The sequence below is a fragment of the Ranitomeya variabilis genome, chromosome 2 (genome assembly GCF_051348905.1).
Source record: "Ranitomeya variabilis isolate aRanVar5 chromosome 2, aRanVar5.hap1, whole genome shotgun sequence".
Classification (NCBI taxonomy): Eukaryota; Metazoa; Chordata; class Amphibia; order Anura; family Dendrobatidae; genus Ranitomeya; species Ranitomeya variabilis.
Genome location: NC_135233.1, coordinates 719,299,080 through 719,443,258, shown reverse-complemented (window position 1 = coordinate 719,443,258; position 144,179 = coordinate 719,299,080). Strand labels below are relative to the sequence as shown.

At 44.1% G+C, this 144,179-nt stretch overlaps 1 protein-coding gene across 2 annotated transcripts; it reads right to left on the bottom strand.

The window, feature by feature from the left end:
• Positions 1 to 26,309: 26,309 nt before the first annotated feature.
• LOC143807690 (G-protein coupled receptor family C group 6 member A-like) lies at positions 26,310 to 130,133 on the bottom strand. Of its 2 annotated transcripts, XM_077289521.1 has the most exons (7): positions 129,835 to 130,133; positions 100,379 to 100,676; positions 77,103 to 77,960; positions 44,546 to 44,758; positions 38,294 to 38,411; positions 32,380 to 32,633; positions 26,310 to 29,887 (listed from the first exon to the last, which is right to left on the bottom strand). In XM_077289521.1, the coding sequence occupies exons 1-7, from the start codon at positions 130,017 to 130,019 to the stop codon at positions 29,882 to 29,884; spliced, it is 1,932 nt and encodes a 643-aa protein (XP_077145636.1). In that variant the 5' UTR covers positions 130,020 to 130,133; the 3' UTR covers positions 26,310 to 29,881. The 2 variants fall into 2 exon arrangements, with proteins under 2 accessions (XP_077145636.1, XP_077145635.1); XM_077289520.1 differs by lacking the exon at positions 26,310 to 29,887 and having other exon boundaries at positions 30,767 to 32,633.
• Between the last annotated feature and the right edge of the window lie 14,046 nt (positions 130,134 to 144,179).

Genomic DNA, 144,179 nt, shown 5'->3' with positions numbered 1-144,179 from the left:
GTTGGGTGCGCACCACCACCGCCAGAGACACTACATTGTACTATGAGGGACCCAGTAGCAATGCCGTCAACCAAAAGCGAGCACACCCACCTCTTCAGACAAACAGCAGTCTCACGGGTGCTTGCGCCAAGTCGCGATACCACGGCCCCGTGTGGGGAGTTTTGCCATTTAGGGAGGTGTAAACATGTCGTATGCTGTACAATCAGCTGCAGCAAATTAGACATTAGAAAAGTAATTCACAGGCAAGAGCTTTTCATAGGAAAGCTAGGTGTCGGCCGGGCAAGGTGGGGCAAAAGATTTCGAAATCCAGTTGTGGTTCATTTTAATGAATGTTAGATCGTCAACATTTTGGGTAGCCAGACGAGTCCTTTTTTCGGTTAATATTGAACCTGCAGCACTGAATACTCTTTCTGATAGGACACTTGCTGCCGGGCAAGCAAGCTCCTGCAATGCATATTCTGCCAATTCTGGCCAGGTGTCTAATTTGGAGGCCCAGTAATCAAATGGGAATGACGGTTGAGGGAGAACATCGATAAGGGATGAAAAATAGTTAGTAACCATACTGGACAAATGTTGTCTCCTGTCACTTTCAATTGATGCAGCAGTACCTGTCCTGTCTGCGGTCATAGCAAAATCACTCCACAACCTGGTCAGAAAACCCCTCTGTCCAACGCCACTTCTGATGTGTGCACCCCTAACACTCCTAGTCTGCTGCCCCCTGGAGCTCGTGTGAGAACGATCACGTGCGCTGTGTGCTGGGAATGCCTGAAGCAAACGGTCAACAAGAGTTGATTGTTTGGTTGCTAATATTAGTTCCAAGTTCTCATGTGGCATAATATTTTGCAATTTGCCTTTATAGCGTGGATCAAGGAGGCAGGCCAACCAGTAATCGTCATCGTTCATCATTTTCGTAATGCGTGTGTCCCTTTTTAGGATACGTAAGGCATAATCCACCATGTGGGCCAAAGTTCCAGTTGTCAAATCTCCGGTTGTGATTGGTTGAGGGGCAGTTGCAGGCAAATCTACGTCACTTGTGTCCCTCAAAAAACCAGAACCCGGCCGTGACACGCAACCAATTTCCTGTGCCCCCGGGAAAGGTTCGGCATTAAAAATATACTCATCCCCATCATCCTCCTCGTCCTCCACCTCCTCTTCGCCCGCTACCTCGTCCTGTACACTGCCCTGACCAGACAATGGCTGACTGTCATCAAGGCTTTCCTCTTCCTCTGGTGCAGACGCCTGCTCCTTTATGTGCGTCAAACTTTGCATCAGCAGACGCATTAGGGGGATGCTCATGCTTATTACGGCGTTGTCTGCACTAACCAGCCGTGTGCATTCCTCAAAACACTGAAGGACTTGACACATGTCTTGTATCTTAGACCACTGCACACCTGACAACTCCATGTCTGCCATCCTACTGCCTGCCCGTGTATCCTCCCACAAATAAATAACAGCACGCCTCTGTTCGCACAGTCTCTGAAGCATGTGCAGTGTTAAGTTCCACCTTGTTGCAACGTCTATGATTAGGCGATGCTGGGGAAGGTTCAAAGACCGCTGATAGGTCTGCATACGGCTGGCGTGTACAGGCGAACGTCGGATATGTGAGCAAAGTGCACGCACTTTGAGGAGCAGGTCGGAGAACCCAGGATAAGTTTTCAATAAGCACTGCACCACCAGGTTTAAGGTGTGAGCCAGGCAAGGAATGTGTTTCAGTTGGGAAAGGGAGATGGCAGCCATGAAATTCCTTCCGTTATCACTCACTACCTTGCCTGCCTCAAGATCTACTGTGCCCAGCCACGACTGCGTTTCTTGTTGCAAGAACTCGGACAGAACTTCCGCGGTGTGTCTGTTGTCGCCCAAGCACTTCATAGCCAATACAGCCTGCTGACGCTTGGCAGTAGCTGGCCCATAATGGGACAACTGGTGTGCAACAGTGTCATCTGCCGATGGAGTGGTTGGCAGACTGCGTTCTGTGGAAGAGCTGTAGCTTCTGCAGGAGGACGAGGAGGAGGAGGAGGAGGGGGTGCGAACGCCTACAGCCAACTGTTTCCTAGACCGTGGGCTAGGCACAACTGTCCCTAAATTGATGTCGCCTGTGGACCCTGCATCCACCACATTCACCCAGTGTGCCGTGATGGACACATAACGTCCCTGGCCATGCCTACTGGTCCATGCATCTGTAGTCAGGTGCACCTTTGTACTCACAGATTGCCTGAGTGCATGGACGATGCGCTGTTTAACATGCTGGTGCAGGGCTGGGATGGCTTTTCTGGAAAAAAAGTGTCGACTGGGTAGCTCGTATCGTGGTTCAGCGTACTCCATCAGGGCTTTGAAAGCTTCGCTTTCAACTAACCGGTAGGGCATCATCTCTAACGAGATTAGTCTAGCTATGTGGGCGTTAAAACACTGTGTACGCGGATGCGAGGATAAGTACTTCCTTTTTCTAACCAGAGTCTCATGTAGGGTGAGCTGGACTGGAGAGCTGGAGATCGTGGAACTTTCGGGTGTGCCGGTGTACATGGCAGACTGAGAGACGGTTGGAGACGGTATTGTTTCCGCCGGTGCCCTAGATGCAATATTTCCTCCTACAAAACTGGTGATTCCCTGACCCTGACTGCTTTTGGCTGGCAAAGAAACCTGCACAGATACTGCCGGTGGTGCGGAAAATGGTGGCCTTACAGTGACGGAAGGGATGTTGCGTTGCTGACTAGCTTCATTGGCCGAGGGTGCTACAACCTTGAGGGACGTTTGGTAGTTAGTCCAGGCTTGAAAATGCATGGTGGTTAAGTGTCTATGCATGCAACTAGTATTTAGACTTTTCAGATTCTGACCTCTGCTTAAGCTAGTTGAACATTTTTGACAGATGACTTTGCGCTGATCAGTTGGATGTTGTTTAAAAAAATGCCAGACTGCACTCTTCCTAGACTCGGATCCCTTTTCAGGGATTGCAGACTGAGCTTTAACCGGATGGCAACGCTGTGCTCCAACAGGTTTTGGCTTTGACACGCGTTTTGGGCCAGATACGGGCCCGGCAGATGGAACCTGTTGTGATGTTGATGCCTGCTGCGGCCCCTCCTCCACCTCCGCTTCTGAACTACTGCCGCCTGCACCCTGTTCCCCCAATGGCTGCCAATCGGGGTCAATAACTGGGTCATCTATTACCTCCTCTTCGAGCTCGTGTGCAACTTCGTCTGTGTCACTGTGTCAGTCGGTGGTATAGCGTTCGTGGCGGGGCAACATAGTCTCATCAGGGTCTGATTGTGGATCTGTACCCTGAGAGGGCAATGTGGTGGTCTGAGTCAAAGGAGCAGCATAGTACTCTGGCTGTGGCTGTGCATCAGTGCACTCCATGTCAGAATATACTTGTAATGGGCATGGCCTGTTAAGTGTTTCACTTTGTAAGCCAGGGACGGTATGTGTAAAGAGCTCCATGGAGTAACCCGTTGTGTCGCCTGCTGCATCCTTCTCTCTTGTTGTAGTTTTTGCTGAGGAGGACAAGGAAGCGACTTGTCCCTGACCGTGAACATCCACAAGCGACGCGCTGCTTTTACATTTACCAGTTTCGGAAGAGGAGGCAAAAGAGCTAGAGGCTGAGTCTGCAATGTAAGCCAAAACTTGCTGTTGCTGCTCCGCCTTTAAAAGCGGTTTTCCTACTCCCAGAAAAGAGAGCGTTCGAGGCCTTGTGTAGCCTGACGACGAAACTGGCTCCACAGCTCCAGACTTAGGTGGAATATTTTTATCCCCACGACCACCTGATGCTCCACTACCACTACCATCATTACCAGCTGACAATGAACGCCCACGACGACCTCTTGCACCAGACTTCCTCATTGTTTTAAAATCTTAACCAAAGTAACTTTATTTGTTGCTGTCAAACAACTTACACGGTGAGCTATAACTTCAGTATGATTTCAATATCCCTTAACAGGTTGGTGAGACCACAAGGAAAATCAGGCACAATGGTACACACTCTGTTTTCTGTGGCACAAAATCACAGAGATGACACACACGCAGGACTGTCACTCAAGCACTAATGTCAATATTAATCTCCCACCTAATTTATTTATTTTTTTTTCTCAGGGAGACTTTAGAAACCAAATAATATTAAAAAAAAAAAAAAAAAAAAAGGCTTTCTATGGCCCACAATTAGAGAGAGAGAGGTGGCACACCCAGGAGTCAAGACTGGCGCACAAGCTGAAAGGGCAATATTACTCTCCCACTGTTTTTTTAAGTTTTTTTTTTATTTCAGGGAGACTTTAGAAACCAAATAATATTAAAAAAACCAAAAAAAAAAATAGCCTTTCTATGGCCCACTGAATGAGAGAGAGAGGTGGCACACCCAGGAGTCAAGACTGGCACACAAGCTGAAAGGGCAATATTACTCTCCCACTGTTTTTTTATGTTTTTTTTTTTTTTTTTCAGGGAGACTTTAGAAACCAAATAATAAGAAAATAAATAAATAAATAAATAGTCTTTCTATAGCCCACTGAATGAGAGATAGCACACACAGCAGTGGCACACAAGCCCTGACTGAGGCCAATATTTTTCTCCCACTGATTGATGTAGTGTTTTTGTGTTGAGGTAGATTTTAGAACACAAATCAAGGAAAAAAAAAAAAAATGCTTTCTATGGCCCACTGAATGAGAGAGAGGTGGCACACCCAGGAGTCAAGACTGGCACACAAGCTGAAAGGGCAATATTACTCTCCCACTGTTTTTTTATGTATTTTTTGTTTTTTAAGGGAGACTTTAGAAACCCAATAATATTTTTTTAAAAAAATAAATAGGCTTTCTATGGCCCACTGAATGAGAGGGAGAGAGGTGGCACACCCAGGAGTCAAGACTGGCACACAAGCTGAAAGGGCAATATTACTCTCCCACTGTTTTTTTATGTTTTTTTTTTTTTTTTAAGGGAGACTTTAGAAACCCAATAATATTTAAAAAAATAAATAAATAGGCTTTCTATGGCCCACTGAATGAGAGGGAGAGAGGTGGCACACCCAGGAGTCAAGACTGGCACACAAGCTGAAAGGGCAATATTACTCTCCCACTGTTTTTTTATGTTTTTTTTTTTTTTTTCAGGGAGACTTTAGAAACCAAATAATATTAAAAAACCCCAAAAAAAAAATAGCCTTTCTATGGCCCACTGAATGAGAGAGAGAGGTGGCACACCCAGGAGTCAAGACTGGCACACAAGCTGAAAGGGCAATATTACTCTCCCACTGTTTTTTTATGTTTTTTTTTTTTTTTTCAGGGAGACTTTAGAAACCAAATAATAAGAAAATAAATAAATAAATAAATAGTCTTTCTATAGCCCACTGAATGAGAGATAGCACACACAGCAGTGGCACACAAGCCCTGACTGAGGCCAATATTTTTCTCCCACTGATTGATGTAGTGTTTTTGTGTTGAGGTAGATTTTAGAACACAAATCAAGGAAAAAAAAAAAAAATGCTTTTTTATGGCCCACTGAATGAGAGAGAGGTGGCACACCCAGGAGTCAAGACTGGCACACAAGCTGAAAGGGCAATATTACTCTCCCACTGTTTTTTTATGTATTTTTTGTTTTTTAAGGGAGACTTTAGAAACCCAATAATATTTTAAAAAAAAAATAAATAGGCTTTCTATGGCCCACTGAATGAGAGGGAGAGAGGTGGCACACCCAGGAGTCAAGACTGGCACACAAGCTGAAAGGGCAATATTACTCTCCCACTGTTTTTTTATGTTTTTTTTTTTTTCAGGGAGACTTTAGAAACCAAATAATATTAAAAAAACCAAAAAAAAAATAGCCTTTCTATGGCCCACTGAATGAGAGAGAGAGGTGGCACACCCAGGAGTCAAGACTGGCACACAAGCTGAAAGGGCAATATTACTCTCCCACTGTTTTTTTATGTTTTTTTTTTTTTTTCAGGGAGACTTTAGAAACCAAATAATATTAAAAAAACCAAAAAAAAAAATAGCCTTTCTATGGCCCACTGAATGAGAGAGAGAGGTGGCACACCCAGGAGTCAAGACTGGCACACAAGCTGAAAGGGCAATATTACTCTCCCACTGTTTTTTTAGGTATTTTTTTTTTTTTCAGGGAGACTTTAGAAACCAAATAATATTAAAAAAAAATAAAAATAAATAGGCTTTCTATAGCCCACTGAATGAGAGATAGCACAAACAGCAGTGGCACACAAGCCCTGACTGAGGCCAATATTTTTCTCCCACTGATTGATGTAGTGTTTTTGTGTTGAGGTAGAATTTAGAACACAAATCACGGAAAAAATAAATAGGCTTTCTATGGCCCACAATTAGAGAGAGGTGGCACACCCAGGAGTCAAGACTGGCACACAAGCTGAAAGGGCAATATTACTCTCCCACTGTTTTTTTAGGTTTTGGTTTTTTTTTCAGGGAGACTTTAGAAACCAAATAATATTAAAAAAAAAAAATAAATAAATAGGCTTTCTATAGCCCACTGAATGAGAGATAGCACACACAGCAGTGGCACACAAGCCCTGACTGAGGCCAATATTTTTCTCCCACTGATTGATGTAGTGTTTTTGTGTTGAGGTAGAATTTAGAACACAAATCACGGAAAAAATAAATAGGCTTTCTATGGCCCACTCAGTGAGAGATGGCACACACAGGGATGGCACTGTAGCAGAAATGCCAATCTTAATCTCCCACAAAAAAAACAAAAAAAAAACAGGGACTGTCCTACAATTACTATCTCCCTGCAGTAATCTAAGCCAGGTATGGCAGGCAGCAATAGGAGTGGACTGATGCACAAATTAAATAAAAAGTGTGGACAAACAAAAAAGATAGCTGTGCAGAAAGGAAGGAACAAGAGGATATGTGCTTTGAAAAAAGCAGTTGGTTTCCACAGTGGCGTACACACAGCAATACAGCTATCACGGAGCCTTCTAGGGCAGCCCAATGAGCTACAGCGCTGAGGGGAAAAAAAAAAAAATAGCTTCCACAGTCCCTGCACACCGAAGGTGGTGTTGGACAGTGGAAATCGCTGCAGCACAAGCGGTTTGGTGGTTAGTGGACCCTGCCTAACGCTCTCCCTGCTTCTGACGAAGCGGCAGCAACCTGTCCCTAAGCTCAGATCAGCAGCAGTAAGATGGCGGTCGGCGGGAACACCCCTTTATAGCCCCTGTGACGCCGCAGACAGCAAGCCAATCACTGCAATGCCCTTCTCTAAGATGGTGGGGACCAGGATCTATGTCATCACGCTGCCCACACTCTGCGTTCACCTTCATTGGCTGAGAAATGGCGCTTTTCGCGTCATTGAAACGCGACTTTGGCGCGAAAGTCGCGTACCGCATGGCCGACAAGCACAGGGGTCGGATCGGGTTTCATGAGACGCCGACTTAGCCAAAAGTCGGCGACTTTTGAAAATGATCGACCCGTTTCGCTCAACCCTACTTATTGGTACTCTTAAAAAAATAAAATAAAGACCCTGCCTAACCGCTGGCTGGCACCCTATGTCATACACCCAAATGGTGTCCCTTCTCCTAGGTTGCTAGAATAAAAGAGTAAACAGGGACCTAGCACCTTATAAATTATGCCTTCGTTTCTTTAATGCAAATTGTACTTTATAGTGTCTCTGTTTTGTAATTGAAGTACATAGTCGACAATGAGAGTTTGGTTCCATCTACTGGGCATTAAAGTGAATAGGCAGAAGCTTTGTAAAGGAGTGAAAAGATGCCTGATACCACCTCAAGTCTTTGATACTGTTATTTTTTATGTGATATACTGAATCAATATATTTCTTGTGTGATGATGCCTAATATGACTGTTAAAGTATGATTAAAGGGAAGCTGTCAGCAGGATTGTGCTGAGTAACCTACAGACACTGTCAGATTGGCGCTGTTAAACTGATTAAAATTATACCTTGGTTTGATGAAATCCGTCTTGTGGTTGCTGTTTAATCTTTATTTTCACTTTTGAGTTAATGATATGCTCGTGCTTCTGGGCGGCCTGTGTGCGGGGGTCTTCATGTGGTGTTCTGATTATGTATATAAATTCATTAAAAAAAGTGTGTCTCAAAATGGCACTGGCCGCATCGGCGCAGTAATAGATATCGGCGATCTTGCCTCCTCCAAAATGGCGCTGCCGGCACCTGCATAGTAGCAGCTATCGGATCGCCGATAGATGCTAGTGTGCAGGCGCCAGCGGCACCATCTTAGAGGATGCAATTTTTTTTCTCTAGCAAGATGGCAACGTAGGTGCAGCCAACACCATTTTGAGACTTTTTTTTAACTGAATTTATAGCATCAAATAAAAGAATTGAATGCACATTACACATGCAATCATGCTGTAGCGAAGGTGCTGCCACCAACGCTTGCCTGCTGCAGGCGATTTTTTTTCTTAATATATATGATATTCATTATGTAAAATAGGGGGCTGGTCACTGAGTGATCTGTGACCTGTCATAAGCCCTGTAGTGATCTGTACTCACTCAGCCACTGTTGAGGTAGGCACAGGATGCGGTATTGCTGAAACATCCATGCAGGTTTATTTAAAGATCATAAACTGCTCAGGATAGCAAACAAAAAACAGTCTTTTCAGAGACAAGGTGAAAACACAAAGTAAAAAGTCCATATAATACAGCGGGTCCACCCACACGGGATAGTGTCCAGTTCTTTAGGTCTTAGCACAGACCAACACACAGGAGATCCACATATCTCCAGGTCCAGACACTCAATGACACACGGTCTCTATTTTATTTGCTAAGCCACGCCCCTATGGTAGGGATATGTGCGCATTCCCACCCATCTCTTAAGACTGCTTTTAAAAAACCCGGCCCTGGAATGGCCTAAGAACACTCTCAGCTCTACATGTGCTGGAGCATGTGTAGCGCCCCCACTGCCGCAGGGCCGAGGGGTACCCGGTACCGGGCCTCTGAGTCTCTGCTCTGGGGTTGTCACGGTGGCTAGGCCCGGTCCGTGACCCTGCCGAGGGGCGTACAGTGATAGATATGATGGATGATGGTAGTGGTGGTGGTGGTGCGGTGCAGTAAATAACGAGAACACCAGGTTGCAGTCTCTTTACCTCTTTACTGAAGATCTCTGGGTCCTCAGTCTGGAATACGGTTCACCAGGCTGCGCAAGTCCGGCCGGTCCAATGGCACCTCCAGAGTTCTCCTTGCAGGTGGAAATCTGTGCCTTCCTGCTAGCGCTATGTGTTGTGGTCCTCCCCTGCTGTGCTTACGGGATAGTACCCCACAACTGTTGTGTCTGTTTCTGATGTTCCCTCACAACTCGTTCGGATGATGTTCTTCTCCTCCGTCCCTCCCTGATGTTCTGGTTAGGACGGCACCCGTATGACGAGTAGGCTCAGAGCTCTTCCGGGACCCTAGAGTCGCCCCTCTCCTAGTGCGCCCCCCATGTCTTCATAGGTGATGTATGTGAGACAGCCCGCCTGAGACTGACTGTCCTGCCGTTGGTTTGAAGTATTGCTTGGAGCTAGATATATATACTTCCTCGGCGTTCCGGCCACCGGTTGTGCGCCTCAGTAGAATGTTGCCTCGGTCTTACAGCACGACTCCTACTGGTATTTCTCCTCTTGCTTTGATCTTGTTTCTCACTCAGCACAATATATCTCGCTTCTAATCCTTTCTTAGGGCACCACCGCTATGCTGAGCAGGCACGGTCCCATGACGTTCTTTCTTGTAGCCAGGCCTCTGTCAGGGTCCCAAACCTGACAGGGACCCTACCGAATCTTTCCCCACAACACCCTCTGCCACAAGGTGTTGCCTGGTTCCAACCCAGTCAGCTTTCTGTCTAACTTCCTGCCTGACCCCCAGTTTACCCACAGTGGTGAGGAGTGGCCTAATAAATAGCACCCTTAGCTCCCCCTGGATGCCCGACTGTGAAATGTATTGGTGTATGTGATACCTGGTCAGATGAACTCCTTCAGTGCCATCAGACGTACCATAGCCCCCCTTAGCGGCGGAGCCACAGTACTGCAACGACCAGGACTCTGGGGCGCTGCACTCCCCCCCGGTTAAATCCAGTACTCCGGGACTGGGAAGAAAACAACAATGCAGGTTAGCAAAAAGACATACAATTTTTGTGAGTGCAATAACAGTAAGCATATTTAACAGGCTTCCCCTTATAGGAGGTGAGGGCACTTGAACGTTACAAAACATGGTTAAATATTATAGCAACATGCTATAACTAACTTTCTTTTACCCAACCGGGTATTCTACTAAGTGCAAAATTGTTGAACAATAATTTAACATTGCCTTTAAGGATGTACACTCTAAATCTACTAAAGACCTTCTTATAACACATTATAAGGCAATTAACTTCATACTCCTTCTTTAAATCTGCAGGACCGCCTGTCCTAGATGCTCCAGACCTACTGCCTCTCCTTTCTTTACAGGACCGCCCCTTTCAGCCCGGGCCTACTGCCTTTTCAACTACTATACACAGTATAGAACATAACATTTACTTTCAGTTTGAAATCACTGAGCCATCCCCATATGGCTCCAAAGAGGACTCGCTGACTAACCACGTACGGGTTCACTTTTCTGTCCTCATTCTTCTATCAACATTATCAAACATTTCTTACAATCAACTAGTTGAATACATATAACCTATACATGTAAGCATCATCATCACTTTCCTTTTTGTCAAGACATTATTGCTATCTATCAGTCTGGAAGCAATACCATTCTTTAAGTGCAACAAGTGAACATCCCCTTTAAGAGGGGACCAAGTCTTTATGAGGTAGCACATCTTCTCAAGCTACCAGTCCATACTCAGCAAAGGCTCCGGTGCGGTATCTTCACAAAGAGTCCTTCTTTAAGTAAAACCAGTAGGGAGCACCTTTAAGAAGGTGCAAACTATTTACAAGCAGTTTGTATCATGCACTGTTCATGATTGCGGCAGTTCTTAATAACAAAGAAGAGAATAGAAATAACCAAAAAAGCAATAGGGATCCCGGGTCAACAAAGGGATCCCTTTAAGAGTTAACCCTAGACGGGTTTAGCAGCAAAAATCAGGGAAACAAACAATTTAAAGAACTATGTACATATTCAGAATACTAAGACATTTATTCGAACCATTCAGGAGGCAGCACCGGCGGAGGCAACCCCTTTGGGTATTGCGAACCGCCCGGTACTGCATAAGGGGGTCTGCTATCCCAGCTGGGGGTCTGCGTGCCCACAGTCTTCAGTTCCGGGGCAGTAGACACGCGGGTCACCTGAGGAGGCACCTGCGCGGCCACAACAGCGGTGGAGGTTATAACGCGGCAAGTCGTAGTCTTCACGATCGTGCCTGTTGGGGTGACCATGGTGGTCTCAGTGGTGATCGTGGGTCGACCACAAGGGGGCACCTTGGCTACGGGAGAGATCTTCTCTGGCACCTTAGTCGAGGGTTCCACCAGCTTCTTCTTGTGGACATTTAATGCGAACCATCCCTTCTCCCCAAAGTGCCGAGTGTAGGTAACTTCATCCCCTGGGTGGAGGTCCCGGTCCGGGTGACCCTCCCTCAGGTGAGATTCAACATCCCTCCGATTAACAAACACTTCCGCATACAGGCCCGGCTCCTTGATGAAGCCCCAACCTCCGCGGAGCCTGAAGGTGACGACGGCGCCCTGCCTGCACGGGGCCTGGTGAGCGGTGGGGTTCTTGCGGGCCCGATCCTTGACTGCCAAATCTTTCTGGTGGTAGGCCTCTAGCCCGGCCTGATATTCTTTCTGTTTCTCCTGCCATTGCTGCTCTAGCTGGACCTGGTATTCCTCCCAGCTTAGGGCCTGTACCATCTCTCCCTCCTGGGTCTTCACCCCGGGGAACCCCATAAGGTTGGACCCAGGGTTCTCCCAGCGGCACACTGTGCGCTCTGCACGGACTTCACACAGCAGAGCAGTGGGTCGAAGCGGGGCTTTCAGGCGGTGTTCCATACCCGTGGGCTCCTCCCATGGCAACAGGCGCTGAAGTCTATGGGTCCCAGGGAGAGGGGGTGCCGCAATGGGGCCTACTAGTAAGCCCTCGGCCGGCGGGACAGGGTCGGCGGACTCACCAGCCGATGCGGGCTCCTCCTCCGCGGCGGGTTCTTCTGGCGATGTCAGCGAGGACCCCGGCAGCAGTATCGGATCTGATGCTAGGAGACTGCGGTCCGGCGCCGCCTGGTGCGGAGCCTGGGCCTTCACATTCAGCTGAAGGAGCTGGTCGAGCAAGCTCTCCATCTCGACCTGCAGGAGTTCGGTGCTGTCCACAGAGAACGGGCTGCTGTGCTCATCCGGGTAGTTGGGGGAGACTTCCGCTTCAACCCCACTTTCAGGTTCAGAGCTGCTGGCCATGGCGTCCTCCACGTGGGTCGCTTCCTGGTCTTTTTCCCGCTCTCTCCTTCGTGGGCGGTGTCGTTTTCTCGGTCTCCGCCCTCCATTGAGGATCAGGAGGCGGATCTCCGCTGCTGACGGACACGTCCTCACAGTGCAGAAATATTTAGACTGGGCGGCCATTGTCTTTCGCGCTCTTCAGCTTGTTCACGCCCACTTCATGCCCCTCTTCTTCTCCTGCGCTCTCCTCAGCGCTGTAATGGCGGCGAATTTTGGCGGTAAATGGCGCAGCACAGTCTTTGCAATAAATCACAGTCCAAGCACAATAAATCACAGTTCCAAGGCACACATGACCTGATTCTTCAGGCTTAAGTAGATCCTGTTCGTGACGCCAAGTTGTAGCGCCCCCACTGCCGCAGGGCCGAGGGGTACCCGGTACCGGGCCTCTGAGTCTCTGCTCTGGGGTTGTCACGGTGGCTAGGCCCGGTCCGTGACCCTGCCGAGGGGCGTACAGTGATAGATATGATGGATGATGGTAGTGGTGGTGGTGGTGCGGTGCAGTAAATAACGAGGACACCAGGTTGCAGTCTCTTTACCTCTTTACTGAAGATCTCTGGGTCCTCAGTCCGGAATACGGTTCACCAGGCTGCGCAAGTCCGGCCGGTCCAATGGCACCTCCAGAGTTCTCCTTGCAGGTGGAAATCTGTGCCTTCCTGCTAGCGCTATGTGTTGTGGTCCTCCCCTGCTGTGCTTACGGGATAGTACCCCACAACTGTTGTGTCTGTTTCTGATGTTCCCTCACAACTCGTTCGGATGATGTTCTTCTCCTCCGTCCCTCCCTGATGTTCTGGTTAGGATGGCACCCGTATGACGAGTAGGCTCGGAGCTCTTCCGGGACCCTAGAGTCGCCCCTCTCCTAGTGCGCCCCCCATGTCTTCATAGGTGATGTATGTGAGACAGCCCGCCTGAGACTGACTGTCCTGCCGTTGGTTTGAAGTATTCCTTGGAGCTAGATATATATACTTCCTCGGCGTTCCGGCCGCCGGTTGTGCACCTCAGTAGAATGTTGCCTCGGTCTTACAGCACGACTCCTACTAGTATTTCTCCTCTTGCTTTGATCTCGTTTCTCACTCAGCACAATATATCTCGCTTCTAATCCTTTCTTAGGGCACCGCCGCTATGCTGAGCAGGCACGGTCCCGTGACGTTCTTTCTTGTAGCCAGGCCTCTGTCAGGGTCCCAAACCTGACAGGGACCCTACCGAATCTTTCCCCACAACACCCTCTGCCACAAGGTGTTGCCTGGTTCCAACCCAGTCAGCTTTCTGTCTAACTTCCTGCCTGACCCCCAGTTTACCCACAGTGGTGAGGAGTGGCCTAATAAATAGCACCCTTAGCTCCCCCTGGAGGCCCGACTGTGAAATGTATTGGTGTATGTGATACCTGGTCACATGAACTCCTTCAGTGCCATCAGACGTACCATAGCCCGCCTTAGCGGCGGAGCCACAGTACTGCAACGACCAGGACTCTGGAGCGCTGCACATGCTTCTGAGCTCACATCACTGCAGCTAATAACCGCAATGACAAATATCTCCTGAAGTACCCATCCAGAGGCCATCTTTCATACCCCCCTCTGCCCAAAGGCGGGGAGGCTTGGCACGTTCTGCAAACAAACAGTGGACTCTTGACAGAGCTTCAGCATTGCCATGCAGTTTCCCTGGCCTATGCTCCACATGGAATTTAAAATCCTGAAGTGCTAGAAACCACTTGGCCGCTTGGGCATTGTTCCCCTCCTTCTCCCTCATCCATGTCACTGAGGCCTGGTCTGATACTAGTCTGAACTTCCTGCCTAAGAGGTAGTATTTTAGAGTGTCTAACGACAGCTTGATGGCCAAACATTCCTTCTCCACTATGAAGTAATTCTTCTCGCAGGATGACAACTTCTGTTAGATGCATTATGGGATGCTTTTCCATGTTCACCTCTTGAGATAAGACAGCGCCCAGCCCGACATCCGATGCATCCGTCTGGACCACAAACTCCTTGGAGAAATTGGGTGCTACCAGCACCGGCTGTTTACACAGGGCTAGCTTCAGTTCCTTTAAGGTCATCTCAGCTTCTGGAGAACACTTAACTATAGACAACTTTATCCCTTTAAGGAGGTTCATCAGAGAGGCAGCTACCAGGGAGAAGTTGGGGATAAACCGGTGATAATAACGCACAATGCCCAGGAATGCTCTGACCTGCTTCTTTGAGAGGGATTGTGTCCAACTCTGGATCGCCTCAACTTTATTTATCTGGGGCTGTATTTCACCAGTGTCTACAACATAACCCATGTATTTAGCTTCCTCCATTCCCAAGGCACATTTCTTCAGGTTTATGGAAATCCCCGACTTCCGTAGAGCATCAGATATCACCTGGACCTTGCTCAGATGGATTCCCCCATCCTAGCTGAAGATCACAATGTCATCCAGGTAGGCCGCTGCATACCTCTTGTGGGGAGCTAGGATCTGGTCCATGGCTCTCTGGAATGTGTCTGGAGCGCATTGTAACCCAAACAGCATCATAGTGTACTGGAAGCATCCATCTGTGTCATGTCACACGCTGTTCAGACCAGGTCGTCCGACAGACAGCGGTAGTTCCGCTTTTGTAAACTATTTGCTCATTGGCATTGGCTAGATTTTGTCTAGCTGTTCCGGGGTTAATTTACCTGATCCTCGGATTGGAAGCTGGGCCATGCCCATTGCCTTTAAATAGCTCTCCTGATCATTGGGCGTCGCCGATTATAGCTTCTGTCTTGTGCGTTGTTATCTCAGTCTGGTGAGGAGAGCTGGTGGTTGGAGATTCGTTGCTGGTGGTGTATTTTCCTTTGTCTTATTTACTCCTTCCTATATTTGTATTTATTTTGCCCTGCACATTTATAGTGTATTCCTGAGTGACTGTGGCGTGGTGTATATTTTCCTTTATCCTTGTCTGTGCTAACTGTTGGTATTGGGGAATAACATCTTCACTGGGTGGTGGGCGGAGGTTTCATTTCAGCCTAGGGCTGAGCTCAGGAGACAGGGTGAGGTTCGAGGCCTGGACATGCACACCTTCAGTGTAAACTCCAGGTAGAGGGTCAGTCAGGATTTCCCTAGTCTGAGGGAAACTGCAGGGGCCCGGGTTATTAGCTCTCGCTCACCTAGTCTCTCCCTGACAATCTGGCGTTGAAAAGGCAGTCTTCTCCTTGCCGTCTGGAGACATGGGAATTTGCCAATACCCTTTTGTGAGGTCAAGGGTAATAATGTACTGAGAGGGCCCTAGCCTCTCAATTAATTCATCGACATGGGGCATTGGGTATGCATCAAGCTTAGAGACTTCAATAAGCTTTCTGTAGTCATTACAAAACTGCCATTCTCCATCTGGTTTCAGTACTAAGACTGTTAGCCAGCCACTCTTGGACTCCTCAATGACTCCCAGTCTCAGCATTTGCTTTACCTCTTTCGAGATCACCTCTCAACGGGCTTTGATATGGCTTCAAATTGACATGGAAATGAGGCTCCATCAGAACCTCATGCTCTATGACCTTTGCACAACCTGGCAGTTCCGAGAACAGGTCTCTGTTCCGCTGTAGTAACTATCTGCACTGTTGCTTTTGGGCACATGATAGTGTCTCTACCACCTTAACCTCTTCCATGTCAGCTTCAGGCTTGGCCACCAAACACCAAGCTTTCTTGGGCTCCCTATTTCGCCATGGCTTAATCAGGTTGATGTGTTATACCTGGTAGGGCTTCCTTCTCCCTGGTTGGTGGACTTTACAATTGACATCCCCAAACTTTTCAGCTATTTTGTAGGGGCCCTGCCACTTGGCCAGGAATTTGCTCTCCACCATAGGTACTAGCACCAGTACTCGATTCCCAGGTTCGAAGTGTCTCCCCGTCGCCGACCTATTGTACACTCTCAACTGCACCTCTTGTGCTTTGAGAAGGTGTTCCCTCACGATGGGCATCACCTTGGCAATCCTCTTCTGCATGTTGGCCACATGCTCGATTACACTCTGGTAGGGTGTAGACTTCACCTCCCATGTCTCTTTTGCTATGTCGAGGAGCCCACGGGGGTGTCGGCCATACATAAGTTCAAAAGGGAGTACACAATAGAGGCCTGTGGGACTTCTCTGATAGAGAATAGAAGCTGCAGAAGTAGATAGTCCCAGTCCCGACCGTCCTTCCCTACGGCCTTCTTCAACATGACCTTCAAGTTTTTATTGAATCTTTCTACCAAGCCATCCATCTGTGTATGGTAGATTGAGTCCGGAGTTTGGTAATTTGCAGGGTTTTACACAACTCATTCATCACCTTTGACATAAATGGGGTCCCTTGGTCCATCAGGATCTCTTTAGGCAACCCCATTCTAGAGAAGATATGGACCAACTCTCAGGCAAAACACTTGGCGGAGGAGTTACGTAGCGGAATGGCCTCCAGGTATCGCGTTGAATAGTACAGTACTACCAGGATATACTGATGTCCTCTGACTTACTTGATCAGGGGTCCCACTAGATCCATAGCTATGTAATCAAATGGCACCTCAATAATATGCAACGGCACTAAGGGGCTACGAAAGTGGGTGACTGGGGAGATCAGCTGGCAGGTTGGACATGACCTACAATAGTTTAGGATTTCTCAGTGACAACCAGGCCAATGGAAGCACTGGAGGATCCGTTCCTAGATTTTTTCTACACCGAGGTGACCATCTAGCACATGTGTATGGGCCATATCTAACACCCTGCAACTTTATGGCCCTGGCACCAGTAACTGCTCAATTACCTCCCCTCTCAGCTGGGTGACCCAGTAAAGTAACTCCCCATTCACTGCAAAGTACGGGTAATGGGTGTCAGCCTTCAGCACTGAAGCAGCACTATTAAGTACCGTCACATTGTCAAATGCTCCTTTTAGAGTTAAATCCCTCAGCTGGGTGGTTCTAAAATTTTGCCCGGACACCTCTAGTTCAGGGATGTTGTCCTCTGGGGATGCATCTTCATCCTCATTGCCAACAAGCACACAAAAAGGAAACCTGTCTGCTGCGGCCTGCGACTAGGTTTCTTTGGGAGGGAACTGGCTTTTGTCTGGAAAACCAGGAGAACTCCCTTTCCCCCACAAGTCCCAAAATAATTCAAAGTTCCACCTTACTATAATAGGGTGAAAAAGATCCTTGACTATGCCCACCATATGGGACTCGGTACCACAGTTCATGTCTACGACCACTCAGGCCACAGGGTAATTCTTAGCATCCCCAAAGATACAGCAGATGCCCACCATCTTCCCAGGAACCAGCCGATGAGGTATTCTGGCCCTCACTAGGGTTACCAAACTACCAGAGTCCAACAGGTCAGTCACTTGCACTCCATTCACTGATACAGGACATGCCTGCGGCCCCTCGTCTGGTTGAGTTACAGCACTGCATGCAGGATATGCAAAATACAAGGAGCCTCGTCCTACGCTGCAGTCCATTGTCTCTGTAGTCATGGGGCAACGGGCGGCTATGTGTCCTGTTGCATGACTCCTCCAACAAATTACACTATGAGATGGGGCCTTGGACAATAACTCAAACACCTTCTGGGCTCTTGGATGACCCCTCCAATGTGGCTCTAGTTCCCCTCTTTTTGTTGTCAGTCCCCCTTTGGAAACCCCAATATGGAGATGCTATGTCCCATTGCCTCCTCAAGGAGCTCTCGACTACCTGGTACCTTTCGAATAGACCCACCGACTCATTGGCATTCTGAAGATCTCCCTAGGCAACACAGGATTGCACCGGTCTCAGAAGGGAATGTATGAACCTGTTGATGTCGACACTCTACAACATCTGTACTGGGGAGGAAGATTCATGTTGTAACCATTTTTGGACCAGGTGTAGGAGGTCAAATATTTGGGCCCGGGGAGGTTTGTCACCACAATAGGCCCAGTGGTGCACCCGTCAGTCAGTCAGAGTTACTCCTAGGCATGCCAAGTTCTCAATCTTCAATTTAGCATACTGCAAGGTCAGGTCGTAATAGGCCTTCTGTGGTTTACCTGTTAAATATGGCGTGAGCACCTCCGCCCACTGCTTCGGAGGCAATTTCTCCCACTCCACCACCCCCTTTAAAACCATCAAGAATGCCTCAACCTCATCTCCCGGGGTCATATTTTGCAATGCTCTTCTTACTGTTTTCCTGGTATACAAGTCATCACCTAGAGTTGGGGCGCAAACCACCTTCCACGAACCGCTTCTGTGAGGAGTTGCATTTGTCTCATTATCACATCCTGTTGCTGTTGCTGGTGGTGCCGGAGCTGCTGTGCCAACAGCTTATTCATTTCTTGTTGCGCCATTTGCTGCTGTTGACTGGCGAGCTGGTGCTGCTGTTGCTCCTGGGCCAAACGCATCACAAGCTCCCCCATGCTACTGGACATCTCGGGCTGGATGGCAGATTTTACCCAGGACATGCGGTTTGTCCACAACCACTATGCGCTTTCCTGGATTGCTGATTGCATTCAAAACACTAACTGTAGAGATCTGTACTCACTCAGCCGCTGTTAAGGTAGGCACAGGAAGTGGTATTTCTGAAACATCCAGGCCAGTTTATTTAAATTCTTAAACTGCTCTGAATAGCATAGGTTTTTGTCCTGATGAAGAGGTTCCGTGAGACCTTGAAACACGTTGACCTGTAAGCCTTTACAATAAAATATTCAGCAAATATATAAAAAGAAAACGGCTAAAAGCCGTAGCCAGCTCACCAACCAGACCACCAGATGTCGAGCACGAGAGTTCGTTCTGACCGGAACTCCAGGCAGCAGCAATGAGAAAAATTGTAGATACTCCAGCTCCGAAAATGGTAAAAGTCTTTATTAATCCAAAATTTAAAAGGATAATCCAACACTCATCATGGACATGTAGGTGAAAAAAACATTATGGCTACGCGTTTCGATCCACACGGATCTTACTCATGCCTATAAAATTTACACATGAAGGAACAGATGAATGACCTCGGGGAGACCAAAGCATCCAACACTGCGGAGACACCATCACGTGTTTCTCAACGCAGTGATCCAGAACACTGCCCCCATCCCTTATGGGAAATATGCAAACGCATGTAAAGTAAGCTGCGGAGACACCATCACGTGTTTCTCAACGCAAGCAATGAATAGCCAGGCCTTTCTCCGGGAAGGAACAACCACGGGAAGGGCAGCATCCAATAAAGGAGAATATCCAATAAAGGAAGACCACCTATGCCAAGCATGGTATCCATCCACAAACAGCTGTTTCGGGGGTTTTGCCCCTCATCAGTGTGGAGTAGGAAACTGGCTATTAGGAGCAGTGCCTGGTGAAAGGCTATGAAGGAACAGATGAATGACCTCGGGGAGACCAAAACATCCAACACTGCGGAGACACCATCACGTGTTTCTCAACGTGTTTTGTACCAAAATGTTTTGATACCATGGAGATATTTTTATTAGAAACATTACAATTACTGACATCTCTCAAATGTTCGGTAACTCGCGTTTTTAATTTTCTCGTTGTACATCCTACATAGGAAATACCGCAGGTTATACAATCCATCTTGTAAACCACATTTTTTGTATGGCAATTGATGAAGCTTTTAATATTGTAACTTATCGTTCTATCAGAATTCAGGAAAATATTCCCCACCTGGGAATGAGCACAAGTGCTACACGCTGTGGTACCACCCTTAAAAAAGCCTTTACAATCAAGCCACGTTTTAGATTTAGATTTGTGCATAGTAGACTGAGAATTAGGGGCAATGAAATCTCCGATGGTTTGTGCTCTCCTGGCTACCACACTTACGCCATCTTTAAGAATGTTCATGAGCGTGGAGTCCTCATAGAGAATAGGTAACCTTTTGTTAATAATTTTTCAAATCTGATTAAATTGAGAACTAAACTGTAAGGAGACATATGGCTTGGTGTCATAATTATTATTATTACCCTTTCTTTTATTTGATGTTAATAAATCTTCTCTATTTATTTTATTTACTATAGCATTGGCTCTATTTAAAGACCACTGTGGATATTTCCGAGCCCTAAGTTTATTCCTCAAACCATTAAATTCTTTCACTCTATACTCTTCTCTACTACAATTGCGTTTTAGTCTTGTGAATTCACCAGTAGGTATCGCTTTAATTGTATGCGCTGGATGGCTGCTTGTCGCATGTAAAATCGCATTGCCACTAATTGGTTTGACATGTGTCCTACTGGCAATATGTTCTTCAACAATACCAAAAAGATCAAGATCCAAAAAAGAAATATTGCATGAATCAGACACATATGTAAATCTAATGCCAAAGTCATTTGCATTAATATATTTAACAAATCCCGGTATGGCAGACACATCGCCCTCCCAAATAATTAGGGTATCATCGATGTATCTGCCATACCAGGAGATGCAGTCCAAAAAAGGATTGTCCACCGAATATATAAATTTTTGTTCCCAATAAGCCATAGTAAGACTGGCCAAAGAAGGTGAATATTTAGCCCCCTACGGGACTCCTGACCTCTGTACGTATATTTGTCCATCAAATGAAAAAATATTGTTCTTCATCAGAAAAAAGTGACCTGCAAAGTAAAGTCAATTAAATCCTTAGAAAATTGCCCAGAGTTACACAAATGAAAACGCAGTGCTTCCATAGCCACATCGTGGGGTATTCTTGTATATACAGTGACACAACGTCACAGCTTAACAATGTATAATTTTGTTTCCATGTCCAATTGCCAAGTGTTTTTAAAACCTCCTTCGAGTCCTTAATATATCCCGGCATTTTCATTACTAATGGTTTTAATAATGAGTCCACCCATTCACATAGGCGTTCTGTCATGGATCCGATACCAGACACAATGGGACGCATAGCTGGTAAGCCATCACTTTTGTGCACTTTTGGCAAACCATACATAATGGGCAATTTAGGAGATTGTACATATATATACTCAGCCTGTTTTTTATCAATGACTGCCAGACTCAAGCCTTCTTCTATTATTTTTTCAATTTTGGCATTAATGTCTGTAGTTGGATTCTTTGTAAGTTTTCCATAAGTGGAGGTATCAGATAAAAGTTCATACATTTTATCTTTATAATCTTTTTCATTTAAGACAACAATAAGACCCCCTTGTCACTTTTCTTTATAATAATATTTTTCATGCGCTTCAATTCATTAAGCGCTCTCCGTTGTTTGTAAGATAGATTTTTACGATTGTTCCCTTTCCAACTATCCTTTAATCCTTTTAAATCTTTTTCAATTAATTCCTGGAATTTATCCATACATTCAACTCTTGTCTGCAAAGGATAAATATATGGATTATTGGTTTTAAATTTTTTCGAAGAGTTGCACAAATCATTAGTTGATTCCTCTTGTTGTTCTTTAGATAATTTCAGTAAACAATTCAGTGCCACCTGCTCCCTAAATTCCAGTTTTTCAAATTCATTGGATTCATTAGAGGCCATATCATTATATTTTGCTGTGACTTGTTCAGAAAAGAAATGTTTTTATATAGTAAGATTTCTTACAAATTTATTTATGTCCAAAATTGTCAAAAAGAGATTAAAATCAGAATCCGGTACAAAGTTGAGACCTAAAGCCAGCACATTTAGCTGATCCTCTGTGAGAGATTGAGAGGATAAATTGACCACATTGCTCGTGATTATTGTCTGCGTTTTTTCCTTTGCCGGGTCATTATCCCTTGTTGATTTCTTGTGCTTTCTCCCTGCTCTTCTTTTCCGTTTTTTGATGTTTTTACAAATCTCTTTCTATTCTCTCGAGTATTGCTTATAATAGACGCATCAGATGTGCTGGCATTGGTGTCCGACGAGTCAAACTCCGTTGATGTAAAATTCACCTGGGGTCTATCGGTTGATTTGCTACGAGCATGGCTTTTTTTCAAAATGGGTTTTGGGGATTTGTACAATTTTTCCCATTTTCCCCACTCATAAACACTGTCCGTCATATAATCATTGAGATCTCTCTCAAATTTGCGTCTCTTTCTACTCATAATTTCATTTTCCAATGTGCTAACATTTTCTCTCATGTGTTTCAAAGAAGACTCAAAAAGTGGCAACATTTTAAACTCTTCCAGAGTATTATTTATTTTTTCCACATTTATTTGAGTTTCCTCTAATTTTATTTGTTCATTTCTTATAATCAGTTTCATTAAATTCAATGAGCAGTTAGAGAGAATTTGATTCCATTCCTTTTTAAATTCTTCAGAAAAAGGAGTAGTTGAAATGTTCTTAATTCTTAAACCACGTGGAATCATGTCTTTAGCCACGTAGTTTTGTAGGGTAGTTTGATTCCACCACAATCTTGTTTCTAATTTCATAAGTTTTTCAGCTTCATTCAAATGTGTGGTGAAGTCACTACTCCCTGCTAATTCAGAGCTCGTGTTATTAAACACCTGAGCTGCTTTAGCCAGTCTCTCTTGGGATTGCATAGTGGTTTACAAGATGAAGATAGAAATGAAACAAACAATACACCAAACAAATCCACTTGAGTGTGATATTGGAGGATATAAGTCAGGAGACCACGGCAAGGTCACAAATGTCCAGCAAATATATAAAAAGAAAACGGCTAAAAGCCGTAGCCAGCTCACCAACCAGACCACCAGATGTCGAGCACGAGAGTTCGCTCTGACCGGAACGCCAGGCAGCAGCAATGAGAAAAAGTAGTAGATACTCCAGCTCCGAAAATGGTAAAAGTCTTTATTAATCCAAAATTTAAAAGGATAATCCAACACTCATCATGGACATGTAGGTGAAAAAAACATTATGGCTACGCGTTTCGATCCACACGGATCTTACTCATGCCTATAAAATTTACACAGTGAATGCTGCACATATAAGGATGATTGACCAATCATAGCACTTTGCATAGTCATGTGACTAGCCCGGAAAGGTCCTAAATATATACAATAAAGATCGTAAAGTGCCAATGCGATAACATATCTAAAAACAGAAAAATAAATTTAAAATATCAACAGTAGTGATATAGTATTTCATTTCTCTTATTGAGACCTGCGGGAAAGCGAGTATTGAGGCTATAAATCCAAAACGCCTCTCTAGTCACATGACTATGCAAAGTGCTATGATTGGTCAATCATCCTTATATGTGCAGCATTCACTGTGTAAATTTTATAGGCATGAGTAAGATCCGTGTGGATCGAAACGCGTAGCCATAATGTTTTTTTCACCTACATGTCCATGATGAGTGTTGGATTATCCTTTTAAATTTTGGATTAATAAAGACTTTTACCATTTTCGGAGCTGGAGTATCTACTACTTTTTCTCATTGCTACAATAAAATACTATTGATTTCATCTTGCCATCGAGCTTCCTTCTGCAGTGCATTGAATGACACCTCCTTCCTGTTCTTTATATTCCATGGGTCCATATGTGACCGGTGTCATGTAGAAACTGTATTATGTGTCCATCTCATGTTGCTCATGTGCAACCACACCAGGTGAGTCTTATGACATTTCCTACCCTTCCGTTATCATCAGATAAGACCCTGTTGAACTCCTTTTCTCTCCTAGTTTTTTCTCTTCCTTTTGCAAAAATGGCAGATTTGGGACTAAAACAACATTTATTGGAAAATAAATGTAATTTGTTGTTTTCTAATCTCAATACTATAACTAGTGTTGAGCATTCCGATACCGCAAGTATCGGGTATCGGCCGATATTTGCGGTATCGGAATTCCGATACCGAGTTCCGATATTTTTGCGATATCGGGAATTGGGATCGGAATGCATATTCATGTGTAAAATAATGAATAAAAATAAAAAAAATAGGGATATACTCACCCTCTGATGCGCCCTGGTTGTAACCGCTGCAACCGGCAGCCTCCGTTCCTAAGAATGAGCGAGTGAAGGACCTGCGATGACATCGCGGTCTTGTGATTGGTCGCGTGAGCGGTCACATGAGCGGTCACGCGACCAATCACAAGCCGCCACGTCATCGAAGGTCCTTCACTCGCTCATTCTTAGGAACGGAGGCTGCCGGTTAACACCGCTAGGTCCAGGGTCCGCCGGAGGGGTGAGTATATCCATATTTTTTATTTTTATTCTTTATTTTTTACATGAATATGGATTCCAGGGCCTGAAGGAGAGTTTCCTCTCCTTCAGACCCTGGGAACCATCCAGGATAGCTTCCGATACTTGTGTCCCATTGACTTGTATTGGTATTGGGTATTGGTATCGGCGATATCCGATATTTTTTGGATATCGGCCGATACTATCCGATACCGATACTTTCAAGTATCGGAAGGTATCGCTCAACACTAACTATAACATTTTGTGAAGTACCTGTGAGTTCAAAATGCTCACTACACATCTAGATTAATTTCTTCAGGGATCTAGTTTCTGAAATGGTGGTCATTTCTGGGGGTTTCTTCTGTTTTTGCACTTCCAGGGTTCTGCAAACATTAAATGCCATCTCCAATATATTCCAGCCAAGTGTGACTTCCAAAAATGAAATAGCTCTTCTTGCTTTCCTACCCTTGCCATGTGCCCAAACACTAGTTATTGACCACTTATGGTGTATTTCTGCTGTAGTTAGAAGTTGCGCAATAAATTGCGGGGTACATTTGTTTTATATTACCCGTTGTGAAAATATTTTATTGATAAAATCGTAATTTTTCATCCCACTTTGTGTTAATTCCTGTAAAGTTAACAAATTTCATGACTTCTGTTTTGAAGTTTTAAGTTTTAAGCATACAGATCCCTCAAATCAAAGTTTTTATCCTCTTAGTATATTGAAATCATTATATTATATGGCACGTTTTGCTCATTTGCCTTTCTACCCAGTTAATTATTCTCTTTGATCTATGTAGAAACAGGAAGTCTCTTATCCCTGCAAAAATCATTCCGCTCTTCAATTCCTGACCCAGCTGCTCCATTTCTCCCCCCCCCCCCGCCATAGACTTTTGCAGTGACTCATGACTTGTACAGAGAAACTTGACCTCCTGCTTCTACATAGAGCTTAGAGGGAATCAGCTAGTTAGTTTTTAATCACATGATAATATACACCTAATGGAAAACAGAAGTATTATCTGGGTATAAAAGTAAAATGAGCAATTATAAGTACACAGTGCTGTATAACATGATAATTGCAATATATTAAGAGGACAAAAACTTTGATGGGAGTGGTGTGTTGCGATCCATTTTTTGATTTATGGCAGCTCTGGTTTCACTATGATTTAAATGAAGCTTTTTTCCTTTCAGGACCAGCAGGGGTTAATATCAGTTTCCCTTGCTGGGAGCTTGCTGGCTGCTGTGGTTTATCAGCTGGCTTCGTGAGTTCATGATACTGGTGCTTTTATTCTGCTGTGCGGTACTTTGCAGCAGAGGAAGTTGTAAAGCTAAGTTGTGTTATTACCTCGTCTGTCTCGTGTTTGTCACTGTCCCCTGTGTTGTACTATCTGCAGTGGTGAGGCTAGCTCCCCTGCTGACCAGTGCACTAGCCAGGGCAGTGTGAGGTTGCAGCGAGGGACGAGGTTCCTGATGGCAGTGGGGGGCAGGACCCACTTAGGGTGTTAGGGGAGTGCAGGGTCAGGCTCAGGTTGGAGCAGGAGGTGACCATTCCTCATTTCCCAATTGGTAGGGCCTTCCTCACCTCTTTAGCTTCCTATTGTGTGTCATGCCGTCCGCCAACCGACCTCCCGCTCTATATATCATGACAGAGTGCTTCTTCTTTTGTGCATCAGATAAATTCATAATTGTTCACTACAATTGAGGGGATGTAAATAAAAGTGAGGTTTTCCTTAAATTACTTATTAGGACAAAGACTGAAGGATTAATTTAAGGGTAGACCATCAATGTTCATTGGGGCGTTGTGCTGTCTCCTTCATTTCTTACACAGACAAAGCGGGTTACCTATATATTGGCATCTGATTGTGCTGAGCAGGATTTAAATGAAGGATCAAAATGTGTGATAACACACACCAGAGGTGATGGGTTCAGCTGTACAGGATCCAGTGGGGATGGGAAACAGTAACACCTCATGTTGCAGGTTCTCTTTGTTTCTCTATACTTTAATTTATAGTTAATAATTTAATCACACTTTTTTATACACTTTTAAAAAATAAACTTCACAAACCAGCAAATATCATCAACATATTTCATATCCCTGTAACAACCCGTGCAATACAGTAAACAGATTTATGGTAAACAATAAATGGTGTAAAAAATGGCTTGATTGTTTTTTTCTTCATTAAATCCATTAAAAAGTTTACTCAAATGAAAATCTTCCATACATGTTTCGCAAAATGGCACTTAAAAAAATTAAAGCATGTCTCACATAAAATAAAAATTACGTTTTCTGAAATGCTTGTGTACATGTTGTTCCTAATGTGAATATGCATGTAAATATAAGTGTGTTCATATGAGTGGGGCCTGATGGTTGGGGAGCTCAGACATACATCAAGCACAGGCGACCCTTCACTGTCTTCGCTCTTAGTACACATTGAGTCTTAAAGTGAATCCATCACCAAATTTTACAATACAAACTGCATACATTATTCAGTGGATCTTTTTGGCCTGATGAAGCTTATGCAGTTATATCGAAAATCCATGCAGAATGGACGTATCTTTTAAATTAAAATGCACATTTTGTGAATCCAACTATATCGCTCATTTTAATTTTACAAAGGGAAACTGTCTTTATTAATTTTTAAAGTAAGTACACCAGTCTCATCAAGTTCCACAAATATGTTTAATAGAAATGAGTGAATCAGTTAGAATGCAATTAGCCAGACAGTTTCACTAAAATTTGGCTGAAAAATAAAATTCAGACTTCAAAACATAATAAATAGAAGCTTTAAAAAGTAAACCTCACTTGTTAACTGTCTTAGCGCATCAGCTCCCTGCATGGTCATCCACTGGCTCAATGTCACGACTCAACTGGCGGGTGCCCCAGGTCCAGGGGCACCTTCCCTGTCCTTAACACTAGGAGTGGTCTATCTTGCCCTATTGCCTGGGATACTTCTGAAGGTGAAGATGCAGGGGCCTCCTCCCTTGCCTTATCTTTTGAATCAGCCCTCTGTATGTTATTATTATTATTATTTATTATTATTATAGTGCCATTTATTCCATGGCGCTCTACATATGAGGAGGTGTATACATAATTAAAACAGGTACAATAATCTTGAACAATACAATCCGCAACTGGTACAGGAGGAGAGAGGACCCTGCCTGCGAGTGCACACAATCTTCGAGGGATGGGTGAGGATACAGTAGGTGAGGATAGAGCTGGTCGTGCAGTGGTTTCGTCGATCGGTGGTAACTGCAGGTTGTAGGCTTGCCGGAAGAGGTGGGTCTTCAGGTTCTTTTTGAAGGTTTCGATGGTAGGTGAGAGTCTAATATGTTGTGGTAGAGAGTTCCAGAGTAGGGGTGATGCACGAGAGAAATCTTGTATGCGATTGTGGGAAGAGGAGATAAGAGGGGAGTAGAGAAGGAGATCTTGTGAGGATCGGAGGTTGCGTGCAGGAAAGTACCGGGAGACGAGGTCACAGATGTATGGCGGAGACAGGTTGTGGATGGCTTTGTATGTCATGGTTAGGCTTTTGCACTGGAGTCTCTGGGTAATGGGGAGCCAGTGAAGGGATTGACAGAGGGGAGAGGCCGGGGAATAGCGGGGGGACAGGTGGATTAGTCGGGCAGCTGAGTTTAGAATAGATTGGAGAGGTGCGAGAGTGTTAGAGGGGAGGCCACAGAACAGGAGGTTACAGTAGTCGAGGCGGGAGATGATGAGGGCATGGGCTAGGGTTTTTGCAGATTCTTGGTTTAGGAATGTACGGATCCGTGAAATATTTTTGAGTTGAAGGCGGCAGGAAGTGGAAAGGGCTTGGATATGCGGTTTGAAGGAGACATCAGTGTCGAGGATTACCCCGATACAGCGAGCTTGTGGGACTGGGGAGAGTGGGCAGCTGTTTACTATAATGGATAGGTTCGTTGGGGGGTCGCGTGAGATGGGGGAAAGACATTGAATTCTGTTTTGTCCATGTTAAGTTTTAGAAATCTAGCGCGGAAGAAGGATGAAATCCTTCCCTTTCCCCACCCAGGGAAGAGGGGAGTTGCCATGCACCGCAGTACACCAACCTGACAAACAAGGCAACACGAACAAGGGTAACTGAAAATACCAGGCATACAAATATTCATTCACATATAACAAAGGAATGCATCGGGAAGTGGAGGATGGGGAAAAACTAAAATAAGAGCAGGGAAGGGAATTATCACACTTACAAACCCATGCAACAGTCACAGATAACTCCACCAAACTCCTCATAAGCACCAAAATACCTCTCCTCCAAGCCATGTAGCATAAGCTAGCTCTGACTATGTGTTTCAATCATGACCCAGATTACATAGGGGATAGGAGTGGCTAATCGAGTTCAGCTGAGAGCCCAGACTCCCAGAGCTCCCAACATGGCCGATTAACCCCTGTGCTACCAAAATAAATTAACACCATTTAAAAAGAAGGTGAAGTGCTTCTTTTCAATGCAGGAGTAAGAGCAATCAGACACTGTGGTCTTCCGGCTCCTCTCTGTTGCGGTAACACCGTGACACTCAAAGTCTCCCTCTGGCTGCAGTCTTGTCTTCCATTTTTAACCTTCACTATTGACAACCTCCAATACTCAGTTGGGCTCATGCAACATCATAAAGCTCATTGCCCTGTGAAGATGTTGAAGAGGAACGATTGAAGAGAAAACCACAGCTAAAGGGAAAAGCGAGTCATAGTCTGAGGTGCCATGAAAAGTAAGAGTTATGTATTATTTTATTTTTTTAACCCTTACCTGATCCTAAAAATAATTAAGCAAAATTGTTGACAGCAAGCTTCTATTTTGCTTCAATTGAGAGTATCAAATTACAAAAAAAATGCTTTCTGGTGAATCCAAATTTTTGGTGAAATTCAAAGTGAACTCAGTTATCGTTAAATGTTTTTGCTCATCTCTAATATTTAATCATTTATGCAGTTTGTACTGTAAAATCTAGTGACCGAGCATTTTGTTCTGACTGAAAGTCAGATAGCGGGATCACCAGTGAGGCCAAATTGTGATTCTCAGCCCTCTCAGTCCCAAGCTCCTGGAGAAAAGAAATCCACATTGTTGTGAGTATAAAATATTCTGTATATTAACCATGTGAGCAAGATTCTTATATCATTTGCAGACATTGAAAAATTTTCGTCAGCTGCCCTCTTCTCCCAACCATGATATGAGATTATGTTAAAAAATGTTTCTCAAAACATTATATATGAAATAGGAAAATATTAGACTAAATATCAAAACTTAAGAAAAATATGAAACAAATATTAAACAAAATATAAGACTATGAGAATAGTTAATACTAAAAAATATAGAATATAGAGGAAAATATTAATCCTTCTATATCAGTATTTACTTGTGTATCTCCCAAGACTTGTTCCCTTTTACCAATATACATACCATACATAGTGCGTCAGCACACTGTGATTAATGAATCATGAATTCCAATATTGCTTTACACGTATAAAAAGAGAAAGTACTCGGTCAGCAAAAAACATAAAATCTCTTTAACCACGTCAAGGTGATTACAATATGGATCCCCACTCCATATGCCAAGTCAGGCCTAAAATGAAATGTTTAAGAGATAGGATCCAGTGTTAGCTTATAATAAAACCTTTCTGGGAAAGATCGGTGTATAAGGTAGCAAAGCAAAGCTTAGGAGAGCACAACACCAACTAATGACATGCATGATAAGGCATTTTAATGCTGATTAAATCCTTACCTTTCTTGTAGAAATCCATTTTTCATTTTTAAAGAAATCCTTAGTTGAAATTGGATGCTAATGAACTGCAAGTGAAGTGGGTAGGACCTGCACTTTCAGCATTGATTGAGAGATAGGGCAGGAGAACTAAGTACAAGACTTACAAACTGCACATGCAACTAATTAGCATACAATTTCAACTATGGATTTCTGTAAAACCAGATTTCTACAAGAAACGTAAGTATTTACTCACCCTTACATGCAATTAATTTGAGGGTATAAAATCCTGATTGTAGGTTCCCTTTAAAATAATATACAGGTCCATAAATATGCTGCAGCTATCATATAAACCTATATAAATACACTATGTGTAAATGTACTTGGTTAACAATTTTAGATAAAAAAGAAACATAAAAGTCATATAACCATGAGGGACGTCCATTTTGAAGTACACCTCGACATGGGCGACGCGACCAATCACAAGCCGAGACGTCACGGGAGGCAGGACAAGCGCGCATTTTAAAATGCGCGCGTGTCCAGCCTCCCGTGACGTCACGGCTTGTGATTGGTCGCGTCGCCCATGTGACCGCGACGCGACCAATCACAAGCCAGAACGTAATTTTAAAATCCTGAAGGACCTAAAATTACGTCACGGCTTGCTGTGATTGGTCGCGTCGCGGCCACATGGGCGGCACGCGACCAATCACAAGCCGGGACTTCACGTAAGGAAGTAAACGCGCAAATTTTAAGCAAACAACGCTGCCGGTTCCCTCGCTGAGGTCCAGGCTGCGTCGGAGAGGTGAGTATAGCAATATTTTTTATTTTAATTCTCTCTTTTACACATTATTACATTAATGTTGTTTCGATACCGATACCCGATACCACAAAAGTATCGGATCTCGGTATCGGAATTCCGATACCCGCAAGTATCGGCCGATACCCGATACTTGCGGTATCGGAATGCTCAACACTAGTCACTATGTAATCTACACATAATTTACAGAATAAAGCAGTAATGGTATAACATATACTTCATTGTCATTTATTCTTAAGGCCAGGTCCACATGGTCAGTAATCGGTAGTGCTTTGGACGCAGCACATGTCCGCTGCATCCAAAGCATTGCCGGCTTTTGAACACAGGTGATTCCGCATGTGTTCATTGAATCATTCTATTATTCTATGGCTGAGATTTATCTTTTGGAGACTGAGTGTCTCCGGAAGATAAATTGACATGCTGCAGTCTGGAAAGACATGCTGCAGTCTGGAAAGACGCGCCGCATGTCTGTCTCCACGGGTGATCCGCAGGCATAGTGGGCATGGGATTTCTTGAAATCCCATCCACTATGCTGTAACATCTGGACGCTGCAGGTTGGACGCTGTGGATGTACGCAGTGTCCAACCCACATTGTTTACTGACTGTGGGAACATACCCTAAAAAATACTAGACTCCAATATAACATTGCACTAAACCAAGAGATAAATAATTGCAAATTCAGCACTACACATCCAGAAAAATCAATATTTTTTTTAGTTTTTTAGATATTTGTTTTATTCTACTAACAGCTATAATGTCTTTTCCTTGCTTCAGCTAAAGAGCCCAATGCCACTTGAGATGACTGGATAGGTACAATATATGGCTGTACAGTAGCAGCAGGAACCTCTATTTTTATTTTATCCTTACAAAATGACTGCATATTTCTTTTAGCTCTATAAAAAGAAAAGATACTCTGCAGGTATTTTTCTCGAGTGCAAGTCTTTCTTTTAAAAACTAAGATGTAGCAACCTGGCAAAAGATGACAAGATATGACTCCATATATTGAGGTTAGGATGGCAACAGCTTGCACTGCTGAAAGATACATGCCACTTGTAGTATTTATATAAATTGGGATAAAGAGAATCCACACAAACATATAGACCAGCATGCTGAATGTGATACATCGAGCCTCATTGTATTTGTCAGGCAGCTTTCTGCCCTTGTAAGCTAGAAGGAAACAAATCAAGGCAAGAAGCCCAATGTGGCCAAGCATGACGCCGAAGGCTGCATATGACCCTTCATCACACTTCAGTATTATGATGTCATTCACTATGTAATCGTGACGGTAAGGTCCATTCATCAGTAGCCATAGTGTACAAATAAGCACTTGAATACTGCCTAATGCAATAATAATAACCGCTGGCAGGTACTTTAGCTGAACTAATACTTTGCATTTTTTGGCAGACTCAAATGCTATCAGGATTCGGATTGAATTTATCAGGATGCAAGATACAGAGATGGTGAAGCTAATTCCAAAGAGAGGTTGTCTGATTTTACAGATGGTATTGTTTGGTTCTCCAATAAAAAATCCAATGCTCACCATGCTAATAAGCAGTGATATCATTAATAAAAAGGTGTAGTAGCCCCCCGCTGCTTTTACTGCTGGTGTATCAAAATGTTTAGCAAATAAAATTGCTGATAATATCAAAAGCAGAAATGCAATGGCCAAGAAAACAACCAGCGTAATGGCATACGGGTCTTTCCAATCGAAATATTCAATTGTCCGGTTTGTACACCGATCACTTCCATTGTTTGACCATTGCCAAGAAGGACACTTCAGACATTCAGTCATATCTGGGGAAGAAATATTAATGAGATGTGTAATTTTGGAACACATACAGCTGAACAAAGAACCACCATGCCACTCTGATCACCCATTCATAATGTGTGCCACAGATTAGATGTTATCTTCCTGGTAATCAGAGTAACTGGGTTTAACAATATTTGTAATAAAAATCTGGACCAATACTTCCGGCTCTGTTCATTGTACCATTCTTTCCTATCAAACAGGGATGAAGTTATTTTTAACAGCAAGAATTGCATTGTGTCAAATTCTGCTTTTGCCACCAAAAATAGCAGCACCCAATATATGACATACCCCAAAATGTGTCAGTAAGGTCTGTCAGGATTCGTGTGAAAATAGATCTGTTGTAAATGCATAGTTCCTTCTGAATAGAAGCCATGATGGTAGTACAAACAGAGCCTTGAAGGGGTTGTCCATTACTCTGGCAACTCTATCTCAATCACTATATTTGTACAATGTAATATATGAACAGCCAATACTCCCCTCCACTGTAGGTGGTGTTCCAGTGATGTCGACACCTGCTCTTCTGGGTCTTGTGTGACATTCTTATGTCATGCAAGCCCTGCAGCCAATCAGTGGCCATTGACATCCAGAAGACATGAGAGCAGGCTACTGATGTCTGACTTCCTCTGGATATCAGTTCCATCCAAAGGAGGTGAGAGTGAAGCAGACCAGACGCTTATTGGCTGGAGGATTCGTGTGACTTAACAATGTCACATGAGCCCCAGGAGATCAGACACCAACACCACTGGAGCAGCGCTAGCGCCGAAGATGAGTATAGGCTATTTTTGATCTGGGGAAAATATTGTGATTGAGAAGGGGTTGTCCTGGTAGAGGCCCATTTAAGGCCTCATTCAGACATTTGTGCATCACAAATGTGTTCTATCTGTGTCATTGTATGCAGTAGTCAGAGGGGCTGATTAAATATCACTGGGTTTTCTCATAACAAGTGGTCCACAAAAAATCACAAAGACATCCATTTCTGATCTCAGTTATATAGCTAAATTATCCATACAAGTCTACTGTATGGGTCAGTGAAAATGATGGACGGCACTGAGATGGTATCTGTGTGCAATCTATGTGCTATCCGTGATTAATATTATAATGAATAGAAGTTTTGTATTTATTTTTTCACCAGTGGAAAGCACTGATGGTAAAAACTGACACATTGATGAACACTGATGAAAGCCAGATCAAAAGCACTAATGAAAATTGTCTGTATTTTTATGTACAGTGGGGAAAATAAATATTTCATACACTGCCGATTTTGCCAGTTTTCCTGCCTACAAAGAATGGAGAGGTCTGACATTTTTACCTAGAGAAGATCTTTGTGGAGCAGTGGGCCAATATCCCTGCTGCAGTGTGTGCAAACTTGGTCCAGAACTACAGGAAACATCTGACGTCTAATTGTAAACAAAGGTTTCTGTACCAAATATTAACCCCTTAATCCCATATGACGTACTATCCCGTCGAGGTGGGGTGGGCCTTAATTCCCACCGACGGGATAGTACGTCATATGCGATCGGTCGTGCTCATGGGGGGAGCGCGGCCGATCGTGGCCGGGTGTCAGCTGACTATCGCAGCTGACATCTGGCACTATGTGCCAGGAGCGGTCACGGACTGCCCCCAGCACATTAACCCCCGGCACACCGCGATCAAACATGATCGCAGTGTTTCGGCGGTATAGGGAAGCATCGCGCAGGGAGGGGGCTCCCTGCAGGCTTCCCTGAGACCAGCTCGCATTGCTCCAAGCATCTCTTACCTCCTCTCCCTGCAGTCCCCGGATCCAAAATGGCCGCGGGGCTGCATCCGGGTCCTGCAGGGAGGTGGCTTACCAAGCGCCTGCTCAGTGCAGGCGCTGGTAAGCCTGCAGCGCTGGAAGTCAGATCGCTGATCTGACAGAGTGCTGCGAAAATTGTCAGATCAGCGATCTGTGATGTCTGGGACAAAGTAAAAAAGTTTAAAAAAAAATTCCACATGTGTAAAAAAATGTAAAAAAAAAATTCCTAAATAAAGAAAAAAAAATATATATTATTCCCATAAATACATTTCTTTATCTAAATTAAAAAAAAAACAATAAAAGTACACATATTTAGTATTGCCGCGTCGGTAACGACCCGACCTATAAAACTTTCCCACTAGTTAACCCCTTCAGTGAACACCGTAAAAAAAAAAAAAACGAGGCAGAAAACAACACTTTATTATCGTACTGCCGAACAAAAAGTGGAATAGCACACGATCAAAAAGACAGATATAAATAACCATGGTACCGCTGAAAACATCATCTTGTCCCGCAAAAAATGAGCTGCCATACAGCATCATCAGCAAAAAAATAAAAAAGTTATAGTTTTCAGAATAAAGCGATGCCAAAATAATTATTTTTTCTATAAAATAGTTTTTATCGTATAAAAGCGCCAAAACATAAAAAAAATGATATACATGAGGTTTCGCTGTAATCGTACAGACCAGAACAATAAAACTGCTTTATCAATTTTACCAAACGTGGAACGGTATAAAGGCTCCCCCCAAAAGAAATTCATGAATAGCTGGTTTTTGGTCATTCTGCCTCACAAAAATCGGAATAAAAAGCGATCAAAAAATGTCACGTGCAAGAAAATGTAACCAATAAAAACATCAACTCGTCCCGCAAAAAACAAGACCTCAAATGACTCTGTGGACCAAAATATGGAAAAATTATAGGTCTCAAAATGTGGAGATGCAAAAACTTTTTTGCTATAAAAAGCGTCCTTTAGTGTGTGACAGCTACCAATCATAAAAATCTGCTAAAAAAATGCTATAAAAGTAAATAAAACCCCCCTTCATCACCCCCTTACTTATGGAAAAAGTAATATAATTAAAAAAATGTATTTATTTCCATTTTCCCATTAGGATTAGGGCTAGGGTTAGGGCTAGGGTTATGGCTAGGGCTAGGGTTAGGGCTAGGGTTAGGGCTAGGGTTAGGGCTAGGGTTAGGGCTTAGGTTAGGGTTGGGGCTAGGGTTGGAGCTAAAGTTACGGTTAGGGTTGGGGCTAAAGTTAGGATTAGGGTTGGGGCTAAAGTTAGGGTTAGGGTTTGGATTACATTTACGGTTTGGTTTAGGGTTGGGATTAGAGTTAGGGGTGTGTCAGGGTTAGGGGTGTCGTTAGGGTTACCGTTGGGATTAGGGTTAGGAGTGTGTTTGTATTAGGGTTTCAGTTAGAATTGGGAAGTTTCCACTGTTTAGGCACATCAGGGGCTCTCCAAATGTGACATGGCGTCCGTTCTCAATTCCAGCCAATTCTGCGTTGAAAAAGTAAAACAGTGCTCCTTCCCTTCCGAGCTTTCCCATGCGCCCAAACAGGGGTTTACCCCAACATATGGGGTATCAGCGTACTTGGGACAAATTGGACAACTTTTGGGGTCCAAGTTCTCTTGTTACCCTTGGGAAAATAAAAAATTGGGGGCTAAAAATCAGTTTTGTGGAAAAAAAAAGATTTTTTATATTCACGGCTCTGCGTTGTAAACTGTAGTGAAACATTTGGGGGTTAAAAGTTCTCACAACACATCTAGATAAGTTCCTTGGGAGGTCTAGTTTCCAATATGGGGTCACTTACGGGGTTTCTGCTGTTTGGGTACATCAGGGGCTCTGCAAATGCAACGTGATGCCTGCAGAGTGCAGACCAATCCATCTAAGTCTGCATTCCAAATGGCGCTCCTTCCATTCAGAGCTCTGCCATGAGCCCAAACAGTGGTTCCCCCGACATATGGGGTATCAGCGTACTCAGGATAAATTGGACAACAACGTTTGGGGTCCAATTTCTCCTGTTACCCAGGGGAAAATACAAAACTGGGGGCTAAAATAATCTATTTTGTAAAAAAAAAAGAATTTTCATTTTCTCGGCTCTGCGTTATAAACTGTAGTGAAACACTTGGGGGTTCAAAGCTCTCAAAACAAATCTAGATAAGTTCCTTAGGGGGTCTACTTTCCAAAATGGCATCACTTGTGGGGTGTTTTAATGTTTAGGCACATCAGGGGCTCTCCAAACGCGACATGGTGTCCCATCTCAATTCCAGTCAATTTTGCACTGAAAAGTCAATCGGCGCTCCTTCCCTTCCGAGCTCTGCCATGTGCCCAAACAGTCATTTACCCCCACATATGGGATATCAGCGTACTCAGGACAAATTGCACAACAAGTTTTAGGGTCCAATTTCTTCTCTTACCCTTGGAAAAATAAAAAATTGGGGGCAAAAAAATCATTTTTTTTTTTAAATATGATTTTTGATTTTTACGGCTCTGCATTATAAACTTCCGTGAAGCATTTGTTGGGTCAAAGTGCTCACCACACATCTAGATAAGTTCCTTAAGGGGTATACTTTCCAAAATGGTGTCACTTGTGGGGGGTTTCAATGTTTAGGTACATCAGGGGCTCTCCAAACGCAACATGGCATGCCATCTCAATTCCAGTCAATTTTGCATTGAAAAGTCAAATGGCGCTCCTTCCCTTCCGAGCTCTGCCATGCGCCCAAATGGTGGTTTACCCCCACAGATGGGGTATCAGCGTACTCAGGACAAATTGTACAACAACTTTTGGGGTCCATTTTCTCCTGTTACCCTTGGTAAAGTAAAACAAATTGGAGCTGAAATAAATTTTGTGTGAAAAAAAGTTAAATGTTCATTTTTATTTAAACATTCCAAAAATTCCTGTGAAACACCTGAAGGGTTAATACACTTCTTGAATGTGGTTTTTGAGCACCTTGAGGGGTGCAGTTTTTAGATTGGTGTCACACTTGGTTTTTTTCTATCATATAGACCCCTCAAAATGACTTCAAATGAGATGTGGTCCCTAAAAAAAAATGGTGTTGTAAAAATGAGAAATTGATGGTCAATTTTAACCCTTATAACTCCCTAACAAAAAAATTTTGGGTTCCAAAATTGTGCTGATGTAAAGTAGACATGTGGGAAATGTTACATATTAAGTATTTTATGTGACATATCTCTATGATTTAAGGGCATAAAAATTCAAAGTTGGAAAATTGCAAAATTTTCAAAATTTTCACCAATGTTCCGTTTTTTTCACAAATAAACGCAAGTTATATCGAATAAATTTTACCACTGTCATGAAGTACAATATGTCACGAGAAAAAAAATGTCAGAATCGCCAAGATCCGTTGAAGCGTTCCAGAGTTATAACCTCATAAATGGACAGTGGTCAGAATTGTAAAAATCGGCCTGGTCATTAACGTGCAAACCTCCCTCGGGGCTTAAGGGGTTAAGCTCTGTTTTCCTATTGTATCTAATACTTATTTCATGCCATAAAATGCAAATTATTATGTAAAACTCATACAATGTGATTTTCTGATTTTTATTTGTAGATTCTGTCTCTCACGGGTGAAGTGCACCTATGATAAAAATTACAGACCTCTCCATTCTCTGTAGGTGGGAAAACTTGCAAAATCGGCAGTGTATCAAAAACTTATTTTCTCCACTGTATGTGAAAAAGTTTGTATGTGTCTTAAAGGATGCCACAGGGGAATGTGTCAACAGAAAATGAGCTATTGATTAAATGAGGATTTTATTTTACTTGTATTGTACATGGTAAACAAACTGAGAAATCAGGCTAGTATTAGAAGCTAAAGCAGTTCAGTTCAAGACTGTTAGCATAGTACTTACCAGCCATAGGTGAGTAATAATCTTTAGCACAAAGAACACATTCATAGCAGCAGCTTATGTAAGAATACTTTCTAAACTTCCCAGGAATACAAGACTTGGAACAATTCGAAAAAGGAACCTGTAAAGTAATTAATACATTATTTGTAAAATATTCACCAATACCAACTTCAGCCAAAACCAGGAGTTGTTTCAATATAAGGAAGAATTACAAATCGTTCCATTATACTTTTTCTATGTTTACGTCCCACTTCTGGTTCTGGCTTAGGCCTTATTTAGACATCAATAATTTTTCTCATATGCAAGAACAGTCTGAGATTTTTTCTCATACAAGTCATATATTTGTTTTATGTCCAATTTTGATCCAGGTCTCAAATCACTCTTACTAATGCAACTCTAAAGGTATGTTTCCATGTTCCGTATTTACAGCGCTTTGGACGCAGCTCCGCCCAAAGCGCTACTGGCTTTTGTACATGCGGTGATTCCGCATGTGTTCATTGAACCATGCAGAATCACCGCATCCTATACATAGACTGTGATATTTATCTTGCGGAGACTGTCTCCGCAAGATAAATGGACATGCTGCGGTCTAGAAAGACGCGCCGCATGTGCGTATACGCAGGGCTGCTGGATGCGTCTTTGAACACATAGTGGAGATGGGATTTCATAAAATCCCCTCCACTATACTGTAACATCTGGATGCTGCGGATTGGACGTTGTGGCTATACGCAGCGTCCAATCCATAGCAAATACTGAATGTGGAAACATACCCTAAGGGTCTGTGGAAAAAAAATCAGACAGCACTCGGATACCATTTGTGTGGTGTCTATTCTTTACCTTTTTAGTGCTTTTTTTTAATTTAAGAAAAAGGGATTCAACTCTCACTAAACTCTGATGGTAAAAATTGTAATTCGGACCAAACTCTAGTGAAATTCTGATAAAAAATATACAATGATAGAACACAGACCATTGTTTTTGCACATGAGAAAAATCAATGGCATGTCAGATTTTACCAGCATATTCTGGTCATAGTTTCGTCACTTTTTACAGATGAAAAAAACTCAAGCATCTCTTATCAAACAGCCTTTGAAAAATGGACATCACAGGGATGGTATCCAAGTGCTGTCCGATTTTTAATAGACCCATATATTTGCAGTGGTGAGATTGATCCAAAACGCAAGAGTAAAATCGAACATGTGAACAGCCCCACAAATTAAAATGGGTTCAAGTTCTATCCGTGTTTTTCACAGAAAGAACTCATACATGAAGTGTGAAAAAGGTTTAACTTGTAGAAGAAATAAATCCACTAACATTCAAGAAAAGCTAGCTGATGTGTACAGGAAATCACTTCAATTTTCCAAAATGTGAGGCCCCAATGATGCAAGATTAATGGCATCGGACAACCATACAATGATAAGGATAAAGCTGAATTAGTGGTATGTGCACACTGAGTTGTTTTTAGGCAGTCAAAAATACTGAGTTTTCCTGTGGAAACCGCTTTATCAAACTCTCCTGCTTTTGGGAATTTTTGAAGGAGTTTTCATATTGTCAAGCGTTTCGCAAAGCAGTTTTGGAGAGTGTTTCAAGTGTTTTTGTAGTTAATTTTCCCTAAAGTGTTTTTGGACAATGTTTGGTTTGGAGAATTTTCCATCAGGAGACACTTAGAAGTGATATTCACTTTCTTTTTCCCACCAGGTGCTTTACAAAACATAAAGTGATTCCAAAATGCTCAAAAGCCAGAACATATGAACAATAATGTCATTTTACAATACACATATAAACAAGAAGAGTCTATCAATTGTTTTCTGACCTCTTTTTTTTCCACCCGCTTAAAGCCTGTGAACATATCCTCTTTGTTTTTCCTTAAAGCAATTAAGAAAACTGAAGGGGCAAAAGCACTGAACATAACTTGCCTACATAGCATTTCTTTTAAATATTGGTGGCTTTATACCATTGCTTTAGTTTGGTAGAAGCTGCCCGCAGCATTATTCAATAGGACTACTTGTAGAAAGTCCAGAAAACAATTTGACTTCTTTGATGTAGCAGTACTATAATTTACATGCTTTAAGGAAAAGTCAGATGACTGTATAACTTGGATGAGGATCACAACGCAATCCTGGGACTGGCCATCAACTCTTCAGACCTGAACGTGACAACATGAATTTTTATGCTACTGTCACACTCGCTATATGAAGTAAACTTTGGCACTCAACTTTTGATGATATGCAAATTTTATTGGCAGCCACTTGTACAACAAACGTTTTGGTCATTGACATTGACCTTCTTCAGTGTACTGCAGTAACATCAAAATTAATAACAAATAATCAATGTACAACAATGTAAACATAAAGCAAGGTAAAAACAAAAATAAAGAGACTAATGTATAATGTGCATATACAGTGATGGATGGGAGAGGGAATGAGGATAGCGTCAAGGGATAGGTGAAAAAGGAATAAAAAAGAGAGCATACCTTAATATTTTGGAAATAATATTTTCTGTGTGGCGCAAGACCAGAATGAGGTCCTATATGGATCCTAGACTAGAGTAAAAATATATATGATGTTGGACCAGTAGTGGTCTGTACAATGCTCATGTCAAAGAAAAGGATATAAAACTAACCCATAGAGGTGGTACAAGGCAGAGGGGTCAGTACCGTAATGCTCCTAGTCTGGATTGTAGGAGATATCTGTAGATAGATATATATATATATCTATAAAGATACGTATATAGGAATACCCAAAAGGATAAAACTATAGATTGTGTAGTATGGTAAGACCACTGGTATAACAGACCTTAGGGTCATGAATAGCAGTTATAATTGGAGAAGTCCTCTTCCGGAGTTATAATGATATCTGTGAGAAAACCAATGACATATATATGAGGAATCAATATATGCATAAATGAAGCACATGTAGAGGTTATAGGAGAGTCTATGTACATACCATATGTGCATCTAGATTGTGTATAGGATCCTAAGTGGACCGAAGTAGTGGTCCCTGCCTGGGGATAGGAAAAAGACATGGATATGGAGACATGGGAAAAAGTCACCTCTACAAACGGAGGGCTAGCTCCTATAGTGGATCTTACCGGTGAATGGCAGCGCTGTATGTGCAGAACGCGGTGTCCACCGCTTGTTCCAATGTGTGCTGCCATTGTTCAGGGCACTAAGATATAGAAAAGGGGCGGGACCGCTGAGTAGCGGAGAACCGGAAGTACGTCACCGGAAGTGACATGCCGCTGCTCTCGGTGACACTGTGCGTGTCAGCAGGGAAAGAATTGTAATGGAGGTGCGTTCCACCTTGGTGGGCCTGTATCTGAGATCAGATAAAACAATGGTGAGGCGTGAAGGGGCAAATGAATGGACCTATGTGTAAATAAAGGAGGAATGTATGTGAGCGGCATGAATGTTTGGCCCTAAACAATGGGGGATATGTTAAGGAGGCAGAAGCGGTAAAAGGAAAAAAAAAAGGAAAATAAATAAATAAATAAATAAATAATTACATGAAGAGGCAAAAGGGGAAGGAAAATATGATAAAGAATAATACTAAAGGCAATGGGACTGGGGTAGGGATCCAGGGGAAGGAGGATCAGGATGTGAAAATTTTCGTGCCATCATATTCAATACAGTTGACTCTGTAAGATAAAGCAACATGTCAGTATCTTCATACTAAAAATAAACGCATACAATATAATAAAGCAACCAGCCTGCTATCAATCACTGTGGGGAGAAAAGAATTAATTATAAAAATGCAAGGAGATCATATTCCCTATTTGGACCTCTGGGTGTCATAGTCTCCAACTCGTGTATCCAAAATGCCTCCCTTTTTTTGAGGGTCTGAATGCGATTGCCCCCCCATCTAGGTACCGGGACATGTTCTATTACCTGAAACTTTAGTTGAGGTATGGAGTGTCCAGCATCAATAAAGTGATGTGGTAGTGGGAGTAACATGTTTTTGCATCTTATGGTAGACTTATGCTTGCTGATGCGGTCCCTTATTAGTTGTGAAGTCTCGCCAATATAAAGGAGGCCGCATGGGCATTTAATGGCGTACACGACAAAAGAGGTATCACAGGTACTGTAATCCTTGATTTTATATCTTTTACCTGAGTGTGGGTGGTGGAAATGGTCTCCTTTTAACACATTTCCACATTGGTTGCAGTGTAGGCAAGGATGCGCGCCAGTCTTGGGTTTTGAGAGGAATCTCTGAGTGGAAATCCGTGAACCTGACCCTATGTCAGCCTTGATCAGTGTATCCCGAATGTTGCGGGGCCGTTTGTAACAAGGTAAAAAATGATTGCGAAACTCAGGTATATCAGGGTGTGCTTCTCCTAGTAATCTCCAGTGTTTCCTGATGCTGTGATGGAGGACATGGACGTAGGGGTGGTATGTATGTACAAATGGTATACGGTTCTTTGTAGACCGTCTGGAGGTTGTGGATGGTTGCAGGGCACTATGTAGTACCTCCGGGGGATATCCCCGTTCACTGAATTTGTTGTACATCTCATCTACTCTTTCCTGCTTTTTGATTGGATCTGTAACTATGCGCTCCACTCTTTGGAATTGAGAACGTGGGATGGCATTTTTAGTGGTTGTGGGATGTAGGCTGTCATAGTGGAGCAGGCTATTCCGGTCAGTGGGCTTCCTATACAAATCTGTGCTTATGATTCCACTTGTATCTTTAGACACAAGGGTATCCAGGAAGCTGACCTGGTGCGCATCCTTGGTCATGGTGAAGGAGAGACCTGACCATGATTGGTTCAATGTTGCAAAGAATTCATCCAAATAATCAGATGGGCCCGTCCATATGCAAAAAATGTAATCTATGAATCTTTTCCAAGTGACACAGTAGGTCTTAAAGAGAGCGTTGGGATATACTACTTCTTCAAATGTGGTCATGTACGTGTTAGCATATGGGGGCGCCATGTTGGACCCCATGGCGGTCCCCTGTGCCTGTAAGTAGTATGTGTCCTCAAATAAAAAATAATTTTGGGTGAGGACAATAGTCAGCAGTTCAAGACATAAATTGATAGTGTTGTGATCCAATTCAGATGAAACTAGTAAACGTCTAACACAGTCAATGCCTCGGTCATGGGGAATGGACATGTAGAGGTCCTTTACGTCCAAGGAAACCAAAAAGGAGTTGTCAGGGACAGTACCCAATGTGTGTAGTGTCCTGAGAAAGGCCCCGGTGTCAAGTAAATACGATTTAGATTTTTGCGTCAAAGGGGTAAGTATTTTTTCCAAGAAAAAATACTTGGAAGTAGTACTTGGGGTAGTTTTATATCCTTTTCTTTGACATGAGCATTGTACAGACCACTACTGGTCCAACATCATATATATTTTTACTCTAGTCTAGGATCCATATAGGACCTCATTCTGGTCTTGAGCCACACACAAAATATTCTTTCCAAAACATTAAGGTATGCTCTCTTTCTTATTCCTTTTTCACCTATCCCTTGACGCTACCCTCATTCCCTCTCCCATCCATCACTGTATATGCACATTATACATTAGTCTCTTTATTTTTGTTTTTACCTTGCTTTATGTTTACATTGTTGTACATTGATTATTTGTTATTAATTTTGATGTTACTGCAGTACACTGAAGAAGGTCAATGTCAATGACCGAAACGTTTGTTGTACAAGTGGCTGCCAATAAAATTTGCATATCATCAAAAGTTGAGTGCCAAAGTTTACTTCATATAGCTTCTGGTTTGGGAACCTTCTTTGTGCACCTTTACAGTTGTGCCACGTTATACTGCACCACTGTCACACTCGCATCATCAGAGCCACCAAACAGTCCGAGCATTGTGTTGTGATCGTCGTCCAAGTTATATGGTTGTCTATGGGTATGAACCCATGATCAGGAATTGCTGCGGGTTTGATGGTGTGCGCATTTATGCAGCGTCAAACCTGCAGTGGCCAGATGTGACATCAGAGTGGATGGGATTTCTAGAAATTCCATGTCCACTGTGCATGCATGTGCGCCTCCAGATCACCCGTGGACACTGACGTGCGACGTTTCTTTTAGGAGTACAGCATGATAATATCGCTTTAATTTAATCAATACAATGTATTGAATTCAGTAAATCTGCACGGTTCAGTAAACACATGCGGATTTACCTGCATTCATAGAAGGCAGTAATTTGGACACAGCGAACATACGTCCAAAGCGCTGCTACTTCCGGAACGTGGGCACATAGCCGAATTCGTCTCTTACAGTTGTTTATAGAATTTTTTAAATCATTTTGTTACCTGATTATTTTTTGTATTCCAGTGAATTAGGCTTTTGTTTATGTGGATCTTGCTTTCTGATATTTCATATTTACCAAGAAGCTTAATCACGGTAGCTGAATTAGTTACATCCCAAGTAAGCACATCATATCCAATTAAGGCATCTCCAGATGAGTCAAAGTTAAATGTTTCATCGTTTAAGGAAAAATTCCCATTCTTTAGCTTTTCAAGTACCTGAATATAATATTGTCATATTTTATTAACATTACAGAAAGAAAAAAATCATAAAATAAGCTGACAAATGTTAATTGAAAGAAAAGAAATAAAACCAAGCATAAGACATAAGTGGCTAGTTTTTATACAGGACCCTAGATGCATATTTGGCTAAATTCATACCAAGTTTGCTGAAAATCTCAACTGTATTAAAAAGTGCAGCTGACTTTTGAAAGAAATAGTTTCTAGGCAAACATCTGAAAGAAGTCATGTTTAAAGCATTAAACTAAAAGAGCCAAAACTATTAACATGCACAAAAAACAACAAAAACAAGACACATTTTATATGGTCCTTAAGGGAACCTGTCAGTAGCTTTTTGCTACCTCATCTGAGAGTAGCGTAATGTAGGCAAAAAACACCGGATTACGTACCGGTAATGCTCTTTTATAGAGCCACGACAGCACCCACTGAGAGAGGTATTTTTCTTCTTCCTGATTTGTAGGGTTATTATAGAAGGTAGGAAGAAGAATTTCTTGAGATCTATGGAATTTAGTACACCTTTTAGGTAAGTAGGAAGGGTCTGTTTTTAGGATAATCCTATCTGGCAATATTGACATAAATGGAGGATCTACTGATAGTGCCTGTATGTCACTGACCCTTCTTGCCGATACTAAGGCGACAAGAAGAGCAGTCTTGAGGGAGACATGTTTAATGTGAGCAGAATGTAGAGGCTCAAATGGGCGATCTGTTAAGGCTTCAAGGACCAGATTAACATCCCAAGGAGGTGAGTTGGGAATATGGACTGGTTCTGCTCTCTGGCAGGCTGAGATGAATCTGGATATCCATCTATCTCCCGCAACGTTGTGACTATACAAAGCCCCTAGCGCAGAAACTTGCACTCTTAAGGTGTTAACTGAAAGGCCTAAATCACGTCCTCTTTGGAGAAATTCAAGAATAATAGGGACTGGAATTTCATTTGACAGGGCTGAGGGATAGAGGCTTAAAAATTTTTTCCATACTTTTACATAGATCGATGTAGTGGATCTTTTCCTACTCAGCAATAGGGTATCAATTACTTTATCAGAGAAGCCCCTTAGTTTTAACAGCTGCCTCTCAAATCCCAGGCTGTCAACCGTAGACCCTTCACATGAGGGTGGTTGAAGGGCCCCTGGAAAAGCAGATCTTGATTCTCTGGGAGAATCCATGGATCCGAGACGGACATGGCTCTGAGCAGGGAAAACCATGGTCTTTTTGGCCAGAATGGGGCGATTAAGATTATATTCGCTCTGTCCTCTCTTATCTTCCTGATTACTGTTGGAAGAAGAATCATCGGGGGAAAGGCATATGCTTTCCGAAACGTCCATGGAATCTGGAGGGCGTCGAGAACATCGGGGTTGTCGGTTTGGAACATTGAGGCGAATGTTTTTACTTGCCTGTTGTCTCTTGTAGCGAAGAGATCTATGTCGGGTATACCCCATTTTATAGTTATCATTTTGAATATCCGACGATTTAACACCCACTCCCCCTGATGGAGGGTATGACGACTGAGAAAGTCTGCTTTTGAGTTGTCTATCCCTCGGACATGTAGTGCTGATAAGGACAGAAGATGATCTTCGGCTATAGTCAAGATGTTTTCGGTTATAGACATGAGAGTGCCTGATCTCTTTCCGCCTTGATGGTTGACGTAAGCCACTGATGTCATGTTGTCTGAGAGTACCCTGGTATGTGTTCCGTGCAACTGTGGGAGGAATTCACATAGGGCATGATAGATGGCTTTTAGTTCTTTTTTATTAGACGAGTCATCTAATTCCGTAACCGACCACAGCCCCTGGACAACCTGGTCCCCCAAGTGTGCTCCCCAACCATGAGGGCTGGCATCCGTAAAAATTATGTTTGAGGGTTTAACCTCCCAGGGAACCCCACTAACTAGATGATCTGGTTGTAGCCACCAGGTTAGGGATTGGATTACGTCATTAGAAAGGGAAATTTTACCGTCTAATCGCCCTTGTAATTTTATCTCCTCATGTAAAATTGTATACTGTAAGCATCTTGAGTGGAACTGGGCCCATGGAACCGCTGGGATACATGATGTGAAGGAGCCAAGTAAGGACATGCCTTCCCGGAGGGAAATTATAGGTTTATCTAGTACAGACTGGACTTTATTTCTAACTGTTAATTGTTTAGATTCCGGGAGAAAACATTTTTGACTTACGAAATCTAATATAATTCCCAAAAATACCTGCCGAGTTGTCGGGATCAGCCTAGATTTTTCCCAATTTATTAACCATCCCAAGTTCTGCAAGGATGAAATCATATGACATAATCTTTGCTGACATTGTGAGGGGGATTTTCCCACTACTAGAAGGTCGTCTAAGTATGGGATTATGAGGGTGTCTTTTAATCTTAGATAAGACATGACCTCTGACATTAGTTTAGTGAATACCCTTGGAGCAATTGATAGTCCGAAGGGCATTGCCGTATACTGAAAGTGCCGTATACATCCATTCAATACAACCGCTACGCGGAGAAACTGTTGATGTTCTTTAAAGATTGGTAGATGGTAATACGCATCTTTCAAGTCCAGAACCGCCATAAAGCAATGGGGAAACAGGAGTTTTACGGTGGATCGAATAGATTCCATTTTAAAGGTTTGATTTTCTAAGAAGGTGTTCAGTTTTTTAAGATTTATGATGGTTCTGAATGATCCATCAGGTTTTGTAATCAGAAATAGCGGGGAATAGAACCCTTTCCCCTCCTGAAGAAATGGAACCTCCACCAAAACTCCATTGGATAGAAGATTCATTACTTCTTGCTGTAATGCCTCCTGTTGGGACTGTGATTTTAAAGAAGTCAATAGAAATGAGTCCGAAGGGACTCGGGCAAAATTTAACTTTAAGCCAGAGGTGACGAGACTATTCGCCCAAACGTTTTATGTTATTCTTCTCCATTGGTCTGAGAAGGAGGATAATCTACCTCCCACAGGTACATCTGCTCTAATGGGGCTTGTCTTCAGTTTTAAAAGGGCGCTTCCCAAAGAATGCACCCCTTTGTTTGGCGTCTCTAGGGGTCCAGCGATCTTGGTTTTTAAAATCTTTTCTTTTATTAAATATGGGCTTCCGGAACGCTTTCCTATAGAATGGAAGGTAATTGTTATTAGGGAAGCCCTTCTTTCTTTCTCCCGCTTTAGTTAAGATTTCGTCCGGTTTGGTACCAAACAGGTACTCACCCTGACATGGGAGGCCACATAATTTGGACTTCGTCTGGGGATCGCCTTTCCAGCCCTTAAGCCATAGGGCTCTACGTGCCGCATTTGTGAGACCTGCCGATTTGGCCGCCAAACGTATAGAGTCGGCAGATGAATCTGCCAGGAAAGCTGTAGCCCCTCTAATTAAGGGTATAGAGGACAACAGTTTGTCTCTAGAAAGACCACTTTTAAGTCCTTCCTCTAAGTCACTCAGCCAGACCAACATGGATCTAGCGGTGCATGTAGCAGAGATAGATGGCCTAAATGCTCCCGTACACGACTCCCAGGCTCTTTTTAATAGTGAGTCGGCTTTACGGTCTAACGGGTCCTGTAATGAGCCTGAATCCTCCACAGGCAGCAAGGATTTTTTGGATGTGGATGCTACCGCAGCGTCCACTTTTGGCGCTTTTGTCCATGTTGAAAACTCTTCATCATTGAAGGGATACCGTCTTTTTGAGGATGGAGGTAATCCTCTTTGGCCCTGGCTTTCCCACTCTTTTTTGACTAACGATTTTATCGCTGCTATCACCGGAAAAGAGGGCCTTTTCTTTTCTGATAGACCGGCAAACATAATATCCTGCTGTGTCTTAGGGACTTTAGAATCCTCAATGCCCATGGTATTACAAACGGACCTGACAAGGTTGTCAATACTATCAGTGGGAAAGCACATATCCTGGTCCTCATCTGAGGAAACATATTCGTGGGAGATGTCAGAGTCCGCTTTCTCCCTATCCGAAGATGGGTCAGATATAGGGGATTCATATCCTCTTTTACTTTTGGCACGCGGTTCTTTATCAGAACCCTGTAAGGCTTGTAACTCTTGTCTTATCATGAGTCTGATGTCCTCTGATTTAACTGAGGCTTCCTCCCGCAAGGTAGAAGCAATACATGATTTACAAAGTCTCTTTTTGTAACTATCCGGGAGGGGCTGGAGACATAACGCACACTGTTTGTGCTTCGTTTTTTCAGTTTTCTTTCCCTAGGTGTATAGAAGGAAAGGGAACACCAGTCAGCCTATGAGGGTAGATGCACACTCACCCCAGTGAAGCTTTTACGGTACCGATTGACGAGGAGGAGATTTAGGTGGAGAACCGGCTTTTTTCCTGGAGGATCCGCTCTGTTTAGAGCGACTGCTGCTGCCCCGTGTACGTGGGGTAGATGCGGTGTCTTCTACAGAAAGCATCGCAGGGATCTGGGATGAATCCATTGTGGACACCGGGTGCTTGTGCCGGCGTCCTTTTACATGGGGGCCGCCATCTTCTTCCGGTTGAACCCGGAAGTGCTAATCACTTCCGGGTCGCGGCCATACTGTATGCACCCGCGCTGCCACCGGCATCAGCACGGGTGCCGTCCACCTCCTCCCTCACCCCGGAGTTTACTTCTGGACTCCCGGGGAAATAGTGGAGCTCCACGCCGCATGAGCGCTCGCCAAAGCGCAGCGCTTACCTCACCCCGGCGCTTGGTCCTGCAGACTGTCCGGGTGGATTTCCATGAGCCAGGAACCCCTGTAGTTCTGGCCTCATGGTGTCTGCCAGCAGAGGGGGGAAGCTGAGAAGAGGACCCCCGACGCTGCATCCAGCTCTGGAGCCCTTGCCGTCCTCACAGGTAAACTGCGCAAGCGGCATCCAGGCTAGGCATCCTCTTCTCCGTGGATTCCCATAGGAACAGGAAACCAAACTGTGGGAGCGAGGGGGACCGCCCCTTTTATCTCTCCGTAGGGTTTCCTGTTCCTAGGGGCGGATCCCCTCTCTCAGTGGGTGCTGTCGTGGCGAAGAGAAAAAGCTGATTCCAATGATGTATCACTTAGATTACTGGGTGCAGTCGTTCTGACACAATCAGAGTTTTTAGATTTAGTAATGCAGCAGAGCTGAGAAAGCAAATCCTGCCCACACCAAGCTCTGTGTACATAGTCTATAGACAGTGAGATGCTTATAACAGGGGGATGGGACCTTCTGAACTAGTGTAGTTCAGCAATGTTAAACTATTAGTGATAAATCTTTCACAGTTAGTAAACAGCACGTACTTTGACAAGTGACCCATCTCTGAATTCTGTGTTTCAGCCTCTATCTCCTGCTGTCTTCACATACATAGCAAAAACCTGCTGACAGATTCCCTTTAACCCCTTAATCCCTTAATCGCATATGACATACTATCCCGTCTAGGTGACCTGGGACTTAATTCCCAGGGACAGGATAGTACGTCATAGGCGATCAGCCGCGCTCACGGGGGGAGCGTGGCCGATCGCCGCCGGGTGTCAGCTGATTATTACAGCTGACATCCAGCACTATGTGCCAGGAGCAGTCATGGACCGCTCCTGGCACATTAACCCCCGGAACACTGCAATCAAACGTGATCACAGCATTCCAGTGGCATAGGGAAGCATCGCTCAGGGAGGGGGCTCCCTGCGTGCTTCCCTAAGACCCTCGGAACAGCGCGATGTGATCCTCCTCCCTGCAGGCCCCGGATTCAAAATGGCCAAGGGGCTCCTTCCGGGTCCTGCAGGGAGGTGGCTTGCAAGCGCCTTCTCAGAGCAGGTGCCAGCAAGCCTCCCTGCAGCGCCTGTCAGATCGCTGATCTGACACAGTGCATTGCAAAGTGTCAGATCAGCGCTCTGACACTATACTGTGATGTTTCACACTAGGACAAAGTAAAAAAGTTAAAAAAAAAATATTTACATGTGTAAAAAAAAAAAAAATTCCTAAATAAAGAAAAAAAAAGTTCCAACAAATACATTTCTTTATCTAAATAAAAAAACAACAATAAAAGTACACATATTTAGTATTGCCGCGTCCGTAATGACCCATCCTATAAAACTTTCCCACTAGTTAACCCCTTCAGTGAACACCGTAAAAAAAGAGGCAAAAAACAACGCTTTATTATCATACCGCCAAACAAAAAGTGGAATAACACGCGGTCAAAAAGACAGATATAAATAACCATGGTATCACTGAAAACGTCATCTTGTCCTGCAGAAAACAAGCCACCATACAGCATCATCAGCAAAAAAATAAAAAAGTTATAGTCCTCAGGATAAAGCGATGCAAAAATAATAATTTTTTATAGAAAATAGTTATCGTATAAAAGCGCCAAAAGATAAAAAAATTATATAAATGAGGTATCGCTGTAATCGTACTGACCCGAAGAATAAAACTGCTTTATTAATTTTACCAAATGTGGAAAGGTATAAATGCCCCCCCCCCCCAAAGAATTTCATGAATAGTTGGTTTTTGGTCATTCTCACTCACAAAAATCGGAATAAAAAGCGATCAAAAAATGTAACGTGCCCAAAAATGGTACCAATGAAAACGTCAACTCATCCTGCAGAAAAGAAGACCTCATATTACTCTGTGGACCAAAATATGGAAAAATTATAGCTCTCAAAATGTGGAGACGCAAAAACTATTTTTTGCATAAAAAGCGTCTTTTAGTGTGTGACAGCTGCCAATCATAAAAATCCACTAAAAACCCCCCGCTATAAATGTAAATTAAACCCCCCTTTATCACCCCCTTAGTTAGGGAAAAATAATAAAATTAAAAATATGTATTTATTTCCATTTTCCCATTAGGGTTAGGGTTGGGGCTGTGTTGTGAATTCTGCTCTTGGGCTCCCTCCGGTGGTTATAAGTGGTAGCGCTGCTGTCTGTCTTTCACAGCAATCATCAGGTGTGTCCACTTCGGACTGGGCTATTTAGTCTGGCTTCACCCTTTAGTCAGTGCCAGTTGTTCATTGTTTCTGGAGGATTCACATCCCTTCCTGGTCTCTCCTGCTCGCTGTTCATTTCAACAAAGATAAGTTCTGCTTGTTTTTGCAGCCCACATTTTGTGGGCCTTATTGTTCAGTGCATTTCATGTTTTTTCTTGTCCAGCTTAATCTGTGTAAGGATTTATGCAGCCAAGCTGGAATCTCTGGAGAGGCAGATATACCCTCCATGTCTTTAGTTAGATGTGGAGTTTTTGTATTTTCTGTGGTGGACATTTTCTAGTATTTTAATACTGACCGCATAGTTCTCTGTCCTATCCTTCCTATTTAGCTAGATTGGCCTCCTTTGCTAAATCTTGTTTTCAGTTTGTGTATGTTTTTTCCTCTCCTCTCACAGTCAATATTTATGGGGGGCTTCTATCCTTTGGGGATTTTCTCTGAGGCAAGATAGTTTTCCCTTTTCTATCTATAGGGTTAATTAGTCCTCCGGCTGTGTCGAGGTGTCTAGGATTGGTAGGTACATCCCACGGCTACTTCTAGTTGCGGTGTTAAGTTCAGGGTCTGCGGTCAGTACAGGTACCACCTTCCCAGAGTACGTCTCATGCTGCTCCTAGGCCACCAGATCATAACAGGGCTGCAGTTAGGGTTGGGGCTACAGTTAGGGTTAGGGTTGGGGCTAAAGTTAGGGTTAGGGTTGGAGCTAAAGTTAGGGCTTGGATTCCATTTATGGTTGGAATTAGGGTTGGGATTAGGGTTAGGGGTGTGGTTAGGGTTATGGTTGGGATTAGGGCTAGGGGTGTGTTGGAGTTAGGGGTGTGGTTAGGATTGGGATTAGGGGTGTGTTGGGGTTAGGTATGTGTTAGGGTTAGGGGTGTGGTTGGGATTAGGGTAAGGGGCATGTTTGGGTTAGGGGTGTGGTTAGGGTTGGTATTAGGGTTAGGGGGAGGTTTGGGTTAGGGTTTCAGTTAGAATTGGGGAGTTTCCACTGTTTAGGCTCATCAGGGGCTCTCCAAATGTGATATGGCATCCGATCTCAATTCCTGCTAATTCTGCGTTGAAAAAGTAAAACAGTGCGGGTGTACCCCAACATATGGGGTATCAGCGTACTCAGGAGAAATTGGAAAACAACTTTTGGTGTTCAATTTCTGCTGTTACCCTTCGGAAAATACAAAACCGGGGGCTAAAAAATAATTTTTGAGGAAAAAAAATGATTTTTTATTTTCACGGGTCTGCGTTACAAACTGTAGTGAAACACTTGGGGGTTCAAAGTTCTCACAACACATCCAGATAAGTTCCTTGGGGGTCTAGTTTCCAATATGGGGTCACTTATGGGGTTTCTACTGTTTAGGTACATCAGTGGCTCTGCAAACACAATGTGATGCCTGCAGACCATTCCATCTAAGTCTGCATTCCAAACGGTGCTCCTTTCCTTCTGAGCTCTGCCATGCGCCCAAACGGTGGTTTCCCCCACATATGGGGTATCATCGTATTCAGTACAAATTGTACAACATCATTTGGGGTCCAATTTCTCCTGTTACCCTTGGGAAAATACAAAACCAGGGGCTAAAAAAATAATCTTTGTGGAAAAAAAGATTTTTTTTTCACGGCTCTGCGTTATGAACTTTAGTGAAACACTTCGGAGTTCAAAGTTCTCACAACACATCTAGATAAGTTTCTTGGGGGGTCTAGTTTTCAATATGGGGTCACTTGTGGGGGGTTTCTACTGTTTAGGTACATCGGGGACTCTGAAAATGCAACGTGACACCTGCAGGCCAATCCATCTAAGTCTGCATTCCAAACAGTGCTCCTTCCCTTTCGAGCTCTTCCATGCGTCCAAACGGTGGTTCCCCCCCCACAAGTAGGGTATCAGCGTACTCAGGACAAATTGGACAACTTTTGGGGTACAATTTCTCCTGTTACCCTTGGGGAAATACAAAACTGGGGGCTAAATATAATTTTTTGGGAAACAAAAAGAATTTTTATTTTCACTGCTCTGTGTTATAAACTGTAGTGAAACACTTGGAAGGTCAAAGTTCTCACAACACATCTAGATAAGTTCTTTAGGGGTCTTCTTTCCAAAATGGTGTCACTTGTGGGGGGTTTCAATGTTTGAGCACATCAGGGGCCCTCCAAATGCAACATTGTGACCTATCTCAATTTCAGTCAATTTTGCATTGAAAAGTCAAACGGCGCTCCTTCCCTTCTGAGCTCTGCCATGCGCTCAAACAGTGGTTTACCCCCACATATGGGGTATGAGCGTACTCAGGACAAATTGCAAGACAATGTTTGGGGTCGTGAAAAAATATGATTTTTTATTTTTACAGCTCTACATTATAAACTTCTGTGAAGCACTTGGTGGGTCAAAGTGCTCACCACACATCTAGATAAGTTCCTTAGGGGGTCTACTTTCCAAAATAGTGTCACTTGTGGGGGGTTTTAATGTTTAGGTACATCAGGAGCTCTCCAAATGCAACATGGCGTCCTATCTCAATTTCAGTCAATTTTGCATGGAAAAGTCAAACGATGCTCCTTCCCTTCCGAGCTCTGCCACAACAGTGTTTAGGGTCCATTTCTTCCTGTTACCCTTGGTAAAATAAAACAAATTGGAGCTGAAGTAAATGTTCCTCAAAATGACTTCAAATGTGATGCGGTCCCTAAAAAAAAATGGTGTTGTAAAAATGAGAAATTGCTGGACAACTTTTAACCCTTATAACTCCCTAACAAAAAAAAAAATGTTGGTTCCAAAATTGTGCTGATGTAAAGTAGACATGTGGTAAATGTAACTTATTAAGTATTTTGTGTGACATATCTCTCTGATTTAAGGGCATAAAAATACAAATTTTGAAAATTGAAAAATATTGAAAATTTTCGCCAATATTAAGTTTTTTTCACAAATAAACGCAGGTTATATCAAATACATTTTACCACTATCATGAAGTACAATATGTCATGAGAAAATCATGTCAGAATCTTCAGGATCTGTTGAAGCGTTCCAGAGTCATAAACTCATAAATGGACAGTGGTCAGAATTGTAAAAATTGGCCCGGTCATTAACGTGCAAACTACCCTTGGAAGTTAAGGGGTTAAGGACTACACAAAATGCATTGTTTTTATCAAGAATTAAATTTGTATTACTTTCTATGTTTTTTTTATAGCTTTTATTTTCAACAGTAAAAGTGAATTATTTTCATGTTTAATAATTACATGGGACTGCATTTTCAAACTTCTGACATTGGGAATGTTCTAGCTGGATTTTATTAACATATATCATGTTTATTCTTCATTCTAAATCAAAAGACATTCATATGATTGGTTTCTCCCATTGCAGCTATAAGAAATGCCTGTGGAAAAGTTTTTTATATAATTTTGGTGTGTGTTTGTGGGAATTTTTGCCTAATCATGCAGAAAAACATATGTGTGGTTAGACTCTGAGGTTTGAGGCTTACAATCTCCATTCTCGTTCATCCCAAAGGTGTTCGACGGAATTGAGGTCAGGGCCCTGTGCAGGCAGTCCTCTTCATCCACAACAAACTCATCCAATCAAGCCTTTGTGGACCTTGTGCACTGGATATAGGCATGATGGAGCAGGAAAGAGTGTTCACCAAACCGTTCCCACTAAGTTCGAAGCATAAAATTGTTGAAAATGTCTTGATATGATTAACATTAAGATTTCATTTCAGTACAAATAAGAGGCCAGTCACAGCCAAGGAGGCTGAAAAGCAACCTCATATTACTATTAGCCCTTCACCAAACTTTCCATCTTAGCTCCTTCACAAGATCAGCCGTACATGTACAACATCAGGGAAGGTGCGTTACCACAAACAGCTGTACATGTACGGTGCAACAATCGCGTCAGATCAATTGCAGAGCTGACTCAATTATCAGCGGCATAAGCTATATATCATACCTGGTCTGATCGAGGCCATTTAACCCCTTTGACACTGCTGTTAATTACTACAGCGACATCGCTCAGCTTGCAGTGGGAGAGAGCTCCCTCTCTGCTCTGTTCTGCATAACACGATTGTGATTTTCTTGTGTCGTTAGTATGCATGGTGAACCCGGGCTGAAAGATGGTCACGGGGGACAGCAAGGAATGGTGGCTTGTAAGTTTCTGTTGAGAGGAGAAGCTGACATACCTCCTCACTGTCTGCAAGAAACTGATCTAATACCCTGCAATGTAAAAGCATTGCAGAGTTTTAAATCTGCGATCAGAGCAGGAAAAAATGATGTCCCATGAAGGAACTAAGTAAAAAATAAGTTTACAAAAATTAAAAAATTCTAATACAAATTAGTACATACAGCAGGTGAAATAGGTATTGAACACGACACCAATTTTCTAAGTAAATATATTTCTAAAGGCATTATTGACATGAAATTCTTGTGAGATGTCGTAACAACCCATCCAATTCACACAGGCAAAGAAATTAAACCATAAATGTTCATAAATTAAGTTATGTGAAATAATGAGAAATGACACAGGGAAAAAGAATTGAACACGCTTACTGAAATTTATTTCATTCTTCGTTAAAAAGTCTTTATTGAAGATGATAGCTTTTAGATTCCTCCTTTACCGAGAAACTAGTTGCATGCATTGCTCAGGTATGATTTTGGTCCATTCTTCTACTCAAACACTCTTCCTGAAATTTTTGTTGTCTTTTTTTATGAACTCTGAGCTTTATTTCCTTCCATTATTTTATAATAGATTCAAGTCAAGTGATTTACCTGGGCCTTTCTAGCAGCTTTATCATCTTTCTCTGATATCAATTGAGAGTTTCCTTGGCTGTGTGTTTGGGATCATTGTCTTGCTGAAATGTCCACCTTCATTTCATGTTCATCATCCAGGTAGATGGTAGCAGATTTTTACAAGAATGTCTTTTGTCCATTTATCCTTCCTTCAATCAATAGGAAGTTTGCCAATGCCGAATGCTGAAAAAGAGCCTCAAACCATGATGTTTCCACCTACAAACTTCACTGTTGGCATGGTGATTTTGGGGTGATTTGCAGTGCCATTTAGCCCCAAACATGGTGTATTATTGCATCTAAAGAGTTCAATTTTGGTCTCATCCGACCAGACTAAACTCCTCCAGTATTTTACAGGCTTGTCTAAATGTTGTTGAGCAAACTTTAAACATGCTTGAACATGCTTTTTATTCAGCAGTGGAGGCTTATGTGGGGAGCCTGCATACAGGCCATGGAGGTTCAGTGCATTACTTATACTTTTCTTTGCAATAATTGTACATGGTGATTCTTGGTGATTCTGTAGCTCTCCTTAGCTTTTGGACAACTTTTCTGATAATTCTTTTTCACTCCTCTGTCTGAAATCTTGTAGAGAGCACCTGGATGTGGCCGTTATATGGTGAAATGATGTTCTCTTTTCACTTCTGGATTGTGGTTTCCACAGTGCTCACTGGAACCTTCAACAGTTTAGAAATTCTTCTGTAATCAATGCCATCAGTATGTTTTGCATCCATATGGCTGCAAAGACCTTGAGACAACTCACTGGTTTCACCCATCATGAGATGTTTCTTGTGTGGCACACAAACCTTTTTATAGACCATCAGTTGAACTAGCCGGTATTATTTTATTTATTTTTTTACTAATGATTGCTTTATAATTACTGATAGATTTCAGTTGGTTTCATGACTTTCCATTTTTTTTGCACCTTTCTTTCTTCACGTGTATAATACTTTTGTCCCTGTATCATTTCTCATTATTACACAAAACTTAATTTATGGACATCTATGGTTTGATTTCTTTGCTTGTGAGGATTGGATGGGTTGTCACTGACAACTGGTGAGAATTTCATGTCAATAGCACCTTTAGAAAATAAACAAAATATTATAAAATTGATGTTCAGTACTTACTTTGCACGCTGTATAATAACGTAAAAGCAAAAATAAGCAATTAAAGATCACATATTTGGTATCACCACGTCTGGAAAAACCTGGTCTATAAAATTGTCATATTATATAACCACTTCAGTGAACACCACAAAAAATAAATAAAAAAAAAGTGGCAAAAAAGATGCTTTTTCACCATACCACCAAACAAAAAGTGGAATAAAACAAAACTAAAAACTTGAATGTAAATAAAATCTAGCTGTCATACAGCTTTGTTAGCATAGAATTAAAAAGGTCATAGCACTAAGAATACAGTCTTGCAAAAACAATTTTTTTTAAATTGCTTTTCTTGTGTAAAAGCGTTAAAATATAGAAACAAGACATAAATGTCGTATTGTTGTAATTGTACTGACCCGGAGACTAAAGCTGCCTTATCACTTTTAACACTAGGTGAACAGCATAATAAAAACACAAAAAACATTTTATGAGTTGCTGGTTTGTGTTCATTCTGCCTCCCAAAAATCGGAATAGAAAGCGATCAAAATATGTATGTGCCCGATAATGAGGCCAATAAAAACTCCAATTTGTCCTGCAAAAAACAAGCTCTCACATGACTCTGTTAGCATAAATAGTATAGAAAAATTATAGCTCTCAAAATATAGCGATGCACCAACTCGTTTTTGCAAAAAAAAACAACAGTGTTTAGTGTGTGATAGCAGCCAAACATAATAAAAAAACAATATAAATCTGGTATCACTGTAATCACACAAGCCCGAAAAATATAGCTATCTTATGACGTGCGGCAAGAAATGGCATAAGATATAAAAAAAACAATTCTTGATGGCAGTAAGACTTGGCTCACATTTATTCTGCGCTCTACGCTGATCGCTTATTCTGAGGTTTCTGTGTAAACCTCTGAAATATGTATTACGTGGCAGAACTCCCAATAGAACATTTTTCATAATGAGGCAGATGGAAACAGGACTCTGTCTGACTTATAATCAGGCAGTGTCTGTCTTTTTTTGCGTGCATAAAAGCGTTATCAGCCACAGTTTTGTGCCCCTCTGAAAAGAAAGACAACGCTTAACAGAGGCCAGATGGAGTTTAGAGTAACTCTGCTGCCTCATTACAGTGAATACATCCCTCAGGAGTTTCATCTGAATCATGTTAACCAAGAAACTGTAGGAGAGATAAAGCGCAAATAGGGTCTTATCCGAGAAATACAGTTAGCTTAGCACTCAGATTAAGCTCACCTGTTCAATCTGTTAAAGATGCATATAATATAGAAAATCAGCTGCAGCGGTTCCACAGGTCAGCAAGCGACCATCAGACATCAGGCATGCCTGTGGTTTTTACTGAAGAATTTATATACTTCGAAACGCTATGAAATAAACCACCGCCTTACTGTACCATACTGGGATATATGTTTCCATTCTGTCAGCCGTGCGGAATATTGTCCACTAACTCCCTCTACATTCTGAATCATGTTGACATGGTACTGTTGCAGGATATGCCAGGGCTAGGGGCTCCTTCACTATCCCTAAAGCTAGGGGCACACTACCTATCCCTGCTTCCCGTATTAATTCTGATGGTAAAGATGCCAGGGCTACGTGTCTTGCTGAATCCCTAAATCAACCCTTATCTGTCCCTTTACTCACCCAGGGAAGTGGGGAGTTGTAGTGTATTAGAATACATAAACCAGACTAACAAGGGAAAATGTACAGGGATAAATGAAAACAATCATAGAAACAACAGCGTGGAACACCGGGAAGTAAAGGAAGGAAAAAACAAATAGGAGAGGATGGGGATATGCACACAGACAAATCACCAAGCAACAGTCTTCAGAACAACACTCCAAATGCCTCCTCAAACAACCAATACCTCCAACTCCAGAATCAGGTAGTATGAAACTAACACTGGCATCCCTGATTGCCAGATGTGAGTATATATAGCAGATGGGAGTGACCAACACTGAACAGTTGAGACCATCAGACCAGGAGCACTCAACTGAACTGCTAGCAGAAACCTGCGCTGTTTAATATGATAGTGAAGTCCTTCGTTTCAGTGCAGAGGTATGTGAAATCAGACACCACGGTCTTCTGGCCCCTCTCTATTGTGGTAAACCCAACACACATGTTATTAGTGGATTAAGATGAAAACCCTGATGTGTTTAGCATACAGCACAGGATAAAAGTAATCCTAAAACATTATATAAAATGTTCCCATCAAAAGCTTTAACTCAATCCACATAAAAAGCAAATCCCCACTCAGGTCAGTCATCTGTTAACGGTAATATAAGGGGCTTCTACGTTACTGGTAACACAAAGGCTCTGGAAAAGTGAAGGAAAGCCAAAGAAATCCAGTGAATTTTGTTCTCCCAAATTCAAATGCCAGCTTCTTCTAATTCTCACAATGTGCCTAAACCACATTTAGCATCCACATGTTTGTCAGCACTGTAGCGCTGAGAGCTCGCTAAATTTATAGTGTGCATGTTTCCAGAAGCATGTGTTTCATCAGCCAAGTAAGGTAAACTCACAGTCAGAACCCTCAGAATAGAGACAAAACAGATAGATATAACATTAAATATCTACTGGATTTATTCTAAGTCCCCCCTACATAGAATAAACTAGCACAGTTTAATGTCTTTCTTGTGGCACTAAATGTTGTTTAGCCTTATTTAATCTATTAAACAGTTTTTTGTTTTTTGTTTTTAATTACATGATAAATTAAACATGATAACCAGCCAAGATAAAGCAGACAGCTGTGGGCTTATTTTATCTAAAAATACCAGCACGCAACCACCCCAGAATTTGCATTTCATAGATGCGCCAGTCCTGGCACTTTGCCCCTACTCTTCTCTATTGCCCTAGTTTATGGGTTGATAAGGTAATAGTTTATGGGGTTCTTTATATCTATCTATCTATCTACTGTATCTATCTCTTTATACAAGTTTGTTTTTTGTTTTTTTTTACTAAATGCTTAATTTCACAAACAGTATTTACAATATGTAAAAGATCATGTTAAAAATGCATTGCATATGGATGGCATACGCTATGCATAAGAGGAAAAAAATGTATACTTGGATTCCCCTTGCATTACACATGCAATAAAAAATAGATTTCACTTGGACAACTCTCGGGGCTGAAAATCAGAGCAATTTTTTAATACGATCATGTGACTCCAGTCTAATTAATATAATCAGACTAGATTTCTTGGATGGAGAAAATATGGTCCCTTGAACCCATAATTACATCCCTCCCTTCGGGAGGAGTCTTAGGAGATATTACTAATTCAGCTCTTTATGTCTGATTTACGGTAAATGATTTGCTTGTTGAGGCCACATTCACACATTCAGCTTTTGGCTACTATTTTAGGTCAGTATTTGTAAGCCAAATCCAGGAATGGGTAAAAAATGCACAAGTGTTGCACGTGTATCTATTATACTAACCACATACTGAATGTGCGAACATGGCCTTAAAGTATACAATGTACTGTATGTCTGTACGAGTATACCGTAATTCCGTAATTGTAGTACATGTTTCCCATGTTCTGCTCTGCAGAGTGAGGTTTTGGCACAATCTATTACTCATTGCTGGTACTTTAAGCATGAACAAATGACTAATCATTAATTATGTAGAACATTCAGAAAGGAGGGGAGTGTTTAATTCTTTAAGTAGGTCACTAGGTGTTGATACAGTTCAGTAGAGGATAGAAAGAAGAAGACAGAAAATGCCAGTGAAAAGTATAAGCCACACACTGGGTGTGTGCAAGGAAGGAGAACAGTTTTGGCATGAGTGATTGAGAAGTGGCAGTTTGAATCCAGATACAGTTGGAACATACTTTCTAACCTAGAAAGTGAAGCAAAGAGAAAAGAGAGCTCAGGTGAAGCAGTGAAGAGGTTAATGGCAGGAGCCAAGGAAGCTATAACTGTGGGTTTCTGGGAACCATCAGACAGCAGTAGGCAAAGTTTTATTCCTTATGAGACATGTAGGCCGGACCTGGGACTATTATTAGTGAAGAAATACGGGACTTGCTAGGCCAGTCCCGCACAGAAGTGGGCTGTGGACAGTGAGATGGAAAGGACTAGACACCTATGCTAGGTGTTTGAAATATACCTTGCAAGTAACGTGCAACCACTTGTACCTAACTGCTAAGTCTGAGCCTATGTCCATCATAGAATATGTAGTTACCAAGTCATATACCTGCTACCTTTTGTATATAAGTTTCATCAAGTTTTGCCTGTAAAGGCCAGTTTATTTTTATTGCCTGCACTGAATCCTTCCTTACCTACAGTGCCTAGCGAAAGTATTCGGCCCCCTGGAACTTTTCAACCTTTTCCCGCATATCATGCTTCAAACATAAAGATACCAAATGTAAATTTTTGGTGAAGAATCAACAACAAGTGGAACACAATTGTGAAGTTGAACGAAATTTATTTGTTATTTTGTGGAAATTCAAAAACTGAAAAGTGGGGCGTGCAATATTATTCGGCCCCTTTACTTTCAGTGCAGCAAACTCACTCCAGAAGTTCATTGTGGATCTCTGAATGATCCAATGTTGTCCTAAATGTCTAATGATGATAAATATAATCCACCTTTGTGTAATAAAGTCTCCGTATAAATGCACCTTCTCTGTGATAGACTTAGGGTTCTGTTTGAAGCACAAAGAGCATCCATAGGACTACAATCAGTCGTACACTGCACAAATCTGGCCTTTATGGAAGAGTGGCAAGAAGAAAGCCATTTCTCAAAGATATCCATAAAAAGTATTGTTTAAAGTTCGCACCAAGCCACCTGGGAGACATGCCAAACATGTGGAAGAAGGTGGAAGAAGGTGCTCTGGTCAGATGAAACCAATATCGAACTTTTTGGCAACAATGCCAAACGATATGTTTGGTGTAAAGGCAACACACTTTCAAAAATGGTGGTTGCAGCATCATGGTTTGGGCCTGCTTTTCTTCAGCAGGGACAGGGAAGATGGTTAAAATTGATGGGAAGATGGATGGAGCCAAATACAGGACCATTCTTGAAGAAAAACTGTTGGAGTCTGCAAAAGACCTGAGACTGGGACAGAGATTTGTCTTCCAACAAGACAATGACCCCAAACATCATAAAGCCAAATCTACAATGGAATGGTTCACAAATAAACGTATCCAGGTGTTAGAATGACCAAGTCAAAGTCCAGTCCTCAATCCAATCAAGAATCTGTGGAAAGAGCTGAAAACTGCTGTTTTCAAACGATCTCCCTCAAACCTCACTGAGCTCAAGCTGTTTGCCAAGGAAGAATGGGCAAGAATTTCAGTGTCTCGATGTACAAAACTGATAGAGACATACCCCAAGCAACTTGCAGCTATAATCGCAGCAAAAGGTGGCGCAACAAAGTATTAAGTTAAAGGGGCTGAATAATATTGAATGCCCCACTTTTCAGTTTTTGAATTTCCACAAAAAGTTATAATAACCAATACATTTCGTTCAACTTCACAATTGTGTTCCACTTGTTGTTGATTCTTCACCAAAAATTTACATTTGGTATCTTTATGTTTGAAGCATGATATGTGGGAAAAGGTTGAAAAGTTCCAGGGGGCCAAATACTTTCGCAAGGCACTGTATATTGTGAATCTAGGGTTCCTGTATCCTCAAATAGTGTGCAGCCTAAGAGGGAAAAATCTGCAGAGGTTAACACCACATATACACTCAGTTTCATTGGCGTCTAGGGTCACAGCAAAACACATCAGCCCTTGTGACCCTTATAATTCTACACAACACGTTTACACAACTTCCGAGTACTTGGCTTGCTCCACCCCACTACAGCCAATGCTCAACAGTGTGCTTTATGATGTAAAGCTTGCATGTAGCTTCTCGTCTATGGAAACAAATGCCATGGATCTCCAGGTGCAGTTTTAGTGATTATGCTAATGCTGTTGAAGGCTTTGAACTTAGTTGAGTTGGCAACATGTTTGCAACACACCTGCACTATGCTCATCACATTGCGACAACGCTCTGTAACATTTCATAGTCCGTTGTTTCAAGGCTGAATTGCTGTGGTTCCTAAATGCTTACACTTTTCAATAATACCACACATAGCTCAATTTTAAAGAGGGAAGAGATTTCACAAACTGACTTATTACAATACCACACTTAAAGGTGTTGTTCCCTTTCAACTAAGTTTCCGTTCTGTACTCACCTTCCACACGTCCATTGGCCAGTCTCTGGTGCCTGTCATTGACTGTGGCGCTGACATCACATCAACAGTGCAGCAGTCAATCAGTGAACTTAGCGGATCTGTAAAGGGTGTTATGTGTGCACTTACAGAGCCTCTGCACTCACTGTTTGCCTGCTGTACTGTCAAGGTAATGTGAGTGCTGCAGCTAATGCCAGACACCTAGAGCTTTGGCGGCAACTTGCCAGTGGACCCAGGGATGGAGAGTAGAATGTGTTTTTTTGTTTTATAGCAAATTGCAGCTGGGGTAGAAACTTAATTGAAAGCAAGCAACCCCTTTAAATTTAATGAGCTCTTTAGTATAGTACATTAAATTTTTTGTAGAATTGTTTGTGAGGGAAGACTGCATGGCCAGGGGCTTGGTTTTATATGTCAGTGGCAATGGACTTGAAAAACCTGAATTTCATCTCCATTAGTCCTATTGACTTTAAATGCACCAGTAGTAGGGTTGAGCGACTTTTACTTTTCTGGGGTTGAGTCGGGTTTTGCGAAACCCGACTTTGTCAAAAGTCGAGTCGAGTGAAATCGGCCGATTATCGCGAAAAGTCGGGGATCGACCGAAACATGAAACCCAATGCAAGTCAATGGGGAAGCAAAGTCGACAGTGAGTGGAGGCCAGGAAAACACCTACAGTGCCCATTTTAATGCCAAAAACATCCATTCTTGTTACTGAAGCTTGTCAATATTAATTTACTTTATAATAATAGTTAGGCATTGGAAATTGGGGGTCATTTGGCTAAAGTTGTGGGGGGTAGGGCTGGTTCAAGTTTTTAGTGGGCCCAGGAAACGTGGACTACGTCACGGCGGTGTAGCAGGGAAAGGTGAGTATTTCAACGTTGCAAGTGCTGTGATCATGAGCAAGCACGGGGGGCCCACTCATTCGCATTGGCACTGGCACAGGGCCCCTCACAGTACGGCGGTGTGTTTGCGTGACGGGGGCGCCTCCCACCGGCAGCGACACTTTTGCGTACTATGAGGGGCCCTGTGCCAGTGACGTCACCAACGAGTATGCCCCCCCACCTGATGAAGGAACCTGCACTTTCACCTGCACCTTCCTCTTTGTCCCCGTGTAAGGTGGTATAGTATGCGGGAAGAGGAACCTGACTTTCAGCAGGGTCAGATTCTGGCTGTGTAGAGTGCAAGGGGAATGTAGTTGTCTGGGTCAATGTACCAGCGGACTCATCTAGCAGTGGCTGGGCAATGGGCAGGATGAGGAGGAAACACAGATCTAGGCCCAAATAATAAAGTGGGCTAAATGCAGTTCAAAATTGGTAACAGGACTAAACAGGCGGCATTGCTTTGTTCAGTGGAGGACAATTGTAATGAGAGGCTGGCACAGTGAGTAGGCCCAAATAAGTAACTAGGCTAAATGCAGTTCTAAATTGGTAACAGTAGGAAACAGGCGGCACTGATTTGTTCAGTGGAGGAGAACACCAAGCAGCGGCAGACACCGTTACTAGGCCCAACCAAACTAGTAGGCCAACTGCAGTGTTACATTAACAACTACCTAATGAGAGCCTGACGGTTGAAGCTCAAGAAAACCAAACAGGAGGAAAGCCAGGAGCGGCACACACCGTTAGAAGGCCCCAACCAAACTAGTAGGCCTAATGCAGTGTTATCTAAACAACTACTTATTGAGAGCCAGAAGGTTGAAGCTCAGACAAGGAAACCTGGAGGAGAACACCAAGGAGCGGCAGACACCGTTACTAGGCCCCAACCAAAGTAGTAGGGCAACTGCAGTGTTACATTAACAACTACTTAATGAGAGCCTGAAGGTTGAAGCTCAGACAAGGAAACCTGGAGGAGAACACCAAGGAGGAGGAGAACACCAAGGAGCGGCAGACACCGTTACTAGGCCCCAACCAAAGTAGTAGGGCAACTGCTGTCTTTTATAAACAACTACTTAATGAGAGCCTGAAGGTTGAAGCTCAGACAAGGATACCTGGAGGAGAACACCAAGGAGGAGGAGAACACCAAGGAGCGGCAGACACCGTTACTAGGCCCCAACCAAAGTATTAGGGCAACTGCTGTCTTATATAAACAACTATTTAATGAGAGCCTGAAGGTTGAAGCTCAGACAAGGAAACCTGGAGGAGAACACCAAAGAGCGGCAGACACCGTTACTAGGCCCCAACCAAAGAAGTAGGGCAACTGCAGTGTTACATTAACAACTACTTAATGAGAGCCTGAAGGTTGAAGCTCAGACAAGGAAACCTGGAGGAGAACACCAAGGAGGAGGAGAACACCAAGGAGCGGCAGACACCGTTACTAGGCCCCAACCAAAGTAGTAGGGCAACTGCTGTCTTATATAAACAACTACTTAATGAGAGCCAGAAGGTTGAAGCTCAGACAAGGAAACCTGGAGGAGAACACCAAGGAGTGGCAGACACCGTTACTAGGCCCCAACCAAAGTAGTAGGGCAACTGCAGTGTTACATTAACAACTACTTAATGAGAGCCTGAAGGTTGAAGCTCAGACAAGGAAACCTGGAGGAGAACACCAAGGAGGAGGAGAACACCAAGGAGCGGCAGACACCGTTACTAGGCCCCAACCAAAGTAGTAGGGCAACTGCAGTGTTACATTAACAGCTACTTAATGAGAGCCTGAAGGTTGAAGCTCAGACAAGGAAACCTGGAGGAGAACACCAAGGAGGAGGAGAACACCAAGGAGCGGCAGACACCGTTACTAGGCCCCAACCAAAGTAGTAGGGCAACTGCTGTCTTATATAAACAACTACTTAATGAGAGCCTGAAGGTTGAAGCTCAGACAAGGAAACCTGGAGGAGAACACCAAGGAGGAGGAGAACACCAAGGAGTGGCAGACACCGTTACTAGGCCCCAACCAAAGTATTAGGGCAACTGCTGTCTTATATAAACAACTACTTAATGAGAGCCTGAAGGTTGAAGCTCAGACAAGAAAACCTGGAGGAGAACACCAAGGAGCGGCAGACACCGTTACTAGGCCCCAACCAAAGTAGTAGGGCAACTGCAGTGTTACATTAACAACTACTTAATGAGAGCCTGAAGGTTGAAGCTCAGACAAGGAAACCTGGAGGAGAACACCAAGGAGGAGGAGAACACCAAGGAGCGGCAGACACCGTTACTAGACCCCAACCAAAGTAGTAGGGCAACTGCTGTCTTATATAAACAACTACTTAATGAGAGCCTGAAGGTTGAAGCTCAGACAAGGAAACCTGGAGGAGAACACCAAGGAGCGGCAGACACCGTTACTAGGCCCAACCAAAGTAGTAGGGCAACTGCTGTCTTATATAAACAACTACTTAATGAGAGCCTGAAGGTTGAAGCTCAAACAAGGAAACCTGGAGGAGAACACCAAGGAGCGGCAGACACCGTTACTAGGCCCCAACCAAAGTAGTAGGGCACAACTACTTAATGAGAGTCTGAAGGTTGGAGTTCAGGCAAGGAAACCTGGAGGAGATCACCAAGGAGCGGCAGACACCGTTACTAGGCCCCAACCAAAGTATTAGGGCAACTGCTGTCTTATATAAACAACTACTTAATGAGAGCCTGAAGGTTGAAGCTCAGACAAGGAAACCTGGAGGAGAACACCAAGGAGCGGCAGACACCGTTACTAGGCCCCAACCAAAGTAGTAGGGCAACTGCTGTCTTATACAAACAACTACTTAATGAGAGCCTGAAGGTTGAAGCTCAGACAAGGAAACCTGGAGGAGAACACCAAGGAGCGGCAGACACCGTTACTAGGCCCCAACCAAAGTAGTAGGGCAACTGCAGTGTTACATTAACAACTACTTAATGAGAGCCTGAAGGTTGAAGCTCAGCTTTTTCAGTGGAGGACAGCGTGATTGAGTGGCGCAGACAGACAAAGGTAGTATGTGTTAACTAAAAAAGTTGGCTCTATGCAGTTTTAAATTGGTTACAGGGGTACACAGGCAACATTGGTGTGGTCAGTGGAGGACAATTGGAAGGAGGGACCGCAGACAGACTTCCTAGGCCTAAAATAATAAAATAGGCTCTATGCAGCTTAAATTAGGCTACAGGGGTACACAGGCAGCATTGTTGTGGTCAGCGGAGGACAATTGGAAGGAGGGACCGCAGACAGACTTCCTAGGCCCAAAATAATAAAATAGGCTCTATGCAGCTTCCATTATGTGGCAGGGGTACACAGGCAGCATTGGTGTGGTCAGCGGAGGACAATTGGAAGGAGTGTCTGACACAGTAAGTATTCCCAAAAACTAAATAGATGTTAATGTCTCCCAAAAAAAAACAAAACCCAAAAAAAATAAAAAGGGTGGCATACTTAGGTACAGGGGTGTGCTCCTATGCTGACTTTCACACATTGTAATTTGGCGCAAAGTATTTACTGGTGTAAATGTATGACAGGGCCCCTGACTATTTTAACTAGCATCATACATGTCAACAAATTGTTATTGTCAGTGCCAGGCATTGAAGGATTTCAGCGCATAGACTAAACAGTGGTGGAGCAGTGAGAGATAATTTTGCAAGTGGTAGAGCACTGTTTGACCTGGGGGGGGAAACTCTCTCCTGGCCGGCGGTACAAGCCCAGGGCCCCTCATGTTACAACAGTGTGTCTGACGTTGGGAGCGCGCCACCACCGCCAGAGACACTTCATTGTACTATTAGGGACCCAGTGCCAGTGCCGTCGACCAAAAGTGGGCACACCCACCTCTTCAGACAAACGGCACTCTGACGGGTGCTTGCGCCAAGTGGCGAGACCACGGCCCCATGGGGGTAGTTAGGCCATTTTGGGAGGTGTAAACATGTCGTATGCTGGACAAACAGCAGCTGCAAATTAAGAGATTGGAACAGTCAGTAACACCAGTCCCAAAGCAAGACCTTTTTACAGGAAAGCTAGGTGTCAGCCGGGAAAGGTGGGGCAAAATATTTTGAAATCCATGAGTGGTTCATTTTAATGAAGGTTAGATCATCAACATTTTGGGTAGCCAGACGAGTCCTTTTTTCGGTCAGTATTGAACCAGCAGCATTGAATACTCTTTCTGATAGCACACTAGCAGCAGGGCAAGTGAGATCCTGTAATGCATATTCTGCCAATTCAGGCCAGGTGTCTATTTTAGATGCCCAGTAATCAAAGGGGAATGACCTGTGAGGGAGAACATCGATAATGGAGGAAAAATAGTTAGTAACCATACTGGACAAATGTTGTCTCCTGTCACTTTGAATTGATGCTGCAGTACCTGTCGTGTCTGCAGTCATTGTGAAATCACTCCACAACCTGGTCAGAAAACCCCTCTGTCCAACGCCACTTCTGATTTGTGCACCTCTAACACCTCTGCCCTGTTGCCCCCTGCAGCTCGTGTGAGAACCATCACCGGCGCTGTGTGCTGGGAATGCCTGAATCAAACGGTCTACAAGAGTTGCTTGTTTGGTTGCCAATATTTGTTCAAGGTTCTCATGTGGCATGATATTTTGCAATTTGCCTTTATAGCGAGGATCAAGGAGGCAGGCCAACCAGTAATCGTCATCGGTCATCATTTTTATAATGCGTGGGTCCCTTTTGAGGATACGCAAAGCATAATCCGCCATGTGGGCCAATGTTCCAGTTGTCAAATCAGTGCATATGCTGGGTTGAGGAGCACTTTCGGGCAAATCAACGTCACTTGTCTCCCTCAAAAACCCTGAACCCGGCCTTGCACCGCCAGCAGTTTCTATTGCCCCCTGAGAAGCTTCCTCATCCAAAAAATACTCATCCCCATTATCCTCCTTGTCCTCCTCCTCTTCGCCCGCCACCTCGTCCTGTAGACTTCCCTGAGCAGACAATGGCTGACTGTCATCAAGGCTTTCCTCGTCCTCGGCTGCAGACGCCTGCTCCTTTATGTGTGTCAAACTTTGCATCAGCAGATGCATTAGAGGGATGCTCATGCTTATTACGGCATTGTCTGCACTAACCAGCCGTGTGCATTCCTCAAAACACTGAAGAACTTGACACAGGTCTTGGAGCTTCGACCACTGCACAGCAGACAACTCCATGTCTGCCATCCAACTGCCTGCCCGTGTATGTGTATCCTCCCACAAATACATAAAAGCACGCCTCTGTTCGCACAGTCTATGAAGCATGTGCAGTGTGGAGTTCCACCTTGTTGCAACGTTGATGATTAGGCGATGCTGGGGAAGGTTCAAAGACCGCTGATGGTTCTGCATACGGCTGGAGTGTATGGGCGAACGGCGGATGTGAGAGCAAAGTCTGCGCACTTTCAGCAGCAGGTCGGGTAACCCCGGATAACTCTTCAGGAAGCACTGCACCACCAGGTTTAAGGTGTGAGCCAGGCAAGGAATGTGTTTCAGTTGTGAAAGGGCTATGGCAGCCATAAAATTCCTTCCGTTATCACTCACTACCTTGCCTGCCTCAAGATGCACAGTGACCAGCCATGACTGAGTTTCTTGCTGCAAGAACTCGGACAGAACTTCCGCAGTGTGTCTGTTGTCGCCCAAACACTTCATTGCCAATACAGCCTGCTGACGCTTGCCACTAGCTGTTCCATAATTGGACACCTCGTGTGCAACAGTGGCAGCTGCGGATGGAGTGGACGTGCGACTGCGGTCTGTGGACGAGCTCTCGCTTCTGCTGGAGGACGAGGAGGAGGAGGGGGGACGAACGCCTACAGCCAACTGTTTCCTAGACCGTGGGCTAGGCAGAACTGTCCCAATATTGCTGTCCCCTGTGGACCCTGCATCCACCACATTAACCCAGTGTGCCGTGATGGAGACGTAACACCCCTGGCCATGACTACTGGTCCATGAATCTGTTGTCAGGTGCACCTTTCTACTCACAGATTGCCTGAGCGCATGGACAATGCGGTCTTTTACATGCTGGTGGAGGGCTGGGATGGCTTTTCTCGAAAAGAAGTGTCGACTGGGTAGCTCGTAGCGTGGTACAGCGTAGTCCATCAGGGCTTTGAAAGCTTCGCTTTCAACTAACCGGTAGGGCATCATCTCTAACGAGATTAGTCTAGCAATGTGGGCATTCAAACCCTGTGTACGCGGATGTGAGGATGAGTACTTCCTTTTCCTAACGAGAGTCTCATGTAGGGTGAGCTGGACTGGAGAGCTGCATAGGGTGGAACTAGCAGGGGTGCCGGTGGACATGGGTGACTGAGAGAGGGTTGGTGATGGTATTCTTGCTGTTGCCCTACATACAGTGTTTCCTACCATGAACCTGGTGATTCCCTGACTGCTTTGGCTTTGCGACGAAACCGCCACATTACCTGCAGGTGGTGTGGTAAACGGTGGGCTTACAGTGAGGGAAGGGATGTCGCGTTGCTGACTAGCTTCATTGTGAGAGGGTGCTACAATGTTAAGGGACGTTTGGTAGTTTGTCCAGGCTTGCAAGCGCATGGTGGTTAAATGTCTACGCATGCAACTTGTATTTAGATTTTTAACATTCTGACCTCTGCTGAAGGTCCTTGAGCATTTCTTACAGATGACTTTGCACTGATCATTGGAATCTTGGTTAAAAAAATGCCAGACTGCACTCTTCCTACTATCGGATACCTTTTCAGGCATTGCACACTGAGCTACTTTAACCGGATGGCCACACTGTCCTACAACTGGTTTTGGTTTTGCCACACGTTTTTGGCCAGATACGGGCCTGCCAGATGGAACCTGTTGCGATGTTGATGCCTGCTGCGGCTCCTCCTCCTCCGCTTCAGAGCTACTGCTGCCTGCACCCTGTTCCCCCAATGGCTGCCAATCGGGGTCAACAACTGGGTCATCTATGACCTCCTCTTCTATGTCCTGTGCACCTTCCTCTGGGTCACCGTGTAAGCCGGTGCTATAGCGTTTGTGACGGGGCTCCATAGTCTCATCGGGGTCAGATTCTGGATCAGTACACTGCGAGGGCAATGTTCTGATCTGAGTCAAAGGAACAGCATAATAATCTGGCTGTGGCTGTGCATCTGTGCACTCCATGTCCGATTCATCTTGTAATGGGCATGGCCTGTTAACAATTTCCCTTTCTAACCCAGGCACGGTATGTGTAAAGAGCTCCATGGAGTAACCTGTTGTGTCGCCTGACGCATCCTTCATTGTTGTTCTGGGTGAAGGACACAAGGAAGTGACTTGTTCCTGACCGGGAGCATCCACTGACGATGCGCTGCTTTCAAGTTTCGCACTTTCCGAAGAGGAGGCGAAAGAGCTAGAGGCAGAGGCAGCAATGAAATCCAAAACTTTTTCCTGCTGCTCCGGCTTTAAAAGCGGTTTTCCTACTCCCAGAAGTGGGAGCGTTAGAGGCCTTGTGTAGCCAGACAATGACGCTGGCTCAACAACTCGAGACTTAGGGGCTATATTGCTTTTCCCACGACCACCTGATGCTCCACGACCACCAACACTACCATTATTACCAGCTGGCAATGACCGCCCACGGCCACGACCTCTTCCACCAGACTTCCTCATTCTTGGAAAAATGTAACCAAACCAACAACCGTTATGTGGTCCTGTAAAACCAGGTGGAAGGTGTACGTGAACTTGTTGTGAATTGAAATCTCCCTTTTTTATGTGTGGGGGAATGCAGGGAAAAATCAGGCCCACTGTATTACACTACACTGTTTGATTGGCAGAAAGAGGCTGGCAGATATGACACTAACAGGACTGATGCACGCAGATGCACACACTGGCAATAGAAATGTCCCTCTTTATGTGTGGGAGAATGCAGGGAAAAATCAGGCCCACTGTATTACACTACACTGTTTGATTGGCAGAAAGAGGCTGGCAGATATGACACTAACAGGACTGACGCAGATGCACACACTGGCAATAGAAATGTCCCTTTTTTTATATGGGAGACAAGAAATTTAATCAGGCTTACTATATCACAGTATAGTTTCTGTGGCACAAAATGACTGACAGATACCACAGACAGCACTGGTACATATGCACAGATTTGGCAAGATTATTCTCCCTTTATTTTAATTTTTTTGGGGATATGGGAGACAAGTGATTTAATCAGGCCCACTGTTATACAGTAGATTTTCTGTGGCAGAAAAAGAAAGACAGATGCCACACACAGGACTGGCACTGATGCAGATTTGCCAGTCTTAATCTCCCACTTGTTTTATTTTTTCTGGGAGAATTGTGAAGAAATCAGGCCCACTGTTATACAGTAGGTTTTCTGTGGCAGAAAATGAAAGACAGATGCCACACACAGGACTGGCACTGATGCAGATTTGCCAATCTTAATCTCCCACTTGTTTTATTTTTTCTGGGAGAATTGCGAAGAAATCAGGCCCACTGTTATACAGTAGGTTTTCTGTGGCAGAAAAAGAAAGACAGATGCCACACACAGGACTGGCACTGATGCAGATTTGCCAATCTTAATCTCCCACTTGTTTTATTTTTTCTGGGAGAATTGTGAAGAAATCAGGCCCACTGTTATACAGTAGGTTTTCTGTGGCAGAAAAAGAAAGACAGATGCCACACACAGGACTGGCACTGATGCAGATTTGCCAATCTTAATCTCCCACTTGTTTTATTTTTTCTGGGAAAATTGTAAAGAAATCAGGCCCACTGTTATACAGTAGGTTTTCTGTGGCAGAAAATGAAAGACAGATGCCACAGACAGGACTGGCACTGATGCAGATTTGCCAATCTTAATCTCCCACTTGTTTTATTTTTTCTGGGAGAATTGTGAAGAAATCAGGCCCACTGTTATACAGTAGGTTTTCTGTGGCAGAAAAAGAAAGACAGATGCCACACACAGGACTGGCACTGATGCAGATTTGCCAATCTTAATCTCCCACTTGTTTTATTTTTTCTGGGAAAATTGTAAAGAAATCAGGCCCACTGTTATACAGTAGGTTTTCTGTGGCAGAAAATGAAAGACAGATGCCACAGACAGGACTGGCACTGATGCAGATTTGCCAATCTTAATCTCCCACTTGTTTTATTTTTTCTGGGAGAATTGCGAAGAAATCAGGCCCACTGTTATACAGTAGGTTTTCTGTGGCAGAAAAAGAAAGACAGATGCCACACACAGGACTGGCACTGATGCAGATTTGCCAATCTTAATCTCCCACTTGTTTTATTTTTTCTGGGAGAATTGTGAAGAAATCAGGCCCACTGTTATACAGTAGGTTTTCTGTGGCAGAAAATGAAAGACAGATGCCACAGACAGGACTGGCACTGATGCAGATTTGCCAATCTTAATCTCCCACTTGTTTTATTTTTTCTGGGAGAATTGTGAAGAAATCAGGCCCACTGTTATACAGTAGGTTTTCTGTGGCAGAAAATGAAAGACAAATGCCACAGACAGGACTGGCACTGATGCAGATTTGACAATTTTAATCTGCCCCTTTTTTTTTTTTTCAGGGAGACTAGTGAATAAATCTGGGCCACTGTATTAGAGTATATTTTCTGTGGCAGAGAGTGGCTTGAAGAGATATAACAAAAAAAAGAAACTGTACTACAATTACTATCTCCCTACAGTAATCTCAGAAAAGTATGGCAGGCAGCAATAAAAAGGACTGCTGCACACAAAAGTCAAAAGTGTGGACAAACAAACAAGATAGCTGTGCAGAAAGGAAGGAGCAACAGGATTTGTGCTTTGAAAAAAGCAGTTGGTTTGTACAGATTTTCTTCAAGAATGCTCCTGTATTTGGCTCCATTCATCTTCCCAACAATTTTAACCATCTTCCCTGTCCCTGCTGAAGAAAAGCAGGTCCAAACCATGATGCTGCCACCACCAGTTGACAGTGGTGATGGTGTGTTCAGGGTGATGAGCTGTGTTGCCTTTACGCCAAACATATCATTTGGCATTGTTGCCAAAAAGTTCAATTTTGGTTTCATCTGACCAGAGCACCTTCTTCCACATGTTTAGTGTGTCTCCCAGGTGGCTTGTTGTAAACGTTAAACGACACTTTTATGGATATCTTTGAGAAATGGCTTTCTTCTTGCCACTCTTCCATAAAGGCCAGATTTGTGCAGTGTACGACTAATTGTAGTCCTATGGACAGACTGTCCCACTTCAGCTGTAGATCTCTGCAGTTCATCCAGAGTGATCATGGGCTTCTTGGCTGCATCTCTGATCAGTCTTCTCCTTGTTTGAGATAAAAGTTTAGAGGGATGGCCAGGTCATGGTAGATTTTCAGTGGTATGATACTCCTTTCATTTCAATGTGATCGCTTGCACAGTGTTCCTTGGGATGTTTAAAGTTTTGGAAATCATTTAGTATCCAAATCTGGCTTAAAATTCTCCACAACAGTATCACGGACCTGCCTGTTGTGTTCCTTGGTCTCCATGATGCTCTCTGTGCTTCAAACAGAACCCTGAGACTATCACAGAGCAGGTGCATTTATACGGAGACTAGATTACACACAGGTGAATTATATTTATCATCATTATGCATTTAGGACAACATTGGATCATTCAGAGATCCACAATGAACTTCTGGAGTGAGTTTGCTGCACTGAAAGTAAAGGGGACAAATAATATTGCATGCCCCACTTTTCAGTTTTTGAATTTCCACAAAAATTTAAAATGACCAATAAATTTCGTACAACTTCACAATTGTGTTCCACTTGTTGTTGATTCTTCACCAAAAATTTACATTTGGTATCTCTATGTTTGAAGCATAATATATGGGAAAAGGTTGAAAAGTTCCAGGGAGCCGAATACTTTCGCAAGGAACTGTATAGTGAGAATAACAAGAAACACAGAACATCGTTCTTGTGATTGGTGAGGCTCCCACCACTCATGACCCCAGAATATGGAAACTTATAATTTACCCTAAAGAGCAATGTTTAATGTTAATTCTGGGTAAAGAGTCTGGATAAAGATTGAGTCAATGGTAGATATTAAGTTGTTGTTAAACTTAATTAATTATAATTCAATATCATAGCTTATAGTATGTAAGTTACTCAAGTTAAAGCAATACAATTAGCAATTATTTTTTTTTTGCAAAAAACTTAAAAAATAGAGGGTAGAGACTGGGTTCCCAATTGTAGAAAGGTAGGTATAGCAGTCTGTACTGTTACATACTTAGGCAGTTAACTGGTTCATGCAGCTTTACATGAACACCCGAGCCTTACACTATGGCTGGTCCAAATAACTAAAGCAATTGTTACCATCCACCTCTTGTGTCTCCCCTTTTCCTCATAGATTGTAAGCTTGCGAGCAGCAGGGCCCTCATTCCTCCTGGTATCTGTTTTGAACTGTGATTTCTGTTATGCTGTAATGTCTGTTGTCTGTATAAGTCCCCTCTATAAGTTGTAAAGCGCTGCGGAATATGTTGGCGCTATATAAATAAAATTATTATTATTATTATTATTATTTAAAACTTAACTTTTAATATGCTAGTAAAGCAAGAGGTTAAAAACCAAAACTAGACACACAACACATAACAAAACCTGAATGTTGTAAACCAGGTAATTAGTTCCAGTTACTTTACTAAATATTGCCAATACAGCCAAGGAGGAATTGGTGTAACAAACTACCCCCTTCTTACACATATGCCCAACGAGGGCCTAGGTAGACATACAAATGTGGCTGTATGTAAGCTAAGTGTCAGAATGACAGGTAAGTAATATGCACAATTATATTAGCACATGTAGTTGAGAGTATAGCCATTATTAACTCAGGGAGAGCGAGGTACACCATGTTGTAGTTCCCCACATTCCTGTTCCATGTGGTTGCTCTCTCACGCAAAGCCTCAGATTTCTCCCTTACATGGCCCTTAAAAAAAGGATGCTTGATACGGGCATGAATCTGCTCGGCATCCTGATGGGTCACAAAGGTTGATACCTGACAACCTGGAGAAATCTGAAACCTTGGGTGAGAGAGTTCCATGCATTTCTGTGTATATGATTTCCTAAGAGCAACCACATGGAATGGGAATGTGTGGAACTATACTCACCATTGGCATTATAGGAGCTGCATTTAATAGATAAATGGTGGAACTGTGTTTTTTTGAAAGTATGCGTATCTATCTAAATTCTTTTTAGTTGCATTTAAAATATGGTGCACCTCGCTCTCCCTGGGTTAACAGTGGCTACACTGGCAGCTACCTATGCTAGTGTTATTGTGCATATCACCTATTATTCTGACACATAACTTATATACAGCCACATTTATATATTTACCTGGTTGGGCATATGTGTAATTAGGGGGTAGTTTATTTCCCCAATGCCTCCTTGGCCGTATCGGCAATATTTATTAGACTTTAGTAACTGGAGCTAATTAACTGGTTTATGACATTCAGGTTTTGCTATGTGTTGTGTGTCAAGTTTTGGTTTTTAACCTCTTGTTTTAATAGCATATTAAAAGCTAAGTTTTAAATCTTAATTGAAGCAATATTTAAACAATGTAATATCACTGGATTTCCAAAGTACAATTTATATATAGGTATATACCTTACCTGACTTGGTGAGAAGTCAAATTTTTTTTCACATACTCCGTTAGTGCACAAAACCTTATCAAGAGCATTAGCTATGGCTATAACAGCCAGATGTGTACTGTATGTTTTACTCCATTCAATATTTTTCACCAAGTAGTCATCATTCCCAAAAGACAGATTATCCATTTGGCATGCAAGTGGGGACTTGAGTTCTAGAGAACGGTTAAAAACGCAGTTTTCAGATGATGAATTAATACAGTGGAGATATTGCTTGTATTCCTCTGTACACTCAAATCTTAATTCTCTATATTCTTCAAGAAAATTATTAATGGTTTCATTGCCTGGAGATGGTAAGTGGCTTAGATAGTCTTCAAATCCCAAAATATAGCCCATTTTAAAATTTAGTCCAAGAAAAGTACCAGCCATTTGAATGTTTTCAAGACTCATAACTTCCATTGAATTTGACCAGCTGTCACTGGCAATCCAAATTTTGGAAACATTCTGTTGAATACATACTTTAATAAGTTTGGCAACAATGGGATCTTTTGCAATGACAACCAGAACATTTGTTGTACTACTAAGTATGTCAGTTACGGCACTTTCCAAAGATGCATGCAGATTTGGATGATCTACATAGGATGGCACTGTTCTGGAAAAGGCTGTGCATATTCCTTCTAGTTTAAAAATACTATTTAAAATATCCTGAGCGGATCGTCCATAATCATCGTCACTTGAAATGATTCCAACCCAATTCCATTGAAATGTCTTTATGAGTTCCACAATTGCTCTTGTTTGATGTGTATCACTTGGAATAGTTCGTAAAAATGAAGGGAACCTTATTTTGTCGCTTAAGGTTGCAGCAGATGATGCCGGGCTTATCTGTATGAATTGAAATGACAAATACAAACATGTTTATAACATGAAGCTTGCTGATAAAATTTGGAACACAAGAATATCCACTTTTTTTTAATTAGTTTTACTTAAACTTAGAACATAAGAACAATGTAGAGGAAAATATAAGTTCAGATAATTTCCAAATAAGAACATGTGTACACAAAGTTTTCTAGTGGAATCTGCTTCTAAAAGCTAATTCTCTGTGGAGGGTTTTGCTTTTTGTAACATTTCCTGAGGCAGTTTTAACCCCTTTCTGACATTGGACATAGTATTCCGTCCATGTGACCTGGGTCAATCTGACCGTGGATAGAATATTACGTCATTGCGATCGATTGGTGAACGCTCACAGTGCTAGCGGGAATCTCACTGATCTCACCGCAGCTCAGTCTGGCTGGGAACAGATGCCAGTGACCAGAGGTAACCTCTATAATGTCACCGCCGGTCACTGATGCTGCTTTCCCAGCAGCTCATTTACCAGTATTTCTCAGCCTGGACGGTCGCATCTTGGCACCATCCAGGTTGAAAACTAATTATCCACCAGACATGGATTACGGCGTGGGACAGAAAGACAGACAGGTATGGTATATTGTTGTTTTCTTATTTTAGTTTTATTACACGAGAATGAGGGCTTCGGTGAAATAGACGTTTAGTGAGTATGACTGTTTTTGTTATTTTTAAATACAAAACTAAAACTGTGTTTTGTTTTATTTCTAATAAACGACTTCTTTCGAGCTGTGTCTTTATTTACCATATAACTATAGGATTAGTAATGGATCGATGTCTTATAGACACCTCTCCCTTACTAAGCCGTTGATGTCACCTGACAATACAAAAGTGACATCAACCCTACAAATATGAACCCCACTTGCCAACGCTACAGGGCAAATGGGAAGAGCCGGGCAAAGCGTCAGAATTCGCGCATCTAATAGATGTGCCTTTTCTGGGCAGCTGTGGGCTGCTATTTTTAAGCTGGAAGGTCAATATCCATGGCCTCTTACCAGCCTGAGAATATCAGCCCGGGCTGTGAGCTTTAGCAAGGCTGGTTGTCAAAACTGGGTGGACCCCCACATACTTTTTTAAATTATTTATTTCAATAATTTAAAAAAAACACATCTATTCTTGATAACCAACCTTGTTGAAGCTGGCAGATAATAGTTGCAGCCCCCAGCTGTGAATTTTGTCTGGCTGGTAAAAGAAAATGTAGGGGGACCCACGCCGTTTTTTTCATTTATTTATTTATTTATTTATAGCGCAGGCGGCGGCTGATGAATATCCCCATCAGCCTCTTCTGCTGTCACTGTTATTAGCAGCAGCAGGGGTAGGCTGATGGAAGTAATAGACCCATCAGTCACCGCCTGCTATCTCTTTTATCACTTAAATGTTACTCTCATCGTTCTCCCCTGCTCGCACCGTTCGCCGGCAGAGCAGTGGAGAATTATGAGAGCCATGTTCAGCACCCGACGACAGGGAACAGCACTTACTGTAATGCTTCATCCCCAGCACTGATGCATGTCACATGGATGACATCCATGTGTGTTATGCGTGTGCACATGTGCAGGACGTTTTGTGGCTCATGCTGACATAAAAAAATGGACATGTCAGCATGTTTTGCCCATGTAGACACAGTCCGTGGAAACACACTGACATGTGCACAGACCCATTCACTTCAATAGGCAAATAGCGCTCCGTTCCTGCTGAGTCTCTGTATGGCTAAGTATTACTGTACAGCCATATATGGGGTATTGACACGTTCAGTAGAAATTGTGGGACAAATTTTGGTGCCATTTTTACCCACTTCTTGTGTGAAAATGTAAAATCTTTGGCTAAAACAAAATTTTGGTGGCCAAAATGTAATTATTTTGTCTTCACTGCCCAATGGTATAAAATTCTGTGACGCACCCATGGTGTCAATATCATCACTGCACCCCTAGATTAATTCATTGAGAGGTATAGTTCATAAAATGGGGTCATATATGGGGGGTTCTGCTGTTCTGGCACCTCATGGGCTCTCCCAGTGGGTCATGGCACCTGCAAACCATAGCAGTAAAATCTGGCGCTCCTTGCCTTCTGAGCTTTGCATTGTGCTTCATAAGTAGTATTCCCCTACATATGTTACTGTATATTGCCGTACTCAAGAGAACTTGCACAGCAACTTTTAGAGTCCAATTTCTCCTATCACTCTTGGTAAAATAAAAAACTGGGAGCGAAAAGATCATTTTTGTGGAAAAAATATGATTTTTTATTCTTACGGCTCTACGTGATAAACTTCTATGAAGCACGTGGGGGTTCAAAGTGCTCACCACACATCTAGATAGGTTCACTGGGGGGTTTAGTTTCCAAAATTGTATCACTTTTGGGGATTTCCACTGTATAGGCACATCAGGGGCTCTCCAATCATGACATGACATCCGATGTCAATTCCAGCCAATTCTGCATTGAAAAAGTCAAACGGTGCTACTTCCCTTCCGAGCTCTGCCGTGCACACAAGCAGTGATTTTCCCTTTATATTGGGTGTCAGTATACTCAGGACAAATTGCACAACAACTTTGGGTCAATTTCTCCTGTTACCCTTAGTAAAATAAAAAAAATTGGATCTGAAGTAAATTTTTTGTGAAAAAAGTTAAATGCCCATTTTTTTAACCCCTTTCTGACATAGGACGTACTATCCCATCGAGGAGGGGTGGGCCCGTATGACCACCGACGGGATAGTATGTCCAGCGCGATCGGCCGCGTTCACGGTGGGAGCTGTTGTGAACTCCGTTTTCAGGCTCCCTCTTGTGGTCACAGATGGTATTGTGTGACTTTGGTTTTTTGGCTCCCCCTGGTGGTTTGGTTTATTATCCTGCGGGTCTGCTGGATCAGCTGCCTCGTTATTCACCAGGGAGGCTCCTATTTAGCTCTGCTTCACTTCCACTTGTTTCCGGCTGTCAATGTATTCAGTGCTATTCTGATTACTCCTGATTATCTCGTTTTCTGCCTCTCCAGGATAAGCTAAGTTCTGTTTGAATATTTTTTGCTTATCTGCCTGCAATATGATTTCTGTGTATGATGAGTCTAGTCCAGCTTGCTAACATGTGATTTCTTTTTGCTGGTAAGCTCTGGGGTACGGAGTTGCTTCCCCCGCACCATTAGTTGGTGCGGGGGCTCGAGCAATCTCTGCGTGGATATTTTGAATAGGGTTTTTTATTGACCGCACAGTTTCCTTCCTATTTTCTGCTATCTAGTATTAGCGGGCCTCATTTGCTAAATCTGATTTCATCTCTGCGTTTGTGCTTTCCCCTTAACTCACCGTTAATATTTGTGGGGGGCTATTCTATATCTTTGTGGTCATTCCACTGAGGCAAGTGAGGACTTACTTTCCCTCCAGGAATAGTCAGTTTCTCAGGCCGTGACGAGACGTCTAGGATTTTTAGGTAACGTTCCACGGCTGCCTATAGTTGTTTGCGGATAGGATCAGGTTGCGGTCAATCTAGTTACCACTTCCCCAGAGCTAGTAGTCTGTTCAGTTACTTAGCTAGTCCGACCTGCGATCCTTGCCACTAGGATCATAACAGGGAGCGCGGCCGATCGTGGCCGGGTGTCAGCTGACTATCGCAGCTGACATCCGGCACTATGTGCCAGGGGCGGTCACGGACCGCCCCCGGCACATTAACCCCCGGCACACTGCGATCAAACATGATCGCAGTATTCTGGCGGTATAGGGAAGCATCGCGCAGGGAGGGGGCTCCCTGCGGGCTTCCCTGAGACCCTCGGAGCAACGCGATGTGATCGCGTTGCTCCAAGGGTCTCTTACCTCCTCCTCCCTGCAGCAGGCCCGGATCCAAGATGGCCGCGGCATCTGGGTCCTGTAGGGAGGTGGCTTCACTGTGCCTGCTCAGAGCAGGCGCCGGGAAGCCTCCAGAAGCTGTGCACGTCAGATCGCCGATCTGACACAGTGCACAGCAAAGTGTCAGATCAGCAATCTTACACTATAACATCATGCCCCCCCTGGGGCAATGTTATAGTGTAAAAAAAAAAAATTTCACATGTGTAAAAAAAAATTCCCCAAAAAAATGCAGAAAAAAAATATTGTTCCTATAAATACATTTCTTTACCTAAATTAAAAAAAAACAATGAAAGTACACATATTTAGTATCGCCGCGTCCGTAGCGACCCGACCTATAAAACTGTCCCACTAGTTAACCCTTTCGGGGAAAAAAAAAACGAGGCAAAAAACAACGCTTTATTATCATACCACCAAATAAAAAGTGGAATAACACGCGATCAAAAAGACGGATATAAATAACCATGGTACCGCTGAAAACGACATCTTGTCCCACAAAAAACGAGCCGCCATACAGCGTCATCAAAGACAAAATAAAAAAGTTATAGTCCTCAGAATAAAGCGATGCAAAAATAATTATTTTTTCTATAAAATAGTTTTTATCGTATAAAAGCACCAAAACATAAAAAAATTATATAAATGAGGTATCGCTGTAATCGTACTGACCCGAAGAATAAAACTGCTTTATCCATTTTACCAAACGTGGAACGGTATAAACGCCTCCCCAAAAGAAATTCATGAATAGCTGGTTTTTGGTCATTCTGCCTCACAAAAATCGGAATAAAAAGTGATCAAAAAATGTCACATGCCCAAAAATGTTACAAATAAAAACGGGAACTCGTCCCGCAAAAAACAAGACCTCACAAGACTCTGTGGACCAAAATATGGAAAAATTATAGCTCTCAAAATGTGGTAACGCAAAAAATATTTTTTGCAATAAAAAGCGTCTTTCAGTGTGTGACGGCTGCCAATCATAAAAATCCACTAAAAAACCTGCTATAAAAGTAAATCAAACCCCCTTTCATCACCAACTTAGTTAGAGAAAAATTAAAAATTTTTAAAAAATGTATTTATTTCCATTTTCCCATTAGGGTTAGGGTTGGGGTTATGGCTAGGGTTAGGGTTAGGGCTAGGGTTAGGGTTAGGGCTAGGGTTAGGGCTAGGGTTAGGGTTAGGGCAAGGGTTAGGGCTAGGGTTAGGGTTGGGGCTAGGGTTAAGGCTACAGTTAGGGTTGGGGCTAAAGTTAAGGTTAGGGTTGGGGCTAAAGTTAGGGTTAGAGTTTGGATTACATTTACGGTTGGGAATAGGGTTGGGATTAGGGTTAGGGGTGTGTCAGGGTTAGGGGTGTGTTTAGCGTTACCTTTGGGATTAGGGTTAGGGATGTGTTTGGATTAGGGTTTCAGTTATAATTGGGGGGTTTTCACTGTTTAGGCACATCAGGGGCTCTCCAAACGCGACATGGCGTCCAATCTCAATTCCAGCCAATTCTACATTGAAAAAGTAAAACGGCACTCCTTCTCTTCCAAGCTCTGCGGTGCGCCCAAACAGTTGTTTACCCCCACATATGGGGTATCAACGTACTCAGGAGAAATTGCACAACAACTTTCTTGGTCTAATTTCTCCTGTTACCCTTGTGAAAATACGAATTTGTGGGCAAAAAGATCATTTTTGTGTAAACAAATGCGATTTTTTATTTTCACGGCTCTACTTTATAAACTTCTGTGAAGCACTTGGGGGCTCAAAGTGCTCTCCACACATCTAGATAAGTTCCTTAAGTGGTCTAGTTTCCAAAATTGTGTCACTTGTGGGGGGTTTCCACTGTTTAGGCACATCAGTGGCTCTCCAAACGCGACATGGCGTCCGATCTCAATTCCAGCCAATTCTGCGTTGAAAAAGTAAAACAGTGCTCCTTCCCTTCCGAGCTCTCCCGTGCGCCCAAACAGGGGTTTACCCCAACATATGGGGTATCAGCGTACTCAGGACACATTGGACAACAACTTTTTAGGTCCAATTTCTCCTGTTACCCTTGGGAAAATACAAAACTGGGGGCTAAAAAATAATTTGTGTGGAAAAAAAAGGATTTTTTATTTTCACGGCTCTGCGTTATAAACTGTAGTGAAACACTTGGGGGTTCAAAGTTCTCACAACACATCTAGATAAGTTCCTTGCGGGGTCTAGTTTCCAATATGGGGTCACTTATGGGGGGTTTCTACTGTTTAGGTACATTAGGGGCTCTGCAAACGCAATGTGACGCCTGCAGACCAATCCATCTAAGTCTGCATTCCAAATGACGCTCCTTCCCTTCTGAGCTCTGCCATGTGCTCAAACGGTGGTTCTCCCCCACATATGGGGTATCAGTGTACTCAAGACAAATTGGACAACAAACTTTATGGTCTAATTTCAACTGTTACCCTTGGAAAAATACAAAACTGGGGGTTAAAAAATAATTTTTGTGGAAAAAAAAGGATTTTTTATTTTCAAAGCTCTGCGTTATAAACTGTAGTGAAATACTTGGGGTTCAAAGTTCTCACAACACATCTAGATAAGTTCCTTGGAGGGTCTAGTTTCCAATATGGGGTCACTTGTGGGGGGTTACTACTGTTTAGGTACATTAGGGGCTCTGCAAACGCAATGTGACGCCTGCTGTTATGTTTCTCAATGGCAAGAGAACATAGCCCAGCAAACATAGGTACTAGCTCTTGGAAGGATGGAAACTAAACTGACCATGAACTAAACCTGCCGCACAACTAACAGTAGCCGGGTAGCGTAGCCTGCGTTTTATCCCTAGACGCCCAGCGCCGGCCGGAGGACTAACTAATCCTGGCAGAGGAAAATATAGTCCTGGCTCACCTCTAGAGAAATTTCCCCGATAGGCAGACAGAGGCCCCCACATATATTGGCGGTGATTTTAGAAGAAATGACAAACGTAGTATGAAAATAGGTTTAGCAAAATTGAGGTCCGCTTACTAGATAGCAGGAAGACAGAAAGGGCACTTTCATGGTCAGCTGAAAACCCTATCAAAATACCATCCTGAAATTACTTTAAGACTCTAGTATTAACTCATAACATCAGAGTGGCAATTTCAGATCACAAGAGCTTTCCAGACACAGAAACGAAACTACAGCTGTGAACTGGAACAAAATGCAAAAACAAACGAGGACTAAAGTCCAACTTAGCTGGGAGTTGTCTAGAAGCAGGAACATGCACAGAAAGGCTTCTGATTACAATGTTGACCGGCATGGAAGTGACAGAGGAGCAAGGTTAAATAGCGACTCCCACATCCTGATGGAAACAGGTGAACAGAGGGGATGATGCACACCAGTTCAATTCCACCAGTGGCCACCGGGGGAGCCCAAAATCCAATTTCACAACAGTACCCCCCCTCAAGGAGGGGGCACCGAACCCTCACCAGAACCACCAGGGCGATCAGGATGAGCCCTATGAAAGGCACGGACCAGATCGGAGGCATGAACATCAGAGGCAGTCACCCAAGAATTATCCTCCTGACCGTATCCCTTCCATTTGACCAGATACTGGAGTTTCCGTCTGGAAACACGGGAGTCCAAGATTTTTTCCACAACGTACTCCAACTCGCCCTCAACCAACACCGGAGCAGGAGGCTCAACGGAAGGCACAACCGGTACCTCATACCTGCGCAACAATGACCGATGAAAAACATTATGAATAGAAAAAGATGCAGGGAGGTCCAAACGGAAGGACACAGGGTTAAGAATCTCCAATATCTTGTACGGGCCGATGAACCGAGGCTTAAACTTAGGAGAAGAAACCCTCATAGGGACAAAACGAGAAGACAACCACACCAAGTCCCCAACACAAAGCCGAGGACCAACCCGACGCCGGCGGTTGGCAAAAAGCTGAGTCTTCTCCTGGGACAACTTCAAATTGTCCACTACCTGCCCCCAAATCTGATGCAACCTCTCCACCACAGCATCCACTCCAGGACAATCCAAAGATTCCACCTGACCAGAAGAAAATCGAGGATGAAACCCCGAATTACAGAAAAAAGGAGACACCAAGGTGGCAGAGCTGGCCCGATTATTGAGGGCAAACTCCGCTAAAGGCAAAAAAGCAACCCAATCATCCTGGTCTGCAGACACAAAACACCTCAAATATGTCTCCAAGGTCTGATTCGTCCGCTCGGTCTGGCCATTAGTCTGAGGATGGAAAGCAGACGAGAAAGACAAATCTATGCCCATCCTAGCACAGAATGCTCGCCAAAATCTAGACACGAACTGGGTTCCTCTGTCAGAAACGATATTCTCCGGAATACCATGCAAACGGACCACATTTTGAAAAAACAGAGGAACCAACTCGGAAGAAGAAGGCAACTTAGGCAGGGGAACCAAATGGACCATCTTAGAGAAACGGTCACACACCACCCAGATGACAGACATCTTCTGAGAAACAGGAAGATCCGAAATAAAATCCATCGAGATGTGCATCCAGGGCCTCTTCGGGATAGGCAAGGGCAACAACAATCCACTAGCCCGAGAACAACAAGGCTTGGCCCGAGCACAAACGTCACAAGACTGCACAAAGCCTCGCACATCTCGAGACAGGGAAGGCCACCAGAAGGACCTTGCCACCAAATCCCTGGTACCAAAGATTCCAGGATGACCTGTCAACGCAGAAGAATGAACCTCAGAAATGACTTTACTGGTCCAATCATCAGGAACAAACAGTCTACCAGGTGGGCAACGATCAGGTCTATCCGCCTGAAACTCCTGCAAGGCCCGCCGCAGGTCTGGAGAAACGGCAGACAATATCACTCCATCCTTAAGGATACCTGTAGGTTCAGAGTTACCAGGGGAGTCAGGCTCAAAACTCCTAGAAAGGGCATCCGCCTTAACATTCTTAGAACCCGGCAGGTAGGACACCACAAAATTAAACCGAGAGAAAAACAACGACCAGCGCACCTGTCTAGGATTCAGGCGTCTGGCGGACTCAAGATAAATTAGATTTTTGTGGTCAGTCAATACCACCACCTGATGTCTAGCCCCCTCAAGCCAATGACGCCACTCCTCAAAAGCCCACTTCATGGCCAAAAGCTCCCGATTCCCAACATCATAATTCCGCTCGGCGGGCGAAAATTTACGCGAGAAAAAGGCACAAGGTCTCATCACGGAACAATCGGAACTTCTCTGCGACAAAACTGCCCCAGCTCCGATTTCAGAAGCGTCGACCTCAACCTGAAAAGGAAGAGCAACATCAGGCTGACGCAACACAGGGGCGGAAGAAAAGCGGCGCTTAAGCTCCCGAAAGGCCTCCACAGCAGCAGGGGACCAATCAGCAACATCAGCACCCTTCTTAGTCAAATCAGTCAATGGTTTAACAACATCAGAAAAACCAGCAATAAATCGACGATAAAAGTTAGCAAAGCCCAAAAATTTCTGAAGACTCTTAAGAGAAGAGGGTTGCGTCCAATCACAAATAGCCTGAACCTTGACAGGATCCATCTCGATGGAAGAGGGGGAAAAAATATATCCCAAAAAGGAAATCTTTTGAACCCCAAAAACGCACTTAGAACCCTTCACACACAAGGAATTAGACCGCAAAACCTGAAAAACCCTCCTGACCTGCTGGACATGAGAGTCCCAGTCATCCGAAAAAATCAAAATATCATCCAGATACACAATCATAAATTTATCCAAATAATCACGGAAAATGTCATGCATAAAGGACTGAAAGACTGAAGGGGCATTTGAAAGACCAAAAGGCATCACCAAATACTCAAAGTGGCCCTCGGGCGTATTAAATGCGGTCTTCCACTCATCCCCCTGCTTAATTCGCACCAAATTATACGCCCCACGGAGATCTATCTTAGAGAACCACTTGGCCCCCGTTATGCGAGCAAACAAATCAGTCAGCAGTGGCAACGGATATTGATATTTAACCGTGATTTTATTCAAAAGCCGATAATCAATACACGGTCTCAAAGAGCCATCTTTCTTAGCCACAAAGAAAAAACCGGCTCCTAAGGGAGATGACGAAGGACGAATATGTCCCTTTTCCAAGGACTCCTTTATATATTCTCGCATAGCAGCATGTTCAGGCACAGACAGATTAAATAAACGACCCTTAGGGTATTTACTACCCGGAATCAAATCTATGGCACAATCGCACTCCCGGTGCGGAGGTAATGAACCAAGCTTAGGTTCTTCAAAAACGTCACGAAATTCAGTCAAGAATTCAGGAATCTCAGAGGGAATAGATGATGAAATGGAAACCACAGGTACGTCCCCATGCGTCCCCTTACATCCCCAGCTTAACACAGACATAGCTTTCCAGTCAAGGACTGGGTTATGAGATTGCAGCCATGGCAATCCAAGCACCAACACATCATGTAGGTTATACAGCACAAGAAAGCGAATAATCTCCTGATGATCCGGATTAATCCGCATAGTTACTTGTGTCCAGTATTGTGGTTTATTACTAGCCAATGGGGTGAAGTCAATCCCCTTCAGGGGTATAGGAGTTTCAAGAGGCTCCAAATCATACCCACAGCGTTTGGCAAAGGACCAATCCATAAGACTCAAAGCGGCGCCAGAGTCGACATAGGCATCCGCGGTAATAGATGATAAAGAACAAATCAGGGTCACAGATAGAATAAACTTAGACTGTAAAGTGCCAATTGAAACAGACTTATCAAGCTTCTTAGTACGCTTAGAGCATGCTGATATAACATGAGTTGAATCACCGCAATAGAAGCACAACCCATTTTTTCGTCTTAAATTCTGCCGTTCACTTCTGGACAGAATTCTATCACATTGCATATTCTCTGGCGTCTTCTCAGTAGACACCGCCAAATGGTGCACAGGTTTGCGCTCCCGCAGACGCCTATCGATCTGGATAGCCATTGTCATGGACTCATTCAGACCCGCAGGCACAGGGAACCCCACCATAACATCCTTAATGGCATCAGAGAGACCCTCTCTGAAATTCGCCGCCAGGGCGCACTCATTCCACTGAGTAAGCACAGCCCATTTACGGAATTTCTGGCAGTATATTTCAGCTTCGTCTTGCCCCTGAGATAGGGACATCAAGGCCTTTTCCGCCTGAAGCTCTAACTGAGGTTCCTCATAAAGCAACCCCAAGGCCAGAAAAAACGCATCCACATTGAGCAACGCAGGATCCCCTGGAGCCAATGCAAAAGCCCAATCCTGAGGGTCGCCCCGGAGCAAGGAAATCACAATCCTGACCTGCTGAGCAGGATCTCCAGCAGAGCGAGATTTCAGGGACAAAAACAACTTGCAATTATTTTTAAAATTTTGAAAGCAAGATCTATTCCCCGAGAAAAATTCAGGCAAAGGAATTCTAGGTTCAGATATAGGAACATGAACAACAAAATCTTGTAAATTTTGAACTTTCGTGGTGAGATTATTCAAACCTGCAGCTAAACTCTGAATATCCATTTTAAACAGGTGAACACAGAGCCATTCCAGGATTAGAAGGAGAGAGAGAGAGAGAGAAAGGCTGCAATATAGGCAGACTTGCAAGAGATTCAATTACAAGCACACTCAGAACTGAAGGGAAGGGGAAAAAAAAAAAAAAAAAATCTTCAGCAGACTTCTCTTTTCTCTCCTTTCTCTGTCAATTAATTTAACCCTTTTGGTCCGGTCAAACTGTTATGGTTCTCAATGGCAAGAGAACATAGCCCAGCAAACATAGGTACTAGCTCTTGGAAGGATGGAAACTAAACTGACCATGAACTAAACCTGCCGCACAACTAACAGTAGCCGGGTAGCGTAGCCTGCGTTTTATCCCTAGACGCCCAGCGCCGGCCGGAGGACTAACTAATCCTGGCAGAGGAAAATATAGTCCTGGCTCACCTCTAGAGAAATTTCCCCGATAGGCAGACAGAGGCCCCCACATATATTGGCGGTGATTTTAGAAGAAATGACAAACGTAGTATGAAAATAGGTTTAGCAAAATTGAGGTCCGCTTACTAGATAGCAGGAAGACAGAAAGGGCACTTTCATGGTCAGCTGAAAACCCTATCAAAATACCATCCTGAAATTACTTTAAGACTCTAGTATTAACTCATAACATCAGAGTGGCAATTTCAGATCACAAGAGCTTTCCAGACACAGAAACGAAACTACAGCTGTGAACTGGAACAAAATGCAAAAACAAACGAGGACTAAAGTCCAACTTAGCTGGGAGTTGTCTAGAAGCAGGAACATGCACAGAAAGGCTTCTGATTACAATGTTGACCGGCATGGAAGTGACAGAGGAGCAAGGTTAAATAGCGACTCCCACATCCTGATGGAAACAGGTGAACAGAGGGGATGATGCACACCAGTTCAATTCCACCAGTGGCCACTGGGGGAGCCCAAAATCCAATTTCACAACAGCCTGCAGACCAATCCATCTAAGTCTGCATTCCAAATGACGCTCCTTCCCTTCCGAGCTCTGCCATGCGCTCAAACGGTGGTTCCCCCCCCACATATGGGTTATCAGCGTACTCAGGACAAATTGGACAACAACTTTTGGGGTCTAATTTCAACTGTTACCCTTGGAAAAATACAAAACTGGGGGTTAAAAAATAATTTTTGTGGAAAAAAAAGGATTTTTTATTTTCAAAGCTCTGCATTATAAACTGTAGTGAAATACTTGGGGGTTCAAAGTTCTCACAACACATCTAAATAAGTTCCTTGGGGGGTCTAGTTTCCAATATGAGGTCACTTGTGGGGGGTTTCTACTGTTTAGGTACATTAGGGGCTCTGCAAACGCAATGTGACGCCTGCAGACCAATCCATCTAAGTCTGCATTCTAAATGACGCTCCTTCCCTTCTGAGCTCTGCCATGCGCTCAAACGGTGGTTCCCCCTCACATATGGGGTATCAGCATACTCAGGACAATTTGGACAACAACATTTGGGGTCTAATTTCAACTGTTACCCTTGGAAAAATACAAAACTGGGGGCTAAAAAATAATTTTTATTTTCACGGCTCTGCGTTATGAACTGTAGTGAAACACTTGGGGGTTCAAAGCTCTCACAACACATCCAGATGAGTTCCTTCGGGGATCTACTTTCCAAAATGGTGTCATTTGTGGGGGGTTTCAATGTTTAGGCACACCAGGGGCTCTCCAAATGCAACATGGCGTCTGTTATGGTTACCCCAATGACCAGGGGAATAAAAATACAAAACGGACTAGCTCTCAGGTGATGGAAACTAAGGTCGACCGTGACCTGAACCTGACCCAACACTTACAGTAGCCGGGGGATGTACCTACGATGCCCTAGACACCACGCGCCAGCCGGAGATCTAACTACCCCTATAAGAGGAATATACAGGCCTGCCTTACCTCCAGTGAGGAACCCCAAAAGATGATAGTAGGCCCCCACAGATATTGACGGTGAGTTCAGAGGAAATGACATACGTAGGATGAACAGCAGATTTAGCACAGTGAGGTCCGCTTACTAGATAGCAGAAGGACAGGAAAGAGTTACTTCACGGTCGACCTAAAAATCACTATTCAAAAAACACCATCCAGAAATTACTTTAAACTCCAGTGACAACTCATGCCACTGGAGTAGTAATTTTCTGTCCACAAGAGCTTCCAGCACTGAAGAGTCACATTGCAGATAGCTGGACAAAAATAGCAAAAACAAGAAACAAAATTCAACTTAGCTGAACTGGAACTTGAGGCAGGTGAATGCAACAGAATGCTACTAGCACATTGTTGGCCGGCATGTGACTAACAGCCAAGCAGCCTTAAATAGGAAACTCCCCATGAGGGTGGCGACAGGTAATCAGAGATGGAGGAAGGCAAATAAGAGACACTACCATAACAGACCACCGGGGGAGCCCACAAACCGAATTCACAACAGTACCCCCCCCTTAAGGAGGGGGCACCGAACCCTCACCAGAACCACCAGGGCGACCTGGATGAGCACTATGAAATGCACGAACCAAATCGGGAGCATGAACATCGGATGCTGTCACCCAAGAATTATCCTCCTGGCCATAACCTTTCCACTTAACCAGATACTGAAGTTTCCGTCTGGAAACCCGGGAGTCCAAGATCTTTTCCACCACATACTCCAATTCACCCTCAACCAACACAGGAGCAGGTGGATCAGCAGAAGGAACAACCGGTACCTCATACCTCCGCAATAATGACCGATGGAAAACATTATGGATATTAAAAGATGCTGGGAGGTCCAAACGAAAGGACACAGGATTAAGAACCTCCAGAATCCTATAAGGGCCGATAAACCGAGGCTTAAACTTAGGAGACGAGACCTTCATAGGAACAAATCGAGAAGACAGCCACACCAGGTCCCCAACACAAAGACGAGGACCAATACGCCGATGACGATTAGTGAACTGTTGAGTCTTCTCCTGGGACAACTTCAGATTGTCCACAACCTGTCCCCAAATCTGATGCATCCTATCAACCACAGCATCCACTCCAGGACAATCCGAAGACTCCAATTGACCGGACGAAAACCGAGGGTGAAACCCTGAATTACAAAAAAATGGAGAAACCAAAGTGGCAGAACTAGCCCGATTGTTAAGGGCAAACTCTGCCAATGGCAAAAAGTCAAGCCAATCATCCTGATCAGCGGACACAAAACACCTCAAGTACGTCTCCAAGGTCTGATTAGTACGCTCAGTCTGGCCATTAGTCTGAGGATGGAATGCAGACGAAAAAGACAAATCGATACCCATCCTGGCACAGAACGTCCGCCAAAATCTAGACACAAACTGAGTACCCCTGTCAGACACTATATTCTCAGGAATACCATGCAAACGCACCACATTCTGAAAAAATAGAGGAACCAACTCAGAGGAGGAGGGCAATTTGGGTAAAGGTACCAAATGAACCATCTTGGAAAAACGGTCACAAATCACCCAGATGACAGACATCCTACGAGAAACCGGAAGGTCAGAAATAAAGTCCATAGAGATGTGCGTCCAAGGCCTCTTAGGAATAGGCAAGGGCAACAACAACCCACTGGCCCTAGAACAGCAGGGCTTGGCCCGAGCACAAACATCACAAGACTGCACAAACATGCGCACATCTCGAGACAAAGAAGGCCACCAGAAGGACCTAGACACCAAATCCCTGGTGCCAAAAATTCCAGGATGACCTGTCAACGCGGAAGAATGAACCTCCGAGATAACTCTACTGGTCCAATCATCAGGGACAAACAGTCTACCAGGCGGACAGCGATCAGGCCTATCCACCTGAAACTCCTGCAAAGAACGCCGCAGGTCTGGGGAGACAGCTGACAATATCACCCCATCCTTCAGGATGCCGGTAGGTTCGGAATCACCAGGCGAGTCAGGCTCAAAACTCCTAGAGAGGGCATCCGCCTTCACATTCTTGGACCCAGGCAGATATGACACCACAAAGTTAAATCGGGAGAAAAACAACGACCAGCGCGCCTGTCTAGGATTCAGACGCCTGGCCGACTCAAGATAAATTAGATTCTTGTGGTCAGTGAGGACCACCACCTGGTGTCTAGCACCCTCAAGCCAATGACGCCACTCCTCAAACGCCCACTTCATGGCCAGAAGTTCCCGATTTCCCACATCATAATTTCGCTCAGCGGGCGAAAACTTTCGGGAGAAAAACGCACATGGTCTCATTACTGAGCAGTCAGGATCTTTCTGCGACAAAACTGCACCTGCTCCGATCTCCGAAGCATCCACCTCAACCTGGAACGGAAGTAACACATCAGGTTGGCGCAACACAGGAGCGGAAGAAAAGCGGCGCTTAAGCTCTTGAAAGGCCTCCACAGCCGCAGAGGACCAATTAGCAACATCAGCACCCTTTTTGGTCAAATCAGTCAAAGGTTTAGCAATGGCAGAAAAACCCGCTATAAATCGGCGATAGAAATTAGCAAAACCCAAGAACTTTTGCAGGCTCTTCAAAGAAGTAGGTTGCATCCAATCACAAATAGCCTGGACCTTGACAGGGTCCATCTCCATAGATGAAGGGGAAAAAATATATCCCAAAAAGGAAATTCTCTGAACTCCAAAACTACACTTTGAGCCCTTTACAAAAAGAGAATTAGCTCGCAAAACCTGAAAAACTCTCCTGACCTGTTGAACGTGAGATTCCCAGTCCTCCGAAAAAACAAGAATATCATCCAAATACACAATCATAAACTTATCCAGATATTCACGGAAAATATCGTGCATAAAGGACTGAAAAACGGAAGGGGCATTTGCGAGACCGAAAGGCATTACCAAATACTCAAAATGGCCTTCAGGCGTATTAAATGCGGTCTTCCACTCATCCCCCTGCTTAATCCGCACCAAATTATACGCACCACGTAGATCGATCTTAGTGAACCACTTAGCCCCCTTTATACGAGCAAACAGATCAGTCAGTAAAGGTAACGGGTACTGGTATTTAACTGTAATCTTATTCAAAAGTCGATAGTCGATACAAGGTCTCAATGAACCATCCTTTTTACCTACAAAGAAAAATCCTGCCCCTAGTGGAGACAACGAGGGGCGAATATGACCCTTTTCCAAGGATTCTCTGATATACTCCCGCATAGCAGTATGTTCAGGTACAGACAAATTAAACAAGCGACCCTTAGGAAACTTACTACCGGGGATCAATTCAATAGCGCAGTCACACTCTCTGTGGGGAGGGAGAGAATCAACTTTAGGCTCTTGAAAGACATCATAAAAATCTGACAGAAATGCTGGGATCTCAGAGGGAGTAGATGAAGAAATAGGAACCAAAGGTGCATCCCCATGAATACCCCGACATCCCCAGCTCAACACAGACATAGATTTCCAGTCCAAGACGGGATTATGAATCTGTAACCATGGTAATCCAAGCACTAAGACATCATGTAGGTTATATAATACAAGGAAACGAATAATCTCCTGATGGTCTGGAGTAAGACGCATAGTCACTTGTGTCCAATATTGTGGTTTATTGCTAGCCAAAGGTGTAGAATCAATACCCTTCAGGGGAATAGAAACTTCCAACGGCTCCAAATCAAACCCACAACGCTTGGCAAAGGACCAATCCATGAGACTCAGAGCGGCGCCAGAATCCACATAAGCATTCACAGTCACAGATGATAAGGTACAAATCAATGTCACGGACAAAAGAAATTTTGACTGCAAGGTACCTGTAGAAAAAGATTTATCAACCTTTTTATCAACCTTATTTATACGTTTAGAGCATGCTGATATAACATGAGCTGGATCTCCACAGTAGAAGCACAATCCATTTTTGCGCCTGTAATTTTGACGTTCGCCTCTAGACAAAACACGATCGCATTGCATATGCTCTAATGCCTTTTCAGAGGTCACCGCCAAATGGTGCACAGGTCTTTGCTCAGAAGACACCGCCATATGGTGCACAGGTTTTTGCTCAGAAGATACCGCCATATGGTGCACAGATTTTTCCTCAGAAGACCCCGCCATATGGTGCACAGATTTGCGCTCCCGCAAACGCCGATCAATCTGGATAGCCAATTTCATGGCATCATTCAGACCTGTAGGCACAGGGAACCCCACCATGACATCCTTCACGGCATCAGAGAGACCTTCTCTGAAATTAGCTGCTAAAGCGCACTCATTCCATTTAGTAAGCACCGACCATTTACGGAATTTCTGGCAGTATATCTCAGCTTCATCTTGCCCTTGGGAAAGAGCCATCAAGGCCTTCTCAGCCAAAATCTCCAAATTAGGTTCTTCATAAAGCAACCCCAAAGCCTGAAAAAACGCATCTACATTTAACAACGCAGGATCCCCTGGCGATAATGCAAATGCCCAACTTTGTGGGTCGCCGCGCAGTAGAGAGATAACAATTTTAACTTGTTGAGTCTGATCACCAGCAGAGTGAGATCTCAGAGACAAAAACAATTTGCAATTTTCTCTGAAACTCAAAAACCGGGATCTGTCTCCGGTAAAGTATTCAGGCAGAGGAATCTTAGGTTCAGACATTGGAGCACGTATAACAAAATCTTGTAGGTTCTGTACTTTTGTCGCAAGGTTATTCAAACCCGCAACTAAACTCTGTGGATCCATGTTTCAAATGGGTGTAACCCAAGCATTCAGAGGTTAAGAGGAGAGGAGAAAAAAAAAAGGCTGAAGACTGCAGTTTAAGCAAGGAATACAAATGATCAAACTAAGGTGCACTTTCAAACACAGAAAAAAAAAAAAAAACCTTTTCTTCTCCTTCCTACTTTAGTGCATATTTTAACACATAGATTTTTTACAGGCCGGCCAAACTGTTATGGTTACCCCAATGACCAGGGGAATAAAAATACAAAACGGACTAGCTCTCAGGTGATGGAAACTAAGGTCGACCGTGACCTGAACCTGACCCAACACTTACAGTAGCCGGGGGATGTACCTACGATGCCCTAGACACCACGCGCCAGCCGGAGATCTAACTACCCCTATAAGAGGAATATACAGGCCTGCCTTACCTCCAGTGAGGAACCCCAAAAGATGATAGTAGGCCCCCACAGATATTGACGGTGAGTTCAGAGGAAATGACATACGTAGGATGAACAGCAGATTTAGCACAGTGAGGTCCGCTTACTAGATAGCAGAAGGACAGGAAAGAGTTACTTCACGGTCGACCTAAAAATCACTATTCAAAAAACACCATCCAGAAATTACTTTAAACTCCAGTGACAACTCATGCCACTGGAGTAGTAATTTTCTGTCCACAAGAGCTTCCAGCACTGAAGAGTCACATTGCAGATAGCTGGACAAAAATAGCAAAAACAAGAAACAAAATTCAACTTAGCTGAACTGGAACTTGAGGCAGGTGAATGCAACAGAATGCTACTAGCACATTGTTGGCCGGCATGTGACTAACAGCCAAGCAGCCTTAAATAGGAAACTCCCCATGAGGGTGGCGACAGGTAATCAGAGATGGAGGAAGGCAAATAAGAGACACTACCATAACAGACCACCGGGGGAGCCCACAAACCGAATTCACAACAGGCGTCCATCTTAATTCCTGTCAATTTTGCGTTGAAACGTCAAACGGCGCTCCGTCCCTTCCGAGCTCTCCCATGCGCCCAAACAGTAGTTTACCCCCACATATGGGGTATCAGCGTACTCAGAAAAAATTGTACAACAACTTTTGGGGTCCAATTTCTAATCTTACCCTTGGGAAAATAAAAAATTGGGGGCGAAAATTCATTTTTGTGAAAAAATATGATTTTTTTATTTTTACGGCTCTGCATTATAAACTTCTGTGAATCACTTAATGGGTCAAAGTGCTCACCACACATCTAGATAAGTTCCTTAGGGGGTCTACTTTCCAAAATGGTGTCACTTGTGGTGGGTTTAAATGTTTAGGCACATCAGAGGCTCTCCAAACGCAACATGGTGTCCCATCTCAATTCCTGTCAATTTTGCATTGAAAAGTCAAACGGCGCTCCTTCCCTTCCGATCTCTACCATGCACCCAAACAGTGGTTTACCCCCACATATGGTGTATCAGCGTACTCAGGACAAACTGTACAACAACTTTTGGGGTCCATTTTCTCCTGTTACCCTTGGTAAAATAAAACAAATTGGAGCTGAAGTAAATATTTTGTGAAAAAAAGTTAAATGTTCATTTTTATTTAAACATTCCAAAAATTCCTGTGAAACACCTGAAGGGTTAATGAACTTTTTGAATGTGGTTTTGAGCACCTTGAGGGGTGCAGTTTTTAGAATTGTGTCACACTTGGTTATTTTATATCACATAGACCCCTCAAAATTACTTCAAATGAGATGTGGTCCCTAAAAAAAAATGGTGTTGTAAAAATGAGAAATTGCTGGTCAATTTTAACCCTTATAACTCCCTAACAAAAAAATATTTTGGTTCCAAAATTGTGCTGCTGTAAAGTAGACATGTGGCAAATGTTATTTATTAAGTATTTTGTGTGACATATCTCTGTGATTTTATTGCATAAAAATTCAAATTTGGAAAATTGCGAAATTTTCAAAATTTTTGACAAATTTCCACTTTTTTCACAAATAAATGCAGGTAATATCAAAGAAATTTTATCACTATCATGAAGTACAATATGTCACGAGAAAAAATTGTCAGAATCACCGGGATCCGTTGAAGAGATCCAGAGTTATGACCTCATAAATGGACAGTGGTCAGAATTGTAAAAATTGGCCCGGTCATTAACGTGCAAACCACCCTTGGGGGTAAAGGGGTTAAACATTCCAAAAATTTCTGAAGCTCCTTAATAATCTTCTTGAAAGTGGTTTTGAATACCTTGAGGGTGCAGTTTTTAGAATGTCACTTTTGGGTATTTTCTATCATATGGACCCCTCAAAATGGCTTCAAATGAGATGCGATCCCTTAAAAAAAATGGTGTTGTAAAAATGAGAAAATGCTGTTTAACTTTTAATCCTTATGACTTCCTAACAAAAAGAAAATTTTGATTCCAAAATAATGCAGATGTAAAGTAGACATGTGGGAAATGTTACTTATTAAGTATTTTGTGTGACATATCTCTGTTATTTAAGGGCATGAAAATTAAAAGTTAGAAAACTGCAACATTTTTTTCACAAATAAGTCATATCAATTTTTTTTTACCAGTATCATGAAGTACAATATGTCATGAGAAAACAATGTCAGAATCACCAGGATCCGTTGACACGTTCTAGAGTTATAACCTCAGACATGGACAGTAGTCAGAATTGTAAAAATTGACCGTGCAAACCACCCTCTGGGCTTAAGGGGTTTTCCAAGAATTTTTGAAAAGCTTTTTTGAGAAGAAATTTTTGCAGCCTTTTTGGAATGCCTAGTTTCGAACATTTTCATCATTTTTTTTCCATTATGTACTTTCTTTTCTCCCGCAAGGCATTTTTCAAAACCTGAAGTAGAAGAAAACTGCTCAAAACAAAAGACTATATGCATATCACCACTAAGGGTATGTGCCGATAATGTCTTTCAGACACCAACATAATGTACTTACAGAGTTTTGGTACAGGAAGATGCTTTAAAAAATATACCGGTATTTTTTTCCTGAAGCTTCTTTGGCATCTTTGTAGTAATTTTTAAGGGCACAGCTGGGCTTTTTTTTTTTTGCTTCTCTGTATCAACCAGTAAATGGCTTCCGAGTTGAAGTCACTGAAGAATGATCAAGTCACTTCTTTTATCAGCTCCACTTCTTCACAAGCATTAAGTGGTTAAAAGACAAACAAAAGACTGAACATATGCACGTCAAGTTGTTTTATGTTGCAGTGCAGATGCTTAGGGTACTGTCACACAGTACCATTTTGATCGCTACGACGGTACGATTCGTGACGTTCTAGCGAAATCGTTACGATATCGCAGTGTCTGACACGCAGCAGCGATCAGGGATCCTGCTGAGAATCGTACGTCGTAGCAGATCGTATGGAACTTTCTTTCGTCGCTTGATCACCCGCTGACATCGCTGGATCGTTGTGTGTGACAGCGATCCAGCGATGTGTTCGCTTGTAACCAGGGTAAACATCGGGTAACTAAGCGCAGGGCCGCGCTTAGTAACCCGATGTTTACCGTGGTTACCAGCGTAAACGTAAAAAAACCAAACAGTACATACTTACATTCCGGTGTCTGTCCTCCGGCGTCTCAGCTTCTCTGCACTGTGTGAGCGTCTGCCAGCCGGAAAGCGAGCACAGCGGTGACGTCTGACGTCACCGCTCTGCTTTCCGGCTATGGCGCTTACACAGTGGAGAGAAGCTGAGACGCCGGGGACAGACACCGGAATGTGAGTATGTACTGTTTGTTTTTTTTACGTTTACGCTGGTAACCACGGTAAACATCGGGTTACTAAGCGCGGCCCTGCGCTTAGTTACCCGATGTTTACCCTGGTTACCGGGGACTTCGGCATCGCTCCAGCGCCGTGATTGCAACGTGTGACCGCAGTCTACGACGCTGGAGCGATAATCATACGATCGCTGCGACGTCACGGATCGTGCCGTCGTAGCGATCAAAATGGTACTGTGTGACAGTACCCTTAGTCTTTTTAACATTTATTGAGTGTTTTTTCATTTGGGTTATTGAGAGTACCCATCTAAAAATGACGTCATGTGCACATACCCTAAGTCATTTTCCCAGAGAAACTAAAAGGAAGAATTTTTTAAACATTTGTGAGTGATTTTTGGGGTGTTTTTCAGCTCAGACCAGCAACAAAAGACCTGGTGTGTGCACACCCTAAGCCACGTTCACACATTCAGTATTTGGTTAGTATTTAATTATCCAGTGAAGGAGTAGAACTATCTCAAGGTGGATGACAAGAAAATGGACAGCATGTGACCTAAATAAGATTTTCTGAGCAAAGGGTCTGAATACTTATTACCATGGGATATTTCAGTTTTTCTTTTTTAATGAATTTGCAAACATTTCAACATTTCTGGGGGGTTTTCAGTCAAGATGGAGTGTAGAGTGTACATTAATGAGAAAAAAATTAGATTTTTTGAATTTACCAAATGGTTGCACTGAAACGAAGAGTGAAAAATGTAAAGGGGTCTGATTACATTCCATACCCACTGTATATATATATATATGTCTCATTCCATAAAACACAAGCCTTTACCCTTGATAAGATTTAACAAATTCATACCTGCGGTATAAGATAAAGGCCAAGTATCCGGGAAACAGCAATAGAAATTTCTGAATATGTTTCTCCCACAACTGCTTTGATGGGTCCTATGTTTCTTCTGTAGCTACAGTCTGCAGAATTTTGTAATATTGGCAAATCTGGAAGAAACTTTAGTGTAGATTCAATGGCTTTCAAAGTATGAGAACATGTATCATGAATTTCATAGCCCAATTTGATCCCTTGGAGTAAGGTAGAATTGTTAATCTTTTCAATGGCATATATCATTGAAAGAGCTTCAATCATGCTTCGTACATATAAACTGCAATAAAAAATATATAAAAAGATTTGTTAAAAAAAGATGAATAAAACATTCAATATATAAAGTTTTACTTCAATATTGCAAAACTAAGTTTAATAATAATCATAACAGCACCAAAAACATGCACATTTACAATAACTTCTACTGGTGTTCATTTATTAAAATAAAATGGTATGTTTTCTCAGTGTCCACTAGGGTTGAGCGTAACGGATCGGTCAAATTCAAAAATCGCTGACTTTCGGCAAAGTCGGGTTTCGGGAAACCCGACCCGATCCCAGTGTGGGATCGGCCATGAGGTCGGTGATCTTCGCGCCAAAGTCGCGTTTCGTATGACGCTTTCAGCGCCATTTTTCAGCCAATGAAGGAGGACGCAGAGTGTGGGCAGCGTGATGACATAGGTCTCGGTCCCCACCATCTTAGAGAAGGGCATGACAGTGATTGGCTTGCTTTCTGCGGCATCACAGGGGCTATAAATGGGCGTGCACGCCGATCGCCATCTTACTTCTGCCGATCTGAGCATAGGGAGAGGTTGCTGCAGCTTCGTCAGAAGCAGGGATATAGTTAGGGAGGGAAGATTAACCCCCAAACCGCTTGTGCTGTAGCGATTTCCACTGTCCAACACCACCTTTTCTTGGCAGGGACAGTGGAGGCTAGATTTCTCTGCATCAGCTCTGTAGCTTATAAGGCTCCCTGATAGCTGCATTGCTGTTTGTATGCCGCTGTGCAAACCAACTGCTTTTTTAAAAGCAAAAGTCCTGTTGCTCCTTTCTGCACAGTTCTATTGTTTATTTGTCCACACTTTTGTGTGCAGCAGTCCTTTTTATTGCTGGCTGCCATACTTGTCCTGAGATCATTGTAAGGAGATTGAAATTGTAATACAGTCCTTGTATTTTTTTATATATCTTCCAGCCACGTTCTGCCACTTACATTGTATAGTGTAATACCCAGGGCCTGTTTTTTGCTGCAGTCTCCCCCCCAAAAAAAAGGGAGATTTAAATTGCCACTAAGTGGATCTACGTCAGTTCTGTTTGTCGTATATCTGTCAGCCACATTCTGCCACTTACATTGTGTAGTGTAAAACCCAGGGCCTTTTTTTGCTGCAGTCTCCCCCCCAAAAAAGGGAGATTTAAATTGCCAACAAGTTTATATACGTCAGTTCTGTTTGTCGTATATCTGCCAGCCACGTTCTGCCACTTACATTGTGTAGTGTAATACACAGGACCTGTTTTTTGCTGCAGTCTCCCCCCAAAAAATGGGAGATTTAAATTGCCAACAAGTTTATATACGTCAGTTCTGTTTGTCGTATATCTGCCAGCCACTTTCAGCCACTTACATGTTACAGTGTAATACCCAGGGCCTGTATTTTGCTACAGTCTCCCCCCCAAAAAAGGGAGATTAAATTGCCACTAAGTGGATCTACGTCAGTTCTGTTTGTCGTATATCTGTCAGCAACGTTCTGCCACTTACATTGTGTAGTGTAATACCCAGGGCCTGTTTTTTGCTGCAGTCTCCCCCCCAAAAAAGGGAGATTTAAATTGCCAACAAGTTTATATACATCAGTTCTGTTTGTCGTATATCTGCCAGCCACGTTCTGCCACTTACATTATAAAGTGTAATACCCAGGGCCTGTTTATTGCTACAGTCTCCCCCCCAAAAAAGGGAGATTTAAATCGCCAAGAAGTTTATATACATCAGTTCTGTTTGTCGTATGTCTGCCAGCCACGTTCTGCCACTTACATTATATAGTGTAATACCCAGGGCCTGTTTATTGCTACAGTCTCCCCCCCAAAAAAGGGAGATTTAAATTGCCACTAAGTGGATCTACGTCAGTTCTGTTTGTTGTATATCTGTCAGCCACGTTCTGCCAATTACATTGTGTAGTGTAATACACAGGGCCTGTTTTTTGCTGCAGTCTCCCCCCAAAAAAGGGAGATTTAAATTGCCAACAAGTTTATATACGTCAGTTCTGTTTGTCGTATATCTGCCAGCCACGTTCTGCAACTTACATTGTATAGTGTAATACCCAGGGCCTGTTTTTTGCTACAGTCTCCCCCCCAAAAAAGGGAGATTTAAATTGCCACTAAGTGGATCTACGTCAGTTGTGTTTGTTGTATATCTGTCAGCCACGTTCTGCCAATTACATTGTGTAGTGTAATACCCAGGGCCTGTTTTTTGCTGCAGTCTCCCCCACCCCCCAAAAAAAAGAGATTTAAATTGCCAACAAGTTTATATACGTCTGTTCTGTTTGTCGTAAATCTGCCAGCCACGTTCTGCCAATTACATTGTACAGTGTAATACCCAGGGCCTGATTTTTGCTAGTCTCCCCCCCAAAAAAGGGAGATTTAAATTGCCACTAAGTGGATCTACGTCAGTTCTGTTTGTCGTATATTTGTCAGCCACGTTCTGACACTTATATTCTGTAGTGTAATACCCAGGGCCTGTTTTTTGCTGCAGTCTCCCCCCCAAAAAAGGGAGATTTAAATTGCCACTAAGTGGATCGACATCAGTTCTGTTTGTTGTATATCTGCCAGCCACGTTCTGCCACTTACATTGTACAGTGTAATACCCAGGGAACATTTTTCGCTACAGTCTCCCCCCCCAAAAAAGGGAGATTTAAATTGCCACTAAGTGGATCTACGTCAGTTCTGTTTGTCGTATATCTGTCAGCCACATTCTGCCACTTACATTGTGTAGTGTAAAACCCAGGGCCTTTTTTTTGCTGCAGTCTCCCCCCCAAAAAAAAGGGAGATTTAAATTGCCAACAAGTTTATATACGTCAGTTCTGTTTGTCGTATATCTGCCAGCCACGTTCTGCCACTTACATTGTGTAGTGTAATACACAGGACCTGTTTTTTGCTGCAGTCTCCCCCCAAAAAATGGGAGATTTAAATTGCCAACAAGTTTATATACGTCAGTTCTGTTTGTCGTATATCTGCCAGCCACGTTCAGCCACTTACATGTTACAGTGTAATACCCAGGGCCTGTATTTTGCTACAGTCTCCCCCCCCAAAAAAGGGAGATTAAATTGCCACTAAGTGGATCTACGTCAGTTCTGTTTGTCGTATATCTGTCAGCAACGTTCTGCCACTTACATTGTGTAGTGTAATACCCAGGGCCTGTTTTTTGCTGCAGTCTCCCCCCCAAAAAAGGGAGATTTAAATTGCCAACAAGTTTATATACGTCAGTTCAGTTTGTCGTATATCTGCCAGCCACGTTCTGCCACTGACATTATAAAGTGTAATACCCAGGGCCTGTTTATTGCTACAGTCTCCCCCCCAAAAAAGGGAGATTTAAATCGCCAAGAAGTTTATATACATCAGTTCTGTTTGTCGTATGTCTGCCAGCCACGTTCTGCCACTTACATTATATAGTGTAATACCCAGGGCCTGTTTATTGCTACAGTCTCCCCCCCAAAAAAGGGAGATTTAAATTGCCACTAAGTGGATCTACGTCAGTTCTGTTTGTTGTATATCTGTCAGCCACGTTCTGCCAATTACATTGTGTAGTGTAATACACAGGGCCTGTTTTTTGCTGCAGTCTCCCCCCCAAAAAAGGGAGATTTAAATTGCCAACAAGTTTATATACGTCAGTTCTGTTTGTCGTATATCTGCCAGCCACGTTCTGCAACTTACATTGTATAGTGTAATACCCAGGGTCTGTTTTTTGCTACAGTCTCCCCCCCCAAAAAGGGAGATTTAAATTGCCACTAAGTGGATCTACGTCAGTTCTGTTTGTTGTATATCTGTCAGCCACGTTCTGCCAATTACATTGTGTAGTGTAATACCCAGGGCCTGTTTTTTGCTGCAGTCTCCCCCCCCCCAAAAAAAGAGATTTAAATTGCCAACAAGTTTATATATGTCTGTTCTGTTTGTCGTATATCTGCCAGCCACGTTCTGCCAATTACATTGTACAGTGTAATACCCAGGGCCTGTTTTTTGCTACAGTCTCCCCCCCAAAAAAGGGAGATTTAAATTGCCACGAAGTGGATCGACATCAGTTCTGTTTGTTGTATATCTGCCAGCCACGTTCTGCCACTTACATTGTACAGTGTAATACCCAGGGAACATTTTTCGCTACAGTCTCCCCCCCAAAAAAAGGGAGATTTAAATTGCCACTAAGTGGATCTACGTCAGTTCTGTTTGTCATATATCTGCCAGCCACGTTCTGCCACTTACATTGTGTAGTGTAATACACAGGACCTGTTTTTTGCTGCAGTCTCCCCCCCAAAAATGGGAGATTTAAATTGCCAACAAGTTTATATACGTCAGTTTTGTTTGTCGTATATCTGCCAGCCACGTTCAGCCACTTACATGTTACAGTGTAATACCCAGGGCCTGTATTTTGCTACAGTCTCCCCCCCAAAAAAGGGAGATTAAATTGCCACTAAGTGGATCTACGTCAGTTCTGTTTGTTGTATATCTGTCAGCCACGTTCTGCCAATTACATTGTGTAGTGTAATACACAGGGCCTGTTTTTTTGCTGCAGTCTCCCCCCCAAAAAAGGGAGATTTAAATTGCCAACAAGTTTATATACGTCAGTTCTGTTTGTCGTATATCTGCCAGCCACGTTCTGCAACTTACATTGTATAGTGTAATACCCAGGGCCTGTTTTTTGCTACAGTCTCCCCCCTAAAAAAGGGAGATTTAAATTGCCACTAAGTGGATCTACGTCAGTTCTGTTTGTTGTATATCTGTCAGCCACGTTCTGCCAATTACATTGTGTAGTGTAATACCCAGGGCCTGTTTTTTGCTGCAGTCTCCCCCCCCAAAAAAAAAAAGAGATTTAAATTGCCAACAAGTTTATATACGTCTGTTCTGTTTGTCGTATATCTGCCAGCCACGTTCTGCCAATTACATTGTACAGTGTAATACCCAGGGCCTGTTTTTTGCTACAGTCTCCCCCCCAAAAAAGGGAGATTTAAATTGCCACTAAGTGGATCTACGTCAGTTCTGTTTGTCGTATATTTGTCAGCCACGTTCTGACACATATTCTGTAGTGTAATACCCAGGGAACATTTTTCGCTACAGTCTCCCCCCCAAAAAAAGGGAGATTTAAATTGCCACTAAGTGGATCTACGTCAGTTCTGTTTGTCATATATCTGTCAGCCACATTCTGCCACTTACACTGTGTAGTGTAATACCCAGGGCCTGTTTTTTGATGCAGTCTCCCCCCCAAAAAAGGGAGATTTCAATTGCCAATAAGTTTATATACGTCAGTTCTGTTTGTCATATATCTGCCAGCCACGTTCTGCCACTTACATTGTACAGTGTAATACCCAGGGCCTGTTTTTTGCTACAGTCTCCCCCCCAAAAAAGGGAGATTTAAATTGCCACTAAGTGGATCTATGTCAGTTCTGTTTGTCGTATATCTGTCAGCCACGTTCTGCCACTTACATTGTGTAGTGTAATACCCAGGGCCTGTTTTTTGCTGAAGTCTCCTCCCCCCCAAATAAAAGGGAGATTTAAATTGCCACTAAGTTTATATACGTCAGTTCTGTTTGTCGTATATGTGCCAGCCACGTTTTGCCACTTACATTGTGTAGTGTAATACACAGGGCATGTTTTTTGCTGCAGTCTCCCCCCCAAAAAAGGGAGATTTAAATTGTCAACAATTACCTTGTTTTACAGTAGCATATATCGGTTGTTATTTTGGTTACATTTTCCCAAAAATGAGGAAGTGTGGTGGAAGAGGCCGTGGGCGATCGTTGCCAGCTGGTAATGATGGTGGTGGTGGTGGTGGAGCATCTGGTGGTAGTGGGAAAAGCAAAATAGCAGCTAAGGCTGGAGGTGTTGAGCCAGCGTCATCGTCTGGCTACACAAGGCCTCGAAGGCTCCCTTATCTGGGAGAAGGAAAACCGCGTTTAAAGCCGGAGCAGCAGGAACAAGTTTTGGCTTTCCTTGCTGACTCAGCCTCTAGCTCTTTTGCCTCCTCTTCCGAAAGTCCCAAATTTAAAAGCAGCGAGTCGTCAGTGGGTGCTCCCGGGCAGAACAAGTCGCTTCCTTGTGTCCTTCACCCAAACCAACAGTGAAAGATGCATCAGGCGACACAACAGGTTACTCCATGGAGCTCTTTACACATACCGTGCCTTGGTTAGAAAGGGAAATTGTTAACAGCCCATTACAAGATGAATCGGACATGGAGTGCACTGATGCACAGCCACAGCTAGATTATTATGCTGTTCCATTGACTCAGATCACTACATTGCCCTCGCAGTGTACTGAGCCAGAATCTGACCCTGATGAGACTATGGTACCCCGTCTCGAACGCTATAGCAACTTACATGGTGACACAGAGAAAGGTGCACATGACATTGAAGAGGAGGTGATAGATGACTCAGTTGTTGACCCAGATTGGCAGCCATGGGGGGAAGAGGGTGCCACTGACAGTAGCTCAGAAGCGGAGGAGGATGATCCGCAGCTGCCATCTACATCGCAACAGCTTTCATCTGGCAGACCCGTCTCAGGCCAAAAACGTTTGTCAACAAAAAAAACTGTTTTAGGACAGCGTGGCCATCCAGTGAAAGTAGCACAGCGTGCAATGCCTGAAAAGGTATTCCATAGTAGGAATAGTGGAGTGTGGCAATTTTTTAACCAAGATCCGAATGATCAGTGCAAAGTTATCTGTAACAAATGCTCAAAGACCTTTGGCAGATGGAAGAATCCCCAAGATTTAAATACAACGTGCATGCGTAGACATTTAACCAGCATGCACTTGCAAGCCTGGACTAACTACCAAACATCCTGTACCATTGGTGCACCTGCTCAGAATGAAGGTTGTCAGCAACGCTATATTGCTTCCCTCACTGTAAGCCCACCGGTTAGGACACCACCAGCAGCAAATGTGGAGGTATCGTCGCAAGGCCAAAGCAGTCAGGGAATCACAAGGTTTTTGGTAGGAAACACTGTATGTAGGTCAACATCGATTATACCATCACCAACCCTCTCTCAATCCGCCATGTCCACCACCACCACCACCACAGCTAGTTCCACCATATGCACCTCTCCAGTCCAGCTCACCCTACAAGAGACGCTCGTTAGGAAAAGAAAGTACTCACCCTCTCATCCGCGTACACTGGGTTTGAACGCCCACATGTCATGTCGGACGCTATTCACACTAGGACGTCTGACAGACAACGGTAATTCCACATTCGTCCACTATATGCTCAGTGGTGCCGGCCAGACTTTAACCAGATTGTCTGGGGTTAATCTAGCTGGTAATCAGGTTGGAGACTGGGTCACGCCCATGGCCTTTAAATAGTCATTCTGGACTTTGGGCGTCGCCGATTATAGCTTGTGTCTTGTGCCTGGTGATCTCGGTCTGGACTGGTGGTCTAGGAGAAGAAATTTCATATCTGGTGGTGTATTATCCTTTGTCATATTTCTCCTTCCTATATTTGTATTTGTGTTGCCCTGTGCACATTATAGTATTTTCCTGTGTGTCTGCGGCATGGTGCGTTTTTAGTTTTTCGCTGTCTGTGCTTTCTGTAGGGGTTAGTGTGTGGTCTTATCACTGGGAGGCGGGTGGAGGTTTCAGCATAGGACTGAAACAGGAGTCAGGGTCAGGCCTGGTGGCCCAGACAAGCACACCATCAGTGTAAATTCTGGGAGAGGGACAGACAGGGTATTCCCTAGTCTGAGGGATATCACAGGGGCCCGGGTAATCAGCTGTAGTCTACCCAGCACCCGCGTGACATTATAATCGGCCTATATAAATTTTGGATGCCATGGATCCCATGACTTCCATAACCCGCCAGTTGGAGGCGCTGTCCTTACAGGTCACTGAGTTGAAGGGGGCAGTTCAGCAACAGGTTCTTGTAGTATCTAATGTGCAAGCTGAAAATGCAGGTAGAGTTGGAGAGCCAAAGATTCCTTTACCTGAGAGGTTTGCTGGGAACGCAGTAAATTTGTTGTTTTTCGTGAAGCTTGCAAATTATATTTTCCTCAGGTAATGAGGCACAGCGTGTGGGCCTGGTATTGTCATTACTGAACGGAGACCCCCAAGCATGGGCATTTTCATTACCATCTGATTCAGCTGCATTTAACTCAGTGGAGAATTTTTTTTCTGCTCTTGGACTCATATATGATGATCCTGACAGATTGGCTGTAGCAGAATCTAAAATACATGCTCTCCACCAGGGGGAGCGAATGGCGGAGGATTACTGTTCTGAATTTCGCCGCTGGGCGGTGGACACATAATTGAATGACCCGGCGCTGCGGAGTCAGTTTGTACATGGGGTTTCGGGAAGGGTTAAACAAGCCCTCCTGATGTATGAGACTCCTGCTTCTCTAGAGTCTGCCATGAGTCTTGTTGTCCGCATTGATCACCGATAGCATCAGGGGGTGCAAGAGACGCCGCTTATGTCGGAGGGCATAGGTGCACGTGAGGTTGCTGCAGGTGAGCCCACGGAGCCTATGCAAATCGCAGGGGTATCACATCATTGAGCCCCTCATTCAGGAAGCAGGGAGCCTGTTTTTGCTGTGGTAAAAAATGGCATTATGTTAATGCTTGTCCTCTGCTTTCTAAGAAAAGAGCAACGGCGGAAAACTACTAAGCTCAGAGGGTGTGGAGGAGGCCAATCTGAGCTTATGCATATCCTCCATGGTGGTCTCTCAATGTATGCTTCCTGCCAGAGTTATGGTCACTGGCAGAGAGCTGCCAATCACTGTTTTTGTGGATAGTGGGTAGGCCACTAATCTCATTGATGAGGAGTTTGCAAGCACGGCCGGGTTCACGGTCGAAAAACTGCCTCATCCTATCCGGGTGGTCGCCATCAATGCTACTCCACTCCCACAGGGGGAGATTACTGAGTTTGTGGCTGAGGTTAAACTCCACATTGGGGTCTTACATTCTGAGCAAGTTACATGTAGAGTGCTCAGTAATCTTCCTGCACAAATGGTTCTGGGTTTTCCATGGTTGTCTGTGCACAACCCGGTAATTGACTGGAAAACTCAGGACATAATTCAGTGGAGCGAATTCTGCCAGGAGAATTGCCTGGCCACATGTGTGTCCGCTGTGACTCCTAGCATTCCTGAGTCACTGCTGTAGTTCGCAGATGTGTTCTCTGAGAAAGGTTGCTCAGAATTGCCACCACATCGACCCTATGACTGTACTATCAGGTTTAAACCAGGGGCCAAATTGCCAAAAGCTAGGATGTTTAACATCTCTGGTCCTGAGAGGCAAGCTTTAAAATATTACATTGCTGAGAGTTTGAGCAAAGGTAACATCAGGCTTTCATCCTTGCTGGTGGCAGTGGGGTTCTTCTTCGTTAAGAAGAAACATGGCGGACTACGCCTGTGTCTGGATTTTCAGGGATTAACCAGATTACGGTTCGTGATCCATACCCTATGCCACTGATACCTGATTTGTTCAACCAGGTGGCTGGTGCTAAGTGATTTTCCAAGCTTGACCTCAGGGGGGTGTACAACCTCATAAGAGTCCGTCAAGGTGATGAGTGGAAGACGGCTTTTAATACTCCTGAGGGTCATTTTGAAAATTTGGTGATGCCATTTGGGTTGACAAACGCGCCTGCTGTATTCCAACATTTCATAAATGATGTGTTCTCGCATGTACTGGGGAAATTCGTTATTGTGTACCTAGATGACATTCTCATTTATTCATGCGACCGTGATACTCATTTAGAGCATGTGAGGCAGGTGTTACAGCTACTCAGAGAAAATAAGCTCTATGCAAAACTGGAGAAATGTGTTTTTTTGGTTCAGGAGCTGCCTTTCTTGGGTTATATTGTGTCTGCTTCAGGGTTTAAAATGGACGCCGCTAAGGTGCAAGCGGTGCTGCATTGGGAGCGGCCTGATAACCTAAAAGCACTCCAGCGGTTCCTTGGATTTTCTAATTATTATAGAAAGTTTATCAAAGATTTTTCTACCATTGCTAAACCGCTCACTGACATAACGAAAAAGGGTACCAATTTCTCCGCATGGCCTGAGGCTGCGGTGCGCGCATTCAAATTTCAGTAGAACAGTTTTGCTTCGGCCCCCATTCTGGTGCAACCGGACGTATCAAACCCGTTTACCGCGGAAGTTGATGCGTCTGAGGTTGGGGTGGGGGCGGGGCTGTCACAAGGCTCATCCTTGGGCGAGTTGCGTCCATGCGCCTACTTTTCCAAGAAGCTGTCACCTGCCGAACGTAACTACGATATCGGCAACAGGGAGTTGTTGGCTATCAAGTTGGCTTTTGAGGAATGGCGACACTTCTTGGAGGGGTCGGTCCACCATGTTACAGTTATCACCGACCATAAAAATCTGCTTTATTTAGAGTCAGCCAAGCGTCTGGCCCCCAGGCAGGCTCGCTGGGCATTGTTTTTCACGCGATTCAACTTTTTTGTTACGTACCGACCGGGGTCTAAGAACACTAAGGCAGATGCTTTATCTAGGTGTTTTCCGGGGGGAGAACCTCGGGAAGATCCGGTACCTATCCTCCAAAAGGGTGTAGTGGTCTCGGCTCTCACAACAGAGGTTGAGGCTGAGATTACCGAGGCTCAGGAGGAAGTACCACCAGAGCTTCCCATTAACAAATCATTTGTACCGCTCCATCTTCGCCTAAAGGTGTTGGGTGAGCATCATGATACTGTTCTGGCTGGCCATCCAGGGGTTAGGGGTACCTTGAAGTTGGTGTCGCGTTGGTTTTGGTGGCCCAAAATCCGACAGGACGTGGTCTCGTACGTATCAGCATGTACCACATGTGCTAGGGCTAAGACGCCTCACTCCCATCCTGCTGGCTCATTACATCCTCTAGGGGTTCCCAGTAGGCCATGGATGGAGATCTCCATGGATTTTATTACAGACCTGCCCTCCTCAGCTGGGAACACGGTCATCTTGGTGGTTGTTGATCGGTTCTCAAAGATGTCGCACTTTATGTCCTTGCCTTCGTTGCCTAACGCGAAGACTCTGGCTCAGGTTTTTGTTCAGGAGGTGGTCAGACTTCACGGGGTCACGTCTGACATAGTGTCGGAAAGGGGTACTCAGTTTGTGGCAAAGTTTTGGAAAGCATTTTGCTCACAGCTGGGGATCAAGTTGTCGCATTCTTCGGCGTTTCATCCTTGGTCAAATGGTCAGACCGAGCGTATGAACCAGAATTTGGAGCAGTACTTACGCTGTTTTGTTTCTGACAACCAGGAGGAGTGGTCGAAGTTCCTTCCTTTGGCTGAGTTTGCCATCAATAATCACAGCCAGGAATCGTCTGGGGAGTCCCCGTTCTTTTGTGTTTACGGGTACCACCCTCAATTTTGTACTCTGCGACAGGGTGGCTCTGCTAGCGTTCCGGAGGAGGACCAGCTAGGAGCACAACTGTCAGCCGTTTGGAGGAGAGTGAAACAGCGCTTGCTGAGCGTGGGTGCAAGGTACAAACGAGTGGCTGACAGTAGACGTGTGCCAGGTCCGGACCTGAGTGTGGGTGATTGGGTGTGGTTGTCCTCAAAAAACATAAAACTCAAAGTACCATCCCTGAAATTGGGTCCAAGGTTTATTGGTCCATTTAGGGTCGCCGCCATCATTAACCCGGTAGCCTACTGATTGGAGCTTCCTATGGTTTATAAAATACACAATGTCTTTCACAGATCTCTTTTAAAGAAGGTGGTGGGTTCCTTGGACGCGGCGCCGATGCCACCTCCAGTCTTGGTGGATGGCAATTTGGAGTTTGAAGTCTACAAGGTGGTTGACTCTCATATAGTGCACCGCACATTACAGTACCTGGTACACTGGCGTGGTTATGGGCCAGAGGAGAGGTCTTGGGTACCAGCTTCGGACATAAATGCGGACCGGCTGGTCAGTATGTTTCACCGCCGCCATCCGGACAAGCTGGGTCCTATAAGTCGTGAGGGCCCTGGGGTCCCTTGTAGAAGGCGGGGTAGTCATGTCGGACGCTATTCACACTAGGGCATCCGACAGACAGCGGTAATTCCACATTCGTCCACTATACGCTCAGTGACTTTATCCAGATTGTCCAGGGTTAATCTAGCTGGTAATCGGGTTGGAGGCTGGGTCACGCCCGTGGCCTTTAAATAGTCATTCTGGACTTTGGGCGTCGCCGATTATAGCTTGTGTCTTGTGCCTGGTGATCTCGGTCTGGAGTGGTGGTCTAGGAGAAGAAATTTCATATCTGGTGGTGTATTATCCTTTTTCATATTTCTCCTTCCTATATTTGTATTTGTTTTGCCCTGTGCACATTACAGCATTTTCCTGTGTGTTTGCGGCGTGGTGCGTTTTTAGTTTTTCCCTGTCTGTGCTTTCTGTAGGGGTTGGTGTGTGGTCTTATCACTGGGAGGCGGGTGGAGGTTTCAGCATAGGACTGAAACAGGAGTCAGGGTCAGGCCTGGCGGCCCAGACAAGCAAACCATCAGTGTAAATTCTGGGAGAGGGACAGACAGGGTTTTCCATAGTCTGAGGGATATCACAGGGGCCCGGGTAATCAGCTGTAGTCTACCCAGCACCCGCGTGACACCACATTGCTAGACTAATCTTGTTAGAGATGATGCCCTACCGGTTGGTTGAAAGCAAAGCTTTCAAAGCCCTGATGGCCTACGCAGTACCACGCTATGACCTACCCAGTCGACACTTCTTGGCAAGAAAAGCCATCCCAGCCCTCCACCAGCATGTCAAAGACCGCATTGTCCATGCACTGAGACAATCAGTCAGTAGAAAGGTGCACCTCACAACAGATGCATGGACCAGTAGGCATGGCCAGGGATGTTACGTGTCCATCATGGCACACTGGGTAAATGTGGTGGATGCAGGGTCCACAGGGGACAGCCATAGTGGGACAGTTCTGCCTAGCCCACGGTCTAGGAAACAGTTGGCTGTAGGCGTTCGCCACCCCTCCTCCTCCTCCTCCAGCAGAAGCAAAAGCTCGTCCACAGAGCACAGTCGCACGACTACTCCATCCGCAGCTGCCAGTGTTGCACACGAGGTGTCCCATTATGGAACTGCTCGTGGTAAGCGTCAGCAGGCTGTGTTGGAAATTAAGTGTTTAGGCGACAACAGACACACCGCGGAAGTTCTGGCCGAGTTCTTGCAGCAAGAAACTCAGTCATGGCTGTGCAGTGTACATCTTGAGGCAGGCAAGGTAGTCAGTGATAACGGAAGGAATTTTATGGCTGCCATAGCCCTTTCAGAATTGAAACACATACCTTGCCTGGCTCATACCTTGAACCTGGTGGTGCAGTGCTTCCTGAAAAATTATCCGGGGTTACCAGCCCTGCTCCTGAAGGTGCGAAGACTTTGCTCGCACATCCGCCGGTCGCCCGTACACTGCAGCCGTATGCTGAATCATCAGCGATCGCTGAAGCTTCCCCAGCACCGCCTAATAATCGACGTTGCAACAAGGTGGAACTCCACACTGCACATGCTTCAGAGGCTTTGCGAACAGAGGCGTGCTGTAAAGTATTTGTGGGAGGATACACATACATGGGCAAGCAGTTGGATGGCAGACATGGAGTTGTCAGGTGTGCAGTGGTCGAAGCTTCAAGACCTCTGTCAAGTCCTTCAGTGTTTTGAGGAATGCACATGGCTGGTAAGTGCAGATGACACCATCATAAGCATGAGCATCCCACTAATGCGTCTGCTGATGCAGAGTTTGACGCACATTAAGGAGCAGGCGTCTGCAGCAGAGGAGGAGGGAAGCCTTGATGACAGTCAGCCATTATCTGCTCAGGGAACTCTCCTGGACGAGGTGGTGGACGAAGAGGAGGAGGAGGAGGATGATGGGGATGAATATTTATGGGAGGAGGATGCTTCTCAGGGGGCAATAGAAACTGGTGGCATTGCAAGGTCAGGTACAGGGTTTTTGCGGGAGACAAGTGATGTTGATTTGCAAGACAGTGCTCCTCAACCCAGCACAAGCAGTGAATTGACACCTGGAACATTGGCCCACATGGCTGAGTATGCCTTGCGTATCCTAAAAAGGGACCCCCGCATTATCAAAATGATGACCGATGACGATTACTGGTTGGCCTGCCTCCTGGATCCACGATATAAAGGAAAATTACAAAATATCATGCCACATGAGAACCCTGAGCAAATATTGGCTACCAATCTAGCAACTCTTGTAGACCTTTTGCTTCAGGCATTCCCAGCACACAGCAGCGGTGATGGTGCTCACACGAGCTGTAGGGGGCAACATGGCAGAGGTGTTAGAGGTGCACAAATCAGAAGTGGCATTGGACAGAGGGGTTTTATGACCAGGTTGTGGAGTGATTTCGCAATGACCGCAGACAGGACAGGTACTGCTGCATTAATTCAAAGCAACAGGAGACTGACTGCATTTGTCCAGTATGGTTACAAACTATTTTTCCTCCCTTATCGATGTTCTCCCTCACAGATCATTCCCCTTTGATTACTGGGCATCTAAAATAGACACCTGGCCTGAATTGGCAGAATATGCATTACAGGAGCTCGCTTGCCCTGCTGCTAGTGTGCTATCAGAAAGAGTCTTCAGTGCTGCTGGTTCAATACTGACCGAAAAAAGGACTCATCTGGCTACCCGAAATGTTGATGATCTAACCTTCATTAAAATGAACCAATCATGGATTTCAAATTATTTTGCCCCACCTTCCCCTGCTGACACGTAGCTTGCCTGAAAAATATCTTGCTTTTGGCCTCCTCTTACTGACTGCTCCAATTCCTCCATTTGCAGCTGCTGAATGTCCACCATATGCCAATTTTTTTCCTCCCTAAATGGCCTGACTCCCCCCACGGGACCGTGGTCACCACCTAGCACAAGCACCCGTGCGAGTGCCATTTGCCTGGACAGGTGGGTGTGCCCACTCTTGGGCGACGGCACTGGCACAGGGTCCCTCAGAGTACAATTAAGTGTCTCTGTTGGTGGTGGTGCACAACGAACGTCCAGACACACCGTCGTAATATGAGGGGCCATGTGCCAGTACCGCCGCCCACGAGAGAGTGTTCCCCCCAGGTCGAACAGTGCTCTACCACTTGCAATACTTACCTTTCCCTGCTCCACCACTGTGTAGTCTGTGCTGTTAAATCCTTCAGTGGCACTGCCAATACAAATTTGTTGAAATGATAGATGATAGTAAAAATATACAGGGGCCCTGGCCTCCATTTAGACCAGTTAACACTTTGCGCCAACTACCACTGTCTGCTACTCAGCAGAGGAGCCCACCCCTGTACCTAGTTATGCCACCTGTTTATTTATGAACTTTTTTTGGCAGACATTTACCTCACTTTATTATTTTGGCCTACTAACTGTGTTAGCCACTCCTTACAGTTGTCCTCCACTGAACAATGCTATGCCGCCTGCGTACTCCTGTAACCAATTTAGAACTGCATTGAGCCTACATTTTTATTTTAGGCCTACTAATCTGTCTGCGCCACTCCTTACAGTTGACCTCCACTGAACAAACCAATGCCGCCAGTTTACTCCTGTTACCATTTTTGAACTGCTTGGAGCCTACATTTTTAATGTGGGCCTACAAACTGTGTCTGCGCCACTCATTACAGCTGTCCTCCACTGCACAAAGCTATGCCGCCTGTTTACTCCTGTTTTGAATATTAAACTGCATTTGGCCTACTTGTTTGGTTGGGCCTACTAACGGTGTCTGCCGCTCTTTGCTTTTCTCCTCCACTGAACAAAGCAGTGCCGCCTGTTTACTCCTGTTACCAATTTTGAACTGCATTTGTCCCACCTTATTACTTGGGCCTACTAACTGTGTCTGCCACTCATTACAGTTGTCCTCCACTGAACAAAGCAATGCCACCTGTTTAGTCCTGTTACCACATTTGAACTGCATTTAGCCTACTTTATTTTTTGGGCCTATATCTGTGTTTCCTCCTCATTCTGCCCATTGCCCAGCCACTGCTAGATGAGTCTGCTGGTACATTGACCCAGACCACTACATTCCCTTTGCACTCTACACAGCCAGAATCTGACCCTGCTGAATGTCAGGTTCCCCTTCCCACATACTATACCACCTTACACGGGGACAAAGATGAAGGTGCGGATGAAAGTGCAGCTTCCTTCATCAGGTGGGGGGGCATAGTCCTTGGCGACGTCACTGGCACAGGGCCCCTCATAGTACGCAAAAGTGTCTCTGCCGGTGGGAGGCACCCCCGCCGTCAAACACACCGCCATACTTTGAGGGGCCCTGTGCCAGTGCCAGTGCGAACGAGTGGACCCCCCTGCTTGCTCAGGATCACAGCACTTGCAAAGTTTAAATACTTACCTCTCCCTGCTCCACCGCCGTGACGTAGTCCGCATTTCCTGGGCCCACGAAAAACTTGAACCAGCCCTACCCCCCCACAACTTTAGCCAAATGACCCCCAATTTTCAATGACTATTATTATAAGGTAAATTAAGATTGACAAGCTTTAGTAACAAGAATTGATGTTTTTGGCATTAAAATGGGCACTATAGGTGTTTTCCTGTCCTCCACTCACTGCCGACTTTGATTCCCCATTGACTTGCATTGGGCTTCGTGTTTCGGTCAGCCCCCGACTTTTCGCAATAATCGGCCGATTTCGCCCGACCCGACTATTGAGAAAGTTGGGTTTTGCGAAACCTGACTCGATCCTAAAAAAGTAAAAGTCGCTCAACTCTAGTGTCCACTATTGAATGTCATATAACAAGTCAAAAAGTCTAAACTGATTACTTTGTTTTTACATTTGGAGAGAAAATTGCTTACATTTTCTAACTTCCAGTAAGTAGTGACTAGTGTTGAGCATTCCGATACTGCAAGTATCGGGTATCGGCCGATACTTGCTGTATCGGAATTCCGATACCGAGATCCGATATTTTTGTGATATCGGGTATCGGTATCGAAACAACATTAATGTAAAAATGTGTAAAAGAGAGAATTAAAATAAAAAATATTGCTATACTCACCTCTCCGACGCAGCCTGCACCTTACCGAGGGAAGCGGCAGCGTTCTTTGTTTAAAATTCGCGCTTTTCTTTCCTTTACGTGAGTCCCGGCTTGTGATTGGTTGCGTGCCGCCCATGTGACCGGGACGCAACCAATCACAGCAAGCCGTGACGTAATTTCAGGTCCTTCAGGATTTTAAAATTACGTTCCGGCATTGTGATTGGTTGCGTCGCAGTCACATGGGCGACGCAACCAATCACAGCAAGCCGTGACGTAATTTCAGGTCCTTAAGGATTTTAAAATGACGTCCCGGCTTTGTGATTGGTTGCGTCGCAGTCACATGGGAGACGCAACCAATCACAAGCCGTGACGTCACGGGAGGCTGGACACGCGCGCATTTTAAAATGGGCGCGTGTCCAGCCTCCCGTGACGTCCCGGCTTGTGATTGGTTGCGCCGCGATCAACCAATCACAAGCCGGGAGGCTGGACACGCGCGCATTTTAAAATTTTAAAATGCGCGCGTGTCCAGCCTCCCGGCTTGTGATTGGTTGACCGCGGCGCAACCAATCACAAGCCGGGACGTCACGGGAGGCTGGACACGCGCCCATTTTAAAAAGCGCGCGTGTCCAGCCTCCCGTGACGTCACGGCTTGTGATTGGTTAATGGCGGCCATGTTGCCGGGACGCGGACCAATCACAGCAAGCCGTGACGTAATTTCGTCACGGCTTGCTGTGATTGGTCACGGCGCCATGTTGCCGGGACGCGGACCAATCATAAGCCGGGACGTCACTGGAGGCTGGACACGCGCGCTTTTTAAAAAGCGCGCGTGTCCAGCCTCCCGTGACGTCACGGCTTGTGATTGGTTAATGGCAGCCATGTTGCCGGGACGCGGACCAATCACAGCAAGTCGTGACGTAATTTCGTCACGGCTTGCTGTGATTGGTCCGCGTCCCGGCAACATGGCGCCGTGACCAATCACGTAACCAAGTAAAAGCGCGAATTTTAAACAAACAACGCTGCCGGTTCCCTCGCTGAGGTCCAGGCTGCGTCGGACAGGTGAGTATAGCGATATTTTTTATTTTAATTCTTTCTTTTACACATTTATATGGATCCCAGGGCCTGAAGGAGAGTTTCCTCTCCTTCAGACCCTGGGAACCATCAGGAATACCGTCCGATACTTGAGTCCCATTGACTTGTATTGGTATCGGGTATCGGTATCGGATTGGATCCGATACTTTGCCGGTATCGGCCGATACTTTCCGATACCGATACTTTCAAGTATCGGACGGTATCGCTCAACACTAGTAGTGACTACTCACTTGTGGTATGCATATTACCATGTCTACATGGAATGTAAACCATTCTGCTGATGCTTATTGTTAAGTATTCTCTACTTTCCATTGTTTTCAGAATGTGTATTTAACCCTTTAAGGACCAGGGATATTTCCATTTTTGCCTCTCCATTTTTTGCTCCCCTCTTCCCAGAGCCATAACTTTTTCATTTTTCTGTCAATATGGTCATATGAGTGCTTGTTTTTTGTGGGACAAGTTGTTCTTTTGAATGGAACACTTGTTTTTTTCCAAATAGTGTTTTTTCCAAATAGTGTACTTGGAAATTCAAAGTGTGGTAAAATTGCAAAAAAAAGGGCAATTTTGCAATTTTTTTTCCCCTAAATACTAAAACTGACCTAATATTATTAGTCGCCAGGTCATTACGAATTTGTAGATACCAAATATGTATAGGTTCATTTTTATTTAAGTGGTGAAAAAAAATTCAAAATTTTGTAAAAAAAAAAGTTGCCATTTTCCGAGACTAATTTTATTTCTGTGGTAAAACACGTGATTCTCACACGATCCATCAGTTGTGAGATTTGTATGGTTTAGTATATTTGTGGAGTGTCACCTTCCCACTAGTGTTGATGTGGGTTTGGATAGTATGTTTATAATTTTCTGAGACCTTAAACGTCTCTCTCGTTTTTCGGGATCTGGGGCCTGGTGAGGGCTTATTTTTTTGCTCACTGATCTGATGTTTGTATTGATACCATTTTGGTGTAGATACGATCTTCTAATCACCCGTTATTGCATTTTAATGCAATGTTGCGACGACCAAAAAAAAAGAAATTTGCATTATGCCATTTACCTATCAAATTACCGTATTTTTCAGATTATAAGATGCAATTTTTCCCCCCAGATTTGGGGGGAAATGGGGGTGCACCTTATAATGCGTATATACCTTACCGATACTGTTGCTGCAGCCCACAGGCTGGGATGAGGGGGTGTCCGGCGGTGCTGCTGGTGCCCAGCGGTGCTACATGGGTGTCCGGCTCTGCGGGGGTGTCTGGTGGTGCTGCTCGGTGCTCCTGCGGATGTCTCTGGTCCAGTGCTGCTGCAGGGGGCTCTGCCGACATTTTGTGAAAGGCCAGAGCCCCCGCAGTGCCATGGTATCCTGTGCGGTGGACTCTGGGAAAATGGCTGCCAGGGAGTGGCGCATGTGTAGATGGAGTTCTTGGGACAAAGATCTCGGGAGATGAGATCTCAGCGCTGTGATCTCATCTCCTGAGATCTTGGTGCCGAGATCTCCATCCACGCATGTGCTGTCCCTGGGCGGCCATTTTCCTGGAGTCCACTGCACAGGAAACCATGGCACTGCAGGGGCTCTGGCCTTTTACAAAATGTTGGCAGAGCCTCCCGCAGCAGCACCGGACCAGAAACATTCGCAGCAGCATTGGGCAGCACCGCCAGACACCCCTGCATCACCGGACACCAACAGCGGTGTGCCGCACTTTGGAACACCACCTCATCACAGCCTGTGGCCTGCAGCATCACCCCACTAGCAGCGACCCCGCTTCACCACAGCTACCACCCCCTGGTAAGCAATAAGACGTATGGATTATAAGAAGCACCACCATTTTATTAAAAAAAGATTTTTCCTATTTTTCTCGTCAAAATTTGGGGTGCGTCTTATAATCTGGAGCATCTTATAATCTGAAAAATATGGTAATTCCTTTTAGAAATTGAAATTCTGAATGCGGCAATACAAAATATGTGTATTTTTTATTTTTATATTATGGTTTTAATTAAAATGGGGCGAATGGGGGTGATTTAAACTTTTGTATTTTTAAAATTTTTTAAATATTTTAAAAACATTTTTTCACCTTTTACCTGCTTCAATAGTCTCCATGGGAGACTATAAGCTGCTATCATCTGATCACTTGTGCTACACAGAGCAGGGCAGCAGCCCTGCTGTATGGAACACAAATGCTCACTTGCTATGAGCAGCGGCCATTGGGTAGCACTCATATCAATCAGACTATGACAACCACAGGGGTTTGCTGCAGACCAGGGTTGTCATGCTAACCCATCGGCGACCTGCAGTCATATGACATGTGTGTCAATGGGTGTGGTTTGTGATGCGCTTCTGGCACATGCATGCTAAATGCCTCTCTCAGAGATTGAAAGTGGCATTTAACATGTTAACAGCCATGGGTGCACAGACACTTGACGTGATTGGGTATTATGGAGTTGAGACTAAAGGTCCGTTTACATGAACCGACCAGTGACACTAAATGACAACCTATCAGCTACTTGTTTGCTGATAAGCGAGAGACCTATTCTTCAATGCGTTGCTATGTATGCCACTATTTACAACACTTAGATTATCTGCTTGTTGATACCTTGGAACTATCACCCGGAGCACTTTCTCTCCATCTTTCCTTCTCAGCATTGCTCCATCACTTGACTGTTACCGCATTTTAAAATGCGCGCGTCTCCTGCCTCCCGTGACGTCACGGCTTGTGATTGGTCGCGTCGCCCATGTGACCGCGACGCGACCAATCACAAAGCAGGGACGTAATTTTAAAATACTGAATGCCTAGAAGGACCTGAAAATTACGTCACGGCTTGCTGTGATTGGTCGCGTCGCGGCCACATGGGCGGCACGCGACCAATCAGAAGCCGTGACGTCACGGAAGGAAGGAAAAGCGCGCATTTTAAGCAAACAACGCTCCCGGTTCCCTCGGTGAGGTCCAGGCTGCGTCGGACAGGTGAGTATAGCAATATTTTTTATTTTAATTCTTTCTTTTACACATTAATGTTGTTTCGATACCGATACCCGATACCACAAAAGTATCGGATCTCGGTATCGGAATTCCGATACAGCAAATATCGGCCGATACCCGATACTTGCGGTATCGGAATGCTCAACACTAGTCACGGCTTGTGATTGGTCGCGTGGCGGTCACATGGGCGGCACGCGACCAATCAGAAGCTGTGACGTCACGGAAGGTGCTGAATGCGCTCATTTTAAGCAAAGAAGGCTGCCGGTTACCAGCGGTGATGTCCAGGGGCCTCCGGAGAGGTGAGTATATCAATATTTTTTATTTTAATTCTTTATTTTACACAGTAATATGGATCCCAGGGCCTGAAGGAGAGTTTCCTCTCCTTCAGACCCTGGGAACCATCAGGATACTGTCCGATACTTGGTGTCCCATTGACTTGCATGGGTATCGGGTATCGGAATCGGCGAGATCCGATACTTTGCCGGTATGGGCCGATACTTTCCGATACCGATACTTGAAAGTATCGGACGGTATCGCTCAACACTACTGAGCAGACAATGGCTGACTGTCATCAAGGCTTCCCTCCTCCTCGGCTGCAGACGCCTGCTCCTTAATGTGCGTCAACCTTTGCATCAGCAGACGCATAAGTGGGATGTTATTGCTTATGATGGCGTCGACCACTGCACACCAGACAGCTCCATGTCTGCCATCCAAGTGCCTGCCCGTGTATCCTCCCACAAATTAATTACAGCACGCTTCTGTTCGCACAGCCTCTGAATCATGTGCAGTGTGGAGTTCCACCTTGTAGCAACGTCGATTATTAGGCGGTGCTGGGGAAGATTCAGCGATCGCTGATTGTTCAGCATACGGCTGGAGTGTATGGGCATCCGACAGATGTGCGAGCAAAGTCTTCGCACCTTCAGGAGCAGGGCTGGTAACTTTGGATAATTTTTGAGGAAGCCCTGCACCACCAGGTTAAAGGTGTGAGCCAGGCAAGGTATGTGTTTCAGTTCTGAAAGGGCTATGGCAGCCATAATGCGTTAGAATCGGGCCACCATCAGGGTCACATTCTGGCTCAGTACACTGCGAGGGCAATGTAGTTATCAGAGTCAATGGAACAGCATCACAATCTAGCTGTGGCTGTGCATCAGTGCACTCCATGTCCGATTCTTCTTGTAATTGGCAGTGTACAATTTCCCTTTCTAACCCAGGCACGGTATGTGTAAAGAGCTCCATGGAGTAACCTGTAGTGTCGCCTGATGCATCCTTCACTTTTGGTTTGGGAGAAGGACACAAGGAAACGTCTTTTTCCTGCCCGGGAGCATCCACTGACGACTGGCTGCTCTTACATTTAGAACTTTGGGAAGAGGAGGCGAAAGAGCTAGAGGGTGAGTCAGCAAAGAAAGACAACACTTTTTCCTGCTTCTCCGGGTTTAAAAGCTGTTTTCCTACTCCCAGGTAAGGGAGCCTTCGAGGCCTTGTATAGCCAGACGATGACGCAGGCTGAACACCTCCAGCCTTAGGTGCTACTGTGCTTTTGCCACTACTACGAGATGCAGCACCACCAGCATCATCAGTACCAGCTGGCAACCCCTGCCCACGGCCTCTTCACCAGACTTCCTCATTTTTTTGGGGGGGGACACTGAACCACAACTCATATTACACCGTCGTAATATGAGGGGCCCTGTGCCAGTACCGCCGCCCATGAGAGAGTGTTCCCCCCCCCAACTTGAACAGTGCTCTGCCACTTGCAATACTACCTCTCCCAGCTCCACCACTGTGTAGTCTGTGCGGTTAAAACCTTAAATGGCACTGCCAATACGAATTATTTGAAATGATAGATGATAGTTAAAATATACAGGGGCCCTGGCCTCCATTTAATACTTTGCGCCTACTACCACTGTCTTTATTATTTGGGCATAATAACGGTGTCTGCCGCTGCTTCTTTTTTTTCCTTCACTGAACAAAGCTGAACTTCAACTGTTGTCCCGTTTCAAATATTAAACTGCATTTGGCCTACTTGTTGGGTTGGGCCCTACTAACGGTGTCTGCCGCTCCTTGGTGTTCTCCTGGTTTATTTTTCTTGCGCTTCAATCTTCAGGCTTTCGTTTAAATATTTTTTAGATTAAACTGCATTTGGCCTACTTGTTGGGTTGGGCCTAGTAACTCTTGTTTTCCTCTACTAAACAAAGCTGAGCTTGAAGCTTCAGGCTTTCGGCCTGTAACAACAATATAAAACTACATTTGGCCTAGTTACAGCACAAGTAGCCATGTAATAGTTATAGTTATAGACATGACATGAAAGCAGTTATTTTAGCCTCTATTTATATAGAACTGGTAGTTCTATATAAATAGATGCAAACTTTTTACTGCTCTACAAAGGAAAAGCCAAAAATGCAATTATTTATACTTACACAAAGATTAATCAGAACAATAAAACCACTGAGAGACAAAACAAATACTGTTTGATAATGTTGGTACACTGTTATATATTAAAACTCTGATCGTAGAAACTGATATTGACCAAACATTGATGAAATCTGATTAAAAACAATGATGAAATTTGGACCCTTTTTTGTGTACAAGAAAAATCATACACCCCTGAGTGAGCCATTATGGTGTGAACCCTTGTGCTCACGTGAAAGCTACTTTAGTAGAATGTAGCTATAGTGGAATTTTTCCACTAAATGGCAATTTGGTCTGACCTAGATTCATTTTTGCCTTGATTTGAGTTTTGAAAGAATAATATGCTCTTCTACATCAACAAAATATATATATATATATATATATATATATATATATATATATCTATTATATAATTGTCTAAGGGTCACTTCCGTCTGTCTGTCCTTCTGTATGTCTGTCACGGATATTCATTGGTTGCGGCCTCTGTCTGTCATGGAACCCAAGTCGCTGATTGGTCGTGGCAAAACAGCCACGACCAATCAGCGACGGGCACAGTCCGGCATAAAAATGGCCGCTCCTTCTTCCCTGCAGTCAGTGCCCGCTCCGTACTCCCCTCCAGTCTGCCCTCACACAGGGTTAATGGCAGCGGTAACGGACCGCGTTATGCTGTGGTGTAATGCGTCCGTCGGCCCCCAGATCGACAACAGGCCTTTCCCACTCGCGACGCTCCGGTAACCGGTCCATGCTGCGATCTCGCGAGATGATGACGTAGCGGTCTCGCGAGACCGCTACGTCATCATCTCGCGAGACCGCAATGCACTCTTGAGACCGGAGCGCACGAGCAGCGTCGGTAACCGTTTTGCTTGGATATGGGGGCTCCGGAAGGTGAGTATATAACTATTTTTTATTGTATTTCTTTTTTTTAACAGGGATATGATGCCCACATTGCTATGCAATGTACAATGTGGGCTGCGCAATGTTCAACGTGGGCTGCGCAATATACTACGTGGGCTGCGCAATATACTACGTGGGCTGGGCAATATACTACGTGGCTGGGCAATATACTACATGGGCTGTGCTATATACTACATGGCTGGGCAATATAATACGTGGCCTGCGCAATATACTACGTGTATTGCGCAATATACAATGTGGGCTGCGCAATATACAACGTGGGCTGCGCAATATACAACATGGGCTGCGCAATGTACAACGTGGGCTGCGCAATGTACAACGTGGGCTGCGCAATATACTACATGGGCTGTGCAATATACTGTGTGGGCTGGGCAATATACTATGTGGGCTGCGCAATATACTACGTGGGCTACGCAATATGCTACATGGGCTGCGCAATGTACAACGTGGGCTGTGCAATATACAGTATGGGCTGCGCAATGTACTACGTGGGCTGCGCAATGTACTACGTGGGCTGCGCAATATACAACGTGGGCTGCGCAATGTACTACGTGGGCTGCGCAATGTACTGCGTTGGCTGCGCAATGTACTGCGTTGGCTGCGCAATGGACTGCGTTGGCTGCCCAATGTACTGCATTGGCTGCGCAATGTACTGCATGGGCTGCACAATGTACTGCGTGGGCTGCACAATGTACTGTGTGGCTGTGCAATATACTACGTGGGCTGTGCTATACACTATGCATACATATTCTAGAATACCCGATGCGTTAGAATCGGGCCACCATCTAGTATATATATATATATATATATATATATATATATATATACATATATATAAAATGAGTGTATGTGTGTATGTGTATATGTGTATCGACGATGATGTCATAATGGTTGCCATGGCAATGATGATAACATAAAGGTTGCCATGGCAGAGATGATGTCATAATGGTTGCCATGGCGACGATGATGTCATAATAGGTTGCAATGGTGACGGTGATGGCATAATAGGTTTCAATGGTGACGGTGATGTCATAATAGGTTGCAATGGCGACGGAGATGTCATAATAGGTTCTAATGGTGACGGTTATGTCATAATGGTTGCAATGGTGACGATGATGTCATAATAAGTTTCCATGGCGATGATGATGTCAGAATGGTTGCCATGGTGTAGATGATGTCATAATGGGTATATGGGCACAGAACTATGGGATGACTTTTGAAAGAATAATATGCTCGTCTACATCAACAATCTATATATATATAAAAATGAGTGTATGTGTGTATGTTTGTGTGTGTGTGTGTATTGATGATGATGTCATAATGGTTGCCATGGCAATGATGATAACATAAAGGTTGCCATGACGAAGATGATGTCATAATGGTTGCCATGGCGACGATGATGTCATAATAGGTTGCAATGGTGACGGTGATGTCATAATAGGTTGTAATGATGATGGTTATGTCATAATGGTTGCCATGGTAATGATGATGTCATAATAAGTTCCCATGGCGACAATGATGTCAGAATGGTTGCCATGGCGAAGAAGATGTCATAATGGTGATAGGGGCACATAACTATGAGATGGAGGATGTGTGATGGGTATATGAGCATGGGACTATGGGATGGAGGATATGTATGATGGGTATATGGGCACGGGACTATGAGATGGAGGATGCGAATGATGGGTATATGGGCATGGGATTATGGGATGGAGGATGTGTATGATGGGTATATGGGCACCGGACTATGGGATAGAGGATGTGTATGATGGGAAAATGGGCACGGTACTATGTGATGGAGGTTATGTATGATGGGTATATGGGCACAGGACTATGGGATGGAGGATAATCATTATAATTTGTTATAACTAACCACAGTTAGTTACTATGCCTGGGCAACGCTGTACTCTTCAGCTAGTAAAAAATCATAATGTGACTGCAGAAAAGATTATGCTCAATTTAGGGCATATTCAGATGTCTATGTAAATCAGTCCGAGATTGGACTACAATGCGCGGATTGGCCGCGGGTCTCTCCAGCCTAGAGTTACAACTTTATAGAAATGCTTTAGTCATTTATTTCAACTGTGGGCAATGCACTAATTCTATATCATATAAGGGGTGAACTGTGTATTTGTTATTCTCATAATACAAGCCACAAAACAGAGATTCCAGCTTTTACTAATATGTATTACTAAATATTGCTTGGAGTTTAGATGCCTCATCTATCAGCACTGCAAACAAAAAACAACCTATTCTCATCTAAAGCATGGGATTTAAAGAGTAATGTTTCTCCTTGTGAAGAGTGACATGCCTGACATGCCAGTATGAGGAGACTTACATGCCATGCATACATGGAAATTAAATATGCAAATTGCCTCTACAGAGAGGAAGAGCAATAGAACTGTAGTGTACTACTATTGGAAGTAGTAATCCTAAAAGTCACCATTGAACCTTTAATGAGCCTTGCCATATAAGTCAAGTAAGGCTCATTAAAGGGTCGATAGTGACTTTTAGGATTGCTACTTCCAACACGTGGCACTGGAGTTCCTGTCTTCTTCAGAGAGGAAATTTGCTCCTAAAATTAAACATGGCTAAAACTCGTCTGACAACCACAAGAAAACACGATCCTAAAAGAATACTTTTAATGAAAACTCTTAAAATATCATAAATAGTAAATGTATAACTACCAACATCAAAAACACCTTGGTTCAAGCGGGGGGTGAGAATAAAATATACAAAATATCACAGGAATTCTTAGGGTAAAGAGAATTATTCCTGAACCAGTCCCTGTTAGTTGCCCTATTAGAGCTCACACCTTCCTAACAGCGGAGGTTGGCACCCTAGATTTCGATATGGCGCCCCCGCTCACCGTGGACTGTCCCTTCTTGCCCTAACTGGGCCCTCACATCTACCCACGCCCTGACCCCAACATCATACACACAATTGGACCTAGGTCACACTAACAAGTGAAAAAGTGCAAAAACAGTGCAGTACAAAAAACAACTAGATATTGCTGCAAAAATACCCACAGCAGTAGTATGTACCCTATATGCTATACTGAAGGTCAAAGATCTGATCTAAATATAAGCTAAAGTGTATATGTACTTGTACTCCCTGTAGCATAAATTATAGCTTAAAGGTATATATACAGGTTTATAACTGACCAAATGACCAAAAGGGTACACAGAGCACAGCTCTCATATGCTCAAAAAATAGAGGTAAAAAAATAAAAAAAAAATATTAAAGGCCTCTTATGTATATAGCAACACGCCACTGTCTTTTAGTCATATAGACATTAAATAATGACCTAGAGATTTATCAAGGCAGACATGTATTAAAGATTTCTAATAGACAAAAAACACTTATATATACAGTAGATAGATATTGCTGGTTACTGGTGACCATTATATTGTACATGAATACATCTATCTCTGTCCAGTCCCATATTAGGTTAACCAATACATATAGGAGCCCAAAACACGAGGTCAATCCCTCATAATAATCAAGACACAAGTTTTAAGCGTCCCTATATAATAATACTACACATAGTCTGCCATGAAAACAATACACTTATCTGAATATGTGACGTAGTGTGTCCCATATCGCCATCTGGGACAAGGCACCACTACGATCCTGCCCATACGTCATATCCTATGTAGGACTAAGCGTTGCCATACCAACTATAGTGCGCCGGGTTCGCAATTCCCATATATCATTAACGTAAGATCCAGGAAAGCACATCCTTGTTGCTATGACAGTAACACAACATCCAGAAAAAACAAATGTGCGTTGCTAAGACTGCAACCCAGAGCATGAACACCTGAGGAACGCGTTCCTGCAAAAGCAAAAGGTGAACCCAAAGAAAAGTGCTCTTGGTATGGCAACGCTTGGTCCTACATAGGATATGACGTATGGGCAGGATCGTAGTGTGCTGGTGCCTTGTCCCTGCAGTTATTACCCGGATTTTACGTTGATGATTTACGGGCGTTGCGAGCCCGGCGCACTGTTTTTGGTATGACAATTGGCAACGCTTGGTCCCACATGGAATATGACGTATGGACATGATCGCAGTGCGCCTGTGCTTTGTCCCGGCGATGATTCCTTTTTCTCCCGGTCAACTGTGAGTGGTGCGTGTTGAGTGAGTGTGACGTCACCTCTGTTTGTCTATGTGTCCAATCGTGATATCCTTATACAGAAAGTTCAGATGAAGATAATTAGGGTATGGTCTTTCCATTGGCCCTTGCTTGTATTTATACCTTCTTTGGCCAGTACCCAATCACCCCTGGACGAAGCATTTCATTGCGAAATGCGCGTCAAGTGTGGTGAGTTCCCAGGAGTACTCCATAGGTAACTATGCACATTATCGTTTATGTATACACTTGTATTTAATTATCATATATTGTTTAGTGTTTATATGCATTCTCAGTGCATGGTTACATAGTACCATCCTTTGTATTTATAGATTTTTCACAATGTTAATCATTTGTTTATATGGATGTACATACTGCCTATTTAGTTAACTTCCTGGGTTGCCCACTATAGTTACCTGTGCTTGTGGCATTTTTGCCTATTTTTTAATAGTTGTATTTTATTGTTTCTAATAAAGGTTATGGTTAGTTTTACCTGCCTTGTGTGAAGTTTGGACCTTTTGGGTTATTTACATGTGTTGACTTCATGGCCATTTCTTTTGGTGGATATGCTTAGACTTAGTTTTTTTGTTATATATACCCCTCTTCACATGTAAAGTGCCATGGAATAAATGGCGCTATAATAATAATAATAATAATAATAATAATAATAATAATAATACAAATAAAAATAATAATAATAAATGGAAGAATGATGATGAATGTATGACTGTATGATGTATGTAAAACTTATGAAAAAAGGATAAAACAATTATATGACTATTTTTTTAGAAAACAAAACATATAACCGGTACTAACCTGTTACACAAGAAACTATTATTTTCCGTTTTCTCCAATAAATTTGATACCCCTTGATGAATAGGAAATAGACCTCCAATTACAATGTCCCCTGATAAATAAGCTGCAGCATGTTCCTTGTTCTCGCATGTCTGTATCGGTGTCCACCAGAGACCCACAGAAATGATATAAAGTAGCAATGTCATGATCTCTCCGTCTGTCCACCAACCTGTTAGTGTGTCCGTTTGGTTCTCCTATTCAGCAACAACTCATTCTGGTTTTTCTTCTTTAAACAATGGCGTGCATTCAATAGTTTACAAAAATAGTATGAGCATTACCTGAGGCTTTAACTGAAAGAGATCCAGACAAGCATCATCTTTGGCATAGTAGAATGATAATAACAGTTTAGAAAAGTCCTTTCCTGTTTTAGCAACACTGTAAGGTTTACTCAGGTCACAGTATGTGATTTCACTGTGCTGTTATAAACTACCGTTTAGAAAGTTTAGGGTCACTTAGAAATTTCCTTATTTTTGAAAGAAAAACACAGTTTTTTCCAATGAAGCTAGCATTACATGATTCAGAAATACACTCTATACATTGTTAATGTAAATGACTATTCTAGCTGCAAACATCTGATTTGTAATGCAATATCTTCATATTTGTATAGAGGTCCATTTCCAACAACCATCACTCCAGTGTTCTTATGGTACTTTGTGTTTGCTAACTGTGTAAGAAGGCTAATAGATGGTTAGAATACCCTTGAAAACCCTTGTTCACGTGTATGTTAGCACAGCTGAAAACAGTTTGGCTGAGTAGAGAACCTATAAACCTGACCTTCCTTTGAGCTAGTTGGCAATCTGCAGCATTACATTTGTTGGTTCCATTAAACTCTCAAAATGGCCAGAAAAAAGAACTTTCATGTGAAACTCGACAGTCTATTCTTGTTCTTAGAAATGAAGGCTATTCCATTTGAGAAATTGCCAAGAAACTGAAGATTTCCTACAACGGTGTGTACTACTCCCTTCAGAGGAGAGCACAAACAGGCTCTAACCAGAGTAGAAAGAGAAGTGGGATGCCCCGCTGCACAACTGAGCAACAAGACAAGTACATTAGAGTCTAGTTTGAGAAATTGACGCCTCACAGGTGCTCAACTGGCAACTTCATTAAATAGAACACGCAAAGCGCCAGTGTCAACATCTACTGTGAAGAGGCGACTCCAGGAAGCTGGCTTTCAGGGCAGAGTGGCAAAGAAAAAGCCATATCTGAGACTGGCTAATAAAAGGAAAAGATTAATATGGGCAAAATAACACAGACAATGGACAGAGGAACATTGGAAAAAAGTGTTATGGACAGACGAATCCAAGTTTGAGGTGTTTGGATCACACAGAAGAATATTTGTGAGATGCAGAACAACTGAAAAAATGCTGGAAGAGTGCATGACGCCATCTGTCAAGCATGGTGGAGGTAATGTGATGTTCTGGGGTTGCTTTGGTGCTGGTAAAGTGGGAGATTTGTACAAGGTAAAAAGGATTTTGAATAACGAAGGCTATCACTCCATTTTGCAATGCCATGCCATACCCTGTGGACAGCGCTTGATTGGAGCCAATTTCATCCTACAACAGGACAATGACCCAAAGCACACCTCCAAATTATGCAAGAACTATTTAGGGAAGAAGCAGGCAGCTGATATTCTATCTGTAATGGAATGGCCAGCGCAGTCACCAGAAATCAACCCTATTGAGCTGTTGTGGGAGCAGCTTGACCATATGGTATGAAAAAAGTGCCCATCAAGCCAAACCATCTTGTGGGAGGGGCTTCTGGAAGCATGGGGTGAAATTTCTCCAGATTACCTCAGCAAATTAACTGCTAGAATGCCAAAGGTCTGGAATGCTGTAATTGATGCAAAGGGAGCATTCTTAGACTAAAGCAATGTTTGAAGGAGAAAATTATTATTTCAAATAAAAATCTTTTTTTCGAACCTTGTCAGTGTCTGGACTAGATTTTCAATTCATTTGGCAACTCATTTGATTAACAAAAGTATGAGTTTTCATGGCAAACACAAAATTGTCTGGTTGACCCTAAACTTTTGAACGGTAGTGTATACTTCATGCTTTTGCAAGTTTAGACCCCCATACACATTATATTGACACTTTCAAGCCAGTTTTATGTTTTTTGCACTTTAGGTTTTTTGTTTTTTCCTCCCCTTGTTCCAAGAGACAAAACTTTATTATTTTTAATCAACAATATAGTCGTTGTGTTCCATGACAGTATTCATTTTACCATGTAATGTCCAGAAAGTGAGAAAAAAATCTAAGTTTCATGATATGGTGAAAAAAATGCTATTCCACCATTGTTTTTAGTTTTACTTTGAGTTCATTTTGCAATAAAAATTACCCAGCAACACAATGCTCCAGGTCAGTATGATTACACCAACATGAAACTTGTATACCATATATACTAGAGTATAAGGCGAGATTTTCAGCCCAAAAAATGGCCTGAAAGTGCCCCTCTTGGCTTATACTACTCATGTCATTGTCGGCGGGGGGGTCGGACGACGGTCACATGCTCACCTGCTCCTGGTGCTCCTGATGCGTTCCCTGCATGTCCCATGGTCTCTGGCACTGGCAGCTTCTTCCCCTGTTCAGCGGTCACGTGGTACCGCTCATTAAAGTAATGAATATGGACTACACTCCCATGGGGTGGAGCCACATATTCATTACTGTAATGAGCGCTACCAGTGACCGCTGAAAAGAGTAAGAAACTGCCGGCTCCCGGAGATCATCTGTCTGGGAGAAGCTGCCAGGGACTGCGTCGGGAGCAGGTGAGTATTTCATATTCATCTTTCCTCGTTCCACTGCCGCCCCGTCTTCCACGTCCTCTGCAGTAGCTGTTCAGGTTAGAGGGCGCAATGACGTATTAGTGTGCGCGCCGCCCTCTGCCTGAACAGTCAGTGTGGAGAGACGGGACGCTGAGGAGCAGCGGGCAGCGACGAGAGGTGAGTATGTCATTTTTTTATTGCAGCAGCAGCATTATATATGGCATATTGTTATATGGAGCATCTATGGGGCCATAAAGAACTGTATAGAGCATTATATGTGGCACATTGTTATATGGAGCATCTTATGGGGCCATAATGAACTGTGTGGAGCATTATATGTGACACATTGTTATATGGAGTATCTTATGGGGCCATAATGAGCTGTATGGAGCATTATATGCTGCACATTTTTATATGGAGCATCTTATGGGGCCATTATCAGCATTTGTGCAGCATTATATGGGGCATATTTTAATATGGAGCATCTAATGGGGCCCATCATAAATTTTATGGAGCATTATATGAGGCGTATTTTGTATGGAGCATCTTATGGGGCCCATCATGAACTGTATGGAGCATTATATGGGGCTCCTGATTCAATATAGATATTCAAAAACACTTAACCTACTGATGTCTCAATTAATTTTACTTTTATTGGTATCTATTTTTATTTTTGAGATTTACCGGTAGCTGCTGTATTTTCCACCCTAGGCTTATACTTGAGTCAATACGTTTTCCCAGTTTTTTGTTGCAAAATTAGGGGGGTCGGCTTATACTTGGGTTGGCTTATACTCGAGTGTATACTGTTATTTTCTTTGTAAATCTAAGTGATAAAAAAAATTCTTTAGGGATATTTGTAAAAATATTGCGGTTTGTGCCGCAATTTTCAAAAAACGTTTCTATTTTTCTATTGAGCTGTGTGAGGATTTTTTTTTGCTTGGAGAACTGATGGCTTTCTAATACCATTTTTTGATACATAAAGTATGACATAATTTGATATTTGTATAGATCAGACTTTTGACAGATGTGACATTGAAAAACTATACTCATTTTTCTATTTGTTTTTCTTTATTTTATAACTGGGAAAAAGGGGATTTGAATTCTTGTTTTTTCTGAAATATTTGTACTTTATATTTCTACTTTATTTTTAGTCACCTTAAGGGACTTGAACCTGAAATTATTTGATTGCTTGCTCTGTATACTGCAATACGGCTGTATTGTGGTATAAAGTCAAATTGAGAGGCTATCCTATGAAGCTCAGCCACAGGAACTAGGGACTGAGATGGCAGCCATTGGGTTCTTAAGCAGGCCACTGGTTTCCATCACAATCAATCAACCTCCACACTGTTGCATGCAAGGGCGACCAATGTCATACAATATGTGCACTCGCCAGCAAACCTATTTAAATACCACTGTCACTGAGTTTCAGTAGCAATTTAAACGGCTAAAGTGGTCACTCTGGTGACTGTTGTTACAATCACATGTCGTAATTTTCTGAGTATTGCCTGTTATAGTTGTTCAACCTGGCCATACATGTTCAGTTACATTGGACAACAAATGATTCTACAAGACAATTCCTTGGCTGTCTGCAGGCACTGTAAAAGGAAACTAAGCTGTGGCTATTTTGTGTGTTATAGACTAGGAATTTTCACTCTACAACAACAAATGAGATATCATCACATTCTCATTTGGAAATGCAAGCCAATCAGCTTTTCAAGCAAACCTCAAAAGTTTCTCCTTCCCCTTCTTCTAATGGTCATCTTTCTGTCAGCCAGGCCATATTCTCAAGCAGTATCTTTTAGGTGTCTTCATCATTGTCATTAACCATTACAGATTGTTGTACTCTGAAAACTCCTTTTCGACCTTCTCCCTTGTTCCACAAGATTTTTGTGACAACACATTTTATCTTAATTAACCAGATGCCTATTTTCAGCAAGCCAGGAGGAATAGACTGCTATCTATATTGTCACGATTCACACCGTGACTGTCAAGATCCCTTAGCCGCGGCCAGCAGTTTGTCACAAACTCCACAGGGATTCCTGACCACTGCCACCAATATGTCACGGATTGGGGTGACTTTAGACCAACAGACGGCTATCACATATGCAGGGGGCTTATCTTAGTTATCCCTCCACTGCCACAATGTGATTAAAAAAACACACACAAGGCTATTGACCTCTTAGTTTACAGCAGGGGCTTACTTTAGGTATCCCACTGCTCTTCAATATACCATGAACTGCAGGGATTTGTGTATATCCCGCTTACAGTTCCACTTAACACTTGCAGCTCTCTGGTGCCCCCCTTTCTGTCAGGTCAGATTAGGTACTGCACCTAGGGTAACTAGTCGCCAGAACGGCTGCCTGCTATGTACTGGCTATTGGGTACGCTGCAGCGACGCGATAAACTACTCCCGCTCAGGCCGGAACAATAATTATCAAGCCGCAGTCGCTACAGTGACACCCAAAGGCCTGCACAGTACACGGTATTACTGCCACCAGCTTCGATTCAACGGGTCTGAAGCTAACCCAAAACAGTAGCGTAAATTCCCTTCAAGAAGACTTAGGGTACGTTTTTAGAGCACGGAGAAAGAACTGGCATGAAATAATATACCCCACAAAATTTAGGCAGTGCTTTATCAAAATATTTTACAAAGATGTTACAAATGAGACAATTGCAAATATGTACAAGGTAATTATAAAAAAAACAGGGAATAACATGAGAAATAACACTTACAGTTGTTCAAAGCATTGCAGGCAACAGGCTAGGGGAACTTTCCATCTATCCCAGTGCATCAGGGCGTGCACTCTGGGCTCTTCAGGTAAAAACTCAAATCTGACCCTCTTGGATGCCGGCCAGCATTTAAAACTTACAGCCTGTGACCTCACAGAAAGGGCTGGCTTTTCTAACCCCTCCTACCTCGTCAGTGTTACTCACAGGGCATGAAATATATCTGATGCCCGTAACTTCGCTCCAGAACATGTCATAGTCATATCAAACCCAGCATTCATCTCGGATTAACGTGAGCATTCTAATGAGATCAAATATGTCCTATCTGGGATACATATTTGCAGAGAAATCTCTACTTCTTTATTAGATGGAGTTAGAAGCCCGTGTTTCGAGGGATGGGTAGATCCTCCGAGTGTGATTATGACGATATATTTTTGAGTTCCTATCTCCCATGGTTGGCCTAATATCTTACAAAAACAGAACAAAAGACTTTCATGATTCTGGAAGTTTCTCATCCAGTTATAGCTGGACAAGAGCTTACACGGCAGGAAATGTCGGTTGTAAATACCTTGGCGGGGCTGAGGCTTGGCAGCTGAAGTCAGGCATTTGCAGCTAGAAGCAATAAAACTTGTACACTCATTGACAAGACAGGCTGAACACAGAATGAAGGGGGGGTCACTGCCCACCCTATGTGTGCTGGCAGAGAAACTAACTTATATGATATTTCATACCATATTGTGACACCTCCCCTTTTTGGCGTGCGCTACGGCGGCAGAACCTCTCGGTATGCCTCCATGCGCACCTCCGTGGGTTCACCCTGGCGGGAGAGTCCGTCTGCATTCCCATGCTCTTTGCCCACTTTGTGTTTAATGGTGAAGTCAAATTGCTGAAGGGCAAGGCTCCAGCGTAGCAACCTGCCATTGGTTCCACACATGGCGTTTAGCCAGCGCAGAGGGTTGTGGTCGGTCACCACAGTGAAGGGACGACCGTACAAGTAGGGCTGCAAGCTCTGCAGGGCCCAGACTATGGCCAGGCACTCCTTCTCGATGGTGGAGTAGGCCACTTCCCTCGGCAAAAGTTTCCGGCTCAGGTACAACACGGGGTGCTCTTGGTCCTCTGAGTCAACCTGGCTGAGCACAGCACCGAGGCCAAACTCGCTGGCATCAGTCTGTACCAAGAACGGTCAACTGCTGTCGACTGCTTTCAACACAGGGGCATTGCACAGTGCGGTTTTCAACGCCTGGAAGGCCCCCTCACAGCCATCTGTCCAGTTGACGATGTGGGGTAGCTTCTTCCTGGTGAGGTCCATCAAAGGTTTTGCCAGGCTACTATAGTGCTGCACAAAGCGCCTATAGTACCCTGAAGTGCCCAGGAAGGACATCACCTGTTTCTTGGTCCCAGGAGTGGGCCAGTTCATGATCGCGCCCACTTTCTCAGGCTCTGGCTTCAGGGTGCCTCCGCCTACCCGGTGCCCCAGGTAATGGACCTCACTCATGCCCATCTGGCACTTTCCCGGCTTGACAGTCAGTCCTGCTCGGTGGATTCGCCTGAGCACCTCCTCGAGATGCTGCAGGTGTTCCCCCCAGGAAAGACTGAAGATGGCAATGTCATCCAAGTACACCACAGCGTACTTCTCCAGTCCCTGAAGCAGGAGGTTGACCATCCGCTGGAAAGTGGCAGGGGCATTCTTCATGCCGAAAGGCATGACCGTGGACTCGTACAGTCCAAAGGGTGTGATAAAGGCGGACTTCTCCTGTGCCTCTGGGCTCAGGGGAATCTGCCAGTATCCGCGACTCAGATCCATTATTGTCAGGTATTTTGCGCCAGCTAACTTCTCAAGCAGCTCCTCGATGCGCGGCATTGGGTGCGCGTCAGAGGCTGTAATGGCATTGAGCCCCCTGTAGTCCACGCAGAACCGGGTGGTCCGGTCCTTCTTTGGCACGAGCACTACAGGTGAGGCCCACGCGCTCTTTGACTGTCGAATCACCCCCAGCTGTAACATCTCATCGATCTCCTGGCGCATAATCTGCTGCACCTGGTCAGAGATTCGATAGGGTGTTCGCCGTAGGGGGGCGTGATTCCCGGTGTCCACCTCGTGGACGGCTAACTCTGTCCTCCCAGGTCGGTTGGAGAACACGACCCGGAAGGGTTCCAGTGTGGTTTGCAACTGCAACCGCTGTGGTTCATCTAGCGAGGCGCTTACCTCCACGTCCTCAATGGACCCATTGGCCTTGGCTTGGGCCAGCATGTCCAGGAGGGTGTCTTCCTCCCTGTCTTCGGGTAAGCTGCAGACCGGTAGGACGAAAGGTTCACGTTCGTGGTGAGCCTTCATCATGTTGACGTGAAAGGCCTTTCGCCTACCCTGAGCGTGGTCGAGCGTGACCACGTAGGAGACCGGGTTGAGCTGTTGGTGGACGACGTACGGGCCCTCCCAGGCTGCCTGAAGCTTATCCGTTGGTACGGGGACCAGCACCCACACCTTTTGACCCACGTGGTAGGGCCGCCCCCGGGCGTTCTGGTCGTACCAGTGCTTCTGATCAGCCTGAGCCTGCGTCATATTGTCATGCACCAACTGCATCAAGGTCTGCATCTTGTCACGGAAGCGCATGACATACTCCACTATGGACACTTCAGAAGGGTTCAGCTCCTCTTCCCAGGATTCTCTTACCAACCCAAGGGGTCCCCGGACTCGCCTGCCGTACAGGAGCTCGAAGGGGGAGAACCCCGTCGAGGCCTGCGGAACCTCTCGGTAAGCGAATAGCAGGTGTGGGAGGTACCGCTCCCAGTCGCGCCCTTGTGTCTCAACCAGCATGCGTAGCATCTGTTTGAGGGTACCATTGAAGCATTCACACAAGCCATTGGTCTGTGGGTGATACGCACTCGATACCAGGTGCTTCACCTGCATTTTCTTACAGAGAGCCTCCATTAAGCAAGACATAAATTGGGTCCCTTGATCAGTAAGCATTTCCCTGGGAAATCCTACACGTGAAAAGATGGCCAACAGGGCATCCGCCACCTTATCTGCCCTAGTTGAAGACAGAGCTACTGCCTCTGGGTACCGGGTAGCGTAGTCTACCACATTAAGAATATATCGCTTTCCAGAGCTGCTGGGGACGGCCAGCGGGCCCACAATGTCCACCGTGATCCTCTGGAAAGGCTCCTCTATCACTGGCAAAGGGATCAGGGGAGCCTTAAGAGCAGGCCCCGCCTTCCCCACTCTTTGACAGTTGACACAGGAGCGGCAGTAGTTTGACACATCTGTCCCCATCTTAGGCCAATAGAAGTGTTGAGACAGCCGGGCCTTAGTTTTGCTGATCCCCAAGTGTCCAGCTAGCGGGATCTCATGGGCAATCCGCAACAACTCACCCCGGAATTGCTGCGGGACGACCAGCTGTCTTTCCCTCAACCACTCCTTTTGTGCTTCTCCGGGTACTGTCTCCCGGTACAACCTTCCTCCTTCCCAGAACACCTTCTCCTTATCAGTCTCGGAGAAGCGCGCCCCGGCGAGTTGTCTCAAACTCTCTAGGCTCGCATCTGTGTGCAGAGCGGCCTGAAACTCCTGGCTAGGGGAAGCCAGAAGTGATGTCAGGGTCCCTTCCCCACGGGAACCCTCTGGGACCTGTTCTGGGTCCACCTCTGGTTCAGTCATACTAATGACTGAGGAGGGTCCAGGAGGCAGACAGTTATCTGCGTTTCAGGCACTCTGACTGTGAGTGACAGCAGCTACGTAGGCTGTCTCCCCGGGGATTTCTCCAGACCCATCAGCTGACGCTGCTATTGGCTCTACCTCCCCATCCACCCCCAACACTTCAGGAGCATTGCTACTTATGGGCCAGTTACCTTCCTCGGTGGCACTGGTCAATTGCATGGCATCACCTTCCTCACGGTTCCCATGAATCTCCCCATTTCCTGTAGCACCGACACTTGCCCCTGCTAGGGGTTCCTCAGCTGGCTCACTCCGCAGAGCGACGTGGCTGAGCACTCCTGTACCTACGGACACATCAACTTTCATAGAAACATCATTATCAGGTACAGTTGGCACAGGTACAACATTTTCACCATCAATCCTAGGGAAAAAAGGGTTATCAGATGCATCATTACAAGATAAAGCATGGTCAGGTAACACATGCGATTTCCCATCATCATCATCATCCTCATCATCAGGGTTAACGTTACCCTCATTAGTAGATTGGGGAGGGGTGTCAACGTAGTAGTATGCAACCAACCTCCCCAAATCAGTCCCCAACAAAACATCAGTGGGCAAATTATCAGACAGCCCCACTTCCTTCACCCCGCTCCCAGCACCCCAATCAATATAAACCCGGGCCATTGGCAAGGGACAGCTGATGCCCCCAATCCCAGTGACAGTTAGGGTTTTCCCCGGAATGATTTCTTCAGGGGCCGCCAGTTCGGGTCAGATGAGGGTTCGTTCAGCCCCGGTGTCCTTGAGGCCTGTAGCAACATGACCTCCCACAGTGACGCGCTGTACGTTGTCACACACCCTCCCAACCACACCACCCACCAAAAGAACTGCTGCATTAGGCCCTGGGGCCTTGGCTGGGAGATTCTTCTGCTTGACTGGACACTGGGGACTGATATGACCAGGCTGCCTGCAGTGGTAACACTGGCGAAGTTCCGTGGTAGGTCTGGTGCTGTTGGCCACGGGGACAGGACCTCTGGTGTGTTGGCTGGCAGGGGTACTGGCGTTGGTTGCAGGCTTACCCCCTCTCCAGCTGGTGGTGACTGGCTTCCGCACTTCCGATCTACGGTTGGCCTCATAGGCATCGGCAATCTGCGCTGCTTTCGTCACGTCTTTGGGTTCTCTGTCCATCACGAACTGTCGCACCTCAGCTGGGCAAAGATGGAAGAACTGGTCTTTGATCATCAGGTCTCGCAGCTGTGCAAAGGTGGTCACTGACAGTCCTTGGGTCCACTGGTCAAAGTGGGTCCCCAGTCCATTCACCACATCACTGTAACTGTCGTGTGGGCCACGTTGGAGGGTCTGGAACTTTTTACGGTACACCTCGGGTGTAAGCTGGTACTTGGCTATGAGGGCCTGCTTGATAGCCTCATAGTCACCATCTTGTTCTTGAGGGAGTGCAGCAAACGCCTCCAGAGCTTTGCCTCTCAGCCCTGGTGTCAGGTATCGTGCCCATTCATCTGTAGGCAGTCGGTACTGTCTGCAGGCTTTCTCAAAGGCCCGCAGAAAAGTGTCCAGGTCCCCGTCCTTTTCCATAACAGGGAAGTGATCGGGCCGGGGCTTCGGTATCTGAGCGCTGCTGGGCTCACGGCTGGACTGGGACAACCCCTGCATTTGCAGTTGGGCCATCGGCAGCTGGTACTCCCGCTCCGCTTGGGCCTCTCGCTCGGCTCGCTGGGCCTGGGCCTCTTGCTCTGCTCGGGCCTCTCGCTCGGCTTGCTCCTGGTATTGCTGGATCAGCTGCAGACGTCTCTCTAGGTCATCTGCGGAGCATTGTTGCAGAGCCAGCTGCAGGAGGAGGTCTGCGCCCCCCTGGTTGCCAGTAGGGCCCGTATCCAGTGGTTGGACCTCTGCTGCAGCACCATGTTAGCTTGTGCTGGCTTCTGCGGCCTCTGGGCTCTGTGGCCTGGCTTGGTCTGCTTCAAATTGCACCAGTTCAGCGACCATTTGAGTCTTGGTCTTGCCCTGGGAGTTCAGGCCATGGTATGTGCATATCCCAGCAAGAGCGTCCTTCTTCTGCTGGGCGTACCAGGCTTCTCCTTTCGCAGCCATGGTTGCCAAATAAAAGATAGGATAGAAAAACGAAGAGAAAAGGAGGGGATAATTACCAGTACACAATTGTCTCACCACTAATAAACACTGAGTTCATTCTCCAAACTTATTTGCGCAGAGTCCCCGCAAGAACTTTCTGCAAGTTTTTAGTGAGAAGAATGATTGCTCAAACCAAATCACTAATGCTCTAATATCCCACCGCCTTGCCACCAATTGTCATGATTCACACCGTGACTGTCAAGATCCCTTAGCTGCGGCCAGCAGTTTGTCACAAACTCCACAGGGATTCCTGACCACTGCTGTTGTGAATTCTGTTTTTGGCTCCCTCTAGTGGCTACTGGTGGTACCGGCTTACTTTTGTCTTTTGTTTCCAGTGCACCTGTTCCCATCAGGGTTTGGGAGTTTCCTATTTAGTTTGGCTTCTCAGTCATTCTAGTGCCGGCAATCAATGTTATCAGAGCACCTCTGTTGCTTGCTACCTGCTCCAAGTCTGCAATTCAGCTAAGTTGGATCTTTGGTATTTTTGTGTTTGTTTTGTCCAGCACGCATTTATACACTCTTGCTGCTGGAAGCTCTAGTGATCTGAAATTACTACTCCGGTGTCATGAGTTGATATTGGAGTTAAAGTAATTTCAGGATGGCTGATTAGGGTTTTGAGGTGACCGCGAAGTCCTCTTTTGTATATTCTGCTATCTAGTCAGAGGGCCTCTCTTTGCTGAACCTATATTCATACTGCGTACGTGTTTTCCTCTTACCTAACCGTTATTATATGTGGGGGGCTACTATCACTTTTGGGGTTTCCCTGGAGGCAAGTCAGGTCTGTGTATTCCTCTACTAGGGGTAGCTAGATCTCCGGCTGGTGCGAGACGTCTAGGGATAAAAACGTAGGCACGCCCCCCGGCTACTGTTATTTGCGTGTTAGGTTCAGCATCGCGGTCATCTGAGTTACCATCTTCCTAGAGCTAGTCCGTTTTTGCCTCAGTCCCTGCCATTGGGAATCATGACAGTATTGCCGGCCTTAATGTATTAACGGTATTGGCTGAAGAAAGAGAGAAAAAATAAGTTTCTTACCCTTTTTTTTTTTTTTTTTTTACTCAAAAGTTCTGTCTAGCCATAATTTCAATCTGCAGTTTTTTGTTTTTTTTCTCTCTTCTTAACCCCTGAATGGCTCAGATCTCAGCTGTTGAGAAATGGATATCCAGAGTTTAGCTTCAAACCTGAATACTCTTGCTTCTAAAGTTCAAAATATCCAAGACTTTGTTATACATGCTCCTATGTCTGAACCCAAGATTCCTATACCTGAGTTTTTTTCTGGAGATAGATCTCGTTTTCTGAATTTTAAGCACAATTGTAAATTGTATCTTTCTCTGAGATCTCGCTCCGCTGGAGACCCCGCTCAGCAGGTTAAAATTGTTATTTCCTTGCTGCGGGGTGACCCCCAGAATTGGGCATTTGCATTGGCACCAGGGGATCCTGCGCTGCTCAATGTGGATGCGTTTTTTCTGGCACTGGGGTTGCTCTATGAGGAACCTAATTTGGAGATTCAGGCTGAGAAAGCCTTAATAGCCCTCTCTCAAGGGCATGATGAAGCTGAAATATATTGTCAAAAATTTCGAAAATGGTCTGTGCTTACTCAGTGGAATGAGTGCGCCCTGGCTGCGAATTTCAGAGAGGGTCTCTCTGACGCCGTTAAAGATGTCATGGTGGGGTTTCCTACGCCCACAGGTCTGAATGAATCCATGGCTATGGCTATTCAGATTGATCGGCGTTTACGGGAGCGCAAACCTGTGCACCATTTGGCGGTGTCTTCTGAGCAGGCACCGGAGAATATGCAGTGTGATAGAATTCTGTCCAGAAGTGAACGGCAGAATTATAGACGTAAAAATGGGTTGTGCTTCTATTGTGGTGATTCTGCTCATGTTATATCAGCATGCTCTAAACGCACAAAAAAGGTTGATAAGTCTTTTGCAATTGGCACTTTACAGTCTAAGTTTATTCTGTCTGTAACTTTGATTTGTTCATTGTCATCTATTACCGTGGATGCCTATGTGGATTCTGGCGCTTCCTTGAGTCTTATGGATTGGTCCTTTGCCAGGCGCTGTGGGTTTGGCCTAGAGCCTTTGGAAGTTCCTATCCCTTTGAAGGGTATCGACTCCACACCATTGGCTAGGAATAAACCACAATACTGGACACAAGTGACTATGTGTATGACTCCTGACCATCGGGAGGTGATTCGCTTCCTTGTGTTGCATAACTTGCATGATGTCTTAGTGCTTGGATTGCCATGGTTGCAAACTCATAATCCAGCCCTTGACTGGAAAACAATGTCTGTGTTAAGCTGGGGATGTCAGGGGGCTCACGGGGAAGTACCTTTGGTTTCCATTGCTTCATCTACTCCCTCTGAAGTTCCGGCATTTTTGTCTGACTATTGTGATGTTTTTGAGGAGCCTAAACTTAGTTCTCTTCCCCCTCACAGGGATTGCGATTGTGCTATAGACTTAATTCCTGGCAGCAAGTTTCCTAAGGGTCGTTTGTTCAATCTATCTGTGCCTGAGCATGCTGCTATGCGAGAGTATATTAAGGAGTCCTTGGAAAAGGGACATATCCGTCCATCCTCATCCCCTTTAGGAGCAGGGTTTTTTTTGTGAGTAAAAAAGATGGCTCCCTGAGGCCCTGCATTGATTATCGCCTGTTGAATAAGATTACAGTCAAATACCAGTATCCTTTGCCACTATTGACTGATTTATTTGCTCGTATTAAAGGGGCAAAGTGGTTCTCTAAGATTGATCTTCGGGGTGCGTATAATTTGGTGCGGATTAAGCAGGGAGATGAGTGGAAAACTGCATTTAATACGCCCGAGGGCCATTTTGAGTATTTGGTAATGCCTTTTGGTCTTTCTAATGCCCCTTCAGTCTTTCAGTCCTTTATGCACGATATTTTCCGTAAATATCTGGATAAATTTATGATTGTGTATTTGGATGATATTTTGATTTTTTCGGATGACTGGGAGTCGCATGTTCAACAGGTTAGGAAGGTTTTTCAGGTTTTGCGGGCCAATTCTTTGTTTGT

What these genes read in the sequence shown, in the direction of transcription:
- LOC143807690 (XM_077289520.1), bottom strand. Translation starts at nt 130,019, where the DNA reads ATGACATTGCTACTTTATATCATTTCTGTGGGTCTCTGGTGGACACCG. An exon ending in GGAATACAAAAAATAATCAG is followed by an intron (nt 38,412 to 44,545) that starts GTAACAAAATGA and finishes ATTACTTTACAG; the next exon opens with GTTCCTTTTTCGAATTGTTC. An exon ending in TTATTACTCACCTATGGCTG is followed by an intron (nt 32,634 to 38,293) that starts GTAAGTACTATG and finishes TTTCTTCCCCAG; the next exon opens with ATATGACTGAATGTCTGAAG.